The sequence below is a fragment of the Pogoniulus pusillus genome, chromosome 23, assembly GCF_015220805.1.
Source record: "Pogoniulus pusillus isolate bPogPus1 chromosome 23, bPogPus1.pri, whole genome shotgun sequence".
Lineage (NCBI taxonomy): Eukaryota > Metazoa > Chordata > Aves > Piciformes > Lybiidae > Pogoniulus > Pogoniulus pusillus.
Window position 1 is genome coordinate 14,759,738 of NC_087286.1, and position 144,179 is coordinate 14,903,916.

The window sequence follows — 144,179 nt, forward strand, 5'->3', positions numbered from 1 at the left end:
GTGGCCAAATCTGTGCTGTTAGCAGTGTCCTATTTTGCCTCTTGGAAATGGCTTTGCTTTCAAGCTGCTACTCAGGCTTATGGACACCACCATCCCAGGCACGCTCTGCCAGCACAAACATCAGTAAAGTGCTGCTTGTACAACACTCATTGTGGGTTTACCAGCAATAATTGCATTGGAATAATTTTACTCCAGTGCAAACACACCACTTATTGCCAGATTAAGCAATTTGTACTCAATCTGCCTGAAGATGAGTGCCTTTTAGGGGAAATACACACTCTGCTCCGGGTCAATATGCCAAGGTGCATTCTTCTACTGAAATTTAAGGTGGCTATTGAAACACACTGGCCCTCTGCAATAAGCTAAACTAACAAAATTCCCTGATTTCATCTTTCAGTATCCATTCATTTATCTCATTATTTGAAATTCAATACAAAACCTTCCAAGCTCATACATGCAGCTTTGCTGAGCACTGCCCCGTTACCAACTAGCCCCAGGGGGACACTGCTGCAGAAAACCAGCCAGTGACAGCAGCCTGACTGGGGAGAATTTGAGAGTATCACCAGAATCACCACTGGTATTGGTAGTACTGAAGGAGGAGAAAGCAGCTAGTACCTTTCTTCAATGTATCTTCAGGTTGCCCTGTAGCCCTGAGTCCCTGTTTCTGCTCCTGTTTGCTCACGATTTCAGAAGGGTATTCTCCATCCCACGGCATGGGCAGTTGATCTTTACCTCTACTGGAGCATCCTTCCTATGGTTGTTCTGTCCTATCTTTCCTTCTCAAGTTACTCAATAAAAGAGGACATACCACTGCCACAGCTTTGCAGCTGCAACTGATTTCAAAACAGTTTTGAAACAACAGTTAATTGTATTCTGGAGTCTTAAAATGTGCCAGTGGCAGAACCAAACTCAGAACATCAGGCTCAGGTGAGTGCTCTGTCTCATGCTGCATTGAAGGACACTTCTTTCTGTCAGTCTGGACTGCTGATTGGCCTCCAGTTGCTTAGCTAAGATGAGCCACCCATGGTAAGCAGAAGGAAGAAGCAGTCGCAGACAACAGCATGGACACACAGGACAACTGAATTAACTTTTCATCTTCTGACTACAGGAAGAGGTCACAGGACTGAAGTTTTATCCCAACCTCATGCCACTTTCACTGCTCATTCCCAGCTTTTATTTATCTTTAGAGGACAGAATGCAAAGGCTTCACATTTCTGCTTTCACTTTCTTTCACGTGTGAAACTTTCCTTGAAACTTCTTTGCTAGTAACTTAGAGAGAAGGTCCACATAGCTGCAGCTGGACTGCTTCTGGCAGCCTGGTGGAGGGATTCCTTCCCAGCTGCCTGGGCTCACCCTACATTTCCCAGCTATCTGCACTGCAGGCACCTCCCTGACGGGGCTGGGATTAAGGCTGGTGTCTCCTATGCAGCTCTGTTCCAGATGAGATTTCTCTGCTAAATGAAGATTCATCACAGTTCTTCTGCTTTTCAAATGGATAATAAATGATGTTACAAGGTCACAAACATCAGAGCTATCTCTGAGCTTAACAGATGCAAAATTCAATACACCAATCCATTTTGAAGATAGAAATGTTAATAATGGTTTCATCATCTAAATAATGAGAATAAATTTTCCCCCCCAAACCAGTGACATTTCCTGTATCAAAATTGCTTGGACTTTGCTCTCCATCCAACCAGTTTTCTCTTGCTTAAGGTTCTGGAAGCTGAGCTTACTGCCCTTTCACATACAGCTGTCACTTAAGTGAGTAACTTTGGAATTACTAAAGTTCTTTGTTCTATCACTAAGGAGAACAAAATCTTCCCATTTTAAACAAATGTCTCACTGGATTTATTCCTACAGACAAGTAAAATATTCCTGGAAGACCAAAAATATCAACAATCCTACAAGAGTTTCCAAAAGGTAAGTGTCATCACCTAGAAGAGAGCAGAACCAGTTTTACCTGAGAGATCCTGAACTATCTGATTGATTCTGTTGTGGTCATAACGAGGAGGCAACATTATCGATGCGTTATTATTATGTTCAAAGCTCTCTCATGTTCACCTTGATGACACTCCTGAGCTAGAAGCTCACTCCACTTGGCTTACTGTGCAGCAAAATACAAAGCAAAACAATACACAGGATAAATACTTTGCTTGTATTAATGTTGAGAGAATAAAATGGAGAATTACTCGAAAGTTAAGAGATGTGAATATAACATAAATCACTGAATCCTCGAGCATAGCTTTGAATGGACCTCAAGGTTCCAAACTGGTCCAACCTTTCTTGGGAAAAGCATGGTCATCCTTTCTTCCCAAACCTCTCTGCTCCCACCTGCAGGGATGTTGTTTCCTGCTGAAGGGGTTGGGAAAGACAATGGATGATGAAAGCAAAGGGCTACCCACCTCCAGTCCCCCAGCCCAGCTCTGCAAGAGGGCTTGGCTGTCTCTGCCTCCTGCCTAGTGCTGCTGCCAAAAAAGAGGTGAGATGGTGCTGGAGAAGATGATGGATGTGAGAAAAAAAACCCACCACAACTCAAAACCCTAAACCCCCCTAACTAATTACAAATCCCAAATCCCAAGCCTTTTATACACAGAGCAGTAGTGGTTAATTACCACTCCAAAGCAGCATGATGTTTGTGTAAAAAAAGCAAAAATTAACAACTGGAATGGCCTTGTAGGGAGCATTAAAGCACAGAACCTGGCATGAAGAACAGTCTGTAACTGCAGAACGTTCTAAACATAGCTGTGTAATACAGTTTCCAAGCTTTCATACTTACATTACTGAAATTGTGGATATCTGTAATGCTGGCACCGTATCTTTGGCAAGTCCAACGGCAATATATACATCAACCTTTCCACCAGCTTATAGCTAAATCAAGAAAACAGTTACAGACTTCCTTCCTTTAAAAGCAGCCTTAAGAGAGGATTAAAACTGGATAGGTACAAGAGAAAAAAACAAACACCTAAATCAGAAACCCACAGGGTTGGTTTTGAAATCTCAGTTTTTCTGCTAATCAACAAAGCACTGCAGCAAGCCCTCTGCAGCTGAATCTTTCTTTCACTGAGCTGCTCCTTACGTACAACTGAAACCAAGCACTGACAGTGAAGCAGGAACAACACCTGGCAGACACGACAGCTTGTGCTGGTTTGAGGCTAAGTGGAATATTTTAATGAGAGGAATAAGATCATTGGCTGTGAAAATACTAGTGATGTCTATACTGCCCATCCATTCTGCTGAGACATATTAAAACAAGAACACAAAGATAAAGTGCTTGCCTGCTTGCCGTATTAACTCCTCAGCCTGGATCTGTGCAACCCAATGTGCTGGTTTGAAGCTAACTGGAATACTTCAACTAGAGAAACTAGGTTATTGGCTGTGAAAAGAAAACAAAATGATGTCTATTCCACTCACAGGTTTGCTTAGACATATAAAAACAAGGACACAAAACACAGATAAGGCAGTCTAAGACTCTCCCTGGCTTCTGCCATATTAACTGCTTCTGCCTGACCCTGCACATAACCCAACTAATCATTTTCCATCTAACCCCCCCTTGCTGACTCTTCCCACTCACCTTGCACGTAAAGCAGATTCTGGGGTAAGGGAGGGGGATGGAAAAAAAGGTGGAAGGGTGGCTGGGAGCACCTCCTGGGCACTCTGATTGCTGGGAGGGGTACTGTGTTTCTGTATTACTTTTAACTTGTTTGTAACTGTACATATAGCTGCAGAGAATTGTAATACATTGTAACTATCCGCTTGTACACCGTGCTAAGTGGTGAATATAAAGCTTCATTCCTTAACTTCCAGCTGGCTGAGTCTAGTCTGAGTGAATTCACTGGGGGGGGGGGAGGGTAACTCCCCAAACCACTACACCCAACTAATCATTCTTCTTCTAACACCTCTTGCTGACTTTTCACAGCTTTCCCTGCACGTAAGGGAGATTCTGAGGGTGGAAAGAAGGTGGGAGGTTGGTTTGGGAGCCCCTCTTGGTCAGTCTGGCTGTTGGGGGGGGGTTTCTGTATTTCTCTATTACCTTTAACTTGTATATCACTGTATATAGTTGTAAATATCTGTATAAATTGCACATATATGTATATATATGCACTTGTAATATATATAAGCTATATATATAGAAAAGCTATACATATAAGCTATATAGATAAGCTCTCTATATAGAAGCTCTCTCCATATATGCTATAAATAAAGCTTCATTCCTTACCTTCCAGCTGAGTTAGTCTGGGTGAATTCCTAACAACTGCGTGTGTATGAGATAACTCCCAAACCTGTACACAGCTCCAGACCATCTTCCACCTTGCCAGAATAATGACAGAAAGTCAGACTTGTTGACGCATTTTATTGTGAGATGGGGAGTCTGGTAAAAAACTAGAAAATGACCATGATGTAACAAGGAACTTAAAAATGAAGTTTCAGGTTTGTAACATACATACATGAATACAGGAACAAATTGGCACAAAAATGTTAAAGGTTGTTCCCAACACTGTTTCATAAGATTATTCTAATTTGGCTTACTAAGGAAATGAGAGTTTTATGGTTAGACTAATCTCTTAATAAAACTGCAGAGCATCATGCTATTAGTCACACAGTGAAATTCAAAATTTAAGAGCTTTTATATTAAAAACTGGGTAAAGGTAAAATGAAATTGATTGCAATTGTAAAATTAATACATTCCCATTTTAATTCTTCTGTTCTACAGTCCAAGGCAAGTATAAATGTTAACATAACACTGTTAAATCAAATCTCAATGCAAGAGAACCGATTGCATCTCTACTTTAAATCTTATCAACTTTCCAAATTTTCATACTAAAATATATTATTGTATTAATACAAACTACAGTATTATACACTACACTGTGTAATAAATAAAGAAATATAAAAATAAGACACATAAATATAAAAGTTTTCTAAAACTAAAAAGGTACATATGTCAGTAAGAAGGGTATTAATACTGCCAGGTTTGAAGACATACAGTACAAAATGTTGCACAGATCTATAAACTAAAAGAAATAAAATAATACTGATAGGTAAAAATCAGCTAACATTGTTAATAAATGGGGTCCATAATAACTAACATTTGAAAATACTTATGAGCCAGATAACATGTCATGTATGTGTCTGAAATCAAAAGGAAACCCATAAAGCAATAAAGCAGATTAGAAAATTTCCCTTGTAATGATTGTAGAGAAATTCTGCAGGTCAGGTGTTAACCCCAAAATACCACCAAACAATTAAATAATGAGAGATACCCAGTGTTCTTACTTCTCTGATGGCTGAGTGTTTTTGTCCCCATGATTCCTTTAGAACTCGGATACAAATCAACAAATGCTAGTTATTGTAGGCCACATATTGGATAAAAGGCTGCTTCCAGCCTTGGTAATACTGATAAATGGCACTTACAGCACACAGGTCTTGCATAAGGCCAAAGGAGATACAAAGCTTCATATCATATCCTTCATATGGTTACTACATACTCCAAACACAATTACAAACACTGATTTTGACGACTTTGCTGTCCTTACCACTGTTAGTCCCTGCAATCAGAACTCAACGACAATCTCTTCAACTACATTTTTATCACATGAGTAAGAAACTCCAGTTCTTCTATCATCTGCTTTCTTAAGGCTAACAATACACTTTAAATGATAATATGCTCTACTACAACACCTAATGTCATAAACTGCTACCCGCCAGGCTGAATTTAACCAAGGCAGCCAAGCACTGTTTGCAACTGCATTACAGGTTTCTGCAAAAGGGAATTTTGTAGTGCAGAAGTTCTCACATTTTTGAAAACATAAGAAAATACTGAAGTGGATTTAGGAAACGTTTTACCATTTAAAGAAAAAAAAAAAAAAAAAAAAAAATCAATCACATAAATCTCTCCCAATTGTACAGCTTCAAAATGAACCAACTTAAGCATGAAAATTAATACTGATAAACCAAACGACGCCAGATGCTCGTCTCAATAAATCAGATTTCCTACAACCTGTGAAATCTTTGCTTCCAGAGTCACTGTATTTTGTTTTTTCTAATCTGCTTCATGTTACAAACTTGTTCCTAACTTTGAAAACTGTGTGAAAAATTACTAAGTTTGAGGTTCAGGCACACCTGGATTTCTTTTTTTCTTTTTTTTTTTTTTTTGTTTGTTTTTTTTTTTTCTTCTTTTTTCTTTTTTTTACATATATATTTTTTTTTTTTACACAGTAGTGAACAGAAATCACAGTATGCAGGCTACTGCGTTTCCATGAAAAGCATGTATAATATAGAACCAACTTCATTCCCAACTTCCTTATTTTTGTTTCTTTGTTGTTTTTTTTTTTTTTTTCCTTATAGAAAAAAAAAACAGAAAGGATCATTTAAGCTTTATTTGTTTTTCTCTTCTGGCACCTGCCCGTTATTCTGTACCACCTCTGGGTCTGCATCGCTTGCTTCATTTACAGCTTCCTCATTCTTGTTACCTTCGGTTTTCCCTTCTTCTTCTTCTTCCTCTTCCTCTTCGTCCTCTCCTTCTTGTAGTTTCCTACATTCTTTTTCTTCCTGAAGTCCTTCTATCTCTTTTTCCTCCTCCTCCTCTTCCTCTTTTTCACTGTCTTCCTCTTCTTCCCTGGTTAAACTCTCTCTCTCATCCGAGTCAATCTGCGAGGGAGATGTCCTGGCACCAGCATGCTCGTTGGTGAGGACCTCCTGGCCTGTCTCCTCCTGCTCCGTGCTGTCGCGCTCCTCTGCCTCTCTTTTGCAGTAGGAGTAGCGATGATTCATGTGCTGAGAGTAAGACCCCGAGTGTGAAAACCGCTTTCCACACTTGTCACATTGGTAGGGCTTCTCCCCAGAGTGCAGTCGCATGTGTTCGATCAAATGGTGTTTGTGTTTGAAGGCCTTTTTGCAGATCCCACACTCGTGAGGCCTTTTACCTGCAAAACAAAGCACCAGCAGTTGGGCAGCTGAAGCTGTACACAATCCACACTGCTGCTTTCATCGCAGAATGGCGCTGGTGAACCTACTACCAAGAATTAATCATTCTGTTTAACAAGACTCAGGCACTGCCAGCCTCAGTTTCTCACAGAATCACACAATTAACCAGGCTGGAAAAGACCTTCGAGATCAGAGTCCAACCTATCACCTAACACCTTCTAATTAACCAAACCACGGCACTAAGTGCCTCATGCAGTCTCCTTTTAAACACCTCCAGGGATGATGACTCCACCACCTCCCCGGGCAGCCCATCCCAATGCCAATCTCTCTTCTGGGAGGAAAGTTAAGCATGAGAGTGGTGAGAGCCTGGAATGGGCTGCTCAGGGAGGTGGTTGAGGCGCCATCCCTGGATGTGTTTGAGGCTAGGCTGGATGAGGCCATGGGCAGCCAGGCCTAGGCTAGGGTGTCCCTGACCATGGTAGAGGGGCTGCCCTGGTGCAGCTTGAGGCTGTGTCCTCTTGTTCTGTCAGTGGGTGCCTGGCAGAAGAGACCAACACCCACCTGGCTACAACCTCTCTTCAGGTAATTGTAGACAGCAATGAGGTCTGCCCTGAGCCTCCTCTTCTGCAGGCTGCACACCCCCAGCGCCCTCAGCCTCTCCTCACAGGGCTGTGCTCCAGGCCCCTCACCAGCCTTGGTGCCCTTCTCTGGACATGTTCAAGCATCTTAAATTGAGGGGCCCAGATCTGGAGCCTCATCTCAGCCCAAAGGCAAGGATGCATTGTCACAACGATGAGGCTTAACTCATTAAGGTTTTTAGAGCAATGGATCACAGAAGGACAAACAGATTCTCAGGTCTAAATTTTAGCACAAAATAAGTAAAAATATAAATTAGAAAAGACTTTTTTTCCCTTGTATTAAACATTATTCTGGCTCAAAACCATTTAAACCTTTCTATATTGATAGAGTAACTAATTCCACAAAGTTTTTATGTTGGTTTTTTTTGTGAACCAAGGAAGGTAAAAGGAAAATAATTGTAAAATCTAGGTTGGCACAGGCCTTATATGCAAAACTTGCTGAGTGCCTTTATTAACAAGAAAAATCTGCTTTATTACACTTAGTTCTCTTTCTGCCCTGTCTTCTAGCTTTCCACTTTGTTGCCTTGTTTTTAGAGCCTCTTATAAACGTAGCAGGAGCCTAATACTGTTATTTTGATTTCATCACTCCAAGCTGTTACACAGAATAACTTTGTAGAGTCTTAACCCAGACATGAAAAGACAGAGACAAGAAGACAGCAGTTTTGCGGTCCCAGTACACAGATGATCAATGCCTCCATGTCGGCTTATGCCAAACAAGCAGTGAGGTGACAGATGTTCCCTCTTGCCAAGTAACAAACGATGGAATGAGAGGAAATAGCCTCAAATTGTGCCAGGGGAGGTTTAGATTGGATATTAGGAAAGATTCCTTCACTGGAAGAGATGCCAAGCATTGGAACAGGTTACCCAGGGAAGTGGTTGAGTCACCTTAGAGACATGGGTTAGTTCACAGTATCACAGTATCATCAGGGTTGGAAGACTTAGCAGTGTTAACAGTTGGCCATGATGATCTTAAGGGTCTTTTCCAACCTAAAAGGTCCTGTGACTCTGGGCATTGCTCTTAAGTAGAATGAAAACAACTGTGGCTTGAGAAAGAGCCTCAGGACAGGAAAGGTATGAAAACAGACTGTTCTTTAACAATTAGACCTTGAGAAACTGGATCAAATGGTAAAGGCAAAAGGGAATAGTTTGTCTTTTTAATTCCATCTAGGAGAAGAAATAAACACATTAATGTGCAGAAACAAAGTCTAGGCACCTAAACAATGAAGAAAGGAAAAGGATTTTTTTGAAGACATCACAGAAGAAATGAGAGAGTTATTAAATAGACCACAGACACCAGAACTGGAGCCAAAAGGAACAAATATGAGAAATTAAAACAAAGAAGCCAAAAGGGTGTTCTTTTGGAGTTTGAGTCCATGCCTAAGGAATGGCTGCTAAAACATTTCAGATCATTGCAAATGTGGCTGAATCTGCAAATCCCTCACTCTAGAGAGATGCACTGCCTTTCATGTAAAGTGTCCCACACAGAACACAACCCTTTCCCTTCATTTATGGCTCCAATTTGTAACCAGGTGAGGTAAATCTGAATATATCCTTGACCACAGGTCGTGGCTGGCAAATGACTGTGCATGAGGCAGATGGAATAAACTCTTTTTTTTCTGTTCAGGGTTTAGGTCTTACAGATGAAAAGGAACACAGAATTGCAGTTGTGTTACACTGATAAACAACACCACAGCATTGCAAACAAAGCTGAGCACAGGCTACTGCACTTCCCTACACGTTCAGAAAACTCGATTCCAGTTGAGATTATCACTTACACACTACCAAAGAAGCAATGATCTGAATCTGCTTTTCCTAGTACCTACCTGTGTGTTCATACTTATGTCTCAACAATGAGCTGCTCTTCTGGAATATTTTGTCACACAAATCACATGCATACATCCCATTTTCTGTCTTTCTCATCTTTTTCTTTGGGGGCGTTGAATCAGAATCATTTTGATCTTCTACATTCGATACTCCTTCTGAGCTAGTGTCTTGCCTTTCATCCTTAAGAAAAATCATGAAAGAGGTTGAGTTCAATAAAAAAAGACACTGATGCAGCACACAATTTATGAAAGTAAGCTGAAGCTGCACTGTTAGTCGATTCCATAAACAAACAAAACTGTTTAGACTTACACAGCAAAAAAAACCTGCAAGTAATAAAGATCTTTTGCTGCATGGCTCTGCTTTGCAATCCCTGCCACCATACAGATGCAGAATTCTCACTGGGGCTGACTTCATTCAGATCCAAATCTGACTGTTGGCCAAGTCTAAGCTACACTGAGCCATCACATTTTAAGGTCCCTAAAATGAAGGTAGCATTAGGAAGGAAAAGAAGATTACAGAGAAATGAAGTGAGCAAATTTGGCATCTAACTGCATTCACACTAACATTTGTCACCCACATTTTGCTACCCTGTGGATCAGGTGGAAGTCAAGGCTGTGTTTTTTGATGAAGTTTTCACACAAAGCTACTTAAGTTCCTGTTTGAGTTTGCATATTTGACTGTCCTCTTCCTCATCAAATGAGCACAAGCATTGCTGAACACAAGCTTTGGGGAACTTCAAATGACTCACTAGCAAAAAGTTAAAGCCACCCTAACTGTTGTCTATTTCCAAGCATTCCAAGGGCTGAAGCTCAGCTGTAAAGAAGCCCAGCACTTACTGCTGCTTTCAGCAGTATCACTACAGACAGACTTCAGTTATTGTATATCAAATCTGAACATAAAATTGGGCAAGCTAGCTTCCTCAAATATTGTGTCGCTCAAAGTTCACTACATAAACAAACTTGTAACTCTTCAATACTCTTCAGACTCCAGCATTACAGCTGCCTGCTTAAAATGCTAAAGAGCCAGCTTCTAAGACTGAATTAGAAATGCTCAGTCTTTACAGGAGCCACTTTTCTGTGCTGCTCTGTCCCTAGCTCAGCACACACAGCTCCTTCTCAGGACTGACTTTGATTAGATCACATCTGGACAAGCCCAGGGAAAAACAAGGCAGGATACAGGACTGACAGATGAAGAAGATAAATACCTGCCCCACTTTCAACTGAGAACACATCTGAATTTTGTTTAAATACCATTATGGTGCAGGACAAATCCAGCTGCTCTGCAAGTCAGGAAAGCAGAGCACCGTGAAGGGAGCAGCTACAAGTTCCAAAGAGTTTATTTGCTGGACGTGGGGAAAGAGGAGACACAGAGCCAGCAAGAAACATAAGCTGTGGTCTTCAGTTGCTTTGTGAGCTGGAGAATTTGACTGCCTCTAAAACACTGAGCACTGACAACCTAGAAGACACTTCTGAATGACTCTGATGAAGAACTGATCTGTCCATGCACAGAATTAGATAGTTGCTGTCAGCCCAGACTTAAGCTGCCTGAGCTAACTGGTCTTGTAGGGGACTTTAGAGTAACATCACCTACCCATCACCAATGATGAATAAACCAAATAGCTCACATTTACACTTTTATTGGGTTTATCTGGACAGTTTGCTGTTAGCTCAGCATGGCTGCAGAGCAAAGGCATCCTACACTGGAAGGCATCATCCTATCATTGTGAAGCAGAATTCACCAAGTGTTGGATTGTTCACCCACTAATGATTCTATGATCTTCAAGGTCACTCCCAACCCAAACCAGGCAACCTGGACTAAAGCTGGTCTTCACAGCACTAAGAGTTGAAACCAGATGATCTTCAAGGTCCCTTCCAACCCAAACCAGGTTGTGATTCTATGATTTTAGGCTCACACGCTCTCTAAAACCTGGACTAAAGCTGTTCTTCAGCACTAAGGGGTGGAACTAGATGATCTTCAAGGTCCCTCCCGACCCAAAGCAGGATGTGACTCTACACAACACACAGGAACACAGGGACCACAGTACCTGATTTCCATTGGCTTGGGTCTGTTTTGGTGGCAGTTCTTGAACCGCAGGACTAACTGTAGTAGAGTATGTATAAGCGACCTGTGGAATCAAAATGGTTTGCTTATTGGCAGCAAGAGCTCTCAAGCATGGGACACTGTTCTGGTCAGCAATGGCAACTATTGTAGGTAGCTGGGCAGTGACTGTAGGTATAGCAATATTTATGGGATTGGCACTTGGTGGGATAACATTTACAATAGGATCAGAGTCTGTAACACTGTTGTCCTTTTGTGGTTCTTTTTTTACACAAGTTAAGTTCAAAGGTTCTTCTTGGACAGAATAAACACTGTTCTGGTAAACACTAGTTATGGTGGATCTCTCCAACAGCTCTCCCTGTTGCTTTGGTAGCGAAAGGTCAAGAGGTTCCATTTGTGGCTCTTCTTGTACACCCTCTGCCTTGCACGTGTAACCCTGTGGATTTCGGGCTGAGGAAAGGTTGAGTGGCGATGGGGATGGCGTGCTGCTGCGTGAGCTGTTTAGAGCTGACTCCCTTGGCAAAGTCTCAGATTTCACTGTACTGACAGGATTTTGGGGGTTGGCTGTGCTGTTCTGGGGCTCGCTGACCTTTGTAGTCGCTGCCTGACCGTCGTTATCTGCAGGGCTGCTTAGCTTGACTTGTTCGGGAGAAGATGGTCCAGAAGACTGCACAGAAATTTGTCCAGCTTGCATTTTTTCAAACCACTTTTTTACCACATCCAGGGGTAAGTTCACTGAATCTGCAATTTTTGACAGCTCTTCTGCACTGGGTTGTGCATTTAATGCATAATAGGCTTTTAGGAGCGATAAAAGGTTCTTCAAGGGTGGCTGCCCAGGAGACAAGTTGCTCTCCCCAGTTTCTGATGGGACAGGAGAGTTGGGCTTCTCAGCCTCTGTTCCACTGGGCTGAGGGAGCTGAGGAGGATTTTTTGTTTCATAGTGCTTTAGTTCTTGAAGTGCATTAAGATCTCCTGGACAATCATCACACAGAAGACAAGTGCTATCGTTGGTCTCTCCTTCACAGTTCTTATCCTTCTCAGACTTCACTGTAAGATCTTCTGGCAATTTCTCGTTTTTGCAACTGTTTGCAGGAACAGAGTTTTCTTTTTTTAGGTTTTGGGGAACAACCTGAAGTTGACTTGGCTGCTCCAAGCTGTAGTTGATGATAATTTTGGTTGTCCCATCCTGGTCAACCAAAGGAAGACTGATAGCTGAAATGAGGGAATGGCCAGCTTGCTGTAGGGATGCATTGCTGATCGTTTCTTGTTCTTTGGACGCAAGGTTAGCATGATTGTTTTCCAATACCTGCCTTATTACATTACCATCCACTGCCACTTTCAGTACATTTTGAATGTCACTTAAGTTGATGCTTATGGGAGACACCAGACCTACTGTTGGTAGAACAACAGCTTGCACCACACCCTGAGGAGAACTGGTTGCCTGCAATGGGCTACCACCACTAAAAACCCCATTCTGCAAAGGGGTCGAACAATTAATTCCTGAAGCGACCACTATGGGCTTGAATTCATAATCCACAGGTTCAGTTTTAATTTGGTTAACAGGAAGTTGCTCTTGCAAGGGCTTATTCTCTATCTTTTGCCGTATCTGTGGTCTTGCTGGGCTACCTGGAGATGCAGAAAGGGAAGGGGAGGAGCACTGAGACGTCTTCAGCCCTGACCGGGCTCGACCATTCACAGGCAGCAAACCAATACACTTCTTACTGCTTATGTGTGAACTGTATGAACCAGAATGGGAAAAACGTTTCTTGCAGTTTGGGCACTCGTATGGCTTCTCTCCTAAAGACAGGGGGAGCAAAAAAAAAAGAGAGAAAAGGCATATGCCGGACTTTACTGCAGCACAACTTCATTGAGCAATAGTGACTAGCAAAGAATGCATCAAAATGAGCCCTCAAAAAAACCCTAGGCAAAACCCAACCAAACCCCCCTAGCCTACACAGTGAATTGAGCAGTAATGAAGTCATCTATAAATCTGAACTTAGGGTCCTTTAATAAGCTTGTGATCCACTGACAGGCATAGGATGAAGCCCATATGTTCATGCCATGTTGCTGTCTACATTTCCCATAAAGGAGCCTCTATGTGATACTTGCAGATTTCATTAAGCTCCAGCGAGTTGTACCACTGCTAACTTTAGTATCACTGCTAACTTCAGAAGCTGCAAAAACTACTTCAAAACAAAAAAATAATTAGAATCTGATTAACTAAAAAACAAATGGCACAAAATAGACTCATATAAGGAGCTATGGAGGTGTTCAAGGCCAGGTTGGATGAGACCTTGAGCGACCTGTTCTAGTGGGAGGTGTCCCTGCCTTTGGTGGAGGAGGGGGTTGGAACTGGACGATCTTTGAGGTCCCTTCGAACCTAAACCATTCTATGATTAGTGTTTTAAACATAGACTTACAAGACTTCTATTACATCAAAGCTACAGAGAGCAGAAGTGGCAACGCGAGCACACGGTTCAGCGCTGGGTTTATTTACCACTGTGGATCCGTAGGTGCTCCTTTAGGTGATGTTTGTATTTAAAAGCTTTCCCGCATTCAGTGCACTTGAACTTTCGATTACTGCCGGACTGCGTCACATGCCTCTGCAAGAAAGAGTTGGTCATGATTGCAGAGGGCAGCACAGCACCCAGGGAAAGCATCTTGCATTTTTCACAGCGTACCACAGCAAGCCCAACACAAAACCCCGACAGAATCAATCACGATTTGAAGAGGCTGAAGGTGCTAAGTGTTACGCATGGAACAGAAACCAATTAGAAGTCAGGCTGAAACTGAACCCTGCCTATCTGCTGAAGAAATCTGACAGAGTGAAAACAAAATTAAAACAACCCCAAAACATACTCGTCCTTTCTCCAGCCTGGGCAGGAAGGGGCCTCTAGAGGTCATCTAGTCCAGCCCACGCCCAGTCATCAGGGACATCGCCTCTGGACCAGGTCACCCAGGGCCCCACCAAGCCTCACCTTTAGTGTTATCAGGGAAGGGGCCTCAGTCAGCTCCCTGGGCAACCTGTTCCAGTGCTCCATCACTCTCACAGTAAAGAACTTGTTCCTAATAAGAAACTTGATCTTGTGGTATTGAGGGCAGAAGCCCTACGAGGAGAGGCTGAGGGAGCTGGGATTGGTTAGCCTGGAGAAGAGGAGGCTCGGGGGTGACCTTATTGCTGTCTACAACTACCTGAGGGGTGGTTGTGGCCAGGAGGAGGTTGCTCTCTTCTCTCAGGTGGCCAGCACCAGAACAAGAGGACACAACCTCAGGCTGTGCCAGGGGAAATTTAGGCTCGAGGTGAGGAGAAAGTTCTTCACTGAGAGTCACTGGACACTGGAATGGGCTGCCCGGGGAGGTGGTGGAGTCGCCGTCCCTGGGGCAGTTCAAGGCAAGATTGGACGTGGCACTTGGTGCCATGGTCTAGCCTTGAGCTCTGTGGTAAATTGTTGGACTTGATGATCTGTGAGGTCTCTTCCAACCCTGATGATACTGTGATACTGTGACATGGGTTAGCAGTGACTTGCTAGAGTTAGCAAATGGCTGGACTGGATGATCTTGGAGGTCTTTTCCAGCCAAAGCAATTCTGTAATTCTAACTTCAGCTGCAGTGTGCACTGGAATGTTCTGTCAGTAGCAAGTTCTGGGATGCACGCTAATGCTACTTGTGAAAGCAAAAAAAACTCAAGAGAAACCCCAAGCCCACCACCCACAGAGTATGTCACACAGGAGAGAGAGAAACATGAAAGCTCCTAAAAGCCTGTTGAAAGTTTAATCAGTTGACTTGATTTTTCCATTTACATGCTTCCAAGTGCTTACTGTTGGCCTTGGATTTCTCTATGTAATGATGCCATGGGATTGCTCAAGAGAAGATGGCTCAGTGACAACAAAGGCACTCTCCAGATACAAAAAATTCTCAAAATGAATGCAAAAAACCTAAATGAAGCCGAATGACAATGTGGAGGGATCTCTCAATTTCACAACACTCTGGATCAATGGGCAGAGGCCAATGGGATGAGATTTAACAAGGCCAAGTGCAGGGTTCTACACTTTGGCCACAACAACCCCAAGCTGCACTACAGGCTGGGGACAGAGTAGCTGAGAGCAGTCAGGCAGAGAGGGACCTGGGGGTACTGGTAGAGAGTAGCTGAACATGAGCCAGCAGTGTGCTCAGGTGGCCAGGAGAGCCAATGGCATCCTGGACGGTATCAGGAACAGTGTGGCCAGCAGGATAAGGGAGGTTCTTCTGCCCCTGTACTCAACACTGGTCAGACCACACCTTGAGTGCTGTGTCCAGTTCTGGGCTCCTCAATTCAAGAGAGATGTTGAGATACTGGAATGTGTCCAGAGAAGTGCAACAAAGCTGATAAGGGGCCTGGAACACAGCCCTTTGAGGAGAGGCTGAGGGAGCCGGGGGTGTGCAGCCTGGAGAAGAGAAGGCTCAGGGCAGACCTCATTGCTGTCTACAACTACTTGAAGGGAGGCTGTAGCCAGGTGGGGTTGGTCTCTGCTTCCAGGAAACCAGAAACAGAATGAGGGGACACAGTCTCATGTTGTGCCAGTTGGGAGGAAGTTGTTGCCAGAGAGAGTGATTTGCATTGTAATGGGCTGCCCAGGGAGGTGGTGGAGTTGCTATCCCTGGCGGTGTTCAAGCAAAGACTGGATGAGGCACTCAGTGCCATGGGCTAGTTGACTGGATAGGGCTGGGTGCTAGGTTGGACTGGATGAGTTCAGAGGTCTCTTCCAACCTGGCTGATTCTATGAACATCAAACCCCTCCCCTACCTGCACTGAAGATTAAGAATGGTGATTCTGCCACATTGCTCTGGTAAGACCTCGCCTGGAGTACTACATCCAGCTCTGTAACCCTCAGCACAGGAGGGACATGTACCTGATGGAGTAGGTCTAAAGGAGGACCACCAAGATGATAGGGGGGCTGAAGCACCTCTGCTATGAAGACAGGCTGAAGGAGCTGAGCTTGTTCAGCTTGGAGAAGAGAAGGCTCCAGGGAGATCTAATAGCAGCTTGCCAGTAACTGAAGTGAGCTACAAGAAGGCTGCAGAGGGACTGCTTGCAAAGACCTGCAGTGATGGAGTGAGGGGCAATGGTTTGAAATGAGAGACAAGGAGATTGAGATTGGATGTTAGGAACAAGTTCTTTAGCATGTGGGTGGCAGAACAGTGGAACAGGTGCCCAGGGATGTTGTTGAGGCTCCATCCCTGGAGATATCCAGTGGGCCTCTGAGCAACCTGCTCTAGCAGAGGATGTACCTGCTGACTGCAGGGAGGCTGGACTGGATGATGGCTGGAGGTGCCTTCCAACCCCTAGCGTTCTGTGATTCGGTGTGATTCTGTAAAGTGTGCTGGAGAGCTGCTGCACCTCTCTCTGTTCTGCAGCAGTGCTGGGAGCAGACGCTCATCCAGTGCTGAGGTTATTCCCTGAGTGTAGACACAGCAGCTGGGAGCCAAGATCAGTGTGGGAGAAACAAGGATGAACAAAAAGGCAGGATGCTGTTAGTGCTCTGACTTACGCCTTTAGATCAGAAGAACTCACAGCCGTGCAGTGTGCTGGATAAGTCTGAGCATTCTGCTCTGAGATGTGCTGCCCAAATTATCAACCCTCCTTGTTCAACACCTTGTCCTCCTTTGTAGGATACAAATGTTAACAGAAGACAAACTGAAACGAGGTAATGCAAATTGCTTCCAAGTACTCGAATATGGTGGTTCCCCTGGGATAAGCATTTGGTTAAGCTGCAGTTTTCACTTTGCAGCAGGTACTGCTTCCATTTCTCCTCGGGATGGGCTCCTTCCCACCTCCTGCTAAGCTCTGCAGTGAGGTCTCCACTCTGACTTATCCTGATTAGCACTTGACTCTTATTGCCAGGTTTGTCAGCTGTCTTTTGCTAGCCCGCACAGCTTTTCAGCTTTAACTGCCTCTTGAAGATGATCTGGATGATTGTGCCTGACTCTCTGCATTTCACTTTAATGATCCAACTTCAATGAGTCTGGAGGACCATGTCAGGATTTACTTAAGCCTGCAGAGAATCAGTTACTACTGTTTGACTTGAGATTATACAAGTCAAAGGATCTCAGCATATATACAGCTACTGCAGATGCTGGACTACATAAATATTCATACCAATCATCAGTGCATGTATTCAATCTGTCAGAAAAGTTTCTGCTCCAGTCTTTAAAATTCAATCTTCTGTGTCCGAGGCATGGAAGCCCACAGTTCTCTTATCACATTTTTAATGAGTTTTCCTGTTTTCCTGGTCATAGCTATAAGCTGATTTGAACTTTCTGCCAAGCAGTGTCTCTACCCATTTCACCTTACCTACTTGTAATTCTGTATTCCACTTTCCTGCTGACTGTCCTAAACTTACCTTTTTTTAAATAAACCTGGAACATCCTCAGAGCTACTCTCCAGGACCTTCTTTAAAACTAAGCAATCACAACTTTTCTCTTATCTCCAATACTCTCTGCCCTTCCTTTTCTGAGATTGAAATACTTTTTCCCGTCTCAGTCCTGTTAAATCCATGCTTTTTTGTGCCTCTGGTGTGTGATTTATTTTTTAATGCACTGTGCAAAGCTGCTCTTTTCTGCTCATTAAAGAATTAATCACAGCACTCCAAGAACACTCCACTGCATTGCTGTGAGGAGTCAAGAAGACACACCAGCATTAACACCTGTAACAGAACCACAGGACCTTCCCCAGTGATGAGATGAAGGCAAATCACATCCTGAGCTACATCAAAAGAAGTGTGGCCAGCAAGTGAGAGAGTTGATTCTGACACTTTGCTCTGATGAGACCTCACCTGGAGTCCTGTGTCCAGCTCTGGAGACCTCAACACAAGAGAGACAGGGACCTGCTAGAGAAGGTCCAGAGAAGGACCACCAGGATGATACCGAGGGCTGGAGCACCTCTCCCAGGAACAGAGGGTGAAAGACTGGGGCTGTTCAGCCTGAAGAGAAAGCTCCAGGGAGACCTTATAGCAGCATTTCACAATACCTGAGGGCCACAGGAAGCTGGGGAATGACTGTTTAGAAGGGCTTGTAGCAATAGGATGAGGGGCAAAGGCTTTGAACTGGAGTAGGGTAGATTTAGGCTGGACATTAAGAGAAGTTCTTTATAATTGGAGCAGGAAAACACTGGGACAGATTGCTGAGGGACATGGTCGAGGCCCCATCCACGCAGACATTCATGATCAGACTTGCTGTGGTCCTGCGCAGCCTAATCTAGTTGGAGGTGCCCCTGCTGACTGCATGGGATTAGATAAGGTGGCCTTTAAGGGTCCCTTCCAACCCAATGCAACCTGTGAATCTGAGATGACTAAGAAGGTGTTTCAGGGAGCCATGCCCTCAGATCAGTCCATCAGCCAGAGAAAACTAGCTCAGAATATCTGTAGTCATTTTTTGGTGCTTCATTTAGTACTGAAACCTTTTGGTTTATGCAGAAATTATTTGTATCTTGTCTTACAGCATAGACTGTATTTAAAAAACTGTCACACAGTTTGAGCAGATGAATCAACACAATGGTTTGTTTCTTAAGGGCAGCAATGGATACACTAAATTTGGAATTAGCTAAACAGTATTTAAGAAAGAAAAATGTAAGCATTTCACTGAAGAGCTGAGATTAGATCTGAGTCAGTTTTTATGTCATGTTAGCCAACAAACAGAAAAGAAAACACAAATGCAATAAAGCATTTCTGAAAAGCAGAACTTATGCTGCCTAGATGAATGGAAGCACAGGAAATCTGATCTCACCCTTTGATTGCCATGGAAAAAGCCTGACTTCAACAGCCTACGCAAGTGCACGCTGCAGGAGCGAGCCCTCGGCACACCCTGACGCGAGCAGTTCACTCGCTCCGCGCGTTTCTGCACGCAGCAAACCCCAGCCTTGCTGCAGAGGACAGCACCTCCCGAACTCAAATGGCACTTACCTGATCCCTTCCTGATTTGTGTGATGTCATGTGGCGGTCGAGCTGCGTCCTGTAGGCGAAGGTGTAACTGCACAAGGAGCAACTGAAGTTGTCCTCGTTCTTCTCGTGGCGGTACTTGATGTGCTCCTTCAGCGAGGTGAAGCGCTTGTAGCCTCGGTCACAGTACGGGCAGGTGAGCAGCTGGGAAAACGCATCAGGTGTTCCTGCACGGGGGGCAACACACCAGGCTTACACATGGCTAAGTGCCAGCCTGACTACATCACAGGTCACAGAACGGCCTAGGTTGGAAGGGACCTCAGAGGTCATCTACTCCAACTTCTCTGCCATGAGCAAGGATGCCTTTCAACTAGACTTGGCTGCCCAGGGCCTCATCCAACCTGGCCTTAAACACCCCCAGGGAGAAGGCAGCCACAACCACTCTGGAAAGCCTATCCCAGCATCTCACCACCCTCACACTGAAGGACTTTTTGCTAAACTTCAGTCTAAGCCTACTCTCCTTCGGCTTCAAACCATTCCCCCTTGTCCTGTCTCTAGACCCCCTTACGGAAAGTCTTCCTCCTGCCCTCCTATCAGATCCTTTCAGGTATTGATCTTCCCAGAGTCTTTTCTTCTTCAGGCTGAACAGTCCCAGCTCCCTCACCCTATCCTCACAGCAGAGGTGCTCCAGTCCTTCAATCATCTTTGTGGCCCTCCTCTGGACTCGCTCCAAAAGCTCTGTGTCCTGAGAGGAGGTTTATAAGAAAGATGGGGACTGATTTTTAACTCCAGTTACATGAAGCTATCACTCAGGTATCCATACAACTGAATCCCAGTGCACATCTTGTTCCACAAAATCAAGTAGTAATGTTTTTTATGTCATGATCCCATCCTCTTGTAATGACTTAACCAAGATTATTTCCCCCCCCAAGTCACATGTGTCTGTATTGCTGTCTCCTACAACACAACAGAATGCAACTAGCAGTTAGTACAAGTTATTTCCTCAGAGCTAAGCTGCTGGTCTATTTACCATTTTCATCCTGACCACTAGCTTCTGGTGTGCCTTGTCTCTGGTCCTCCTCAGGTGCTTCAGGATAGATAACAGCTGTATCTTCTTGTTGAAGGAATTCCTCAACATTAGGGTCGTGGTTTTGTTCATTTTCTGCATCAGAATCACATTCATCTTCTTTTACTAGGAGTGAAAAATACATACAAGATAGGAAATGAGCAGCCTCCAAATCAGCCTCTAACTGAGGATTTCAAAACCCTTTATAAATACCAGCACAGACCAAACACTGTAAGATGTAGGAACATGGCAAGGTTTAAAAGACAGAACCAGTGGAATAACAACATTCAAAAATTTGGCTAAAACTGCAGTTTACCTCTTCAGCTCAGTGCATTTTTATCGTTTTAGATTTAGCTGTTCCCTTCAGCACCCCTAAAAATCATCCATGCAACTTTACTGATGACTTAGCCCTCATATAGAATCATAGAGTCAACCAGGTTGGAAGAGACCTCCAAGGTCATCCAGTCCAACCTAGCACCCAGCCCTATCCAATCAACTAGACCATGGCACTAAGTGCATCATCCAGGCTTTGCTTGAACACCTCCAGGGATGGCACCAATCACTTTCTGTCGGAAGAATTTCCTCCTAACATCCAGCCTAGATCTCCCAAATGGCACAATTTGAGACTGTGTCCTCTTGTTCTGTTGCTGGTTGTCTGGGAGAAGAGACTGATCCCCACCTGGCTACAACCTCCCTTCAGGTAGTTGTAGAGTGCAATGAGGTCTGCCCTGAACCTCCTCTTCTCCAGGATAAATACCCCCAGCTCCCTCAGCCTCCTCAAAGGGCTGTGCTCCAGGCCCCTCACCAGCTTCATTGCACTTCTCTGGACACGTTCCAGTACCTCAACATCTCTTTTGAATTGAGGAGCCCAGAACTGGACACAGCACTCAAGGTGTGGCCTGAGCAGTGCTGAGCACAGGGGCAGAATAACCTCCCTTGTCCTGCTGGCCACACTCTTCCTGAGCCAGCCAGGATGCCACTGGCTCTCTTGGCCACCTGGGCACACTGCTGGCTCAGTTCAGCTACTATCTACCAGTACCCCCAGGTCCCTTTCTTCCTGGCTGCTCTCCAACCACTCGGTCCCCAGTCTGTACTGCAGCTTGGGGTTGTTGTGGCCAAAGTGTAGAACTCTGCACTTGGCCTTGTTAAATCTCATCCCATTGGCCTCTGCCCACCCATCCAGCCTGTCAAGGTCTCTCTGCAGGGCTCTCCTACCTTCCAACAGATCCACACCTGCTCCTAGCTTGGTGTCTTCTGCAAACTTACCGATGCTGGACTCAATCCCCTCATCCAGCCCTATCCAATCAACTATCTCTTTCGAAGGCCAGCTTACCATCTTGGCTCCTCTTTGCAAAAGTAATTTTGTTGCTTTCAAAACATAGTTTTTCATGTCATTTAAGACTTGTTTATAAGAATAAGCCCAAAAGGTATTTAAACTCTGAATAACAAGCTGGCTGCCTGAAAAGCAGCAAATGAACCGTGAGTGGTTTGTTCTCCACTGCTGGGAACAGTTCAGATCTAGTTAACATCCTTTCAACATTTCCACTGAAAATGTGAGAAAATAATCAATGACAGAATAATCAATTAAAGATTTTACTGAGCATTTGTACAACAAATATTAGGGTACTAAATATTTGCCCAAAGAAATTGTTCAGAGTTTACTTTTACCATGGTGGAATTGTGGCAGTTTCAATCCAGCCTCACCCCCCACCCACGACGCCAGGCTGTGAGAGCTCTTTGCCTGCAGCACACTACATCATGACAGATCCTCTCCACTATTAATAATGTGAAGCATATTTTTAACAAGAAGGAGAAATTTTATGATTCACCTCTCCCTGTGAAGTCACACACTCAATGTGCAACGTGACACAATCTTTTTGTGACATGAGGCAGTCTGTCACATACATAAGGTAGTTCTTCATACTTGCTGGAGAGATCTGACTTTATAGCATCTAAAATGAATGTGTGGATCTGTAGTTTAAAATATATCAACATTCAGGGTTATATGGTTGCTGTTGGAATACTGTGTCCAGTTTTGGGCTCCCCAGTTCAAGAGAGACTGGGATCTGCTGGAGATTTCAACGGAGTGCTATGAGAAGGGGTCTTGAACATTTATCCTAGGAGGAAAAGACTGAGAGCCCTGAAGATGTTTAGTCTGGAGATGAGAAGGCTGAGAGGGGACCTGATCAATGTCTGTAAATACCTGAGGGGTGGGTGTCAAGATGGAGTTGCCAGGCTCTTTTCTGTGGTGCCAAGTGATATTTCAAGGAACAATGGGTACAAGCTAGAACACAGGAGGTTCCTCCTCAACACAAGAAGACACTTCTTATGGTGAGAGTGATAAAGACCTAGAGCAGGATGTTTAGACAGCATGTGGAGTCTCTTGCTCTGGAGACTTTCAAAATCCACCTGAATGTGTTCCTGTGTGACTTGCCCTGGCTAATCCTGCTTTGGCAAGGAGGTTGGACTCGATGATCTTGGAAGGTCCCTCCCAACCCCTACCATTCTGTGAAGTAAGGCTCACCTTGGTAATATCTACCAGATAGTATAAAGGGCATTAAACTATCAGCCTAAGAAATGACAACATGCTTTTTATTTGGCTCTGAAACCGTAGTAGACATTTTATATTGCCTTTTGTAGAACTAGTACAAACAGAAGAGTTAACAGTATTGTGGTCCTGCTCTGGCAGGGGCATTGGACTCGATGATCTCTTTCGATCCCTTCCAACGCCTGCCATCCTGTGTATCCTCCTGATCCTGTATTACCTTACTTTGATATATTCCTTATTAATTTAAATCATTATCTATTGTACTCTATACAACTACCCCTAAGAGCAGTGCTATCCCTTGTTTTCTCTCAGAGGAACAATGGTGTGGTGCTGCTGGGGCTAGCACTACTGTGAGAAGGCTGCTCTGAGTCACTGCCAGCTACATCTCCCCACTTGGGGCAGCCAGGAGTCCAGACTTACTCTTCCTTAGCTAAAGTACTGCTCATAGCTGTGCTAGTTCAAGGCAAATTGGAATATTTTAATGAGAGGAATTAGATTATGGGCTGTAAAAAGAAAACAATGGTGACATTACTTCACTCATAGGCTTGCTGAGATGTATAAAAACAAGGACACAAACATAGATAAGACAGTGTCAGTGTGTGTCTCTGTCAGAGTCAGTGTTTGTGCTTTTCTCCCTGGGCTTTTGCTGTGTAACCCAATTAATTCTGCTTCTAACCCCCCTTGCCAACCTTCCAAACTCATCTTGCACATAAGGCATATTCTGGGATAAGGTAGAGGGGTGGAAAGAAGGTGGAAGGGTGGTTGGGAGCCCCTCCTGGAGACTCTGATTTCTGGGAGGAGTACTGTGTTTCAGTATTATTTTTATCTTGTTTATAACTGTACATATAGCTATAAGTAACTGTAATATATTGTAAATATCTGCTTGTATATTGTGCCAAACTGTAAATATAAAGCTTCAATCCTTAAATTCCAGCTTGGCTGAGTCTAGTCTGGGTGATTTCATAAGAGGTGGGGGGCAGATAACTCCCAGAGCACCACAATAATGCAAGACCTCTAGTGTGGAAGAGAAGGCATTTTATAAAGACAGGTGGGAGAATTTCAAAACTCAAAAGCATTTTATGAATAAGGAACTCAGATTAACAAATACCTGTACATCCAACTTCATCTGTCTGAGCTTCAGGCCCCAGGATTTCCTTTGTTTCCTTCCCAGCTGAAATAGTACATTTCACAAAAAGGACATTTAATATTTAAAAGCACACTCTGCACAACAACATCAAAAACTTCATACACATAACAAAAACTTAATGTTGGAGTCATTTCTTCAGCATTCTTTCCCACCTATGCATTGTTTAGAAGAACTGCATTCAGACACCATGTTATTTCCACAGTATGGATTGCACAGTATTGCACAAGGAAGAATCCAGGGGGACTTCAGAGCTGCCTTTCAGTACATGAACGGGTCCTACAGGAAGGCTGCAGAGGGACTTTTCATAAGGGTGTCTAGAGACAGGACAAGGGGGAATGGTTTGAAGCTGAAGGAGAGTAGGCTTAGACTGGAGTTTAGCAAAAAGTTCTTCAGTGTGAGGGTGGTGAGACTCCGGGATAGGCTTTCCAAAGTGGTTGTGGCTGCCTCCTCCTGGGGGTGTTTCAGGCCAAGTTGGATGAGGCCCTGGGCAGCCAAGTCTAGTTGAGAGGCATCCTTGTCAGTGGCAGGGAGGTTGGAATAGATTATCTCTGAGGTTACTTCCAACCTGAGCCATTTTACTATTCAATGATATTCCATAAAGAAACAAAATCTTAAGATGAAGCAATACTAAACACTAACCATTATTTGATGAGATGTAAAGACAGGGACAGCATTTCAGGATAGCAGAGTCTAACAAAGCAAATACATTGACAGTACTGCCTCCAATTAGCAGTTTTAAGAAATGATTGCTAATTTGCTGCTCATGCCTGCAAACAGCCATCTAATATGTCCTCTTTCTTGTAAATTGTCTAGAAACCACTTAAGGGGCTGTGACAGCTTAAACAAACAAGGATTTTAAACACATGCTCCCCACCAGACCAGCTGTGCAGTACAACAACATTTCACCTACCAAGTCCAATATGCAATATGAGTTTGCTGCTATCAGAAATCTACACAACTAAGACTGTGGAGCCCACCTGCCTCTAAAACTCCACCAGCTCCTGCTCAGCTGCAGCGTCCAAGGATGGAGTATGGAAGTTTTGCCTCACTGCAGGTTGCTGGTTTAAATCCATAAACAGATCATGTTGTTCTCAGCTTACATTTATTGGGTAGCCTGGGCTGGGAAGGTCCTACTGGAGAAGCCACTGTGGAAATTCCTGAAGGTCCCTGGCTTAAGGCAGGCATGCATAGGAAAGTTGTGTTTTCTGTTTCTCTCCTTTACCAGTAGTTTGCTCAGCTAATGTGTGTGAAATTAAAGCATGACTTCATAGTTTTATCATGGAAAAGTTTCAGAGCTACGCTGCAGAAAAACACTCTTAGATATGGCAGGTGGTTAAACTACACACCTGCAGGGATGGCGACTCCACCACCTCCCTGGGCAGCCCATTCCAATGCCAATCACTCTCTCTGGCAAGAATTTCCTCCTAACATCCAGCCTTGGCCTCCCCTGGCACAACTTCAGACTGTGTCTCCTCGTTCTTTTGCTGTTTGTTTGGGAGAAGAGACCAACCCCACCTGGCTACAGCCTCCCTTCAGGTAGTTGTAGACAGCAATGAGATCACTCCCGAGTCTTCTCTCCTCCAGGCTGCACACCCCCAGCTCCTTCAGCCTCTCTTCATAGGGTTTGTGCTCCAGGCCTCTCACCAGCTTTGTCATCCTTCTCTGAACATGTTCCAATACCTCAACATCTCTCTTGAACTGAGGAGCCCAGAACTGGACACAGGACTCAAGGTGTGGCCTGACCAATGCTGAGTATAGGGGAAGAATAACCTCCCCTGTCCTACTGGCCACACTGTTCCTGATACTAGGTGATAGGTGGGACTTGATGATCTTGGAGGTCTCTTCTATGATACACTACTGCTATAAGCTGAAATGGCAACTACTATACTTCTGTTTACCTTACTGCACTCTATTTCAGCGCAAGGAAAAATCCTTTGGTTTAGCTTGTCAAACCCCCAGAAGGGACCATTTTTTTTTTTAATTACAGGAGAAGTCAATTTCTCCTTTATCTGGATGATGATAAACTCCAGGAGAACTCCAAGTCCTCAGACAATACCAGCTTCTACAAAGGAAACAAACCTAAACCTGTTGGTTCAGTCTACTTTGCTAAAATCCCTCAGACCCAAAATACCTGCAGATAGTCATGAACAAGAAATATGCTTACAGGGATGCTGTAACTCTTAAACCTTGCTTATATCTTCAATGGCACCTAACCCCCCCACAAAAATCTGCATTTTATTGGTCAATACTGGATTGTGAACTGGTTATATTTTTTGCCTCCTGTTCCTAAAGCCTTGGTTTGGAATGTGCAAGAATGGATGGCTGCATCCAGTGCAAAGTGAAATCCAACATTTAATTTCTTAAAGCCAATCAGGATGCAAACCCACTGTTTTTCCTTTGGAAAGGGTTACTGATTTTTCTCCAGTATGAAACAGGCTCTATGGAAGAAGGGGAAATATCAGTAAGTTATTACTCATGGTAATTCAAATTACAGTGTCTCTAGAAAATTCTATTGGCTTCAGTACAAATAAAAGCTATGCTTCCCAAGGGAATGCAAGGAATTTATGGCATTATAGATTAATCTCAGTGAAGTGATAAACTCTCTCAATTCTAATAATAATAACCTCTCTTTGGTACTGTCTCTTCCCAGTATCTACAAGAGGAGTATAAGTCAGGGAGGAGCCCTGTTCCACAGGGGGTGATCTCTAATACTGCAGGCATAATTAATCACTTGAAAAGTGTTAAGTGGAGCTCCATCTTTATAGCCAGGCATGGTCCACACACAAAGGCAACTGTAATCTGACCCTCAGAAGCCCAATTACAGCTGCTGGGAAGCAAGGGAAAGGGATGTGATGATGGAAGAACAGATCTTAAGACACCGTTCCACCAAGCAGAAGTCACAGCTCTGAAATCTGAGCTACCTGCTTACATACAGGTCTCCATGAATAGCATCTAGGGCATGAATATCCATCTTGGCATTACATCTGGACATACCAGATAACTGTAAAACATGTTCTTGGGCTTCTGTACCTCCTCACTGCTTATGAGCAGCTTCTTAGCGATATGGTGTGACTTCCTAGGGGTAAATGTTAATGGTTTTTAGATGACAGGCAATGACATGTACTAACAATTAACACATATGACACAGCCACTGTGTCACAGGCTGACCAAAAAACCACACTGCATGGGTAGCACTAGGCAAAATGGCAATTGTGACTGTACACAGAAAGACAAAACTTCACTGACATTTCCATTGCAGAGAAAGGTATCAACATCAAAACCCATCAAAAGAGTTTCCAATTTCAATTCTTTAAAGCTGTTTTTCTGATATGCATGAAGCAAGCACCACTTACAGCTTACAACACTGCCTGCCTGTTTGCTTCTGGGAGTAAAAGCTGCAGCTGAAAGATGTCACACTTCTGCTGCCTTCCTCCCAAACCAAACGAATGCAAAAGAGTGCAGCAACCTTTCTCAGCAGCCCAGCACACCGGGAGAACAAAACCCTTATGGCACACAGGCTTGGCCTTGGCTTTGGAGGTACAGGAATTATGTGCGTTAGAGGAATTGTCTGAGTTGAAGGAATTTGAGTAAAAAGAATTTTGTGAGTTGAAGGAATTTTGTGAGTTAAAGGAATTTTTTTACTTAGGATTTTGTGAGTTGAAGGAACTTTGTGAGTTGAAGGGATTTTGACTTAAAGGAATTTGATGAGTTGAGGGAGTTTTTTGGCTTAAAATAATTTTGAGTTGAAGGATTTTTTTGGCTCAAAGGAATTTTTTGAGTTAAGGGAACTGAGTTGAAAGAATTTTGTGAGATGAAGGAATTTTGTGAGTTAGAGGAACTGAGTTGAAGGAATTTTGTGAGTTAGAGGAACTGAGTTGAAGGAATTTTGTGAGTTAGAGGAATTTTGTGAGTTAAAGGAACTGAGTTGAAGGAATTTTGTGAGTTAGAGGAATTTTGTGTGTTAAAGGAACTGAGTTGAAGGAATTTTGTGAGTTAAAGGAACTCTGTGAGTTGTGGGAAGAGCTTAAAGAGAAAACATAACTTCATTCATTTTTAAAGGTTATTTCAAGGTCTAGATGATTTTTTCCCAACTTCTCAAAGGCATTTCTTAGTTCCGAGTCTGAGATCTCTACATCTGCTAAATCCTTCTAATAGATAATAATGCTTTTGAAGTGTGTTTATACAGTGAGTAAGTGCAACTTCTACTTTTGAATTGGAGGGTAGGTTTTACTATAAACTAGAGCAACCTCCCCCTGACCACTGTACTACAGAATCACTGCACACATGCACGCTGGCAGACTGCCAACACGGTGTGCAGGATACACGTGGTGTACTTTGTCAAGCCCTTTTGAGAGTGTTTCAGTTGAACTTCTTGAGATACACACCTTATACTTAACACACCTGTTCCAAAGGCCATCTAGAACTTCGGTTAGAATGACTGGAAACGGAAGGAAAGCAATCTGATGCAGAAATCTTGTGTGTGGTGTTTCTATTCTTGGCCACTGGTGGTCAGAATGCGTGAAACACTCATTCTCTTGGGTTCAGCTAAACCCAGTGTGCTAGTTTGAGCCTAGCTGGGATATTTTGGTGAGAAGAATTAGATTATAGGTTGTGAGAAGGAAACAATGCTGATGCCTACTGCACTCAGGCTTGCAGAGATGTATAAAAACAAGAACATAAACATAGATAATGCAGCTTGCTCTCTGGCTTTGGGCTGCATTTCTCTCTGTAACCTGCTGTCTGACTAATCTGTCTGCTGCTTAATTCCCCTGGCTGATCTTCCAAACTCACCTTGAACCATAAGGCAAAGTCTGGGGTAAGGTAGAGGTGGGGGAAGAAGGTGGAAAGGTGGTTGGGAGCTCCTCCTGGGGACTCTGGTTTCTGGGAGGGCTGCTGTGTTTCTGTATTACATTTTTAACTTGTGTACCAAGGCACTTACAGTGCTGCTTCAGCAATGAAACACAAACTTACTCAAGCTGTTGTACTTCTAAAAACCCTGTTATTTTCCTTCTGAAAATAATCACCAGTGCTGGGTATGATATTAGTGTTGCACAGACACTACCCCATCATCACTCCCTGCATGAGAAAGATCATGCATCCAACACCCTCTCTGTCTACATTTCTAATGTGCAACTAAGAGCAGTGCACAGATATGTAGAATGGTTTGGATGATGACTTTCAGCTCACATCTTTCATTCTAGGAAAGGTATCAATGTAAATGCAACTCCACCACAGCAAATCAAAGCTCCATAAAACTTCCACAGGACAGTTATTACTGAATACTGCAACCAGTTTTGGTATCCCCATTATAAGGAGGACTCGGAACTCTTGGAGCAAATCCAGAGGAGGGCCGTAAGGATGACTGAAAGGCTGGAGCACCTCTGCTGCAAGGATAGGCTGAGAGAGCTGGGGTTGTTCAGGCTCCAAGAGGACCCTACAGCTGCCTTCCAATATCTGAAGGGATCCTACAGGAAAGCTGAAGAGAGACTTTTTATAAAGGTGTCTAGCAATAGGATGAGGGGGAAGGGTTTTAAGCTGCAAGAGAGTAGGTTTAGTCTGGATCTTAGGAAGAAGTTCCTCAGTAGGAGGGTAGTGAAACTCTGGAATAGGTTGCCTAGAGTAGTTATGGATGCCTCCTCCCTGGAGGCATTCAAGGCCAGACAGGATGACACCTCAGGCATCCAAGTCTAGCTGAGAGGTGTCCCTGCTCATGACAGAGAGGATGGAGTAATGATCTCTAAGGTCCCTTCCACCCTAAGCCATTCTATGATCTAATGAACCTTTTGTCTGTCTAAATGCTGATGACAGCCTGTCTTTGCCAGCAGTGATCCAAGCAGAGAGAACACTGCTTATGTTGTGATTCTACAAGCACAGCAGAATCTAGTTTGAGCCCTTCCCATTTTAAAAGGTTACAAATGGTACCTTTGAAAGACAGAGTCAAAAAAGATGCCATCACATGTCTAGAGGCTGAAAAACCCCAGAGAAGTGTCTGAAGCAAAACACTGTGCCACGTAGGTAACATCTCCAGGAAACATGCAATCCAAAAAGTCTTGGCCCAGTGCTTCTGTGAGCCTTATGTCAGGTTTAAGGGTTCAAGAAATAATCTAGTCTATGCACAGCCCATTTTTATGTAGCTGCACTTCCTGATAGATCCAGCCTGCAGCCCAGCAAAGATATTATAGACCTAAGAAAATGACTTAAGAATTTAGCCCCCAAATCCTAATTTCCCTGCGCAGCATACCTTGCAGTAGCAGCTGTGCAAAAGCAGGCTGAGCTGATGCTATTCTCTGAACTCTCAGCCACTCACTCTCAGCTGGATTGCAGCTAGGGACTGTACCACTGCTTTCCATTTATTTAGATGTGAGGTCATGCAATTTGCCTTAAACCACCAGTTCTCACAAGGTGGATGCCGAAGAACGGTGGCTGGAGTTCAGACACAGACAGATGTGCCATAAAACGTTTTTGTTTCTTTCAGGAGATTAAGGCAAAATTCTGCAATAAATTCTGCTAATTTCTGCATTTATCCCAATCTGGCTCAAATGCAAACATCCTGTGTGACATTATGACAGTCCCTATCTGTTTCCACAGTACAAAGGCCCATTTCCTGATTGCTTCAAATGTTCAGATTCTAAAGCTGCTGCATAATACATGTAAGATTTGCCTCCTTCCAGTGCTTTCAAAATACAGATCTATTATGAGCAAGATAGCCAATTCTAAAACTAATAATCTAAAAATTGGAGTGGTTTTGCTAGCTATATCTTACATGCAAAAAACACAGAAGCAGCTCACAGGAACAAATTTCTATCTGAATCGTATTTAGTTTCATGGTTTTTGGCTTTACTGCTTACTCCTCAAGCTGAGAGCTACCCCTGAACCTTACTGGCAGGTATAGCAGGAGCCTGGCAGGCAGAAAGATTTGGAAGAACTTAAAGCAAGGAACTAAGTCTGTGATCACCTTTGAGAATGCTGCATCTACAGATTTGAAGCTCCTGTTTAGCACAGCCAAAGAAGTGAATGCACCTCTGAGTTAAATAGAGAACATAAAATCTACTACAATCAACACAGGGGAAAGAACTTGCTTACCTGTAAATATTACACATTATTTCAGCCACAAAACAACCAAAAAAATGTTTCTTGAGTCTGTATTTTAGAAACCTTTCTCCACACAGCAGCATCAATCAAAATGAACATACCTTCATCTTCCCAGCAACTGTTTGTACTCCCTTCTCGTTCACTGTTTTCTGGTAATACTGTATGGTCTGTTGGCAAGTCATCTTCTGGCACACTGGCATCACAGTCTGCTGCATCAGTTACACTTTCTTCTTCCACTATATGCAATTTATCTTCGTCATCGGAATCGGAGTTTGCTTCTACCACGTTATTGTAATTGGTGACTGAAGAGAGACAAAAAAACAGTGATCAGTTTGTACTCTTGATTTACAATGTGGGAGACCCAAAGCTTTTGGTACTGTGATAAGTGAATCAAGGGGCAATAAATGGAAACAAAAAAGTAGATTTCATAGAATCACAGAATCAACCAGGTTGGAAGAGACCTCCAAAATCATCCAGTCCAACCTATCCCCCCAGCCCTATCCAATCAATTAGACCATTGATTCAGAAGGGCTAAAGTACTCCAGATCCAAGCTAAAATGCTCTTGCAGGCATACTCAAAGACCACAGTAAAGACTCAGCAGGATGAATGCGAAAGGAAAACTCCCAGAGGTGACTTAGAAAGAAAAGCTCACATAATATTTTCCCCAGGTACCACCAGAAGGTAATAACTCTGCTTTTTCAGCATGGAGAACACATTGTGAGAGTTCTTGTGGACAAAGGATTACAAGAAAATACAGCTTTCTGGCATATGGGAGCAGATGATTGTTCAAACAGGTCTTTATTTGTAAGCACAAAAGGTCATTTACAGCCATTTCAACTTAAACTGTAATGATTACGCACTAAAAAAATCACTTTCACTGCCTGTTGAAATGTTTTCTTACTCACTGAAATATGAAACATTCATATCTCTTCTGGGTGTTACTTCTTCATTTAAACTCCAGTACAAACTTCTTACTGAAATGCTTCAAAATGCAGTATGAGAAAGAAGAAATTCATTGATTAATAAATTCATAAGACTTGTCTTGGCTGCAGTGCTCCTTTGGCTGTTAGCAGAATTACACTTGGGAGGCACAGCCACCCTGCTTTATGATACCTGCACCCTGTCACTGTTAGCACACAAGAAGCCAGATTGATTCTTTCATGTGGAATCCTGCCTAGTAAGGTAGATAGACAGCAAACCAGACTCCTGCTCTTCTGAAGTTAGCTTTTTTAAAGCAGCAGATATTATAGTAATTTCCAAATGCATTTAAGCAGGCAAAGTGAGTAACATTATCAACTGACAGCTACTAGCTCATTTCCTTCCAATTCAGGAGAAAAATGTCTCATTTAGAACATGCATAAGCATGACAAAAGAGCCTGCTGAATTTAAGACAATCATTCTGTGTTTCCAGATTTTATACACACAGTGTTATTTGAAAAATCTAACACCCCATTATTCATGGTATCAACCTCTTCTAAGACAACAAATTCAGGCAAATTGCCTAAATGCTCTTATCTGGGCCATTTCAATTCATACATTGATATTCACTCCATATTGTGTAGCTGGTTTTACAAAGTAAAATAGGTACTGTAAGGATGGTGTAATATTACTTAGAAGACAAGATACATTCCACCATAGACCAGCTGCCAACAAGGCAACTGTGAAAACAAGAACAACTCTGGCTTCAACCTTCCTTTTTGACTCTTACAAGGAGCTCTGGGGGAAATAAACTGCCAAACCTGCACCTAAAAGGGTGGGATGACCAGGTAATCTACACACCAAACCCAGCAGAATGTCAGAGATTCATGCAATAGTTCAGGTTGGAAGGGACCTTAAAGATCATCCAGTTCCAACCCTCCTGCCATGGGCAAGGACATCTTCCACTAGCCGAGCTTGCTCAAGGCCTCATCCACCCTGACTCTGAACACCTTCAGAGAGGGGGCAACCATGACCTCCCTGGGCAGCCTGTGCCAGTGTCTCACCACTCTCACTGTAAAGCATTGCTTCCTCACCTCTAGTCTCAATCTGCCCTCCTCAAGCTTAGAGCCATTCTAATTCGTCCTATCACTACAAGCCCTTGCTAAAAGTTCCTCCTTGGCTTTCTTGCAGGCTCCCTTCAGCTACTGGAAGGCTGCTCTAAGGTCTCCCCAAAGCCTTCTCTTCTTCAGGCTGACCATGTGGCATTCAGCCACATCAGAGTAATGCAGTTCAGGCCTTACTTTTCAGACGACTTTACATTTATACAACACTTTATATATTCAAAGCAAACTTGCATTCACTCCAAATGTGGTTGAGCTCAGGCACCTCGACCTGCATGCCACAGCAACTCAATACAGAGAGATCACCTCCAGATCCAGTGACCTTCCAGAACTACATACAAATCTTGAAAGGGAGAAAGAAACCTCAGTCTTTCAGTGGAGTTTCAAATGCTTTGGAGAATGTGCTTTTGATTCCTGCAGATCTCTACTTAAACTACTATGTTTCAAAGCAATTAAGGCAAGGGTTCTGGAGGCAACAGCTTCCTTTAATAGACACCCTTGATTCGTTCTCTGGGCACCATTCCTCCTGTGAAAAAATTATGTGATCACATAATTAAAGATCTTATCATCACACATACATGCAAGGGACAAATTAAAACAGCTTCCACGCTGACATTTTCCAGCTTGTTCTGGTTCTCAGCTTTCAAAGTCAAGTGTTTCATTTCAAAGAACATATTAATATTCTTTAATAGAAACAAAGGTTGAAAAACAATCAAACCTTGTAATTTAATGTATTTTTATCTAATTAAAATTGTAATTAAAATCCCATTATGTGGTACTATATTGATGCCTGCTTGGCTGCAAAGCTTGGATTGAGCAATGAGGATCTGCTCCTGCCCTATGAGACTAACGGGTGGTAGCAGAAGGCTGCTCTCTTCTCTTGCTTCAGACATGCTTTGCCTACACCTTTCACAGCTCTTCAAAGATGTTAAAGAAACCCTGGAACGATGGTATCTGGCATCCAGCTCCAAAGGTAACTGTCCTCCCCCTCTCCATTCTCCACTTCAGCCTGAGAGTCAAATTTAGACCTTTCCTGCCACTGAGATTTTCTTATTTGCATGTAGAATTTACATCGATCCAGAGACTGGAAGGAGAGGCTATTTGGACAATAGTTTGCCCTTCCATTTAAAAAATATCCATCATTTGCATATTCCAACAGAGAAATTACCATTGCAAGACCCTCAGTCTCACAGAAAGACTGAAAGCCTTCGTTCTGCAGAGCTCTGTCACTTCCATTATTAGCACAGAAGAGCTGCAGAGCATTGGAAAGTCTCAAAGCAGAGTTCTGCAAATTCCATTTGCTAAGTTACTTTTCTGAAGTAGCCCTAAGAAGAGAGTTATTCCAAAATCAGGTTACTTTTTTATGATGATACATACATAGGCATACAGTTCCAAATCTGATTTGGGGATATCAAATTCAAGCCCTGCACCATGAGAAAGGTGTTGAGGCATTGGAAGTGTGTCCAAAGGGCAAAAAAGCCGATGAGGAATCAAGTGAACAAGGATTATGAAAAGCAGCTGAGGGAACTTGGATTGTTTAGCATGGAGAAAAGAGACTCAGAAGAGTCTTTCTTGCTCTTTATAAGCCCCTGAAAGGACGTTGTTACCTAAACACATATGGTTGCTGTGGTCAGGTCACCTTACCAGATGATGTAACATTCAGAGTCGATGCCAATCCCCACTGCGGATGGGAACAACCACACCTATGAACTGAAGATACTCCAAACAAGTGGAAGGAAATACTTTCATTCAAGCAGCAACTGAAATGGAGGAGGTGGTGGTGCTCTCTCTTTTACTGAACTGTGTGTACCGCATGTGACACCTCATAACCAGTGCTAGGGCACCATTACCAGTCACTGACCTTTAACCCTGCACTGCAGTGCTGAGTGATTTGGGTGCTAGCCAGCATCCATATCTTCTGCACTATCCTTTTTCTGTCTCCCAGGGGTACTTCCCAAGCTTTCCTACCTCTCCTCTGTCAAGATATCTGTTAGCAGTATAGATCCAGACTACTTTTGAGGAGGATGGAATTCAATTCACTTTCATCTCTAACAGATGGCAGCTACCAGTTCTGGCTGGCATCTGTCACCACAAGCTCTTGGCTGTCTGGAAATACAACATATAGCTCTCCTTTCAACCACTTGGATGTCCTGCATTCAAGAGTCCATCAAGAATCCCACTGATGCCTTCAAAAAGGAAATTGTGAAAGATCTGGTTGCTTGTAGGAGGAAGGAACCAAGCAGACGGCCTAAGGGGTCCCTCCCTTCTTCCCTTCTAGAGGCTGAGATTTTGGTGCCAGTCACATTTAATCAGTTTTATAATAGAATGAGCAATGGAAATTTTTCTCCTTCAGAGTCTGCAGACAAGAAATGTGTCCCTCTTCCACAGGTGTTTGGCTGCAAGTGCATGACCTTCAGTGTTTGAATTCAGATCAGGTCTGTGGTTTTGAAGTCAATCTCCTGACTGCCAGCACTCACTGTGCTTTGATTCGGGAGCACGGCAGCTGAACACAGCAGTGTTGCAGCCTCTAAGGAAAAATTACTCCAGAAGACCAGACTAGAGCTGGTCTCATTAAGAGGCCACTCTGAAACAAAGACCCTGAACATCAGGTTCTCAGGGTCAGCAGTTTTACCACTCCACACCACTGAGACCCCACCAGGAGTACTGTGTCCACTTCAGGAACCACTAATACAAGAGGGACATGGATGTGCTAGAAGGTGTCCAGAGAAGGGCCATGAGGATGATCAGAGGGCTGGAGCACCTCCACTGTGAGGAGAGACTGAAGGAGCTGGGGCTGTTCAGTCTGGAGAGGAAAAGGCTCCCAGGTGACCTTACTGTGGCCTTTTAGTATCTGAAGGGGCCTACAAAAAAGGTGGTGAGGGATTTTTTAGGATGTCAGGTAGTGATAGGACTGGGGGGAATGGAACAAAGCTAGAAATGGGTCGATTCAGACTGGATGCTAAGAAGAAGTTCTTCACCATGGGTGGTGAGGCTCTGGAAAGAGCTGCCCAGGGAGGTGGTGGAAGCCTCATCCCTGGAGGTGTTTAAGGCCAGGCTGGATGAGGCTGTGGCCAGCCTGATCTAGTGTGAGGTGTCCCTGCCCATGGCAGAGGGGTTGGAACTAGACAATTCTGGTGGTCCCTTCCAACCCTGACTGATTCTATACATTCCTGTTGCTCTTCCACCACCGTGCCTGCAGGTACAAGACACTATCCTTGCCCTCAGAAACAGTAACTCTGACAAATCCTTCACAGTCACTGGGACTTGGGTTTGGATCCCTCTCCCGACCTGCTGTTGCACTCAGCATCACAGAAGTGATACAGAATTTAGTGTCTTGGCTGTGTTGTTGAATAGTTTGGGAGAGCTAAAGGAAATACATTACTCTTCTGCTCAGAGCTCACCCTAGTCATGGACAAAGGAGATGACTGGCTCAGTGCCAGGAGCAGCCAGGGCAACAGGTTCCCCAGCTGCCTTCTGTCTTTGTTCACCTTCCTGACAGAGACTTTGCTGTGCCCCAGTGGGAAACCCAGGAGCTACTTCTGAATTTCTAAACAGCGCACTACCAAACTGTCCTGTTCCAATGAAACTGTGCATATAGGACTAAATTAAGCCTAAATCAAGCTATGAACAAAGACAAGCAGCAAAACAATTTAATTGCTGAGGCTGGAATATTTGCCAGGTTTGCTCCAAGTATCACTTATGTCATCTCAGAGTCCAGTGCCAGAGCTGTGGCCATCGCCCTAATGGTGGGGAACCGGTTGTGACTTAGATCATCAGGCTTTGCTCCAGAATTTGCCATATAAATAGAAAAAAAACACCCCAAAACCCAACATTGAGCATTAATTTGCTTTGAATGCCAAAACCTGACCAATTCTAAACCCATGATTTAAAACTGACAAGCAGAAAATTGGTGTTTGCACTATCGATCTTAACGCGGGTTGTGCGAGCCAAGCCTTCAGTCTTTACTTTTAGTATGGGCTTTAGAGCAGGTTTTAGTATGTGGTCCACTTGTAAAAAGGAAAAGGCATTTACTTGAAACTCAAACTTTCTTTGAGAAAGAAGATCAAAGAGATGAAAACCAAAAAGTACATATAGCTTAGTGTATCCTGAAGGTTGCTGAATGTTAAGGGTTTGATCACGGCAGAGCGTTCAATCAAAATGTGTGACTGGACATGAAGTATTCAGCAGAGAGGTGTAAAAACATTTTGAAAGAGATTTTTAGGACTTACACAAAATTATCAGAAACGTGCTCAGCAAGTATAAATATTTAGACTTGCATTTTTACAACTGGCCAGATAGTTACATAAACACACGCGAGAGAAGGACGTTTGAGCCCTTCAGGCTCAACTGAATCCAGTTCTCCTTTTCCTGTGTGACCACACTCACGTGTGGATGTGCCTGAAACACCAGAGAGCAAATCCTTTCTATATAAAAATCACAAGCATAGAATCAGTCAGGGTTGGAAGGGACCACAAGGATCATCTAGTTTCAACTCCCCTGCCATGGGCAGGGACACCTCCCACTAGAACAGGTCACTCAAGGCCTCATCCAACCTGGTCCTGAACACCTCCAGGATGAATGTGATCTTTGATCACATTCTGTGATCCACAACCTCCCTGGGCAACCTGTGCCAGTGTCTCACCACCCTCACTGTAAAGAGCTCCTTCCTAACATCCAGTTTAAATCTCCCCTCTGCCAGTTTAAACCCATCACCCCTTGTCCTGTCATTACAAGACCTCATGAATAGTCCCTCCCCAGCCTTCCTGTAGACTCCCTTCAGATATTGGAAGGCTACTACAGGTTCCCCTCGAAGCCTTCTCTTCTTCAGGCTGAAGAGCCCCAACTCTCATAACCTGTTCTCATAGCAGAGCTGCTGCAGCCCTCTGAGCATCTTTGTGGCCTCTTCTGGACTTGTTTCAATAGTTCCATATCCTTCTTGTGTTGGGAAAGTGTCATTCATGTTGGAATGTTGTCCCCTCATGCCACCTAATGATTCTGAGGGCAGATGTGGATGGGGAGTGGTGAACAGGTTCTGCTGCCAGCTTTCTAAGGTTTGCTTCTCTTGCTACCCAGGTCATTTGCCTTTTGTAGGGCTCTCCCATTACAGTATATGCTAAGGAAGCATCAAGTCTTGCATCACCACAATCTGACTACTCAACTTGCCTTTCCTGAATTCATTAGTTTTAAATCAGAGAACTAAAGATTCTTTTCCCTGTAAATACCACCTTGAATGTCACTACATATCTGTATCACGCTGTAGTCAATCAGCAAAATAATACACTTCTCTGTTTTAGCTCTTTAATCACTAACTTCATTTAAACACAGTTCTTTTTTAACTAGAATTGTGCAACATCATACATCTTCTCTATGTAAAAATCCAGAAAGCAAAGCTCATTTTCTGCAATTCAGTTTGCATTCATTTACTGTTAGGGCAATGAAAGCTTTGAGCACAGACAGCAATTTATTCTTTAAGAATCAGGATGCTGTAGCAGGAAACTGATCAACAGGAAAAGGAGTAATTATAGTTCATAAGAGGTATTTTTCATGACTTTAAACAAATATTTTTTCCTTATTCCAGAAGATATATAGTTTTACTGACTAAATATTTAGACTTCAGTGTTATTTATAACACATATGTTGAAAAGGGGGCCCTCTTTTCTAATCACCTGTGCAAGTAAAGCTCTAATTAGTAATGGAACTGTTTCATGTGGTAACAGACACTTTTGTGCTCAGGTTTCATGCTTACAGTGTGGACAGAACAGGCCTCTACATCTGTTAGCCATCAGATGTGCTTGTCTGGGGACCTCTTTACAGAGGCTACGGTTCATCGTCTGAATCAGATTTAGCTTTTACAGTTGAAGATAAGATTCTCCTCAGTAGTCTGCTTCTTGTCCCCTGCTGCTGATAGCTGTCCCTGGAGCAACGGTGGCTGAGGATGATGTAACCTCTTGAGCCATCTTTGCTCTTCACAGAGCAGCAGCTCATTGTGGAGATGCTGACTGCTGCTTATGTTAGTTATCTCTGTTCCGCTCTGAATAGGGTTGTTTTGGCTGGAACAAACTGCTAAGATCATTGAGTCCAAGCATCAACCTAACACCAGCATGGTCATTAAGCCACGTCCCAGAGTGCCTCATCCACATCTTTAACACCTCTAGGGACGGTGACTCCACCACCTTCTCCCTGGGCAGCCTGTTCCAATGCCTGACCACTCTTGCAGGAGATAAATTGTTCCTAATATCCAACCTGAACACCCCTGGCAGAATTCTAGGCCATTTCCTCACCTTCTCTCAACTGACACTAAGGAGAAGTGACCAACCCCCATCTCACTCCAACACTCTTTCAGGGAGGTGAAGACAGCAATGAAGTTTCCTCTCAGCCATCTCCTCTCCAGACTAAATAACACCAGCTCCCTCAGCTGCTCCTCACACAGCCTGTTCTCCAGACCCTTTGCCAGCCTAGCAGGCTGAGAAGACAGGCAAAATTTCAGCCTTCATAATGTTATTCTGCTTAAGGAACTTGAGGTGTAAATCCTTTAAGTGAGTCTTACTGTCACAGTTTGAACACACCTAGGAAACAGCATCCTTCCTCTGTGAGAACAGTCTGTGAGAACAGCTTATGAACAGAAGAACTGCAGATTAACTTCACAATGCATTTATTTAAACAACATTTGCACCTTCTAGTAGTCCACTGACCCAGGGGACTCTGAATACTGACTCTGCACTCTGTCATTTTAGTGCCTTATAGGATAAAACCTGTGCAATCATGAGAACGCTTACGGAGAGCTATCCTGTGTGATCAGGTTTTGTTAGAAGTCTCTTCTCCTATAAAGGATCTTCAAAACTATAAACTCTTTCTACAATTCTATGTCAAGCATGACAGTGTAGCAATATCAGTACCACGTTCTTAGCCAGTATGAATTTCCACACCACTTATTAAACACTTGGAATAAAAGCAGTTCTGAAGTGCACAGTAAGATTTAAAGTGTGCTCAGCCTGCTGCTGAAGCACTCTAATGAAGGAAACTGACTACCAACTTCTGGTTGCAAGAAGCTCTAGAGGCACATGAAAAGCCTTGCAAAGTTCTGACACATTCCCTCCAATATAATTCAAAATGTCTTCTGTTTTACACTGTCAGCATGAAGTGTACAGACCTACAAGGAACTATTTATTCCCATAAGCCAAGGCACAAGAGTAAACAGGGGCTTTAATTGCTGCTCACTTTTAAAATGGGTTCACCAGGTCAGATGAGATTCTAGTAATGGCAGAGCACAAGCCATAGAGTTATTTGTGCTCTCTGGGTAAACACTGAGTATTAACTGATTATCAGTCAGATCATACTAGCTCATGGGTATAGAATCATAGAATGGTTTGGGCTGGAAGGGACCTCCAAAGGTCATCCAGACCAAGCCCCCTTCAGTCCGCAGGGACATTCTCCACCAGAGCAGGTTGCTCAGAGCCTCACTGAGTCTGACCTTGCATACCTCCAGGGATGGGGCCTCAACTACCTCCCCTGGGCAACCTGTTCCAGTGTTCCACAACTCTCACACTAAAGAACTTGTTCCTAACATCCAATCTAAATCTTCTCTAATTTCAAACCATTGCCCCCTTTCCTGTCACTGCAGGCCTTTGCCAACAGTCCCTAGGCTGCTATTAGGTCTCCCCAGAACCTTCTCTTCTCCAAGCTGAACAAGCCCAGCTCCCTCAGCCTGTCCTCATAGCAAAGGCACTCCAGCCCTCTGATCATTTTCGTGGCCATTCTCTGGACCTGCTCCATCAGGTCCATGGCCCTCCTGTGCTTAGGGCTCCAGAGCTGGACACAGTACTCCAGGTCAGGTATCTACATACACTAGAAAAAAACCTGAATTACTTCTATATGATTCACAGCTAAATAATTCACAGCTTTTTTTCCCCCTTGATTTTCAGTTTTGAATAGGAATGAAAAAAGTACCTGAGTGCCTTTCTGGAGTTGAAGAGACATTCAGAATCTTAATCTCAGATCAAAACCATCAGAGACCAGCCTCACTCTCACCAGAAAGACAGATGCCTGACTGCTTGATACGACTGGTTTGCAGCTACTACTTCCAATCAGGAAGAACAGCAACTGATTTTTCCAAGTAAAAATGGATTTATTCACTCTTATTTTAATACCATACTAAAGACACGTCATTAGAGGCAGGCTAAGCAATCAATTAACCTCCCAGAGTTAAAGAAATAAAAATGTTTGCCACATATACCTGTTCTATGCACTTGTCAAAGTGCAGCTTCCCCTTAGAAAAATGAGGTACAACTGAGCAGCATAAACGTTCTAACAGTGGTTTAGCAAACAAGGAGCTGTCAACTTCCAATAAGCCATTATTCACACCTCTTTAATCACTGCCACAGAGTCGATTATAAATAGCCTCATACATTTTTAAATAAGGTCATTCTGAAATGAAACAACAAAGAGGGTAGTAAATATTCCAGTACATAAGCAATTTAAATTCTACGGCGTAACAGAACTGTGCATTCTCAAACACTCAGTTTAAAGAAAGCCAACAAAACTGTTTATTAACTGGTGCAGTGTCAGATGTGCAATCTCTGAGAGATCAATAAACCAGCCCAATTATGTGATAGTTTGCAAACAGATCTGAAAGAAAGGAAACTATTAAGACTTGCTTATAAAAATCCAGCCACAACAGCATTATTTACAAATACACAGTGATACAAATTAATAGGAGTGCGTTGTAGGACCAAACCTACTACACAAAGAGTTCACGTGAATATGAAACAGCCTCTCTGTGCTTCCCCAGAAACACAACACCAACAACTTATGTAGAACCCTGATTCAGACAGGACCATGTGCTAGTTTGAAGCAGGCTAGAATGTTTTGGTGAGAAGAACTAGGTTACAGGCTGTGGAAGTAAAACAAGGGTGATGTCTACTTCACTCATAGGCTTGCTGTGATGTATAGGAACAAGAAATAAAAACAGAGATAACCACTCTCACTCGGGCTGCTGGCTGAGCTGCATCTTACTCTCTAACCTCACCCTCCATTTTGGGCTAATCCACTTTGCTTCCTAACCCCCTGGCCGAACCTCCATTCTTCCTTGGGACTGGGGTAAGGTTGAGAGGGGTAGGGGGAAGGTGAAGGGGCAGTTGGGAGCCCCTCCTGGGGATTATGGTTTCTGGAAGGGGAGTTGTGTTTCTGTATTACCTTTTTACCTTGTATATTTCTGTCTATGACTGTATATACTGTAAATATCTGCTTGTATATTGAGCTAAGCTGTAAATATAAGCTTCATGCAATTTCCAGAGCCAGCTGAGTCTAGTCTGGGTGATCTCTAAAGCGTGGGGGAGGTGGGGAACACCCAAACCACTACAGACCACATCCTTCTAAAATTTTAAATAATTAGAAACTAATACAAGAAAAAGAAGAACTTGTCCACGACACATGCAATTATTTCCCCCCCTCTTGCTCAATTTTTCCTCAGGTTCAGAAACACTTGATGAAAGGTTATGACAAAATAATACTAATATCAAATGGGCACAAATCAGCTTAGGGGGAAAAAAAGAGGCAGCTAGAAATACTCCTAATGATGTAAATTTTTTCTCAGGCACATAATAACAACCACATATGGTAACAGCAATTTAAAGGAGTTAATTTAGCACTACCAGAAAAATAAAGGATTAGAAGGAAAAACAAACCACAAGTAATTCTCATCACTGACTCCCTGCTGAGTTATTATTATGATAAGTACTGGAAAGCTTCTTCCTACTACAGGTTTTGTTTTTCTAATGTGATACTCATCTTTGCAGAGAGATATTTACCAAAATGATCAAAGAAATTCCTACCAGTACCTTGTGCTGCGTCTGCCCAAATAGTCCTTACGGCAGACAGTTTAGTTCAAGAACTGGATTTCATGTGTAGGGGATCCCAATACCACACATCCCCATACATGACCTTTCTGAGGCACCTGATCCCGTTACAATTTAAGCCTTAATCATTTTCAGATTGAGCTCCAAAGCATTTTGAGCCCGAGGTGAAATGTATTTAGCTCACAGCTTGCTGTGTACTTGATGCTTAAAAAACCCCCCCCACATTTAACACAAGCAAACACACACACCCCTAAATCTTCCAGGCTAGAAACATACCTTAGTATTACAGTGTGATGCTTAAGTACTCATGCATCTGGAGAGACAGAAGTGAGTTCATTCTGCCCATACTCCACAGTCGTGGCCATGGCCAGAAGCTGTATCCCCATTGCACCATGCTGTGCCCTTCTTGCCTTTTTGTGTTCTCACCACAAAGCAAGAGTGACCTTCCAGGTAAAGGTATTCAAATTGATTAAGAACTTCTGAATTATCAAACCCTTTACCTACATCCATAAACACTCTAGAAATCATCGTGCAGGTTCCAGTGGTGGTTTGTTCCTGGTCTTTTCCCACAGCAAGGCAGCACTGCTATTCTAGACAGCTACACCTTCTAACTGGCTTTCCATATCCCAAATAAGGCACATTGCAACAGCTTATGCAGTGAAGGGATAAAATTGCAGCTGACCACAGCAAGATCTACATAAAAGCAAGGCATAACTTCAAGGAGCAAACTTTACAATTTCACTAATACAGAAGTAGAAGGTTCAGAAGTCAACAGCATCTCAGCAAATGTACATTTCTGCACCAGGCATGTTACTTTTTCTTCTAGCTCAGTGTCATCTCAGTCACAACAGCCCTCACTGAACACTTCAACAAAGAGAAGATGGTAACAAGTAGTTAGCAAATAGCTTACCCAGAGAAATAATCCTCCTTAAGTTTCAGACTAACAAAGTCTGACTTACGCCTCAAAGCTTGTAAGCCCCATTTTCTTCGGTATATGCCTTCCATCTAGCTTAAGCCCCACAATTGGTTTTTAGTAGCTAGGAGAGTATTCCAGATAGCTGCAAGCTTTATTAATTGCCCTTTTTTGCCAGGGAAATGGCTGACTGACTGAATAGAAAGTCATTTTTTCCCCCTCAAAATAACAGGCACTACCTTTTATGCTTTAAGTGTGTCATCTTCTGTTGTTCTACATTCACAGGTAAAACACCCCTGATTTTTTCCATCTGTTCTGTAGAAGACTCATTTTCTACACTCCCATCCTACCAAATTATTTCAGGTAATGACAAAGCCTCTTACATGCTGTTCATGGTATGTTCACAACCAGAGTTTTCTGGAAGAGCCACAGATTCAACTATCAGTGATTTCTTACTTGTAGGAGCATTTTGGGAAGGGCAGTTTCAAGCTCTTCTTAATATTGAGAGGACATCTTCACTGAACTATCTGCAGCAAAACAGAAACTTCTTCTCATTTGCTATAGAAGTAGGTTTGCAATCTGATAGCTGTGAGCAGACTAGCGTGCAGCAGTTTCACTGCTTGCTGCAAGTCTCATGACAGTTGGTTTTCAGCTGTTTCACAACCTTGAAGGAGCCACAGAAGAATATTAGGTTCTGACAAAGAGAAGAAAGAATTTCCCACCACAGTAAGAAGAGGATAATTTGAATCTACAAAGGACTGTGAAGGTTTTTCAGGACAAAGCTACATAGCACTATCATCAGACATCAAGGAAGCTGTAGTCCCATAGTGACACTCCACAAGCAAGTATGAAAGGATCATGCAGATGAAACTGGTCCAATCCCATGGTCTTAGAGCACCACCAAAAATGCTACATTTCCCCAACAGCAAAACAAGCAAGCACACACCAAAGTACAAAAGAGGCCCCAAGCCCAGGAAAAAGCAATAAAGACATAAAACATCCAAAACCAATACCTGTATTTGTATTCGCTTGTATCAGAGGTGACCTCTACGAAGAGTAGAAAAGTAAGGATTGAGTATTGTAAAATAGATAAAAGAATACATACATACACATACAATCAGATATATACACATAAAAATAACCACAATTATTTATCAAGTGCCTGCCATCCTTAAGCAGCATTGCAACCTACTTGACAGTCAGCTAACCTCCAGGGAACATAATATTATTGTAAAGCCTGCAAGGGAGACCCTTCCCTCCGTGTTGCCATGTTTGTACTCTTATCTCTGCTGAGACCAGAAGCAGGAGTGGAAAGGGGAACAATGAAACAGGAAAAGTACAATTAGCTAAGACCCAAAAGAGTTAAAAAGAAACCCCACTCACACATGGTAGAAGACTATTACTCAATATGTTAGGAACACGACATGGCAAGCGAAGGAGAATGTGCAGAGATGAAAGCAGTGTGGTGGGTACACCTATGTGAACTCTAAGTAAGAATCACAGCATGTCAGGGGTTGGAAGGGACCTCAAAAGATCATCCAGTCCAAACCCCCTGCCGGAGATGAGAAGGCTGAGAGGGGACCTTATCACTGTCTATAAACATCTGAAGCGTGGCTGGTAGCAGGATGAAGCCAGGTCCAAACAAAAACACTGGATGCAATACAGCCAAGAGCTAACCAGTGCAGCACCTGGGGAAAAGGGTCCTTCTAAAGCTCAGAATATCACCTCCACCACAATCCCATGTTTTCTGAACTTAATTTGCATGCTTTCAATGTTCCCTACTGTAACTAAGAAGTGCTCAAATTCTTCCTGGATTTAGAGTGTTCCTCCTTTGCTTTACACCTACACTGCTGATGCCAGGTGACGTTCCAGCGACAACAGGTACTTTATCAAGTCCCTGGAGAAACAAAGCAGAGTAAGAAGATGGTACACTTATTTTGTGATGACAACAAATGGAAAAGGTGACACCCAGTCTTCAGTTCTGAACTCTGCTTATCACAGGCTAACGTGGGCTACTCAGAAGCCATCCTGCAGCACCGGCTGCAGTGTGGACACGTCAGCCCACGTTCAGCTGTCCTGTCACACTCAGTACGTCTGCTCTCGGCTTACCAGTGGGGAATTTCCAAGAGAATTTGTAGTTTATCCTGCTGAGCAAGGAATTAGAACGATGAAGAAAGGATCAGTGACAGAATGGCTTAATGTGGTTCTTGCCAATAATCTGAAAAGATGAGGCAGTTGTCAGAAAGTATCTATGGGGAGGTCTGTTCTGCTTTCTGAAGTCATTCCGAATTAGCTACACACTGGTGCAGCTGGTAGCTCTGCTGAGAAGGAACATGACAGGACAGGGTTTTTTCCTACTTTAGATTTTACAGGTTATATATATACACCCAGGTCCATTTAAGCATTCCCAATGCCCAAGATGAAAATGCATCAAAGGGTGATTGCTACATCCCATTTTGATTTTTTTTAAACTTATTATCAACACTGAAGACAGACTGCAAAAAGCTTACCAGGAGTAGGAAATGTCAATAAATTAACACAATGCTTTGGAATTTGATATACAGCTTCCTGAAGAAAACCTGAACAATGCCAGCACGTGTTTTAGAATCCATACTATCTGACTGCAAGAGGAACAACCTTAAAAGCAGTTCCCTTCAGATAGAGGCTTCCACCTCTATGTCTACACCAGAGCTTCAATCGACCTAGCCAAAAAACCTTACTGCTCATTACACGTAATAAAAATACTTCAGACAGTAAACCTGATCTTTCAAATAACCAATTACATTCACATGGACAGAATTTCACAAGTTCCCTTCCTGTTAGGCTTGGAAAGCATAATGACAAACATTTATTTTCAGGACATGGAAAAGTGTTCAGGGAAAGATGGGGTATTTAAAATCTTTTGGCATAATTAGTCTAAAACACAAAGGCAGTCTCCATCGAGAACGACAAAGAAAAGCCTACTTTTACAAGGTAAGTGATAAAAAAGTTTATTAACTTCTCTTTCTAGCTAGTAAGGGTGAGCTTCACACAGCACCAGGGAGGCGAGGGGTGCAGAGACAGAACACGTTGTTCCTCAGACCTCTGCCAGCTTTATGAAAGGTCAGAGCCTGGGGCTCCAGCTTCCCAGAGCTCCTGGCCTTCTGCTGACCACACAAGAAGAAGAAATCAGAGTGGGAAGGAGTCAGATCTCCCAGTCAAGTGAAGGGCTTGAGCAATCTCAGGACAGGTGGAGATGGCAGTATCGAGACAGGCTTAGATAACAACAGCAGAAGGTCTGGAGATGTGCATTTTTGTCTGTTTATTAGCAGCTCAGAGCCTATGCTGGACACATTTGGTAGTGTTGTCTGCTTAGATTAAAAACTGTTCTATGTTCTCATTTTCTCCGGTGGAGTTTTGCCACAAAGCATTTACATGGCAACCTCTTCTCCTTGAGGTTAGTGAACCCTAATCTGAGTACAGAAAAACCTTATTTAAAATGCTCTCTAACAGCAAATTTGAAATAGCCACATTTAAGCAAATGATAAATAGGCAGGTTCAAAGGTGAGAAGAAGTTTCTCATCACTCAGTTAAATCAAAACTTGAAACTAAGATTTGATCTTGGAGATTAGAAAAGAGGAAGCGAAAAGGTGAAGGGAAAGTTATTTTTTGCATCTTATCATGTGAAATTAAAGTTTTAAGAAATGCTGATACAGTAACTTCAGCCCCTCAAATATATATATATATATATAAAATCTTACTTAGCTTTAGAAAGATTCTAGACCCAGATTGAGATCTCATTGCTGTCTACAACTACCTGAAGAAACATAGTGGAGAGGCTGGAGGTGGTCTCTTCTCACAGGTAATTTGTGACAGAGCAAGGAAAAATGGCCTCAAGCTGAGACTGGGGAGGTTTAGACTGGACATTAGGAAAAAGTTGTTCATGGAGAGAGTGGTCAAGGACCGGAATGAGCTGCCCAGAGTAGGTGGGTGCATCACTGACCCTGGCTGTGTTTAAAGCTCATTTGGATGTGGTGCTTAGGGCTATGGTTTAAGGTGAATCTTGCAGAGTAAGGTTGTAGGTTGGACACTTGGTGATCCTGAGGGGCTTTTCCAACCCAGATGTTTCTGTGATAAGAAATGCCACCAAATAAATTACACCTCCAGAATCAGTGACAAGCAGATAACAGATGACCAGCCAGAAATGTGCCACCTGCAAGCTGTGTCAATTACACTGTTTCCAGTAATGTAATATCTTCTATACCCTAATCATTAGATCTTTCTTATTCAATCTATCTTCCAGCAGTATCTCAGTAACACCTTTTAGTCATAAACCAACACCAACTTCATGACTCAACATCCGCACAGGAGTGGCTGAATGCTGTACACCGCACAGCCTCTCTCTGCTGTGCAGCCCACCTGGTAAGTACGCAACAGGTGTGCACACATCTCCCTGTGGACTCAGGAAACCAATCATGGTAGCCCTTACAACTTCAAAGTCACAGGTAAAAGCCCAGAGAGATACTGAAATCTTCATTCTCTCCGCACAAATCTGCTCTTCAGCTGTGATAACAATCAGAATGCAAAAAGGAAGCAAATAAAGATGTGGTCTTTGCAGCACTGGCTAAAAGCAAATCTGCACTCAGTGACACAGAAGTTACAGGATCACAGGATGTTAGGGCTTGGAAGGGACCCAAAGAGATCGAGTCTAACCCCCTTGCCACAGCAGGATCATATGATCTAGCTCAGGTCACACAGGAACACATCCAGACAGGCCTTGAAAGGCTCCAGAGAAGGAGACTCCACAGCCCCTCTGGGGAGCCTGTGCCAGTGCTCTGGGACCCACAGTAAAGAAATTCCCTCTTGTGTAGAGGTGGAATCTCCTGTGCTGCAGCTTCCATCCATCGCTCCTTGTCCTATCCCAGGGAGCAGTGAGCAGAGCCTGTCCCCCTCTCCTGACTCCCAACTCTCAGATATTGATAAACATTTATTAGATCCCCTCTCAGTCTTCTCTTCTCCAGACTAAACAGCCCCAGTCCCCTCAGCCTCTCCTCATCAGGCAGTGCTCCAGTCCCCTAATCATCTTTGTAGCCCTCCCTTGGACTGTCTCAAGCAGATCCTTACCCTTTCAACACTGAGAAAAAGTCTTCTGCACCAAGCAAAGAAGAAAGAGAAATGACAAAGTAATAGCAAGCGTGTGACTAAAAGAAGAGATTTCAGAAGGACATGAAGTGGTCTGAAATTCTGAGAGCCAGCAATAGTTGGCAGCTTACATCATGGTATTAAACATTGGTTAGTATCAGAAGCAAAAAAAATAGTCACATCTGGAACTGTGTCTTCTAATTCTGGCACTGCTCTAAATGTCAAACCGAAAAGAGGTGTGGGCAGGCATGACTGCTAGCTTGGAGATGAAACCCAGAAAGCCAGGCACGTGAAAGAGAAAGAGAGCTAAAGCAGGCCTAAGTTCTGGGTTGGGGTTGGTTTGGTTTGGTTTGTGTGTTGTCAGGGTCGGAAGGGACCTCAAGGATCATCCACTTCCAACCCTCCTGCCGTGGGCAGGGACACCTCTCACTAGTTCAGGCTGCCCAGAGCCCCATCCAGCCTGGTTTTGCAAGTTTCCAGGAATGAGGGTTCCACCACCTCCCTGGGCAACCTGTTCTGGTGTCTCACCACCCTTACAGAGAAACACTTCTTAGCTTCCATTCTGAATTCTCCTCCTCTATCCTGGATCCCTCCCCAACCTTCCTGCAGGCCCCCTTCAGACACTGGAAGGCCACAATAAGGTCTCCTCAGAGCCTTCTCTTCTCTGAACAGCCCAAATTCTCTCAGTCTGCCCTCACAGGAAAGCAGCTGCAGCCCTCTGATCATCCTCATGGCCCTTCTCTGGACACCTTCCAGCACATCCAGATCATTCCTGTAACACGGGCTCCAGAGCAGGACATAGTTTTAATGGGTTTTGTTTTGGGCTGGGTTTGTTTTTTTTTGTTGTTGTTGTTTCAAGACTTCAAATTTACCTGAAGAATTTTTTTCTAGCTCAGTGTTTCATTTCCCTACTTTAGTTAAGATATTTTTAGAAGTTGTTACTGTCTGCAGGGCAGGTTAAAGGACTCTTTCATTAAAAGAAAACTCTACTGCCACAAGTGTAGATTTCTGGGGTGGGTTTGATGGAAACAAGGCAATTAGAAGGAGTAAAGCTGTTAGCATTTCACAGAGAACTAACATATTTCTTTCAGAGGGAAGATGTATTAACAAACTTGAATTAATGATCCAGCCATCTGCATCCTCATAGAAGGGAAGGGTGGAAGTCACTGGCAGACAGCATCTGCGTGGCACATGACACATCAACGTCCTGACTAACAGAGTGCAGGGATTAATCTGAAAGGCATCGAGGCTTATAGAAGAGATAAGAGCAGGCTCAGCCTATAAAAATAACTCAGCATAGATTACATTTAAAAAATACACAAAATCTGGAGTTAAAAGAGATTGCTTAGAGGAAAAGAATGGCTCCATCTGCAGCATCAGGCTGAGTCCCTGTGATGTTTCACTACTGAGTTTTCATTTGGTGATCACCTGCTGTTTCTCCACATGACTTTTGCCTCTCACTGTATAAGACAAGCAAGGATGTCTCACTAGGCAGGTAGTCGCATTTCACCTACACAGGCATCCCTGAGTGATCACTCCAAAATTTCTTGCATTCCTTCTTTGTATTCAGGCACTTAACTTCACAACATCACTTTGACAATAGGAAGATTTCAGTCCACCTGACAGAGACCACATTAAAATCCAAAGCCATGCACACAGAGTTGCTTAACAATTTGAAACTTCAAGTACTTCAGTCTAAGTTCCTAAAAAGTATTTCTCATTCTGACAGCCATGTATACACACAGCTGAGAACTTCAACACTCGAGCACTTCAGGGCCTCTACTGAAGCAACCTGAGCTGCAGCTACAGAGCAAGAGCAAACTCTGTTCACTGACCACTGAATGAGAAACAGATGTGATGGAAAGTATAGAGCTATAATTAAAGACCATTGTAACCACTACTGTTCCAAGTATGGAGAGGCCATGCTTCACCTTTTACATTTGCTCTTCTCCTTCAGCTGGTGGCTAGGCTGATCTATGTAATGCCTGCAATAGCTCAAAGCTTAGACTTGCACCTTTACTTTCCTCTCAACACTGTAAATAATGCTGGGAAATTTATTTGGCTTTCAAGAATTTCCAGAGATCTGAAATAACTTTGCACTGCTATCTTCTAAATATGCTATTAGTTAAAATCTCAAGAGAGATGTGAATGAAAGCAGAATTCTGAAAGACAAAGCTTTCTCTGCACAGGATTCTCTGCAACCTTCAAAGCCTCTGCAAACATTTATGTCCATCAGGTCCACTCAAGCTTGGCTGATAGCAGCCCTGGCAAGGGATTGCAGCCTGCACCTGGATTGTTTCCTTAGAGCCTTCTCTTCCCCATCAGTTAGTTTGCAAGTCTCCTCTTTACAGTTCTCTTTCATTTGACCCAAAAAATTCAAACAGGTCAATGTGGTATCAAACTAATGCAAGAAGCACAGAGAATTTAATATTCCATTTAAAAAGCAGTTTCTCAGTGCAAGCATCATTGGCCAGGATCAAAGTTTCGTGGGCAGTTTTTCTGCAAATTAAAAAGCCTTTATTGCTTTATTATTTTTCTTTTAGATGATATCCCAAGATTATAAGCAGTTAAGGAAATCATGTTAAATGGAACTAGACTCATCTCTGAAGGTCAGCAGCAAAATCTTGCTGAGCAGAGTGGTTTTTCAGCCATGGATTCAATTTGGGTGATACCAGACCCACCTACAAATGATCATTTTGGGGACTCATGTAATTACAACAGCTATTATGATTAGTAGCAAAACATTTGTATAACTATTTAAGGAGGAATACACTTCATTAAACAACTCTCTGATAACTAAACCTTAACAATATCTCTACTTATGAGCTGTACTTGAGGGCCCTGAATTTCAAATACAGCATCCTTAAGGCTACCTTACTAGCCATAATAGAACCTTCTTTCTTGACCTTGAGCCTGTGTGCTAATTTGAGCCCAGCTGGGATATTTTGGTGAGAATTAGATTATAGGCTGTGGAAAAAAAACAATGGTGATGTCTGCTTCAGTCATAGGCTTGCTGAGATGCAGAAGAACAAGAACATAAACATAGATAAGAGAGTCTCTCTCTGGGCTGCACCTCTCTCTCTAACCTGCTGTCTGTGTGACTGATCCTTCTGCTTCCTAACCCCCCTGGCTGATCCTCCAAACTCTCCTTGAACATAAGGCAAAGTCTGGGGTAAGGTAGAGGGGTGGGGAGAAGGTGGAAGGGTGGTTGGGAGTCCCTCCTGGGGACTCAGGTTTCTGGGAGAGCTGTTGTGTTCCTGTATTACCTTTTTAACTTGCATATTTCTGTATATAGCTGTACACATTGTAAATATCTGCTTGTCTATTGTGCTAAGCTGTAAATACAGCTTCATTCATTCAATTCTCAGGGGCTGACTCTAGTCTGGGTGGTTTCCTTGAGTGTGTGTGGGTAATACCCAAACCATCACAGTCTGCCATCCTTTTGACAGCAGCATGGTTTTGAATATCATCACCAGACTCAACTCAACCCATGACATTCTAGAGGCTTTTTTCCAGTTAAAAATCAAATGAAAATCCTTAATGAAATCTTAAGCTGTGAACACAACATTCCTTTTAAGACAAAGCATTTGCTTCAATTTCATTTCAAACTTTGCAAAGCTGCTCCAGAGCAAACAGGAGTTTTGTCATGCATGCTAAGGTGGAAACACAGCACAAACTCCAGTGAGAACACAAAAGTTTTTCCAAAGCAATAAGCAACCAAATAAAAGAAAAATAAATTGCTTCTACAAGTGTTATCCAAGTGCTGCATGTATTTAATACACATTTTAAACCGTTAGTCAGATGTCAGTTCTAAGGTGAAGTCTGAGAGTGTGAAAATGCTTTTGGAGGAAAAGCTAACAAAGCAGATGGTTAAGAATGGAAAAGGAAAGAACAGAGGAGGGCAGTATAGATTTTTGTCAATTAATACTCTAGAAGATAAGGAAATATTTACAGCTATTTTTAGCCACTGCTTCCTGCTGTTTTCCAGACTTAGAACGTCTAAATCAAAGTGCCACGTGCAGGTAAAGCTGCAACTATGACAACTGAAGCTGTTCCAAGGAAAGAGATTTAAAAATCCCCAAAACAAATCAAACAAGATCCTGGTAACTCCTCTTGCCTAAGTGATCTGTGTGGTATCAGCTCATGATAGTCAGGAAGGATCTCAAAGGCACTTTTTTTGATGCTGCAATGTAAAACTAAACACTGAAAAGCAAGGGAAAGAGTATCAATAACTTGATTAAAGAAGGTTAAAGAAGAAATAAGCATTGCTAAGAAAAAAATAAATCAGCATACTTTCCAAGCAGAACAAGTTCAGTACTTGCCACGCTACCTATTTAAAAATGCTTTATATTTTGTCTAAGGAAGCACACTGAAAGCTATTCCATTCCAGTTTTACAGGTGTCCCTAACTTAAAACAGCAAGAAAAGGACCAACTGGCAAAATCAAATAACTTATTTCCTCAAGATTGTTTGTTATTTCAATTGCCACATCCAATTCCAGCTCATGTGTCATGCTAGGAAATGTTACATTACTACCATTAAGGGTTTTTTTTCCTCCCAGATTTACTGAAACCAGAGAGATAGATTTTGTTTGGTTGCTTTTGGTACAGTCCTAAGAAAGGAGGCAGAGAAAGCTAAAAAGGACATTCAGAAGAATTCTTACATAAAGACCAAAGATACAAAAGGTCACCAAACTATTTTTTATGTAATGGCACAGGTTGCTGTTTGGCTTTGGTTTTTTTTCCCCCTCCTCTGTGTCACAGGAAGGAGGTTGTACTTACTGAAGTCAGGTAGTTAAAGAGCCGTAATCAAACTGAAATTATATTCACACAGATTCACAGAGTGCACTGGGTTGGAAGGGACCCTCTAAGGTCATCTTGTCCAGCCCCTCTGCAGTCAGCAGGAACATCTCCAACCATATCAGGCTGCCCAGAACCACATCTAGTTTGACCCTGAATGTCTCCAGGGATGGGGTCCCAATCATATCCCTGGGCAGCCTGTCCCAGTGTTTCAACACTCTCATTGCAAAGAATTTTTTCCTTATGTCCAATCTAAATCTACTGTGCCCCAGTTTCAACTCATTGCCTCTTATCCTATTGCTACAACCCTTTCTAAACAGCCCTTCTCCAGCCTTCCTGTAGGTCCCCTTCAGATAGTGAGGTGTAGCATATACCTGTGCATCCATGTGCTTAAGGAGAGAAACTAAATGAGCTGCCCTGGATGTGTTTAAGGGTTGTATGGACATGGTGCTTAGAGATATGGTTTAAGGTGAATCTTGTAGAGTAGGGTTATAGGTTGGACATGGGGATCCTGAGAGTCTCTTCCAACCTGGATGTTTCTGGGATTCTGTAAAACCCAGCACAGAGAAATGCTACAGTAGGTGTACATACAGTGAAAGCTGGGTAAAAGCAAGTGAAATTCCAAAGACACATAGAAACACCACATCAAATGCCTTTCGAGTACTGCTACAGGCTGTTTGGTGAAGAGCAAAACTATGTTCACAGAGTTTCTAAAACAGAAGGGGAAATGTGGAAATCAGCTTTCAAACACCCACGGCAAAATAGAAAGTGAAAGTCTTTGCAAGCATTCACATCTTCAGTGCCTGATTTGCTGAGAATGCTTTCAGTGCATTTCATAACAGCTGTTAAACGTTGACAGAGCTCTAACTCGGAGCAGATGCGAAACTCACTGCTGAACTAAACAACTATGAAACGTGTGAGAGCTCAGGTACAAACACTGGTTGTCATCCATTGAAAACACAGCAAGTGCCTTTTCAGGTAAGACACTGCTCCACCAAACAGCTGTTAACTATAGCAAACACTGTTTGCACTGTTAGTTTGCCACTACAAAAATCAAAGAATCCCAGAATAGCAGAGGGTGGAAGTGACCTATGAGCACACCCCAACCATTTAGAAAAAGTAGAGTGAAATGCAGCAAGTCAGAAGAAGGTCTAACTAGACAGGTAACACTCCACAGAGGGGTGATGAGAAACCTTGACACAATACAGCATACTCGATCATACAGAAGGCATTCCATAGAGCAAAGAGATATAAATCCTTCTGGCTTGACTTTTAGTGTGGGCAGAGATTTTAATTCAGGAGGTTACTGGAGCCACACACTGCTCAGTTTGGATGGTTTGCTCTTGTTCTTTCATGCTGCTCCCTTAGCATCTGCCCCTATCTTTCAGGTTTTTCCTCCATCTGTGGCTGAGCATGAGCCTCATCCTAGCAAAATCAAACTGCCAGCTGTTGCAAAAGAATAAAAAGTTAAATAATCAGCAGGGTGTGGAGGCTGAAAATGAAGTGGAAGGACATACCAAGCAGAGCATCTCCACATACACCCACTGATCCTTTAAAGTGTCCAAGGAGATGGTGGATACTGCCCAGTGGTACTCCATCCAGAACTAAGACTCCAAGAGGACTGAGATAAGAGATGGCAAGATGCAAGGCATCCCTCAACCTTTGCAGCAGAGGGAGGTGCAGCAGGTGGGCTAGACTAACAGCATGAGATCCAGCAAGGTAAGCTAAATATAGTCCATGAGCTCTCTAGCCTTGGCTACCTGTCAGAACCAGCACATGGTAAGAGGGCCTTCAGGTCTGTATGCTGAGATGGAGATTGAGCAGCAGGTTCTCAGCAAGCTTTCCACCCACTCTCTGGATGACCAAGCAGGGTTCAGTTGTTCTGAGAAGCAATCAGGTTCTAAAATGGGCTTGGTGGAAGCCTAGGAGCTCAGTATACTCTTGGAAAAAAATGCCTTTTGACACAAAGATAAAGAACCAGTGGTCATATTGGAGCCCTCAGACAGAACAGAGGAAAGCCCAAGCCATAACATTCCATGCAGGAAAGTCTTCACCACAGAGGAATCTCTGTGGAGCCTGGAAATGGAATGTGTGAACCTGAATGCAGATGCAGACTAGGTCCCATTCCCACCTCAAGAACCATACAGAGAATGGGTGCAGTATACTCACAACCCAGATCTGTAGCCAGAGTCACTGCAGACAGCCCTTATAATCAGATCCGATGACTGAGTAGCAGAAAATGAGACAACAGCTTTGCTGAGTAATTTTATCTTAGATGACAACAGAAATCCCAGCCATAGACCAAACGTTACCAGTTTGCCTCTGCTTGATTTACACACTCTCACCACTAAGAGTGGAAGAACAAAGGGACAGCTGAGGTCAAGAGGCAGAAGAGAAGCTCTAATTATCTTGTCATCACGGCTGAGGGATAGCTCCCTGTTCTAACAGACCAGAGAGGAACCCAGGCAGTTGTTGTTATTCCAAAAGTGCTGTTTAAAATTATGCAGGCTAGAATGGCAATTAAAGATTGCTCAATCCTCAAGCTGCCATTAGGAGACCATATTTTCACTTGCCAATTTCCTTAGACATTTGGCACATAACCTGAGGCAAACATGGAGCTTCTCTGTTATACAACAGCTTCAAGCATTTCCAAAAGCTTAAATAAAGGAAAAAAAGTCCAAAATCTTAGCAAAATGCATGTGCACACACAGAGAAACCTCATTTTTGTGCATACTGGTGTAAGTTTAACAACAGGGAACTCATAGGGTTGGAATGTGCCTTTTGCTGGTTGTGTCCCCCAGAGATGGCTTAAAATACACTGGGGGCACAGACAACTTTTACATACTAGTAACACAAAAAAACTATGAGATCAACAACAGCACATAGCAAGCCTCAGTAGATTTCTGCAGCTTTATCACCTCAGATTTCTAAGAACTGTGGACAACCCCCCAATGTTTTCTGGGTTTCCATGCTCCTCTTCCGCAAGAATAAAAGTTTCCGAGTGGGAGCATCCAAGTGGTTTTCTACAGTGGACAGCATCTTTAGTCCACTGACAGTATCGGGAAAGAGTACTGCCATAGGGGCACTAGGGAAAGTTTTACAATCTGCCTTTAACAAACATGACCACAGGCATAGAGTTGGTCTATTCAGAAATGGATTTTCCCCACAGTTTTAGCCCTTTAGTTAAGTAAGCACTGAAAGCACAACCCAGAAGCCAGAAAGTTTCTCCTGTGCTTTCGACTACTCTGTGCTGACACCTAGGCAACGTGGAAAGGAAAATGTGACTGGAATACAAAGAGCATGAATGAAGCAAGGGAAAGGGAAAAAGTAGATTGTAACAGATCTGGTGAGTGGGAAGCTGCAGGAAGCTGGCAAGTGAAGATTTGAGCCTACTTGGCAGGACCAGTGGGAACTAGTGGGAGGGTCAGTGGAAAGCCAAATCATTTGGACAAAGAGGATGGGAAACAGAGAAGGTGACTGACTAAACATCAGTAAGAAAAATGGTAAAAGAACTAACAGATGAAGAGTGAGAACAGGGATGCTGCAAAGGTGGGGAAATTCTGGGAACAGAAGGAAAGGCACAAGCATGCACAATTACCAGAGCTGGGAAAAAGGGACACAGAGACAGGCTAAAGGCAGCAGCAAGGTGGCATTCAAGTAGCTCATTTCCAGTTCCCCTGATACACAGGAGACTTGGGGCACAACGAGACGGAACAGAGATCAAAAAAGGGGGAAATATTTTTAAAAAGAAGATTAAAAAAATATCTCCAAGGCACGAAACCAAGAATGGTAGTCAGGAAAAGGGAACCAGGTAAGCTTCCATAAAGACAGTGGTACAGGCAGTGTGATTGATATAGGAACTCTGAAGTTGAGTATCACGAACAAGATTAGGACGAGCACCCAAACATGGAGCAGAGGTAGGAGGGATGAAAGCAATGGAGGAGAAATTTTCATGGTCATAGCTGCAGGAGAAGTAAAAGCATCTGTGCCTTTAGAAAGACTTCAATTCTTCTACTGGAATGTGTAACTTCTCAGTATTCTCTTTTGTCTCTTAGCAAACACTACACAGCTTACCAGCAAAACCTGCCTTCTGCTCCAGGGTGGTCCATGCAACCAGCAGCAACAGTCCAAGCAATGCAATTTCTTGTGGAATTTAAGAGTTTGCAACCTGCTGATACACTGCATCCAGGCTGACAGAATGAAACTGAAAGTGAAAAGGCATCATCAGACTGTTCAATTCCACTTCTCCCACTCTGCATCAGGATGAAGTAATATGAAGCCATCATTTACATGATCCTTGCAACCAAAACTGTATTACCCTTCAGTGTAGAGGCTGCACTTCCACTGGGCAAGACTGAGAATCTGTTGGCTCAGTTACTGCAGCATTTGCAAAGCTGTGAATGACACAAGGACTGCAGTCTGACAGCCTCTTAGCTGATAGGACCACATGCTATTCCTATCTGTGTTACAGAGCCTCTGCTAACACCAACCAGGCCATTCCAATCACATTTCTTACAGCTCCCTTCTCACTTTTTCAGCTATCCAGCTTAATTTGTTTCTAAAGCAAACAGCTACTAAATAATCAGCTGAGACTACAGCCAGTGGGAGCTGTTCTTGGTATTACACAGTATTTCAGTGCTTCAGTCAGAAGTTAAGCAGGTCTAAGCACTGAGGTATTTAAGAATGTAAAAAGTCACCCCAAATTGGTGAAAAAACTTCCCTTTACAATCCTGCCTGAAAGCAGCTCTGTGAAACACTTCCCTAGTGAGGAAAGGCTGAAGGAGCCTGAAAGGCTCTTAAGCTTGGAGAAGAGGAGCCTGAGGAGTGACCTCATTCATGTTGATAAAAATGTGGAGGGCAGTGTTGGGAGGATGGAGCCATGTTCTGTTCAGTGATGTCTGGTGGAAGCACAAAGGGCAATGGGTGCAAGATGGAGCAGAGGAGGTTCCACATGGACAGAAGAAAAACTTTTTCACTGTGAGGGTGGCAGAGCCCTGCAACAGGCTGCCCAGAGAGGCTGTGGACTCTCCTCCTCTGGAGATATTCAAAACCTGCCTGGATGTGCTCCTGTGTGACCTACTCTAGGTGATCCTGCTCAGGCAGGAGGGTTGGAATGGGTGATCTTTTGAGTTCACTTCCAACCCTTAACATTCTGTGACTCTGTGAAATGAGACAACTGCAAAGCCTTACAAACATCCATTTAGAGGTAACCTTTATTTCAGAGGGGTGCTAGAGTAGGACACAAAGCAACACATGGAATAATAAGGTATAAAGACCATTGTAAGTAGCCTGCTATTAAATACATAGCACACATCTGCACTGAAACTGCAGTTCTGAGGGAAAAAAAGCCACCAGTGATGAGGAAGTGAACTGCAATTATCCATACGAGTACATGCACACACATTCACTGAATATTATTCACATCTGTGTTTGGAGAAGACAAACAGAACAGAGGAGGAAACACTGAGATCCAAATTAACTGTGTGCTTTGCCATTTTTTACCCTCTGAATACTCACTTTATGCATGTAGATCAAGACAAATGGGAAGTCGGAGGGGTTTCACTTGAGGGCTTTTTTCCTGTTTCTAATAGAACATGGCTCCTAAGCCCTAGGATACAGTCTCCAGGTACTGCATTTCTTCTTGTGTTTCTTTCAAAGCCAGTTACATTTGACAAGATTTGGATATCAACAATTAATTAAACCCAAAGTGGTAAACTACATTTGCAGCCCACTTAAAACACTAAAAGCTTCTCTTGCTTCTAAAGTTTAATAGTAAAATTGCCAAGGAAAAGACACCAATGTTTAAAAGCAAACCTTTTCTGGTCAGCTGCAAGTGTTTGTTTCTGGGTTAGACTACCCAAAGATCTGACAAAAGCTGAGAAGAAAATAATGGTTTCCAATGGTAAGATGAACAAATCTCCTATGAAGATAGGCTGAAAGAATTGGGGCTGTTCAGCCTAGAGAAGACAAGACTCTGGGGAGACCACAGAGCTACATTTCAACACCTGAAGGGGACCTACAAGAAGGGAGGGATGTTTAGAAGGGCCTGTAGTGACAGGATGGGCTTGAAACTGGAGCAAGGGAGATTTGGATTAGACATCAAGAGGAAAACTTCACAACAAGAGTGGTGAGACACTGAGAAAGGCTGCCCAGGAATACAGTTGAAGCATCATCCCTGGAGACATTCAGGATCAGACTCCATGAGGCAGCCTAATCTAGTTGGAGGTGTCCCTGCTGACTGCAGGTGAGTTGGACAAGATGCCCTTTAAGAGTCCCTCCCAACCCATTGCAATCTGTGAACCTATAATACCATTCAATTAGGTAGGTCATCTCCTCTACCTCTACACGATGAATAAAGAGCGGGTGATGGTGACTCACTTCAGAGGTATATCAAAGGCATGACTAAGGATGAATCTCCCTGCAAAATATAGTAACCCTTTGTCCAAAATAAACTTCTGAACCTGTCAATCATTTCCAGAGAATAAATATAAATTAACAGCATTGCTGACACATTCTCTCCTTTGCCACACACATTCTCTCAAGCTGTACTGGAAGAGCTTGGTCTTTAAGGCTTGAACCAAAAAGAAACCCAGAGAAAGATTGCAATCCAACATGCACTGCATATTTAAAGTGGGTGTGCTTCAATGGAAACAAAATTTTCCATTCCTGCAGCTGAAAACTGGATAGAGAATATATTTTAAAAGAAGTCTTCTCTCCTAAGAGGCAACAGAAGAAAAGGGAATGTTGAGGAGTGGTAAGCCTCTTAAAAAAAGAATTTGCAGTCACTGCATGGACTCTCTACTCTGCACCACTCTGCTTCAGATGGAGAATTGCTAAAATCCAACTGTTCCCATTTTTAATGTTATTTGTAGTCTCAAGGGGGGGGGGATGATTTTGACAGTGAATTAATCTGTTCTTTTGGTTCTTCTTACAAAAAAAATCCTAATTCTGTGGCTGCAACAATTATGTAAAAGAAGTCCACTGCAAGATTTTTCTTCCTCCTTGCATTACACTTGCCACTTAGGTTGTGGTTGGGTTTTTTTTCCTCCTTTTATTGTTCTTTCCTGTTCTGCACTGGGTTTGTATCATACTCATTTTCAATTAGATTATGCTGGTTAGAGACTTGATGAAATGTTATTTTCCCTTTATGTAATTTGGTAAATATGATAATCTGATACATAATGAACTATAAAACCCTTTTCAGTGTGCCAGTATAACAGTTTTGGTTAAATTTCATGGTGTGTTACGGTTTCCCTACCCTTAGGGATGGAGACTAAGCGTAGCTGTAGTAAGCAAAACCATTTGCCCCAAATGAATGCTTAAAATATAAATCAAGACTCTAAGAGAAATCAGGTTTCCTAACAGCTGTTTTACCACGTTTCATGGAATCACAGAATGGTTTAGGTTGGAAGGGACCTCAAAGATCAAAGTAGGACAAGGAAGGTTATTCTTTCCCTGTACCCAACACTGGTCAAGCCACACCTTGAGTACTGTATCCAGTTCTGGGCCCATCAGTTCAAGAGAGATGAGATACTGGAACGTGTTCAGAGAAGCGCAATGAGGCTGGTGAGGGGCCTGGAGAACAGCCCTGTGAGGAGAGGCTGAGGGAGTGCAGCCTGGAGAAGAGGAGGCTCAGGAGTGATCTCGTTGCTGTCTACAACTACCTGAAGGGAGGCTGTCGCCAGGTGGGGTTGGGCTCTTCGCCCAGACAACCAGTAACAAAATGAGGAGACACAGTCTGAAATTGCGTCAGGGGAGGTCTAGGCTGGATGTTAGGAAGAAGTTCTGCCATAGAGAGTGATTGGCATTGGAATGGGTTGCCCAGGGAGGTGGTGGAGTTGCCATCCCTGGAGGTGTTCAAGAAAAGACTGGATGAGGCACTTAGTGCCATGGTCTAGTGGATTGGGCTGGGTGACAGGCTGGACTGGATGATCTTGGAGGTCTCTTCCAACCTGGCTGATTGTACCTTCTTCTTCTAAGGGAACCAAAATCCATTTTGATGCTGCAGCAGCATCTGTATCTTCCTAAGTGAGTAACAGGATTTCTGAGGAGCTAGCATTCTTTACCTGTAAAATATGGTAAGCCCCTTTTTCCACCTGACCTTGCTGATTTCCTTTCAATTGTCTTGTTTTAACTTTCCGCAGCCTCTGCACAAACAAGCACATGGAAGAGCTATGTAGGCCACAGAAACAGACTGATGTGCAACTTCAGTATTTAAAGAGTGAAGTACTTCCAAGAGTCAAGTACTTTTGCTTGCCTTTAATAATAAAAACATGTAGAACAATGCTCAGAACAAAATCTATTCATGCTCATACTTTACACAGGTATCAACAATCCCAACATGAGTACTATGCATCAATAAGTTATGTTCATAAGGGTCAATTTACTTGGGTGTCTCTAACTTGAACCAAGACAGACTTCAACAGAAAAACAGACTACACAAAGTACTTTAAAGCAGATCATGCCTAAGGAATTCTACATGCAGAATCCAAAGCTGCAATATTTAGGTTTTAGAGAAATTCAGAGAAAGCATTGCCTGTCACTTGCTAGTTGCAACATGCCAATCACTGCTCCTGACAGCAGATAGTGGCCTCAGTAGCTTAGCTCTTCACATTCTATCACACAAACAATGTCACATGCATTTCCAGGAGGCTTAAGTCTTTAAAAGAAAGACTTTATTACTTTAAAATATTTTAACTTCAAAGCTCAGTCAGGGCCTGATCAGCTTTAGTGCTTTTCCAATTTGACTACTGCAGGTTGCTTAATTATCTAGGATAAACAACATCTGCCTAAAGATTTGTCTTATGCTTAGTAAATACCATTGCTGCTTCAGTTTAGAATTCTCAGTTCTTAAGTACTTCACACTGCTCTCACATTTAGAAGTGAAAAACAGCCCCATCACTGAAGTTCTCATAGTAGTATCCAGCATAAGAGATCCAGACTACTTGTTTAACGTAACAGATGAGACAATCATTCATTTTTAAGCCACATACTAGTTTTAGGAAGAAACCCAACACATACAAGAATAACTAATTAGAATTTGATGAGCCTAACATGAGAAGCAGACCTGAAGGATCCCTAAAAGAAGGATGGAAAGAGACCTGTAGTGACAGGACAAAGGGCAATGGTTTGAAATTAGAGGAGATTTAGATTGGATGTTAGGAACAAGTTCTTTACCATGAGGGTAGTAGAACACTGGAACAGACTGCCTAGGAAGGTAGTTGAGGATCCATCCCTGGAGATATTCAAGGTGAGGCTCAATGAGGCAACCTGATCTAGTGGAGGATGTCTCTGCTGACTACAGAGGGGGTTGGACTGGATGACCTTTGAAGGTTCCTTCCAAACCAGACCATTCTGTGATTCCGAGGTGACATTGTAGCCCCAGAAAGCAGCATCCTGATACAGGACGATAGAGATCCACCAGCAAAATCCACTCTATCTCTGCAGAGGCTGAGGAAAGACCTGCATAAATATTTCCACACAATTTTCTAAGTAGGTCAGGACAGTAGTTCTGTACAAGTTACTTTTTGAAACAGCTTGAAACTTCCTGAAGCCTCAGAATTGCATTTTTAAGAGCTTTAAGATAATGAACACAACTTGCACCCAAACCAAATTAAAAGGTAAACATCTGAAAGCAAGCTACAAAACGTTCAATGTAGTCACACATCAATAAACTATGGACTAACAATTTTCCAAAAGCCACAGAAGCATCAAAACCTCTCCTGCAGTGCAAGACCAGCACATGAGTAACTCTACAGCTCTGAATTTGACCAAAAGACCTCAGCTCTTTGCCCACCACCCTCTAGTCTCAATTTTATTAATATCCTGGAATATCCTTGGAGATCAGACTCAATGTGGCCCTGGGCAGCCTGCTTTAAGCTGGAGGCATCCCTGCTGACTGCAGGGATGCTGGAGATGACCTTTGAGAGTCCTTTCCAATCCAATTCAATCTGTGAATCTGTGACACAGGAGAACGAGTTCATTCTGTCCATACCTCTGGCTCTGGCCAGAAGCTGTATCCCCATCACGCCATGATGTATATTCTTGCCTTTTCATGTTCTCACCATAAAGCCAGAGTGACCTCCCAGGTACTTAGACCATTTAAGAACTTCTTAATCATCAAAGCCTTTACCTCCATAAACACTCTAGAAATGAAACCATTCTATGTGCCAAGAGAGAAGGTGCAAGCCCATTGCTTAGCAGTCTGAGCAGTCACACATCTTCACCAAGAGAATACCTATGGTGAAACAGGTATATCACCCCCCACCCTCCCCAGCAACTATTTCTGGCTGCACTGAATGTTTTATGTTCTTCAGGAACGCTGCACGGCTTAATGACAGTTACATAACAGAAGGTCCATACTCCTTCACCAGGGCACTGCTGCCACTGCTGTGCTGTTCCTAGACCAGACATGTATTTGGAAGATGTATCTAGGCCACCACAAACAGGAGGAGGAAAGTTGAGGGCCTGTGTAATCTAACAGTAATCCTGATACTGTTTTCTCATTATTCTCCATAGCCAATTCATCCAGAATTGTATTCTGAAATGATTCTGGTTATAAGCCTTGTATATAGCCCTAAAATAAGGGAAAGCCCCCAACAGCAATGCTAATAGGAAAAAAATCTTGTAGAATTATGGTTTCACATGGAGCCTGTTTGGTTCCCTCTTTGGCTTTACGTGTTCAATACCCAGTAAGAAGAGCCACTAGGATCACAGAACAGAAGTTATCCTCCTGACTTCTGTGTAACTTTGCATTACGTAATGGCACAAAGGCAACAAAGGGAGTCAAGCCCTCTCTTGGACAAGGACTCTGGCTTGGGTTGTATGTTAGCAGGCTCAATAAATATCTGAAACAGGCCTGGCAAGCTGTGCTAACAGTCTGACGTTCTTCCCCTCCCTTTTGTCCCTCCCAGACAGAGAAGACTGGCAGGGTTTATTGTTGCTTTCCATAGTAGCACAGCAACATGAATTAATGTCATTGCAGCGCTGGACTGGGAACAACTTTATTTCAACACACTTTCTAGCATCAGTATGACAACAGCTCTGCACTCTCTTTGCTTAGTGTACAAAACTCAGCCAAACAGTCTCACTTACTACCAGTTATTTTCAACTATGAACTATTAAAACCACAGACATACCAACTTTTATCTTTCTACTGACAGTGGTTTTAGAGCACACTTCACTTTTGACAAGAGCATGCACGTTAAGTATTTCAGTATTGAACACTCTTCAGTGGAAAAGTGCTGGATACTGAAGAGTGAATGGTTTGCTACCAGTGTTCACAAGTTGAGAAGCTGAGTCAAAATCTGGTGTTGGAGTTATATTGGTGGCAGTCTAAATGTCACAGAATCACAGAACATTAGAGGTTAGAAAAGACCTCCAGAGATCCCAGTCCAACTCCCCTGCCAAAGCAGGATTGCCTAGAGTAGTCCACACAGGAATGCACCCAGGTGGGTTTTGAGAGTCTCCAGAGAAGATGACTCCACAACCTCATCTCATCTGGAATAACATGAGTTCAATTCACAGGCAATGACAACCAACTACAAACAAACACAATTCCACCAACAAGAACACATCAACCTTCTCCTGTGAAGAATCCTTGGGCTGATTACAAAGCAAACTCTGTGAGCTGCTGTGCCAAGCTCCGCAAGGCAGAAAGCATGATGCAGCAGTTTCCATTAGCACCAACTCTTACACACATCTTCCAGGAGCAAAGCCTCATTAAATAGCTTGCAAGGACAGTAAGTTGTTCATCAACTGAGATACATGCAGCTTCCTCTCCTCCTGCTGCTGCTCTACACCCTGGCCAGGCAGATGCAAGGGTAAGGAAGAAGAGAAGCAAGTAGAAGAGATGGTAGTTTACACTGAGAAACAGTCCACAGCCTCAAAGGACTTTTGGATACCCTTACAGCATCAAACTGACAGTGAATATAGATAGTGGAAACTGACACTGCTAATTCAGAGCACTATTCAGCTGTAGTTTTTCAATGAGTTCCATAAGAAGGGAGGATGTTTATGGAAGTCAAAGAGAGCAGTGCTTTAATTTGGCCCAGTTGCCTTACACTTTACACACTATGTGTACTAGCAATGGACTGAAAAACCCTCAGTATTTAAACCTGCTACATCAAACTGTTTCTGCCTCTTACCATGAAGCATGGGAAGATACAGCCACGCAAAACAAGTGTCATGTCTCCAGTTCTCTTTCAATTTCTTCTTCATTTTTAACCATTCTCTTCCCTTCTCTCCTCTTTCCCTTCCCTCTTCCATTATTTTTTTAAAGCACTATTTAACTGTAAGCATTTTTTCTTCTTTAAACTTACATTTTGTGTGTTTTAAAAATCTGCATTGCTTAGTGCAATTAACTAGACAGCATCTGGAAGCGTTGAAGGTGAGCAGTAACTTAGTTGAAATAAGCACAGACACATGGATGAGCAAAGACTCTACTGGCTGACTGCTGAAGAGTAAAGAGGGAGAACCTTACCACAGCACTACTTTAAGAAGGTATGGGACTGCAAACTGCCATGCTAATATGAAATGCTTGGAGAGCTGAAATGTCTGCTTCAGGCTGAGCATTATCACCCATCAATCTGCTCCAACAAGAGCAAGCCAAATGCTAAAAAGAATTAGATTACAGGCTGTGGAAAGAAAACAAGGCTGATGTCTACTTCGCTCATAGGCTTGCTGAGATGTATAAAAATAAGAATCAAAACACAGATAACACACTCAGCACTTCTGCTGGGGAACTGGATGAGCTGCATCTCTAACCTCACCCCTCTCTGCCGTTTCTTTAATGAATCCACTTTGCTGCCTAACCCCCTGGCCAAACCTCCACTCTTCCTTGGGACTGGGGTAAGGTTGAGAGGGGTAGGGGGAAGGTGAAAGGCCAGTTGAAAGCCCCTCCTGGGGACTTGGGTTTCTGGGAGGGCTGTTGTGTTTCTGTGTTATCTTTTACCTTGTATATTTATGCATACAACTGTATGTACTGTAAATATCTGCTTGTATATTCTGCTGAGCTGTAAATATAAGCTTCATTCAATTTTCCAGAGCTGAGTCTAGTCTGGGTGATTTCCGAAGTGCGAGGGGGCAGATAACACCCAAACCATCACATATCCAATCTATATCTCCTCTTCTCTCATTGCAGGCCTCTGCAGCCTTCTTGCAGCCTTCCTCAGGTAGTGGCAGGCCACTCTTGTCTCCTTGGAGGCTTTTTTTCCTCCAGGCTGAACAATGTCAGCTCCCTTAGCCTGTCCTTATAGGAGAGGTGTTCCTCCCCAGTCATCTTCATGCCCTCCTCTGGACCAACCTCCCCATGAACACCGCAATGTTATTTAACTAATACTTGGGTGGGCATAGCAGGTTAAACACTAACACCCAGGCACACTAACAGAAATATGACAGAAGGTGTTTGACAAGTATTAACTGATGAGAGGAGACTTTTACAGAGAAGCCAGCATCAGTTTCATGGAAATGCTCTCCCTTTCCAAAGCAAAACCCACCAAACCCGCAACAAAACAAAACTACAACTCCCCCAGAACTCTCCAAACATCACCTCAAAACTAAAACTGAGATGAATATTTCAATTTGGATGACAGCCACAGAGAAGGTTGGAGCTTAAAAAAAAAAAGGGGGGGGGGGGGGGGGAAGTTCAAATATCAGTTTCAATTTCAGCATCTAAATTTAAGTATTAACCTTCATTCTACCTTCCTATTCCTGCCTCTCATCTAAATTAGGAGACACAGATCATCACTACTTAAAATGAAGTCCAAAACAAGTTAATTATTTCAGTCTGCAAAACACATGCTCTTCTGAGCCAGCTAACATCACCAGGACACTTCCACTGCCATTTACACACAATCCTACCAACTACCAAACCTCTCAGCTGAGCACTCAGGACATCACAGATACAGATCAAGGCCATCTCTACACCTAACCACAACAGCAGTCCAAGACCATTACACTTCTACACCTCGAATTCACATCTTCTCTCACTGCAATACACAGCCTTCTGCCATTTGCAGCGAGAGGGGCTGCTGGTGGTGCCTGCGGATCACTGGAAGGATGATCTGAGCTAATGGCAGGCAGCATTAGTCTTGCTGGGAGGCAGAATCCCTGCAACAGAATGACAGCCTTGCCAATATTGCTTAAAGTCAGGTCCTTCTTCTCTTCAACCTTTCCATAAGGAACATCATAAGATTTAGAGGAATGCTATTTTAGGTTTAATAGGGGGCCTGTCTTCCCAGAACACAAAGATCCTCTACTGTACTAGGACACACACTAGTGTAATTAGCTCAGCAATCTCCTTGCCCTCTCAGAATAGGGGACATACCTAATTTGTCCTGCTTCCCAGCTTCACTCCCACCCTAGACAGGTGATCACTTACCTACCCTTTCTGCCTCACCAGTTCAGAAGACCCTCTACACTGCAGAAACTACAGCTTTGGCTGCTTTTCACCTAGCATTCAAAACCAGGCTCCCAAGCACAACTGCAGCTGCAGTGAAAACTACCTGGCAGTAAAACCATGAATTACAGTTTCAAACCCTCCTTGAGGAGTGCTAGCATTAACTTCATTAACGAGCTAGAGGCTTCAGGAGACGCAGAGGCTGGTGAACACAAAGGTCTAGGGAGCCTCCACAGGCATGGGTACTAGCAGCATGCCACAGATGTAGAGTTCTGCTGGGAGATTGCACAGCCTCCTGCAGAAGCATTTTTCTTTCATGTACTGAAGTGCCTCAGGATGGTACTTGAAAGCTTGACAAACACAAACTATTACAGCTTGAAGAACTTGGATAAACTGAGTATTTCTTTTAACTTTGTGAACAACTGCACTGCTTAGCTCTCAACAACCTTTACAGGTACTAAAAGCCTTAGAGCTGACAGGCTTGATAGCACAAGTATCTAAAGTTATTCATCATTATTATGCAATAATTTGTCTGTTTGGGGATGCTGTCATTTGTCATCTTGCACAGTGTTAGGTTATTAATACAGACAGACACAAAGAAACTTCCTACGTTTCTGCATGTGCCCATTTTCATCTTGCCACAGCACTGCTGGATGTGGTCTCGCTATGAAGGTCTAGATTTAAACTCCTGACAGACATGATTTAGATACATTAATACCATAAAAGCCTTAATTATCCTGACAAAAGCTGCCTTTCAAATTTACTCTGTCAGGAAATACTGTAACAGCCACTACTATAAATTAATGTTTTGCTAATATAAACTGAATTTAATTAGAAGCAGTTATTAATAACACCACTTCTTGTTATGCCCCCAGTGTACAGTTGCTCTCCATTGAGAGCATTGCTCTGAGTTACACAGCACTTTATAACACATCTGCAAAACATTCAGGAGGAAGTCAAGTCCAGCTCAGCATTTACTCAAACCATAAATGTAAGCTGTTTTGACTTCTGAAACCACCCTCATGGAGTTGTTTGATGTGTGTTCTGATAACTTCTGTCCTTGTTATGTGAAGCATCTCTAGAGTGTCACGGTTGGATTTAATACTAGCAAAACTATCACTTGAATTCTTGGTTTGTGCTTCATTTGGTAAGTAATCTGGTTCAGGAGCTTTAACTTTTTAGGTAAGCAAAATAAACTATGAGCAGTCTTGGCAAAAAGCTTAAAATAATTTTAATCAGTTTTCAAAACACTCTGCTTGAGGGACTACTCTCAATGGATGGCTCCAGTCCATCACCACCCTTCAAACCACCCAACAGCAAAGTTTAACTTCCCCATCACCTCACGGCAGCTTGAACTGAATTTAGTGCATGCAGTTAGCATTTTCTCTACAGTGTGGGAAGATTTAGCCATCTCTTGCATATGCTTCCTTGAGGAGATTAAAGTTGTAGGACAAATTATGACTTTTCTTTGGATGTTCAACAAGGACCCATATACCAAGAAGGAATCAGGGTATCGTAGAAATCATAGGTCTTTAATTTCTGATCCTGTATCTACCTGAAAGAAGCCTGAAGTCAGGAATGAAAAAAGGCATCAAGAGCTAAACAATGTTAAAAAGTTTCTAACCATTTTAGAGACTCTTGATAGAAAGTTACCTGGCTCCTTGCTACTTTGAAAATGGTCACATCATATTTGTCATTACAACCCACAGAACAAGTAGTATTGCCAAAGCAGTGAGCTACTTATGAGGAGTAACTGAAACACAAGTCTGCGTGAGGAGACTCTAAGTGAAACACCTTTGGACCAAGCCTTAGAACAGCTTTCCACATAATTCAGGAGAAAGTCTTTACATTTGGCTTTAGTTAGAGACTTGAAACTTCTTGATCATCTACTCCACCTCAAGAGGCTGGTGGCCATCTTCCATAGATTCAGAGAATGGTTTATGTTGGAAGGGACCTTAAAGATTCTCTCATTCCGACCTCCCTGCCATGTGCAGGGACATCTTCCACCAGACCAGGTTGCTCAAGGCTTCATCCAACCTGGCCTTTTGTCTACCAAAGACAAACAAGTCATCCCACATTGCAAGTACTACACAGGTCAATGATTATAGAAGAGTGGCAGCCGAAAGCAGCAAGTAATATTCTGCACATTCAGCAGGTTCTTAGGAAGCAGAGAAAGCAGATTACCATTATTGTACAGAGTTCTCTGTAGTAACCTAGTGACTAACAGTCACCTGCAGCAAGGGCTCAGACATTGCTGACAACACTGGCAGGGGCTACACATTATCTAGTGGCTCTGAGTTAGAGGTTATATCCAAAGGCACAGTCAGTGGGAGATGCTCTACATACAGCATTGATCAAAATAAAACCAATCACATGAAAAAAACCCCAAACCAAAGACACACTCTCCACTTGCCACCAAGCACCTCAGAGGCAGTGTCTACCACTGTCCCAGAAAGTCATTCATTCTGATTGCCAGAGTCTGATTACCAGAGCTAGACAGCACCAAAAACTGAACACAACCACTCTGTAGGAATCTGGGAATGAAACAGGAGTCAAACACTAGGAAAAAATTAAGATGAAGTTTGTTTTTTCTCCATAGGGTGGACAGATTCTTCACCACTCCTGCTCTTTCAGGATGGCTATGTTCAGCTCTTATCTGAGGCTAAACGACAGTAGTTACTCTATCACCTGACGACTGCTCCCCAGCAGAGGGGATGGGGGAAGGGAACTCAGGAAAAAGAGATAAGAGCTACAGGCTGAAATGAAAACGGATTTAGTGAAATAGCCAAAGTAATACCAATGTCAACACAAAATCATATAAAGTTATACTCAGCCCAGCAAAGGTGCAGCAGCCACAGTTTCCAGGAAGGCAGTCCTCAAGAAGAGGAGAGGGAAGAGGAGCAGAACAAAAAGCCCCAGCAGGAAGCTCCTCTCTCCTCAGAGAACTTCCCTCTTTGTCCTGCGTGTGATGATCTGCGATGCACCTGCAGCCAACTCAGCTCAGCTGTCCTGGCTGACTCAGAGCTGCTCATGCCCTGCAGCCCATGGCTGGCCTGGGATTGCACGCCAGCAAAGCCTGCACCTAAGGTAGCTGCTGTCCACGACACAAAGGTTCCTAAGCTAAATTTCTTCCTCCAATGAGTTCACTTTGATAACTTCTGCTAGATTAAGATGTAGTCAACATGCAAAATTACTGAAGTTTAATTGTTTCCGGATTCCCTATTCATGACCTCCTGTGAAACTTTAAACAAGGCCATTTCTTCAGGAAACGGTACAACCACTCAACATGTGCAAAAGCAGTTCTGGACACATCCCATCCCCTTCAGAAGCATCCCTGCTTTAAAATAAAATGCTTTCTGGAGCGTGAGAGTAGTCGCTGATGTCACTAAAGGTTTCTAACACAGCAGTGACAGCCAAAAATGCCTAACCAACAGCCTTACATATCTCATTTTCACCTATGCCAGAAACACTCTGGGACTTTACTGTCACCCCCCTTAACTTCTTTATTTGTTTGCTGTAGTCAGAGAACACTCTCCACTTCTCATCTGTGCCACAATTTCTAGATCTGAAGTGATAAAAGCATATACTAAAGACTGCAAATTAAACAAACAAGCCTCAGCTTCCTCAAGGTATGCTGCTATCTTAAATTTATCTTTTTACTCTGAGGATATCAATCTTCAGAACCTAAAACACAGTGAGGGCAAGGAAAAAAAACACACTTCAAAAAACTTTCCTGCTGTTCTCTTGTGGTAATCCAAATACCAAAGCTGATGTCTAACAGAAATTAGCTTCCTGTAATAATATTCAATTTCAGAAATTGTTTTCTTCAGCACGTTCCTGCTCCTAAATTCTGCTACATTTTGCATGGTTTTGTTCACAGAGAAATAAAAAGGGCATTAGTCCCCAGCAGGCACGAAGCTGCATGCTCTTTTGGTGTCTGGACCTTTAGGCTTCTAGATAATTCAGTGCCTTATCCAAGATGAAGAGGCCTTGCACCATTCCCTGGGAGAGAACAAACGCTTCAACACGAAGTCTACCATGAGCTGAACAGAAGGATTACAATAGTGAAGAGTCACAAGGGGTGCAAATATCCCATACACTTAATTTTCCCATCATGGTTTGTTTTGCTATACAAGGATCCTCAGTGCAATGGAGGAAAAAAAAAACAACCCACAAAAGTCCTTTGTGCAGAGGGCAAGTGTAGCTGAAATAGTGCCAAAAAGACTGACATGCTTTTTGCTCCATCTGCCTGCTCAAGTCCACAGGAGCAATCAGCCAGCTGTCTCTGCTGTTCAGCTCTAACATGCAAAAGTCCCTGAAAGACCCCCAAAAAAAGCCCCCAGATCCCTACCCATGCACAAAACCACAGCAAAGAGAACGTAATGCTGCTCTCCAGACAAGGCTGGAAGATAGAGGAGTCGATAGGATGATCACAAAGAACACCAAGCAACTGTTTTTGTGCTCTTTAGTGAGGAGGAGAGGGAGGCTTACAGCGTGCTGCAGCAGCAGCAAGTGACAGGCTGTGTTTGACTAGTTAGTGGCAGCAGTCTTACCATCATGGAGATTCGGCACAACTCTTGCATGACATGAAGCAAACAACACAAGCAAGCCATTGCTTTAAAGAGCAATCATCTGCTGGGCTTCTGGTAAATGCTGCCACTTGATCAGCAAATTAAAGAAAAAAAAAACAAACAGGGAGGGGAAGAGGGGGAGATGCCCACAATGAAAACGCTGCTGCCAACTCTTCCTTCTGCAATACAAGAGGGCATTAAACAGGATAAAGTCTAAACAGACAGAAACGTAAAGGAAATATTACAGAAGTGCTCAGTCTCATCTCTAGAAAACCATATTTAAGTCCACATTGTCTTCATCTGCATAAGTGAAAGTACACTTATGCCACTGGAGGGCTCTTAAACCTGAAGATGCACATATTGGAGCTGTACTCTCAAGGATCTTTCACTTACGTTTTCAAAACAGAGAAGCACAAAAAATGTGACCCTTCTGCATTTATTCAATGCTACTGTTACACCTCGAGCTCAAACTTATATACCTGTTTTGCTTTAATGGTATCTCCTACTCCTCCCCCAAATGTCACAGTTATATGTCACAGCATCACGAGTTGTGGCTTTTTGGAAGACAAGAGCAGAAGAGTGATCTGGAGAGCTAATGTTAACGGAACTGGAAGACCTGGGGAGCAGGGGAGAGGGAAAAACACCCAAATCTTTATTTTCCCCAAACTTTAATTCAGTTCTTGGCAAAAGAACACTTTAAAAGGAACACCAAGATATAACACAACCTGCTTTCTCTACCCCCTCAGGTTACTTCTTTTTCAACTTTGCTGTTATCTGAAATCAGCTCTCTCCTTGACAGTACTTGCCACAAGTGCATGTTCCAGTGGTGCAGGCTTGCCTGTTACACCAGCGATTAGAACTGACTCTCAAATATTTAGTACAGACAGCTTTGGAAAGCCTCACGAGAAGCTCTGGTTTAAATTATACATTGCAAACCTAGGTTGAGGCAGACGAAAGAAGATTTAAGACATCCTTCATGTTGATTGACTAAAGTCTAACTGAAGGAGTTTAGTTCTTGCCGAAGTTCTTCTTTCTGTTCAAAGTCAAAACTCACAAGTTGCTTCCAGTAAGTGTGGCATGTTAATTAGTTTTAAACAGGTCATAAAAAAGTCATAGTTCACAGAGAAAGCAATTTAACCATTCACCAAAATCTATTCAACAGGCAATGAAGCTTAACAAACTACTTCTTCCAGAGGTCTAGGCAAAGACAAGTTCCAAAGACTCCTAGAGTGGAAATGTACACATTGACCTTTGTTAGCAAAACAAATCCAACACGAATCTCGCACCCAAACTGATTCTCCCCCTTTGGCCACCCCTCCCCTCACCCTTGGCAAATGGAGCATTAAAAATCACTGTCAGAAAACTTAAGTGAATTTTTCCACAAGTTGCCCAACCATAAAATGTACTTCCAGGAGGAGGAGGAGGAAGCCATCATTAACAGTTAACATTTACAAACAGTTACTGCAAACCTGTGCGTATTAAGCCTGTCTCAAATCCATAAAGGCCATGTAACTTCTCCCTCCCCCAAAAGAGGGGAAGCAAGTGGGTGGAAGATGAAAGGATGGGAGTACTGAAGACACACAGGGAGAGAGACTCTTAAGATTTCTGAATCCTACAAATCCAGTTGCTTTTATAGAGCTGACTATGATAAGTGCTAGTTGTGTTAAATCTTAGACTCGTCTGCTTGCTGGAAATCTCATGTTAATATTTTATTCTGTTACATAATGCTTCCTTCACACAGAGAATCTCACATCTTTATGTAACAGGGAGCTTACAATGCCCCTCCACAACCTTCCCCCACGTTTCACATTAAATTAAGATTAAACCAATGCATCTCATCCCACAGGACAGAGTCTGACATGTTTCCTTTCATGCTTGCTTCCCTGTGCTCTCCTCCTGCTGCAGTCCACGTCCATACAACTGGGGCAGCAGCTCTGAAACACGACCCAGTGCCACTTCTGCCTCAATCTACCCCAAATACTGGCCATATTCCTGCTTCTCTTGTCCACCCACAGTGTGATTCAGAGGGACATGAGAAGCTGAGGAGAAAGCCTCCTGTGCATGGTAGGAGATGAACTTAGAACAAATCAAATGTCGCCAGCCCAGGTAAGCACAAGAGAACGTCTGTAAAAGACACACAATATATGTTTTGGAAAACATTTCCCCTTCTTCCAGTGCTTTTCTGGCCACCCTCTAATAAAGTCATTATTTTCCCTGATCTTTGGCTCATGTGATGGCAAAGCTACCAGAGGATGACTGAGATTTCTGTAAAGCATCCATCACCTCCAGAAGCTGTTCACTGACAGTTACAAATACACTTCCCTTTAGGGTTTTTATGTGGCCATAATGCCAGGATCATTCTTTCAGTGCATCATGGAGGAAGATCTCTACAAGAGACTTAAGGGCATGACACTGCTTGGCTTGAATTCCTCTTACTCTTAGCTAAAAACACATGACAGAATTCAAATATCACATTGTGGGGTCTATTAGAGACAAATGCAAAACCAAGACAAACCAAGAAGCAGAAAACATCTTACTCCAAAATTTTAAATCCTCACTCAAGGTTGCACTTCCACATTCGGGCTTTACAGTGCATGTTCAAGCACCTCATGAATCCCTCCCATCCGTATGGGAGTCCTTTTGTTCTGCTTTTTTCATCTACCACTGCCTCAGAAAGAGCACTGCACCAGCCACCTGTTCTTAAAGTTTGATTCCTGATCCTTCCTCCTGCTTTTCTTAAGCAACAACAACAAAAAAATCCAAACAGCATCTCAGAACTACTTTCCTCTCCTAGAATTAAAGCACAGCCTTAAGCCACACCAGCTCCCCTACCATTACCCTGGCTCCCAGAAGCCTGGAACTTCAAGCTTGGGACACATCTTGACTCCACAAACTCCCTTTTATTAGCTCTGTCTGCCAGCTGCTCTTCTCTTCTCATATACAAAATAATCTGTAGCAGCATATGGCCTTGACTGGTAGTGTACGTTGAGGCAGGTTCAGGCTAAAAGGGTTCCAGGCCATTTGTCAAGCTGTATCACATTTCCTCCACACCCTTCCTCTCGTGAGTAACCCAACGCCGCTCACAGCTACGGCTGGACGCTGGGGAGCAGCCAGGGCCAGGGGAAGGCTATTATTTGAACCTAGGAAAATGTGCTGATGCACATACAGCCCGTTACAGCTACTCAACTCAAGGGCATGACACAGCAGAAGTTAAACTGATCAGAAATTAACGGCTGGTTGTTTTCTTGGGGCACAGACCTCGTCCTTACGTTTGGCCAGCGGAGTGGACAGTGCCAGCTCAGAAGGGAGGTTGTCCTGTGCCACCTTCCAGACCCATGGGTGAGGAAGCCCACAGTCCACGTGCTCAAGGATCCCGTTCTGCTCTGTGCAGCACAAGAGTGCCAACTGAAAGGCTCTGGCCAAGGGGATGACCCCCACAGATTCCTTCAGAAAAGGACAACTCTAATCACTTTTACTGGCTTATCTTGGCCTTTCCAAGCACGTCACAGGAAAAGCAGAGTTTTCTCACTTTAGCTAAGTCTTACTGCCACAGCTGCACTGGTCACAAGACACTGCCACACCTCTTGCCAACATTACTGAAATGACTGTAACCAGCTCCTGTCCTGTCTTTGGTGACCTACTTTCTCTGAAGTACTTCAGTGCTTTGAGACAAGGCATTAATGGATGGTTGGAATGTCCACAGCTTTACAAACAAGTTGTTGGTACTTCATGATGCAATATATCTACTGAGCCAAACTTCTTCCATTCTAAAGAGTACATTTAAAGAGAGTGAATTGTTTGTAACAGCAGAAATAGCTTTTCTTATCCAAAACAAATATAATAAGCCTATATTAACAGAACAGGGATGACAACTGTGAAAGATGATGCCAAGAGCTTTACAGAGAGAACCATTCTCATAGATCAGCAAAGAGATACTTTATAATAAATACTTCAGTATCAGCATAAGGACTTTTTTTCCACCTCTAGGCCAGGCACCTTCAGAAAAAAAAAAAAACAATAAATTACTGATTAACATATTTATAATGGTTGAGGAAAAGTCTGTGGATACTCCAACGCTGGAGAAAAGGTCAACAAGTTTCAGAACTTGAATAGCAATGTAACATGAAAGAGAAAAATCTATCTCGTTTACTCAGTGCCTCTGAATTTGCTCATTTCTAGATGACCTAAATGAACATCAGCTGAACCCGTGTTCACTTCAGTTCAGTACTTACTACAGGGTGCAGGAATATGCCATGCAAGTCTGCTTAGTGTCTACACCAGTCAATATGAAATAACCACTTGTGAAGAGGTAGCTTTGTTTCACAGAATCACCAAGGCTGGAAAAGACCTTTCTGTCCAAACCCAGTGATGGCCTAATGCTTGAGAAACAGCAGAAGCCCTTCTGTTTGGAAAGCTGTCAGAACACACACCTATTTGAGACCACAGAGCACACGGCAACGCGCACACTGAACAATGAGACACACCAGCAAGCAGCAATCTACTCTGCCACCTCTGTACTAGTTTCTTACACCAAGCTACTACAGAACACTGCTTGAGGCACTAAGAATATAGCACAGTGTCTACCTTCGTGATCTTGCTAAGTTATTTCTAAGATGCTCTAAAAGAAGGGGTTCCTCTCTTGACACAAGACCAAGTAGCTATCCATAGAATCTTACTCTGGGGACATGCTACTCTTGGAATTGCTTACCCTATCCCTAATGGAAAGGTTTGAGCTTAAATAACCAAAGCAAATTACAAAACACAGCTTCTGAAGATAATTCTGTGCAGAAAATTTGCCCTGAATTGTTAAACATGCCACTAAAAACATTTAGAGCACCATGTAAGAACCACAGGAATGCCCACTCAAGATAAGGCAAAGTACCATTCCCACACCTCAAGAAGTTTAGAGTTCAACAGCTTAAGCATACATAACTTCTATGACTCCAGCTTCACTTCCCCCCAGCTTCTTCCCCTCCACTAATACTCACAAAAGCAGAGTAAGTCGGAAGAACACCACAAAACACCCAAGAGGCCACCCATGACCAGACTAGCATTGTCTGGAAAATACATTTCTTTGTTGTCCATACAAGTGGCATCCATACAAATATGACAGGAGTGTCAAAACATAGCTGCAACTAGCACTGCAGCAGTCCTCTCTACCGAGCCTGCTGATGGCACAGCATCACAGAAGGGAATTACCAATTTTGCCTGTCTCAATCCAAAGGTAGAGTGGAAAGAAAGGATGGATGCAGCATATATTTATACAGAAGCATCACAACATTTCAGGAAGTTTGGTCATTTAAAACAATTCCTTAGGAGTACCCAAAAAGGTACTGAATATGAGGTAACAGCTTTCAGGTTTGCATCACTGAAAGCACCACCACGAAGTTGCATTCTCCAGTTCAAAGCACAAGTTGAGCTTGTACAGCTCACTTCCACGGATAATAGTGGAAGCTTTTTAATAGTGCTTCTTGCCATGCCACATATATTGTGTTGACTGTGCTATTTATTAAAGTAACAAAAGCATGTGGCAACCTGGAATCAGAAACAGCAAAACAAATACCTCTGACATTTCTTTCTAAATGTGAATATCAAGATTATGAAACCCTGAATTACTGAACTGGAGCCCAAACAGCTTCTTACCACTAGCTAAATGCCACACATCTTGCCTGGAAATGAGCTGCAAACAGACTGTCAGACACCTCTGCATTAGTCTGCTTTGCGGTTTGTTTCATCTGTCCCAACCACATTTTCAGTTGGTTTGGGTTTTTACTGAGCTCAAAGCTATAGAAATACTCTTCATGGGACTGTTCCCAAAATCTTATAACATTATAAGGTTGGGGAAAAACCTGCACTTATTCCATGCTGCTCATACTGGTTACACAGGGAGCTGGATCTATAGCAGTGCTAATAGCTTCAGGGTAAGAAATTCTCATCTGAATGGAACTTTTTCCTCCTTTTTCCTCTCCCTTAACATTCACTGACTTTCCAAACCACGCCTGACAGCTGCCTGCTTTCTACACTGAAAAGCTGCTAGAGTTCAGGGTATCAAAAACATTGCTAAGCATTTAAAAGAAACTCCTTATGGGTCCTTTTCAAATGTTACTCCTCAGGAAATGCTTTGAACCTACCCCAAAAATGTTCTGCCTCATTTGAAGCTGCTTCCCTTGACTAAACAGCTCTACTAAAGTAAGTACAGAACATACAGGTTTTGAATGGTTCCTTATCATTTAACTGCTGCTTTGGTGGTTCAAAATAGCCACTGGAAAATAAGACACCAGCTGTCCAGACTCCAGTAGGCACCACAGCAGGAGTCTTTACCAAAAATTGCTTGATATACCTCAAGGGAGATCACTGACAGATATGATATGTTGTTAGCAATTAGTGCAGCAACAACACAAGTGATGTCTATCAGTCAGCAAGACTGTCTTAGTTATTTATTTTGCTTCCACAGCAGCAGAAACTTGCTGCTATTACCTGGCAGCAAAGAAACTACTAAAATACTGAAGTTGGAAGCAATGGGTATGCTTTTTACTTTAAAAACAACACACATTTTCCTGACCTATTCAAACCAGTAAGTACCTAACTACTTCAAATAAAATCTCATTGTAAAACCCAGTTATTTAATGGAGATGTCCCTGTCCTTTCACACACAGATACAACACAATTGTGCATTATTATGTAGAATTGGACCGGAACAGTTGGACTGTTCTGGGTCATTACTGACCTCAGCTACAAGCTCAACTCTTGAGCACTGCTACTAAAATACACCCAAACAAGCACATCCTTCAAAAGAAGGGATGGATCTGATTTACAAACACCCAAACCTTCTCCTGCTGTGTGTGTACCTACACGTTGACAGAATAAATACATTAAAATCCCTATGCTATCCCAAACCTGAAGATACTTTTGGTTTAGACTGCTGAAAACAACCATTTCTAGTTGAGAAAGTAAAAGAACACTCTCCCAAAACAAAGAGAATAATTCAGGTAGGGCACACTTTCTACAGATATTCCAACTTAGACGAGGTGCAGTTGTAGAAAGCCTGTGGCACATATGGTGTGTGCTAGATTAGCCCTTAAGTAAATCTGTTCAATAGGTGCAACCAGTAACTGAGATCAAAACTTCACTCACTACTGCAAAGAGCACTGAACAGAATTGCACTGCACGTGGATATTCTTCATCAGAAGCCTTCCTCCCAAGAAACTCTGCTTCATTTCAAGAAGGATGCTATTAAAGTTATGAAATATTACTTGCTCATATCCAGTAAAGCAGACATTGGGTGATCCACAGGGAGTAATCCCATACAGTATTACTGTCACCAAGTAGAGCCCCCGCAGACAACTCCTACACAGTACAGGAAGCAGACAGGCCCCTGGGGCTGGCAGCATTTCAAAGCCAATCCTGGCCAACAGCAAGTGCCATTTGCCAGCTGTGCAGTGTCAAGGTGGGCTGTGCCTCCAGGAGGCCAGGCACCTTAGGTATGCTGAGACACAGGGTATATAACTAAAGACCACACATTCAGCAGCAAGCCAGCTCAAATTAAAGCAAACTCATTTGCTCTGCTGTACCGCAGGTCACAGCCACTACATACCAGCTAACAACTGCACTAGTAAGAGCCTACACATGCATTCAAGAGACAAATGGCAAGAAGATGATGATTTTACCTCATCATCACCACTTTGCAAAATAGTTGGCACGGCAGAGTTGCAGGGATGCTGGTGATCAGCACTGCTCCTTTCTTCTCCAGGATCCATTTGAAGCACAGCAACTGCTCCTGTGCAATGCTAAAAGCAACTACTGAGAAGCAATGTATGTCTACCTTTGCCTGTTAGAACTTCAGCTTTCACACCTTCCTTTCTCTGAGCTTTGAGTCTTACCACAATACCTCCTAGCTTTTTTTTCAGGTGAACTCAAACTACACTTCTTTATTCTCAGCACTAATGGTTTCACTGCAATTTTTATGTAATTTTGATGTTATTGCTGGCAGTGTTTCGGGGTTTTTTTTGTTGTTTGCTTGTTTTTATTATGAGCACAGACAGGATCCTTCCTGTATATTGTGCTATGCTGGCAACCATGCTGAAGAGCTGGCACGAGAAGCAGGTATGATTTTCTAGCTCTGGGCTTCACTAGTGACATACGCAACTGCACCACCACTTTCTTGGTATTTTCCTGCAAACAAAAAGCCCTTTCCAGAGGCCCTGGAAGCTCACAGTCACCATGAACCTCAGCATCCCTCAGGACCACACTGTCTAAGGTATGCACACATTAACAGCACCGAGCAGCTACAGTCTGAAGTACTTGGCTAGTGTTTTAGAGAATTATAGAACGGTTTGGGTGGAAAGATACCTCTAAAGCTCATCTAGTCCAACCCCCTGCAGTCAGAAGGGACATCCTCCACCAGAGCAGGCTGCTCAGAGCCTTGTCCAGCCTGATCTTGAGTATCTCCAGGGATGGGGCCTCATCTAGCTGCCTGAGCAACCTGTTCCAGTGTTCCACTACCCTCGTGATAAAGAACTTGTTCCTAGCATCCAATCTAAATCTCCTCTTCTCTAATTTCAAATCATTGTCCCTCGTCCTATTACTGCAGACCTCTGTAAACAGTCCCTCTGCAGCCTTCTTGTAGCTCCCTTCTGGTACTTGTGAAGGCTCTGGGGAGACCCAAGAGCAGCCTTCTCCATACTGAACAACCCCAGTTCCCACAGCCTGTTCTTGCAGGAGAGCCGCTCCAGCCCCCCGATCACCCTGGTGGTCCTCCTCTGGACCAATTCTAGCAGTTCCATGTCCTTCCTGAGTTGAGGGCTCCAAAGCTAGATGCAGTTCTCCAGGAGCAGTCCAGGTGAAGCCAGCTATTGGAGACTGAAATCCCCAAAAAGGTCAATATGAAAAGTTATCAGGTGAAGATTCCTTCTGAGTAGATACTCTCAATTACTTACTTCTACCTACTGGATAAGTAACTTTCAGACCCCCACTTTCTTTTATATTACAGTCCATAAGTTCAGCTATGAAATAATGTGGATATGAATTCCTCAAAAGAGTATTTGGCAAGCTAAAAATAATGTTTGAGGGGGTATAAAAAAATCCAAAACTAAACAGGCTTTCCCTAAAGACTTCTCAAAACTTGCGTTACCAGAAGGATGAGAGAACAACAGTGCATAACTATTTTCACTCAAGTATCATCTTTTCAGACTACTGAAGGAATGTGATGACTTTGAATAGATTTTATTGCATAACTTTAAGATGCTTTGATTTCTGAAGGAACAGATTAAGATAATGTTTAGTCCACAAAATTAAATTAATTCTTTTCAGTGATAAGTTGGAGAAATTTGTATCAAACTTCTCAGTTAGATTTAGGTCCTCTGTAATTTTAAGTCACAGAATCACAGTCACCTCACAACTCTCAAGTCAAAGCCAGGACACATGGAACAAATACGAGCCATTGTTTTAAAGAAGACAGATACTGCTCTGGAAGAGAAGGACACACAAGGACCCTTGCAAAGCTGCATGATTTTTTATCTACTGAACAACATACTGAAGAAAAACTACCACAAATGTTGAGAAAGGAGTTACAGTCCCCTCTTAAGTCTGCTTCTGAGAAACCTACACCTGAATGGATGGCTCAAAAAAAAAATCCCATCATTTGACCTCAGAACCTGAGTTTTTACAAGAGGTGGCTACAAGCTGAATCCCTATAGGACACCTACTGTGTGTTTCACCACTCCACTAATTCATTGCAATGGTGCAAAGCTGCTCCCACTCTAACTTAAGTCTCTTCCCCTCCATAAACAAAGTTGAAAAGCTTATTAAGAAATAAACCTGTATAAATAGAAAATTAAAAGATGGAGGAATTTTAGCTAGAGAGTTGCAGAGAGACTTAACTTGTTTAAGAACCATTCTTCAGGTTGTTCTCCTGTGTCCCCCACTCATTTAACTAATGAAGTACAGAACACATCCTGTGGTAAGTGAGCACTCTCCATACTGAGAACAGGGTGAAATCCAAGCTGTTTGTATACCCAGAGAGACACTCTCTGGCTATGAAGAAACCTTTTAAAAGTATTAATATAATAGGAAAAAAGAACAAGGGAGTAAACCAAGACACTTTTGCATCTGAGTTGCCCAGTTATAGAATTGGCTCCTCCTTAATCTGAACAAAAAATAGCAATTACTCTAACCACACTGAAGTCAAGGCCATTGCACTGAAAGAAAAATAAATCACTGCTCTTGAAAAGATAAATAATATCTTAGCTCTTCCTAGCGGCTTGTCACTGTTCAAAGTGTACTGTCCCATTGCCAAACCTCCCTGACCCAATGCCCCACGCATCAGTTTCACTTCTGACCACCAATTCAGCACAAAACCACTATTTAACTAATCAACAGAGATTAACATTTTAAGTTAAAAGCTAGTTCTGACCAACTCTGATAGCTAGTTGTGACCAACCCTGACAGCACAACAGGAGAAAACTGAACAACTCAACTGCTGTTTCCTAACAACTTCAAGATAGCAAACTGGTTGCAAGGAGCTCATTCATTTCCTGTTATGAGAAACCTTGCTTGAATCAGATGGGTCCAGCTACAGCTCAACGAGGTAGGTGTTCTGAAAGGACAGGAGTAAGGCAGGGTGTCTGCTTCCCAGCTGAATAGAGATACCAGTTTGAGTCCCAGAGAACTGTAAGATACTTCAGGTCAGTCTGTTAGAGAAAGCATTGAGACAACTATTGTCTTCAAGATGTAGCTGTTAGCACTCAGGAATTTCAACCACGGTTCTAATTTTCAAGGAAAGTGCACAGGACAGAACTCACAAGAGCAGTATTAGCAGCAAAACCAACATGAAACAGTTTCTCAGCTGTTAGAAATAAAACCAGTATTAGGGTGAGATACAGCTCACAGGTAACAAAATATAGACTTAGGAATTTATGCATCACTAGCTGCCTAAGTTCCTACTCTAAAGCAGATACCTATGTGCAGTGAGCTCAACAGCTCTTCAGGTTCACTGACTTGGTCTCTGCAGACTATAATGGGAGCACAAGCAATGAGCTCACACCCTGGCATCTAAATTTAGGTGCTCTAGTCTGTGAGCCAACTCTGCAATTCATACAGCCAAAGTACATGGGCATGCTGGTAGGTCGAGCACACACATGCTGTAAGCAACTCCTACGATGATGGTCCTTTATGAAGCAAGGACTCTCATGAGAAAATACACTGAGTTACAAGAAGAAAGCCTGGCTGGTAAAGCACAAGTGGAAATCCTGAACTGCATTCCATACATGTTTCAGTCAGCATGCAAAGCAAATGGTTTCTAGATATGCATAAGGAGGGAGATAACCTGTCCTACAGAAGTGGTCTTCAAAAATAGCAACACACTTGAATAACATCCAGCACACAACTGGTCAGGCAAAATACCCTTCATTCATCAACTGTGTGAGCAGAGAAGGCCTGACAAAGATCTGTCTTCTTAATAATTAAGCATTATAGCCACATTTTTCATCAGCTGCTACATACATGCACCTAGTGTTGGACTTACAAAACTAGAAAGCTGAATAAACAAAGGCTGAAAGACAATAACCTGTTCTTTAAAAAAAACAACCAAACTCTACACTATAGAAGCCAGGAGAAATTGAGTTAGTGTATGCTCAGACACTACACAACAACAACAACCACCAAGTATCACTTCTGTAAATTGCTCTAAATGGACCACTTGTTCTTGATCTGTCCCAGCTGTGAGATAAAATAAATACAGAGAATAATCTCTGCACAGATCCACTTGTGGGCAGAGCCAAGGACTGCACCAATTGCTTGCCCACAGAATAAATCTGGGACCATTGCTCAACAACTACGCAGGCTAATGTCCTTCTCTCAGTGCCTCAATATCACACAGTTGCAGAAAAGGACAAAAGCAGAAGGCTACATTCTTGACCCTTGAGAGGCCAACAGTCAGTCTGCTGAGGTGCTGATCTGCCCCAGCTTTCCTGCTGACCAGGATTCTCCAAGATAGAGGATGACTGACAACTCAACTCATTCTCCTTTGGGTTGTCTGCCACCTCGACCAGGATTGATTTCCAGTCACGGACTAGGATGTAAATGCAGCAATTACAGGGAAATCTGAATGAAATATTGCTGCAAATAATGTGACATTGATTCTGCATTATTCTGTCTTCTTGAAGTCTCACAAAAGCTGTCAATTCCACACTTTCAGACTTCCTCATGACTACCAGAGCCAATGCTTTCCCTAAGCCTTTTAGTTCCTTCCGATCATACTTTGTCAAGTCATTCCCAGCAGCAACCTCTCTGTTATTTCACCTGAGCACATAAATTCCTAATTATTTTGATTGCCCTGTATTCCTTTTTAGCTACTGGGACAGGAACAGCTCTAAGAAAAAAGCCAAACCAACTGACAAATAAAAACTCCCAGAAACAATTCCACGGTATGAAGAGCGCAGAGCTGTCAGCTCCTTTAACTCTTCAAGTAGCTGCTATTTAAGTAGGATCAATGTCAGTTTTAAATGAGCAGGTGAGGCAACTTCTAGTTTTCCTTTTGGAATGAGGTATTCTATAAAGTAACCAAGTGAGAGTATTTAGCTAAAGCTGCAAGTAACAAAAATCCAAGAAGCACAAAAGCCTTGGAGCTGTCAGACATACCAAAGGGCTCAACTCCACTGTCCCCAGGGGGAAACCTGGGACCAAACCTACCTCGTTCACATTTTAAGAGGAGGCTGCTCACATGGCTTGCTGCACAGGTAGATTTCAGCACAGTTTGAAGGAAGGCTTGACACCAGTGGACTCCAGGCATCGGAAGGCAGGCTTTCCAAATTAGCAGGGAGACTCTGCCGTGTGGCAAGTCGCAGGGGCAGATGAGCTGAAGGACCCCCGCATGGCAGGCTTCTGGTCAGTCATTCTGCCCAGGAGCTGTGGCTTTGAAAGTACTTCTGCCTACACCTTTATAGTCTAAATTAATCCAAATGAGGGAGCCTTTAAGGCTTATTAGAGTTTACTTATTTCCCCAGGCACCTTTTTTAAGGCAGTAAAAGGAAATACAGGATCAGAAACATTAAGTTTCCATTGCAGAATTGTCAACTGAAGTATATAGCTGCCTCTTTAAACTAAACTGCATTTGTGACCAACAGCAAAATTAGATCAGCAGCTTGACTGTTTTACTCTTTCCATGATGGATTATTAGCATTGTATAACTTCTAAAAGCAAAAGCATTGTTACTTTGTTAATATTCCTACCACTTAGAAGAAGGAATCTTCTTTTATTCTCCTTGAAAGAAATGCTGCTTAACAGCATCTTTGAGTGGCTGTTCCCTTGCTCCACCACTAACTCACTCCACTGTTAATCATTTTATCTGCATGTCTTCCCATCTGCAGCTGGCAGAAAGGAAATAGGAATTTCAACCTTCTTGGAAGACCCTGAAAGCAGCTAGGGATGTACTACTACTCAGCTAAGTACAAAACAGCAAGTTTATTTTTTTTTTCTTTTGGCACTGCTTCTTCTCCAGTTCAGCCTTTTCATTTCTCAGCTGGTAAAGTGCTTCTCCAAACCCCACCTTCATGGCACTAGAAGATTAAAAAACCCCACACAAGAGAGCACAGCAGATTTGGCAGCCAACAGACTAGCCACAGAAGCATTAGTTATTAGGAAATGTTTCTGAACATCTCAAGATTAAAATGGTTTTGGGAAAAGGAGAACATAAAATAGAAACTTTTAAGCAGTGTGCATTTCCTTAGCCTGACATAAAAACAGAGGTACAGAAGAAATGCTGTTGTATAACGGCAGCTTCAGTGTCAGGTTTGATTTACCAACTAAAAAACTTTGATACAGCAAAAGGGAACATTGAGCTGTTGCCTTTTATTTATGATTAATTTACAAGAAAAATATTTTCTGGTATCCTTTACAAGTACCCAAGATTGGTAGATGAGAGCTCAGACCAACTCTGAGAAGCATATATCATTAGCACTGAACTGTGGTGGAATTGTTCAGAGCACTGCTTACTGTGGAACAGTAAACACTGGCATATGTAGGTTAATATTCTGGATATAATTTACTAGTTTTCAGCCTGCATGAATAAGGGAGCTCTAAGATGCAAGTTCTTGCTGTCACTAGTCTTACAGGACTAAACGTGCAATGAAGACACTACAGGGTTTATACACAGGCTGCTGGAGGCAGGTTGGTGACACTCAGGTACTTAAATGCAACATCCATGGGAAGGGGATGATCAATTTCAGGAACACCATGCTGCTCAGCCTGCCCGAGATGCTGAGCAAACTTATTGTGGCAATGTTGAACAAAGGCACTGAACTTATTCCTTAGAGCAGCAAGAGGTGACGATGACAGTAAGATCTCCAAGTTACTCTCCTAAAACAGTTACTGGCAGCATTAAGCAGACTGCAGGCTGAAAATGTCTCTCTCCAACACATGCAAAGGACACAGCTAACAAGGAATGAAAGCCATGACTGTAACCCTATCAGACTGCTTCCTAACATTAAACACCTCTTCTGCCCTCTTGCCAGTGCCCACTGCTTCCACAGCATAGACAGCTAAGACGGGCATAGGTCCATGCCTTCACTAGTTTATGTTAAAATTGTTCTGCTGGGCTGGAGTCTTCATTTCAGCTCATTTGTTCAGCTGTGACTTGGGAGCCTGTGGGCTCCTCCAGTTGCTTCTGCAATGGAAGCAGGAGCCTGCTCTAGGTGTTCATGTCCAACCACCCAGGGTCTAGGAGGAAAAGCGGAGCCCTGCTCTCTTCACAGTACTCCTTCCACTCTCTTCCAAGGTGGACTGAAACAATTAAAATTCTCCTTTAAAAAAAAAAAAAAACAAAAAAACCAAACCAAACCAAACAAAAAAAAACCTACCCAGTTCATCGGCAAAGTCCTTCTGTGAAAGTGTTTTAAACCTGAAAATTGGGCGCTGGCTGAACCATCTTTGTTTTCAAGCAAAATGAAGAAGGGTTTAAGCACTTCACCAGTAAAGAAGGAAGAAGTAAACAGCGAAAAGCGTGGAAGAAGCCAAAGAGAACTGCAGATTTAACACAGAGACCATCCAGTTTCAAAGCTGAGTTTAAAATAATAAAATAAAGCACACTCATGCTTTCAGAGTGACTCTCACTGGGCTTAAAAGAGAGATCCCTTTGCTGCTCAATGTTGTTTTCAATCTCCAAAGTTAGTGAGGAAAAGTTATTTCCCGGTTCAGAAGGCCTTAAACATTCGAATAGAAGTCCCTCCTTAAACTTTGCCAAGTCTGATAAAAAAAGCAAAACAGAAAAACAGCCAAAGAAGGGCAGATGTAAGGTGGCAAAGTCTGGCTGAGGAGGCGCTCACCCCACGAGGTGCGGGGGCTCCGAGGAACAGGTTAAGCAGTTTCAGGCAAAGGCTCAGAAGGTGCAGGGTAAATCAACACAAGCTGAAAACCCACAAGTCAGGGAGAAATTTCCCACAAGCCTGGTGTGAAAGACTGCCTCCTTACACTGGAGTCTTTGAATAGCGCTTTTCTTCTGAAACAAAGTGTACGAGGTAGAGCGAACAAACTGTAAAGGTAACGGGGCCCTTTGTCAGAAGGCTCCTCCACCCACTTGTACTTTCCCCGCACAATAGCTCGTTTACAGATCCAGACCACTCCAGCTCCACACAGAAACAATTCTGCATTGTGAAGTGAATCTACCACAGGAGTAAAACCTAAAAATACTGCAGAAAGTCTATAACAATAATTCGGTAGAACTCTACGCTTCTTCCCTCAGAGACAAAGCCTTTCCCAGTTTCAATGGGTAATAACAGACTTAGTCACTCTTTACTTGACTATGACTAATAGCCTGCAAAAGCAAAAGACACCTATGTGCGGCCAATATATGAAGCAGTTCATCTCTTAAAATGAAAAGATGATTTGCACTGAAGCACAAGCAGCTGTGGTACAAAAATGCCTGTGATTTCCCCTCCCATGCCCACCGGGGAGAACAAAGCTCCGTGTAGCACAGTCCCACTGCTGCACGCTACCCGGGGCAGGCTCTGCGTGGCTGTTCACACAGGCAGATAGGTGCAGCAGCCTCCAAAGAGTTCTGAGCAGAACAAACAGCACATCACACGGATCGACCAGCAATCTGCTCAGCCCAACTGCACACCAGCACAAGGAAATGACGGCAGGCTGCTGGGAAAGTCTGGAAGCAAAAGACGGATAGCCTACCTACGCTCTACTTGCACTTTCACCTCAGAGAAGAGTTACTCCATCCCCCACAAGCCACTATAATAGAATAAAGATAAACGCAGGGATTATTCCAAGTTGACCCCAGGCTTTGTTCTTTCCCTCCAAGCACATTCAGTGAAAAGGTCTAAACACACATCTGATTTGACAAGCATTCAGATTGACAAAGAACATGGTGAAAGTGAAATCATACTTGGGGCATTCATGGGTCCCTATGTCAAAGGTCATGCAGCAGCATTTCAGCTGCTGCTAGCTAGGATTTAAAATAAACTAGTTTAAACTCCTACTGCCACAAGACAACAACATACAGTTTGTGCCAGCCAGGAAGATTTCTTTGCACTTTAAGCAGAATTCAACTCCAGGGATAATATAAATTCTGGATGAACATTTAATCCTCGCAGCTGGAACCACAAAATCTAGAAAAGACGAACAGTTTTCTTTTTTCAGTCAGATTCTCAACATCAACTCATGTAAGTCACCTGCAAAATACTGAATTATTATTACAAAGTCTGAACAAGCATTTATATGCCTTCACCCTTTAAAAAGTAAAACCACAGTTTTTTCTACCTAACTAAAGGTTGATCAGCTGATTCCAGTAGAAAAAGTCACATTTAACTCACTTAGCTAAACCAGAGAGCTCAAAAAGCATTATTTAATAACTTTCCATTGATTTCCTCAGTTTATCAAACATGATTTGAGTGTTCCAACCTTCATTAAATAGGTTTAAAGAAGGTACTTTAGAAACTAACTTGAATCAGTAGTATCAGGCTGGACAGCTTCAGGGCCATGAAAAGTAGGGGAGCAGCAACTGAAAACCTGCTGAGAAATAACAGCGCAGGCAAACAAATGTATTCTCCCAAAGCCTTTGTGAAGCTCGCTCTAAGCTACAGGCAGCACAGTGGTAAGCCCAGCTGTCGATTCAGCAAGCTGCAAGACTGACACTCCAAAACAGGTCACAGTTCAGCAAACAAGTTGTTATTTGTTTTTACTGCAGATGAAGAGATCTGCTTGCTGCAAAGTGGCATTTCCCAGGCAATGCTTTCCTATGAACAACCATATGCCTTTGTATATTACAAATAATATAACAGGCTGCCACCAGTAGATCTCAGTAGACTTCCTTACTGGTGAAAACTGTAAATCTCACCTCATTGCAGGAGAAGGTTTCACATAAGGATGCCATAGCTGGCAAGCAGGTACGTTTGTTACTTTGTTAGCAACTCAGACTTCCCCAAATTCATAGATTTGTAGAATGGTTTAGATTGGAAGGGACCTTAAAGTTCCAACCTCCCTGCCATGGGCAGGGACATCTCCTAATAGCCCAGGTTGCTCAAGGCCTCAACCAACCTGGCCTTCAACACCTTCAAGGACGAAGCATCCATGACCTCCCTGGGCAACCTGTTCCAGTGTCTCACCACCCTCACTGTAAAGAATTTCTTCCTAATATCCAGCCTCAATCTGCCCTCCTCAAGCTTCAACCCATTCTCTCTCATTTTATTACCACAAGCCCTTGTGAAAAGTCCCCTCTTGTCTTTCTTGTAGCCCCCTTCTGGTACTGGAAGGCTGCTCTAAGGTCTTCTAAGAGCCTTTTCTTCTCCAGTCTGAACAGTCCCAGCTCTTGCAGCCTGTCCCCATAGGGGAGGTACTCCAGCCCTCTGATCAGCTGAATCAGTACCTCTCATTACTACCCCTAGCTTTTATGCCAAAGCATTTTGAATGCATCTGCCAAAAAGCAGCCTTTATTCCTTGAGGTTTCCAGCAAAACCATACAGTTTGGTAACAACAGGCAGAGGACCCATTACTGCTACTCAAGGCAGCAGCAAGAGGGCCATGTTTAGCAGGATGTGCGCCATTAGCCAACAGGAATTAGTTGCATTACATGCTCCCATACACTCAGGCATCAGTTTAAATAACCTTTGGGCAGAAGACAGCCTTTATCCTTTTGACAAATAGGAAAAAGCCTCTCAAGGAAGCACAAAATGTGCCTGCTCTTTCTAGCTAAGGAAATCAGCCCTCAGACCTCCAGGTGCCCGGTATGACTTCTTCATCCACACCCCTTCCCCATAAACAACTAAAAAACCAACCTAAATATAGAGTATTTTGTACGAGACCCCTCCTACCTATGTGGAAATTCACAAGTAACAGGCTTTTTGTGAGCATCCCACTTGCAGAAACAGAGGAAAAACATCCAAAAGAGGCACACGTTTGTCAAGGGTTTGGGACAAGACAGCAATGTTTGTTCTTCCTCACCTGATGCTACAAGGATGACAACGCAGCTATCACAAAGCAAGGCAGAACTCACTTCTCTCCTGATCCCTTCTGTCCCCCAGTGGGAGCAAAGCACACTGCTTTGCTAATGACTGGCAGGTCACACTCAGGACAGCATGGAAAGCCTTCCTATTCTATCGTGCTGTGTAAGTAAATAGGTTTATCATGTTGGAGCAGTTGCTTACTGGTTGTAGGATATTCTGAGTTCTGTAGATAGCTGTGATGGCTACCAGATAATTTAGGATCTGTGAGGTGCAGAAGAAGATAAAAAACAAACAACAACACACCAACAAAAGCTATCAAATGTATTGAATAGATATCATCAGTAGCATCCAAGGCAGTAATCCCAAGGTGCTTTTTGGCTGTGTGATTCTCCAAAACACTCTTGCAAAAAAGGAAATCTAAGGGCAAGCACATGTGAATTATTTGGAACACATGCTTCCTCCAAATCAGAGCTTGATACTCCTTTTTCACATACTACAGGCTGATCTGCTGAGGATTACAGGTTAGCCTCTGCAAGGTACCCAAATTAAAGAGCTCCCAACCATAACAGTGTCCACTGAAGCACTCTGCAATAGTCACAGAGGTTCCACAGGACCACTCCAAGAAACCTGAACCACCTATTATTACAGCAGAGATAATCATAACCTTTATTTAAGCTCAAAAACCTAGTTCTGACTTTTTTGGTAGGGTTTTTTTTTCCCTTCTCTAAAATAGTCTTGCATGGAAAAGGAGGGGGAAGAAAGGAGATGAAAATACACTGTAGCTCTGCATATCTTAAGATCATTAAGTTCCTGCACAGCTAGATGAGACAGCATGGCAGAGTTCACTACCTACTACATTGTACTGAGGCCTTTAACTTCTTGTAAGAACTACCAGGTAAAGAAAAAGCATGAAGCTTTATTAATATGTCTCTGAAATACATCTAAGAGACTCTTCTTCAGAGAGGATCCACAGAAATTCCTCAAAACTGGAGTCACCAGGGTTCACACAAGCCTGTACCCTCCAGACATCTCATTCTGTGCCAAGCACTGCACCTTCGTCTGTACAAAGCCTTCTGCAATTACATAGTTTGTAGATTAGATACTTTACAAAGGAAACGTTAAGGTCTCACCTCCTCCTCACTACAATTAGCAATCAAAAGACAATTTGTCCACAGGAAGTTTTAAAATACTTTGTTCTTTGAGTTAAATATAGCAGTAAATATTCTGAATTGGTTATCTTCTAAACCTGAAAATATGGATGTGAGAGGTTTAAAAGACAACCAAACTCAGGTTTAGTTGCCTCAGGCACCCCATAGCTCTGTGGCTGTTGATCATGATTGTGTCCTAAATTTGTGATTCCAAGCCTGCTGCACAATTACTTCCAACAAGAGAGTGATCTTTCTTAAGTGCTGACTCAGATGTTAGAATTGAAAGATCATCCTGTTTATTAGTACCAGGATTGTATTTTACAACATGAAACCTCAATCATGACAGTTCACTAAATGTTTCTTTTCAAGCTACCAAGTACAAAGACCCAGTTAAAGTTTTCAAAAGCTCCTGACTGCAGGGAACTAGTCCAAAAGGGATAACTGGAAATAGTTTTGGCCAGTGTGAGGTCAAGTCACATCACTTGCCAATAATTAAGAGCAATCGTGTGCCTCTAGGGAGCAAGAACAGTACACTGGAATGGACTGTCCAGGAGTTGCTGTCCCCAGAGGTGTTCAAGAAAAGACTGGCTGAGACACTTAGTGCCATGGTCTAGTTATTTTGATAGGGCTGGGTGACAAGTTGGACTGGATGATCTCGGAGGTCTCTTCCAACCTGGTTGATTCTTGGATTCTATGATGTCCCCTCCTGTTGTCACACACCACAGCACAAGACTTTTAATGAATGACAGATGCTGTCATACCTGCAAACTTCACATATACCATTTCAACCAGCTACTCCTCTGATGTAGTTTCAATAGCACAGAAAGCAGCAAATGAAACTGTGATGAAAGAGTATTTTTTCCCTATTACCTAAACACCTTTAAGGTAACAAAAGCTATTTCCTATGTTTTTTTCTGGTTAAGTGAAGCTGAGCTTTCAAGCTTTCTTCTAACTTTGTCTTTGGTATTCTACAACGTCCCAAATCTGTCTGAGAAGCAACCATGGCACAACACTGCAGCCAAGTCAGACTAAGGCAGCAGCACCTTTCTCATATAAAAGACTTGAATAATTCTACCTTTTAAAAAATTCATATTCATAAATTCCACTTCTTTAAACTGCATTAAAGTACAACATCCTACTTTCAGTAGTGCCAATTAGGTCACAAATGCTGAAAGATTTGTTAAATAGGGTAGCTCCTTCCTTCTCCCATAAGACAGTCTGCTTATTTTCACTCAAATTGTCTTTGCATTACCCACCAGTGAGTGCAGAAACTCATGCCTTCCTACTGTGAACCACAGCTATCACTTGGGACAAGGAAAGAGAAGATCCTCTCTTAATAAACTATCCTGCAATGTATTTTAGTTGTCACCATCCACAGACTACCCACTGCTGGAGGTGGTTAGGTAAGTCCAGTTTCCTTCAAAAGCAGATACAGTCTTCAGTGTCATAAAAAGCTCATAAGAGCACAGGAACAATTCTGAACTGCAAAATAAAACGTGTAAAGTGAGTTAATCCTGCCATCAAGGGAGCAGCATCTGTGGAGCTCTATGCTATAACCAGTCTTAAAACTGCTCTCAGCTGTTTCCTTTTTCTTTATTTTGGGGGGAGTGTGTACATGTCACACTTCAGTAAAGGAGAGGAAGAGAAAGAAAAAGAAAGAAAGTAGTGCACATTTTGAGGAGAAGAGTTTTCCCTTAAAGACAATCAAGTCAAGAGGCTGGGGAAGAGCCTGGTGTGTGAAGTGCAGCTAGAAGGACAATGCCCACATAATGCATGGAATATACATCCAGAACAGCCAAGTGAGATCGGGCAGCAGCTGACAGTGTGAGAAAAAAGACCACAAGAGTTACTCAAACAGTATTCTAATTTTATTGATGACAAGTTGCAATTTTGCTGCTGAAGCATAAATTTCCAGAGTCCACTTTGTATCCACAGCGACACCCTGAACCAACTCATAAGAAGACAGATTAAAACAAGTCCAAGACCTTTCCTGAAGAATTTTAGGACAAGTTTTGCATGGTTTAACAATTCCTCCATACTCCATGTACTGAATTGTTTTTATGCTGACTTGTCAGCCAGTTTGGAAGCCCATGTTTATGAGAAGCTGTCTTCATTTTCCAAGCAGATGTAATCCAGGAAGATCCTCCATTTAGCATAAATGAAAGAAGCATTTCTATTTCCCCCCCCTGGAGAGCACCTTTTAGAGTTTGTATTCCATAAAACAAACAAACAAATCTTGAAAGCTGTAAATAGAAGTTAAGAAGTTAGAGTAGGTTTAGCCTGGATCTTAGGAAGCAGTTCCTCACTATGAACGTGGTGAAACACTGGAATAGGTTGCCCAGAGTGGAGATGGATGCCCCTTCCCTGGAGGTGTTTAAGGCCAAACTGGATGATACCTTGAGCAATCAAGACAAGTTGAGAGGCACCCTTGCCCATGACAGGGAGATTGGAGCAGATGATTTCTGAAGTCACTTCCAATTTAAACCATTCTATGAAAACAAGGGCAGCTACTGCTGCTTATGGACACAGTAAACCATAGAGACTTGAAAGGGTTTTTTTAAACACCAGCTTCTTAGAGTGGCTTAAGTACAGTCATCAAAAATCTGGATAGGATTCCTAGTTATTTATCCAGCTACTGTGCATCTGCACACAGACTTGTAGCTCTACTTGATCCAATTCACTAGAGCTTCATCATTTATATCATCTTCCAACATCTAGATTATCTCTCAGTCAGTCATGTTTCTGGCTCAGTTTCCTTCAAATCTCCATTAGGGCATCTTCCAAAAGAGTTAATAAACCATATACACTTCTGCAGGGCAGATTATGTAATTCTGTAACTAATCAAAACACTAGAAATATAAAATGTATATACACACACATATATATGTAAAAGAAAGGAAAAAACCACCCAAACACCTGCATGGTGAAATGAAACTGAGCCCTCATGCTATTGCTCCCTTCCTTCCCCCACACATATATAGCAACCAGGAACAGCAAGTAGTACATCATCCATTTAGCTCATTGTTGTTCTCCTGCTGGAAGGATCTTCAGCACTACTTGGTAAAGCACCTAGGAATACTTTTGACAGTTGGAAAAAAAAAACCCAACCCTTAAGTTTATTTTACACTCATTAACACCACCATAAACCAAAGGCTACTCTCTCCATCTCCCCAATCCAGATATCCTCCATGGCAGGCTTGTCATTTTTCGCTTTATAATGGAGTCATTTTATTGCATGTAAGAAGCCTCAGGCATTTTGTACAGCCCATTACTCTTTGCTGCCCACATTCAGATGGCTAATCTGCCATCAGCCAGAAGCTTGACAGACAAAAGGAAAAGGCAGGGAAACAGCACACGCGGTTGCGCGTGCGTGCACACATGCTTTGGCTACAGAGTATTCTGAGAGTAGACACAAGAACCAACAAGGCATACATCTGATTGCAGGCCTGTTTAATGCTTCTGTGGTTCAAAGAGGACAATGTGGCTAGGGAGACATTTAAAAAAAAAAAAGGTTTAATTAGGATGTCTGTTAAGATACATTAAGACACTAACCTGAAGGGCTCTACTTGGTGAGCATCTTGGAACTTCAAATGCCTCAAGCATCTGTCTAGGCAGAAGATTTGCTACAAAAGACCTTAAAAATGCTTTAAAAATATTGTCAAAAAGTTAGATGAATTAAGGGTTATGTTTATAAGCAATTATAAACTATGAGAACAGGACATTTGGCAAGTTTTCAATTTCAGCACTTCTGTTTTCTTACTTGCTCTGGAAAGAGCTCAGACTTATTAAAAAGGTTGTATACACTTTCCTATATCCCAAACAACTGGGACACTGCAAAGACACAAAGGCCAATGCAGTGAAATGATTTACATATCACACTGCATAACAAGGAGCTTTCTAATTATTTTTAAAGACATTGGAGTAATTAAGTGGAGGAGGCTTCCAGCTTCATATTAAAATAAAGAAAGTGCTCCTATTTGCTAGAGTTCTTAGAATGGTTTAGGTTGGAAGGGTCCTCAAAGGGACCTCTAGTTCCAACCCCCTGCCATAGGCAGGGACACCTCCCACTAGAACAGGTCACTCAAGGCCTCACCTAACCTTCTTAACTAACTTACTTTGTTTCTGAAGGAAAACAGCCCAGCAGTCACAAACAGTACTGGCCAAAACATTTTTAAAGCATCACAACCACACTTCACATCAGATATCTGGTGAGAACTTTGTCAGGATTATAAACCTCTGTGCTGTGTGTCATCCATTTGTCCTTTGCCACTGGGAAGATGAAACTGTCCCCCCTGAGCAAACAGACTAAAAGGAACAAAGTCACCACTAGTTCTAGTCACTCACGTGCTGAGTACAAACCTGGCTCATCTTTATAAGAGGTCTCTCTTCGTGTCACTACCACATCAGCTATGCAGGCTGATCCCTGTAGGCATGATTAATCACGTGGCAAAAGAACTGAGGCATGTTAGACTGCATTCTGTGTCACTGGAACTATTTCCCTTTCCCTGTGCTGCAACTACCAATACAATTCTGCTTCTCATTTCTGTTTATTATTCCACTTCTGCGCAAAGTGTCTCACAGCACTCTGACTGAAACAGAACTGATGCTATCTTACCTCCACTGCTTCTTGTAAAACATATTTAGGGGGTTAGGTATACAGTATGACAGTCAATTTAAAATCTGGAGAAAAACCACAAAGTAAGCCTTACCATGAATAGCCTTTTCCCATTTAGCCTCTGTAGTTTTAGCATCATTACAACACTGTTAAGAACAACAAAAGTTTAGCTTGCCTGACTACAGGGAGCATCCAAGATAGCCTAAGAAGATGAAATGATTTGATATAATAACTATACAGGGGTAAGCCTACTAAACTAATTCCCATTGTCAATGCAAATAAATTCTCAGCACTCAGAGCTAAAATATATCAAAAGAGGTTATTATAGCAAGTTGTCCAACAATCTGCTCCTATCTGAAGTTTAAAGTTAGCAAGAACACAGTTTTCTTGTTGTCTTGGAGTCATGAAGTTCTGAAATCCCCTGCAAGTCTTGTCCTGCAGGACAAGTACTTCTCCCCTTCTGTGGCCATCTGCAGCAGCTCCTCAACAGCAGCACCGTCCCTGGCCATACTCCGTAACCTTATCTTTCTCTTTCACATGTCCAAGGTAAGAGGGAAAAAGAAATGCCACATTTGCATATGTAATTATGGGGTAGCTCAGGAGTAAGCAAAAAATTACTGGAAGTTGAGAACAGATATGCCTGATGACCACACCTTAGTTTTTCAAATGAAAATGCTTTGCAAGGAAGGGGAAGGGACAGCAGCAGGGAAGGAAGCCAGCCATTACAGCTCCAAATCTGCTTCAAAGTCCTTATTCACCACTTCATGCTCTTCATGGGGCCTACTGTACCTAGGTCCTTCCTGTGAACCATCACCTAAGAATGAAACCAGCAGTATGCAACTAGTTCTATTTCGCTTGAACTTACTGTGTAGTTGTCCCAGAAACACTAAGAAAGAAAGAAAAGGCTACAGAAAGACACAAACAAAATGGGACAGCAGACTGAACAGGTTACAGAGCCTGCAGCTCCTTTTACAGTCTAAACTTCACGTGACTTACAGTAGGTGCCACGCAGGAAACTAAGAGAAAGGATAAAATGGACTAGAAGGTGGGAAGAAGGGAAAAAAAATTAATGCATAGTGGAAATGACACATGGCAGAAATTCCTCAAGGCATTGAGGGAAAAAAATGTTTTAAAAGAAATGTATTGAGGAAAAAAAAAAAAGGGACAACTCATCTCCCTATGGTTTTGAAAAATTCTTAGGCTGGCAGAGAAGGAAGACATTAAGAAAACAAAAAAAGACCTAACCTGCTTCTTTAGGTCAAATCTACCAGTTCAGCAAAAAGCAACCTAATCTCTGTAATTAAGGTCTGATTTTCCTGTTCTTCATATTGCACTTTTTCAGATGGAATAGAGTTCCCCAGGCCTTTTTCAATCATGCTACATTTGTGATGTCTTGTAATTTAATTCTGCTTTCACCCATATACAGTCTGTGGACAGATGTCTCTACAAAATGGAACAGAAAACAGCCCTCAGTGTCTGTCAGTCAGAATTTGAGGAGGAATGTTTGCTGAAATAATGCAAACTTCTCCTATCACAATAATTGAAGGTGTTCAAAAATATTACTGGCCCAATCAGCATTTGATCTTAATGAGGACAGGCACACTAGTTCATAAGTAAACAGACTCTCTCTGCCACATCACACCCTTAACACCTTTATTTCAACCTCTGCCCATAAAAGTCACTCAGTATCACAATGAAAGGCCAAGTTTATAATCTTGCCAGCTCCTCCAGTGTTCCTGATCTAACATTCAACTTGTGTGGAGCCCAAAACACTTCTTGAGTTTGCAGAGAGAGTGGATACCTGCATGAAGTCCAAAAACATACTCAGAGGAAGCACATAATACTTAGTTGGTCAGTTAAGAAAGAGTTGTTTGTTTTCCTTCTGAGACACTCTAACATGATACAAGGTTGTTTAAAGTAGTCACTCTGCACATCCTTTCATTCAAGAAGGGCTGCTATTTGTACTTACAGATTCTAACTGGACAGGATGGAATGTCATCTCAGCACAAGATAAACTCTCTTCTTTAGCCCTCTCCTCAGACATAACTGAGCCCCCTAACACATTTGGAAGGACACATTTATCAGTAGACATTCACTTGCTTTACACAGTGCAAAAATAGATGGATCACTATGAAGGCAGAGCAACGAGGGAGATGCCACCAAACAGCAAGCAAACATTTGTAAGGGAAGCAACAAAAGATTCCAGTTTTCAGGTTTTAACAGTTGTTAACCAAACTGCTTTGCAATAACAGGGGTAAAGTCCTCACGTCAAGGAGCCTGTGACAGCTGGGAATGACAGCTGAAAAGGGGAGAACTGAAACAGGCTGCTTTCAAACAGTACTGACTCCTCAAAGATGAGAAAGTGTATTTTTAGTTAACTTCTGTTGCTCTGAAAAAGCATGTTAAAATAAAAGACACAGTTACACTAGAGTAATGGCATCAGAAACAAGCACGCAGTGAGACAAAGGTAAAAGAAAAGCTTCCTCCCTGCTTGGGCTTCCTTCAGAGACAAATGCACAAGTTGAAAGAATCCTGTTTAATATGTTCAGCACTAGCCAAACATGTGAGCCACTGCCTGGCTGCTCCACACAAAGCTACAAACTTCTTCCTGCTCTACCACCACCTATCCTCCTAACACATGAATGTAAACTGCCAGGCACTCGCACAAGGAAATCAGATGTATAGGCTCAGATACAGGAAGAGAAAACTCAGTACACACATTTTTACTGCCTGAAAGTTGCTTACATACTGTGGTGAAGGGGGTAGTATTTTTCTCAGGAGCACTGAAATAGATTTATAAAGCTATGCTGCATTTAACTGTAGTCAGTATCCATCAAGCCTCAACTCTTCTCAATTCAGCTTCCCATTTTCCTTGGCTTGTCAAAGAAGACCACTATTTATTTATGCAAGAATGGGACAAATAGGTTATTAAATAAACCACAGCTCAACACAAAAAGGAAAACTAAAATTAATCCTAGCATTTCTTTACAAGAGGGGGACAAGCAAAGATTATAAAGCTGCGAGAACAGATTTTAAAAATATCAAAACTTGTGTCATTCTTTCCAGTAACCTAAAAATAAGACAGCAGGAATTAGCCAGAAAAGTAAATCAAGACTCAGAAATACCTGTGCAGTTGATAATCAGCTCAAATTGACTCCGTTGGAATATCAGAGGCAATGACTTAGTGAGAGGGTTAAAAAATCTTGCAATATAGAAGCAGAAAGCATCACAAAACCACAAAACCCTCCCCCAACAATTCCAGTGTCTCAGGGCATCATCTGGCCAACTGAGGTCAGCACTGTATCCCAGTCTGATCTCATGCAGCCAAACAGGAACTATTCATTGCTCTCTGGGAGGCCACCGAGGTGCATCAGAAATAAAACATCAAAACTTCAGTGAGAAGCAGAATGCTCCCTTCCCTATTCCATCCTCCCTCCTTCCCACACATGCTCTTTGCCCTTGCCCATACACTCCTGCCCACTCATACACACATCCCTTCTCTCCATGGTGTACCTGGACAGTTTGATTATTGGTTGCTGTTGGCTTTTTGAGTTTTTTTTTGGAGGGGAGGATGGAGTGTTAATTACTGAAGATTTCACATGGTATTTACTGCCAGATGATCTCTACCACAGATGATCTATTGCACTGTCTCGTGAGTAGATTTAACCACCCATCTTCACTAATGAAGACACCAGATTACCCTCCACATCCACCTTGACCCACACTGCCCAGGGTCCCCAAGCAAGAGCAGCACCACCCTACACCTGTAGCTACATGGCTGTGTTGTAACAGCAGCAGCCCCCTCCAACAAATGGCTGCAGTGGCAAAAAAAACAAACCTAGACTTGGCCCATGTTTGTTCCAGTCAAGAAGAGTTCCTAGGCCCAACATTTATGTATTTCTGGGGGAATTTGTTTTAAGGAGGACTTAATGCTTTTCTATTTACCTAGGCATCATTTTCAAACATCAGAAATAACAGCTACATGCTGAGACTCTTTAGTCACTACTGTCCCAAGAAAACCACTGATTACATAATCTGTGCTCAGATGTTAACCTCTAAGAAAACAGTCCTCATAACTCCCCACACAGAGTACAGATGCTGATGATAATAGTGTAGGTCTTAAACTAATTCCCCCTCATTTTATTTTACTTTTGTTTACCTATACATGGCTGAAATTGAAGAGCTGGGAATGTGAAAAACACAAGACAACACTCTATACCTCTCACGACATTGTTACATCAAGATGGATCATGTGGGCAGAAAATATCACCAGTGAAGATACTGTCTTAATACCAGCTAAAAATGGCTAAATAGAGAAGTGAGGTTTGTACAGCAAACAGCTGCAGGCACAAGTTTTTCAAGGCACTACATAAGAAAAAGCTTCAGTACTTAAACTGAAAGAAACAGTAACTGCTAAAGGATGAATCTGTTCTTTCTCTTTAAGGCTCAAGATCAGGATAAATGTAAGGGTAGTCCCAAGGATTAAAAATGGACTGAACTCAGTCTTGCTATGGACTTCCTGTGTGACCTTGGGTAAGTCACTTGAGAATTTAGTTCTCAAAAATAACAGGCCTATTATAGCTGCCAGAAGGAAGCACCAAAGTTTGAGACCACAGATGCAAGCCAGGTCCTGTGCTTACTTGCCTGTAACAGAGAAGATCCCACCTGGTGAGAGCCCTTTTGAAAAAAACAGGTAAGTATGGCTACAACTTCAGGAATACTGGTACTGAGCACTTGAAAGTTCAATTGCAACTGCACTTTGAAAAATCAGGATGAAAGCCTACATAAAACCAGAATTACTTCCACTTTTCAAGCTCTGGTTTTGTGTATTTGCATGAAATCTATCACCAGCAGAATCTTTCTGATCTCCAGAGATGCAGTATGCAGTGTTAAATGTGGGATTTACAGTCAAGGAAGCACACCATATTCTAATCAACTTGCAATATCAATTAGCTAGAGCTTTGGAAATGACTACAAACAGCTAATGAGTTGAAAGCAACAAGCTTGTATTTTTGGTAAATAATAATGACTGAAAGTACAAGAAGAGATTCTTAAGAGCCATTTGGCTACATGCTGTCATTCCAGCAGTTCCCTTGTAACAGAGACCACTTGCTCAAAATAACAATTAAACACCAAATGAGCAAAATAGGCCAGAAGCCACACTTCAGAGGTTGGCTTTATTTCTTTAACGTGGTAACAGTGTCCCACACATGTTACAAACGTCTGCCATCCCTCACTGGTATTTTAAACCCTATTAAAACAGATGTTTCCACATGAAGAAAGGAATGGCACTGATATTTTTATGTTTGATTACTCCAGCCTTTCCCACCACCACCCTAAAACTTCCTAAGAAGTACTAACAGGTTACTATCAGCACCCAAGTCCCAACGGGGAAGGAGGCAAAGGAAGGCTGTGGGACCACTTCTACTTTCACTGATGACAGAGGAGCTCACTTACACAAAGCAGGGGCCAAAAGTCAGCAATGCCAACAGCAACTGCACCAGTCACGAAGCCCAAAGCTCACAGGAAGACTCAGTGGGCACAAATATAGCAGAAACACGTTCCCCAGAAAATCTGGGCTGAGTTCACAGAAATCCAATCCTAACTTTTAACTGAAAAATTCAATCCAAGTAACTTCTGACAGGGAAGCCCAAGTCAGAGGGAAAGTTTCATCAACTGTTTCAGCATCATGTTTGCCAGACTCACGTGAGCAAGAAGAACAGCTTCAGACAACTAATCACTTTTAAAAAGCCTCTGCCTCAGGTAGCTGATTACCTTAAAACACGTTACAGCTGTTAGAACAACTGATTACCCAGCCAAAAATGAAGAGATAATGACATTTTAAAGTGTGTTCCTATTATATTTCACCAGTTAACATTAAAACAGAAGTATAATTTGTTCATGTGAGAGATTTCCCTGGACTCAAACAGTTAATGCAGTTGTCCATGTAGACCTTCTCACTGTGCCTGGAATTTTAACTCGGGCTACATTCCTCAATTCCCAAATTGCAAGTTTAAATTAACACTGGACTGAAAACACAATACCCAGTGAAAACTAAAAAGGAGGGTGTGTGCAAGAGAAGACAGGCACAGCAAGGAATGCTGTATCCCAAGCATCACTAACACCTGACATCCTGCCAGGAATTAACACCTTGGAGCTAACAGAAATAACGCCATGCTCTTGCCTCATTCAAAGGCACTCAGCAACCTTCTCGCAGTCCTTTGCTTTCTAACAGAAGTTAATATGAAATTATCTAATAAACACAAAAAGAGAGGAAATCCAACTGCAAAGCAACTGGAATAGCACAAGTCAATGTACACGACCTTTTGGTAATGAGTTCAGTTAGCAAAGGGTAATAAAAAAGCCTGTTTCATACCCTCTTCTCCTCACACAGACCTGACAGCATGCAGCATTTACTCAATTTCATGTACTCCTTTTCCCAGTTAATACATACCTGAAGAACAGAAGGTACACTTAGATTATTTTCAGAACATCACTATAAAAACTTAGTATCTTTTTTCCCCCTTCAGTAAGGGAAGTTTTAAATATTTTGCTTGTTTCACTTGTCCCATAGCACTGCTGAAGAATGCTACATTGACTTTTGCTGTTTAGTAAGAATTAAGAGAATGCTATAATATGTATGAGAGATGCTAAGCAAGCAGTTAATGCTAACAGAAAGTGAAAAAATCCTTTGCTGACACCAAATCTATTTAAAAGTCCACACAGGATTTGCATAGCGTGGCAATGCAGATAACTGGCCAATATCACATCCCTCTTTTCTCCTCCCCATTGCTTTACCAAAAGAGAAGGAGGAAAGGTAGAAACAAACAGAGACTCACAACCAGTGCTACGTTTCTGCTTTATCAGTATGGTGCTATCATCCCAACACTTTTTTTAACTCCTTTGCTGCAGCAGATGTTTCAGTGGACTAGCCAAAAGAAGGCGAATGACACAGGATGGTTTCTTCAGGTAGGAAGTGCCAGATTTTCTTTTAAGTGAAGGTCTTAGTGGCAGTGTCAATCAGCTCTGTAGGGGCCAATAAACATGGCAGAAGAAGAACCAGGTCTAGAGTTAAGATGACCTTCTTTCCAGCTACAGCTAAAGCAGTAGGATGGCGACCAAGTTCCAGCCCTCCAACAGAGGGAGTGAAAACATTTTAAAAACCTACCAAAAACAAACCCAGAAGTTTACAGGAACAGCTATGTTAAATTTACCAACAGATAAGCAGCAGGAAAGTTTACAGTACAGTAACTCCATGCCATAGCCCAGTATTATTAGCTGGTATAGTAGATGTCAAGTGCAATCTCTCTCTAATAATCTCACGTTCTGTGGGAAAGTAGGGGGAAAAGCAACTGGGCCAGCATGAAATTGATTTAGTGTACACTACAAAGAAGGCTGTTGCTGAAGCATCTCTTGTACAGAGATCTCTCATTAACAGAAGATAACTCACCTGGAAGAGCAAAGTACATTTAGAGATTTAGAAAAAAAAAGTCTCATACTTATTTTAAATGTTAAAGGGTTAACATTGTTCAAGTTATTTTCTTTAGTAAACATCTGCAAGTCAAACATAAACCCACTGCTGAGAAATCTCTATTACCCAGAATCTATTATCTAACTGATCCTGATGCTTCAATGCACCATGACTTAAACAGGTTTTAATTCCTCAAAAATAGGAACCAAAACCTACCTAAACCAACACATAATACATGCCACATTGCAGAAACAGTTGACTCAGAGGCTATTCATAATAAAACGGGTGCAGCGACAAGGTCTAAAAGTGATGAAGATTAAAAATACCTGACACGATACCACGTCCTATACACCTTTTGTTTTCTGCAAGTGAGACATGCTGCAGACAAAATGTTTTGTGCTAAACAGCCTCAAATCTGGTTTTCTAATATTAAGCACAAAGGAAAAACACTGACAGCAAGCGTGGTAAATAAATCCCTCCCTTGAGAGGGAAAGCAGCAGACAGGAGGGGGCTGACATGCATGCAGGAGAAAACTAAACACCATCTTTTTTTTCTACCTGCACAAGTTGCCATTTGCTGCAGCGATTAAAAATCTCTTTCCCCTGTTGAGCTCAACAGCTAGGTTTTCACAAAAATCTCTCTCTCAAGTCATCTGTTGATATGCCCGAAGAGTACGACAGTCATACCACCGGATCTTTAAGAGGAAAATCCATTTTCTTTCCTGCTCAGGTAAACATGTTTACAGCTCCTGCACAGACGCTGGGTGGTTCAGACTCACATGTCACACATATGTCGTCAGCAGTAAGAAAAGCCCCTTTCTCTGATCACCAGCATTTTTAATAAGGTAAAGAGAACAGCACTTTCCAAACTTACCTTCGGCACGGCCCAATCATGAGCTAAACATAAATATTTACACTAGGACGAGGAATTAATAACGCGAGCGTGCAAACAGAAATACTCGCTAGCAAACGCACACGGCAATAAGAAGAAAGCCCTCCTAAGTTCAGGGCAACCGAACCAAGTGGTTAGCCCCCGGAAAGGCCCTTGTTTATCACCGCGTTACGCCCGAAACACTCAGGATTAGAGCGGACAGGCACCGATCGTGACTCCGATCTGTTTCGGAGACCGCTCATTGCGTATGAAAACATCTCGGATCGCAGGCGAAAGCCTTCCTATCTGTGACCCTGCACAGGAAATGCCACACACAACCTAAAATTGCCAAGGAAGGTTACAAAATCTCCTGCTCTGCACCCTATTGCGAGGAGTCGCTACGAGAACTACTTCTGCATTTTCCAGAAAATAAGTACAGAGTGGGTGTTACGAGCGTTTATTCCCCCTGCCGTGTACCTTCCAAACGCATCTTAAAGTAACACACGTACCAAAGAGGAAAAAAAGCACACCACCAGCCCCACGGCAGCCCTCAAGTCTGAAATGTAAATGTAATTCCTTATATAGACTGCAGCAGTCGGTCACACACGCACGGAGAGCGGAGCGGGGGCCCCTGGCCAAACCGTTACCACCCATCATTATACAAACAGGTACCTCCGAAGCCAGAGGGAAGGGAAGAAACTTCACCGCCCGCCCCCGCCGCCCGGGACCAGCCCTCCCTTCCCCACAGCCCCGGTGGGACCCAGGGCGGGGAAGCAGCGCGGCCGCTGCCGAGGACCAACTCTCGGTGGGGAGGAGGCGGCGCCGGCGGCAAGCGGACGGCGGGGGCGCCGGCCCCCTCCCGCTGGCCCGGGGCGGCCGCGCCGCGCTGCCCCCGCGCGAATCGCTGCCTGCTGCGGCCACGGTGCCTCCCCCACGGCCGGCAGCAGCGCTCCCCGGGTGTGCCCCCCTTCCCCGGGTGGCAGCGGGAGTCCCCCGACCGCCGCCCCCCGAAAAGCGAGCGCCAGCCCGCCCCGCGGCGCCGGCCGGCAGCAAGGGGAACTCCGGCGGGCGGCAGAGAGGCGCTCCCGGGCGGGCGGCGGGGCAATCCCGCTCGTGGGGCTGGGGGGAAACGGGCGGGGAGGCCGCGCTCCGCCGGGGCGCGCAGGTAACAAGTTTCGGAGTTAGGGCTGCCGAGGCCGGCCGAGCGGCGAAGGCTCCCCCGCCGCTCCCCGCGGGGCTCGGCGTCCCCGCCCGGGCCGGAGGGCGGCGGCGCGGCCGGGGGGGCCCCCCGAGCCCGCTCCCCGCAGCGGCGGTGGGGCGGTCGCGGGGCGTGTGGGGGAAGGCAGCGTGTAACGGTCCCGGACAAGCGGCGGAGTGCGGAGGCACCGCTAGGCGGAGGAGGGAGGCAAGCGGCGAGGCGAGGGAGGCACCAGGTAGCGGATATAACGGTGCGGAGGGAGCCGGGCTCCCGGCGAGGAGCGGCGGGGGAATTACTTTCGCGCCCGCCCAACCAACCCCCTCCGCGCTCGGGACGGTTTTGCCCGGCCCCCGCCCCGGCCCCGCCGCCGCCCGAGCGCGGCCGGGCTGCTGCCCCGCGGGCTGACTGACCGTTATTGCGCCTCGGGTTCGCCTGCTTCCTGCGCTTACACCTGGGGCCATCCGCCATGATCCTCTCGCTTGTGTCTAAATGCTCCAGTCACCTCCTCCCCCGCCCTCCCCCCTCCCTCCCCTCCCCTCCCCCCCGGACCTGGTTTACGACACTGGGTGGTTTTACTTTTACATCACCTTCCTACACCTAGTGCTCGGCCGGAACCTTGTTGCCAGGGGAGACCGGCGCTTTACGGCAGGGCGTTTGAACGGCGGCGGGGGAAAAGTTGCGGCCGCAGGTACCGGGATCGGCGGCCGCGGCCGGCGGGAGGCTGGCGAGGTGGCTGCGGCGCCGCCCGGGCATCCCCCGACCCGTCGCGGGCTGCGTTCCCCCCGGCTTTTCGTCGGCGGATAACGGGGCATCGCCGCCGGCCGGGGCGGGACGATGGGGCTGGAGTCTCGGGCGTCGGGGGGTGTGCCGGTGGGCGCCGGTCCCCGAGGCGGTGGAGGGGAAACCTCGCTGTCGGCGTGTGCTGCGGCGGAGTGCCGCTCGTCCCGTATCGCCGCGTTGGGGGACTGGCCCGTATCCTGCCTCCCGGCCCGGGTGGGCCGCCCCGGTTCCAGGTGCCTCCTGCCCCGCTGCCGTGCGGCCTGCTCAGCTCGAACCCAGCGGCAGCCGCCTCCAGGTGCGGCGGAAGTGGCCGCGCTCGGCGAGGCTGCGCCTGTGCCAACCCAGCTTCTTGCTCCCGTGCCGGGCACCTGCCTCCGGCGTTGGAGCGGCGATACGGCCGTCGCCGCCGCAGGGTCCGCTCGTCGCCGCCTCTGCAGCCCGTGTCCCCTGCGCGCTCCCTCAGCGTGACCCGGGCGGGGAGGGCAGCGCAGCGGTGCCGGCTCGGGCTGGTTCGCGTCGTGACGGTAATCTTTGCGTTACAGGTCTAATCAAGAAACAAACAGCTGGATGAGAGTGATGCTGTTCCAACGATGGGAAATCTGTCACTCTTGAGGTTTCCTGAGTCATACTTCCTGCTTTTATGAAGAGGAGGTCTAAAATTTTATGCCCTAAAAAACAAGAAAGGATCAATTTCACACAGATAATTCATAAACAACCTCGTTTGAGCATAATAAAAATATTTAATGTGTTGAAAGCTAAAGCCTTGCCATCAAACACTTGTACTGTTTATTTACTCTTGCTTTCCACTTCAGGCAATAAAATAATTTAGTAAATTTCCATTTCTTTCTAAGCTTTCTTATTTCTTCCCCCTGCCCCCATCCTAGAATAACTGCTTCTGAGGAATTCTTTTATCCAAACAAATCTCAATGAAAGCATTTCTGCTAATGGGGTACTTGTAATAAGTAATTGATCCATTAGTGAATTTGAGGCCTTTAGCCTCTAATTGTCTCTGTGCTATATGTTCACATACTCTGACCACCTCATCAGATGGAAGCAGCATAAGATGTCTCTGGAAAAGTAACTATTGAAGACTGCGAGTTTGTGGCAATGTCTTGCATTTGAAGCTTCCCCAGAAGTCAAAACAATTAGAAATACTTAGGTAAGGGGCTGAAATGGATGCAGTTACTCAAAGATCTAGATATTTTTTTTTCTTCAGAATTAATTGTGATCTCAGAAATGTACTTGAGTACTTGCATGAAATTAGCTGTTGCAGGTACAAATAATTTGTCAAATACATTTCTAAAAAGTGAGTCCATCTCTTATCTTTACCCGGTGCAAGTTGGTTGCTGACCTCAACCATTTAACGAGGACCTACCTGAGAGCTGTTAAAGAAAGCTAACAAACAGTACGAAGTGTTTGAAGGACCACTAGAAGTCGTTTAAACAGCATTAGGTGTGATGTTAGCTGGAAGTACTGCACAAACAGAAGGGTAGCCAGGAACTGCAACATCAACAGCAAGGTAAAAATGAAACTCGTCAGCAAAATTTTAAGTGAACTGCAAAGTTGAAGGCAGAAATCTCACTTTGGTTCAGCTGTAATGATCCAACGTCTTTGCATAGAAGGTACCCGTGGCTGTGAAACTGGTTGCAAATGAGGACGTAAGGTGTGGAATTCTTGGATGTTTTTATCATTCCGTGGATGAATTTAACTGAATTATCATGCACAGATTTTAGTTCCTTAAAATTTGTCATGCCTTAGAAGGTATTTGCAACAATCAAAAGAATAGAAACATATCTGTAGATAAACTTGTAGATTTGTCACATTATTCCCTTACACGTCCACACAAAATTCCAGGCCCTTTAAGTGGCTCCTTTTCATCGAGTTTTGCCACTTTTCACCTCTGGATGGGAATTGTTGTCTCTTCATTTTGAGCAGTTTACTCTTCCTAAACAGAACGAGGAGAGAAACAGTCTGCTGCTGCTTGCTTGTTATTACTCTTTTTCAAATAGGCATAGTGTCTGTTTGAGCATTAGTTTCTTGAGATCTCCAAGCAGCTAGAGGTAGCTGATGACAACCTTTGCTGCCCATTAGTTTCTGAAGAGCAGAACTGAAACTGGCAGGAGCACTGCTAGCTCTCCACTGATATGGTTTTGATAAGTGAGAAGAGAAAACCAAAGCTTGGTTTGTCTATGCTCTGTTAGATACCTAAGGAGGTCTAGAAACTAAAAGAGCAGAGGAGAATGTTTTGCATCAAGTCATTGGTTACCTCAATCACTATTCATTGTGGAAGCATCTTATTCACAACTTTTAAATAGATATGCCAGTGGTTTGGGTTTGTTTTTAAACTTTTGGTGTATTTAATCCAAGCAACTGGGCACTTCACATCTTTGTATACAAAGTTCCCATTACTTACTGTACTAAAAAAGCATTTCAATTAAAGATGCAGCCACTGTCAATGTGGTTTGACCCAATAAATTCTTCTAATCCTGGATGCAAACCCACTAGTTAAAATTCCTGCTCTCTATAGTGTTCTCTACATAGCATATGTAGTTTAAACTGTGCTGCAAGAGTGGAAAATTCCATTTTTCTTCATGGTGCACAGATTTCAGTCTGACTTCTCAGTCAGAGATGCAGGAATTAATTGACATACAAATCTGCAAGATCTCAGCAAAGGCCTGTATTATTTTCTGCATCCTCCTAAATGTGGCTACCTTGAGAATATGGTTCTTTAAAGGAGGAATTCAAAGACAGTGGTGAGCCGTAACAATTTGTCTCTAGTGCCATAACAATTTGTCTCTAGTGACATAATTTGGAGGGGGGGGAGGCGTGGAATTTAGGCAACCAACATAGGCATGTTGGGTCAAAATGTCTGATTGCCTATCAACTGTACTTCACCTGTTTTGAAATTCCATTGTCCACAGGCAGGCATTAAAATACTCCAGTAGTCACACTTGGAGTATGGATGCTCAAACCCCACCTCTGGTTGTTGCAGACAGTTCTTTGCTACTTTGAAAATAGTCATGTATGCTGCCTTGTGATTTATGGGTGCTTCAATTTGGATTATTAAATAAAAGCTACCAGTCCTGTGTGTGCCCACTCCTTACTCATGTTTATGGAAGGAAGTTTCACATCCTGTCTTCAGTGTTCTAGATTTAATGGTTTTCATTTAGTTGAATGAATTCAGAATTACAGTGGAAGATGACTCAGTGAATAGTTTCTCATTTCATTTCTGGTTTGTGGAGATAGTTTTTGGTTTGGTTTTTTTTTCTGATTTCCATTGGTCAAACTTCATTTTCACTTCCCTGCATTTTCTTGCAGCGTCAGTTTTAGAATTTACTTTTCAACTGATGATTTTCCCCCTTTTTTTCTGAAATAGGTTTTTTCTCCTCTATAGAAACTGACCCAGAAATAAACAGATTGACTGCAGCTAGTTGAAAAACTAATCTGGAATAAAATACAGGTTTTGGAGATCTCAGCATACAGTTTTGGTGCCCTTCCAGATGGTCTTTCAATTTCTATTTTTGCTTTCAAGTGAATCTAGTAAGTTTTGAAGATGTACCTGAAGGGACATTGTAGCCAGGTGGGGGTTGGTCTCTTCTCCCAGGCAACCACCAATAGAACAAGGGTACACAGTCTCAAGTTGTGTATAGGCTGCATGTTAGGAGGAAGTTCTTCACAGAGAGAGTGATTGGCATTGGAATGGGCTGCCCAGGGAGGTGGTGGAGGCACGGTCCCTGGAGGTCTTCAAGAAAAGACTGGATGGGGCACTTAGTGCCATGGTCTAGTTGACTGGATAGGGCTGGAGATAGCTTGGACTGGATAATCTTGGAGGTCTCTTCCAACCTGGTTGATTTTATGATTCTATGTATCCTGGGATGTTTTCCAGTCTGCTGGTAAAGCCACTTGAAATCTCCATATTCACTTGAATATTTATCCAGAGATATTTATCCATATTCACTTGAATATTTATCCAGAGAAACTCCCTTGTCCCCCCCCTACTTTCTTCAGCTTTTGTTTCTTTCTTCCTCTGTTTCAGTACTTTACCATGAGTGTTTATTTAAAGCTGTAAGTTATGATTCCTAATAAATTGGCATGGCTTGAGGAGGCTGTACCTGCTCGGAAGATTTGTGTACAAGGCTGTAAGCTGCCATGAAGCATTGATGTGTACATGGCTATTTATAGCTGTCACAACTTGCACATATGTGATTGACTTCAGAAATCTTCTTTGTTAAGAGAAAGCGTCTGTGAAGATCACAAAGGCCTTCAAAACCATCTTGCTTCCCTTGCCGTCCTTTTGCCCTGCTTCTTGCATACTGTTACCCTGTTGAAAGTAATTAACCTGTGCTGATGCCTATGTCAGGTTGGTATGGGGTACAAAACATAACCAGGACCTACAATTCCATTCCTATGCTAATTTCAACTTTAGATGTGATCTCTGACTCAGAGCCTTCACACAAGTGGAAAATGGGTTTAGAAAAGGAAAGACACTGACAAGATATTCCACATTCTTCATCCAAAAGGCAAATTTTGCCTGTTCAAAGTAGAATTGGGGTGCAAATTTTGGTACAAGAGTTGGATCCTGAACAGTTGTGATTTTAAGAATTTGTTTTCAAAGCACTTGGAACTTCAGCTGTGAGTGCCTGCTTCAGTACTTCACTTTCTACTACTAGATGCAGTAGCAAAATACTGTATCAAAATATTATTTCTTGTTTTAAATGACATCTGAGCTTGTGACTGATCAAATTACAGTTGTAGTGTACTTAGATTACCCTGGTTTATTAGTAGCACGTTTTCCACTCATCTTTGTTTGTGATGATTCTGCACGAATGTCCTTAGCCATTATATTATCTCATTAAACACTAAAGTATTGTGAAGATTTTCCCATATGGTTCATGTTTGTTTCCTCCTGTAACTTACACTCTGTTTCTGATTTAGTTCTGCTCTCCAGCCCTCTTGCTGTTTGCTGCCTCACAGTTTTGTCTGATTGCTCATTTGGCTCATTCTCTTTGTTATCTGTACAGCTGGCTCACCCAAGCTCTATAAATCTCAACTTAAAACTGATTTCTTAATTGTATTTGGGAATATCAAAAAGGCTTTGGATCCATCCACCCAATAAACTTTTTTTTTCCCCTTGTGGAAATGAAGCCTAAAATAATTTTATGTGAGATCAAATAGAAAATGTCCTTTTTACCCCAGTATTGCAAGTTCAGGTTAGAGCAATTGTTTCAAGCAGAGCAAGTGGGCCAGGAATTTCCACGAACCAAATTATCTGAGAATTCCTTTTATTAGGTTCCTTCTTACTGGGGAGGTTTGAACAGAGATGCCTATGGCAGGCAGTACTCTAAATCACTGGGCTTTAGGTATTCTGAAGAACACTCATTTTCTCTTCGCAATGCTGACTGTGTAAGTGCTGGGAGAAGGACAAGAGCTCCTCTGTCACCTTAAAAGTACTTTGAAATGCTCTCTGCTCTCTCTAGGTAAATGTTCTGCCTGTTAGGTTATAATCTGTCCCCAGTTCAATGAATAGTTAAATTATTTTATGGAAACAAAAAGCATTCATCAGTACAGATGAAGACCACCTAACTGTTGACTTTAGGAAGGTAAATTGGCATCATTGGTGAATAATGATGATTGTGATTTCTCCAAGCACAGAATACAACCTAACCTTGGCTTTCAATATCCTGGAGGGACTTGGCATCTACTAGTATTTCATATTAAAGATGGATTACACCCAACATTTCATATGTGCAAGGCATGTCCTGATGACCCAAATCGGTTTCTTCAGAGCAGCTGGGTAGAGAAAAGCTGAGCTTGAAGACCAGCAGGTGGTTGGGTAGAGTGACCAGAAGCAAAGATCTTCATATGCACAGAGAATTTCACTGAAAAATCCTGAGCAAGTAGGATTAACTAGAAGCTGGAAGCAGTAATGGAGGTCTTTGTCTGGATTTAGATGCCTGCATGATCTTGTCTGACCACCATTTTGCAAATACAAAAGCTGTCTGGAGTAATAAAATGTGGTGTGCTTTAGGTGATTTTATTTCTATTTAAGATATTAACAACCCATTTCAGGAGATGTTGCCAGACATTCACTGGGACATTTGATTTCTTGCAGGTGATGACAGTCTTGTCTACTAACTGCAGTATGTGGTCATTCATAGAACAGTCTCTCATGGAACTTAACTGGCATAGAGGGGTTTATTTCTGGGCTAGACCCTCCGGCTGCCTCTGTAGTTGGTGGAGATCTAGTTAGTAGAGCCTGGTGTACTTTACAGGCATCTGAAGTGAAGTGAGATGAATTCCACCTCATCTCTCACTCTTGACATCAGTCAGTGAGATATGTTTTCCTGTCATATAATTGTTTGGCTTCATGGACATGACTTCATCTCTCCACTCTAATTTTTGCTTCCAATTTTGCAGGGTGAAGTCCCAAAATTTGTTGCCTCACCTGCAGCTGGTGTATTTTTTTGCCAAGTATCTTCAGACAGCGTTCCCTGACAAGGCCATACCAGTTCTGGGTAATTTTGCATACGGTACCACATATCACATGACACCAAAGGCAGCAAAAGTGTTTGTTATGGTGTGGAAAAAAAAGAAAGCCTTAAAAAAATGTTTATAATCCAGCCCAGAACACTTGGGAAGCCTTAGTGTAGAGAGGATAGCTGTGAAAACCTTATCCTGCAAAGATATCCTTCATAAGGTCAGTGTATCCATGCACACAGATGTGTTTGAATTTGGATCCATCATTTCAGCATCTAGAAGAAAAGCACAGAAGAAATTTAATTGTTGTTTAACAATTGTTCAACGATTGGTTAATTGTTATGAATAATAGTTCTTGGTGCTGTGCCATTTGTTCTAAATAATGTCCAGAACTTCATGCGAAGTTTGAATTGCAAAATGGAAAAGCTCCTCCCTACGATAGCATTCTTCACCATGAACCTAGGACTAGGCTTATCTGCATGCTTCATTCTAGGCTGCTTTGACTTGAGTTGGTGGTTGCTTCATAAAGATTGCTCTTCCCTAAATAATGTTTATAGGTTCTGTGATGCTTTTATCTTAACATTGTTGCTTGCTTAAACGTTTATTCCAGAAAGTCTGAAAATTATGTTTGCAACTACTGTTAATTTCCCCTCTGAAAGGTAGCTTATGTACAGCTATTTTTCAGAGTCCATTTCAAGACGTTTTAACTACAGTCTAGTCTTAATTTGAGTCAGACTAAATCGCACTCATATTTTCTCTCGAGTAGTAATGCACTACATTAGCTTTATAGCCTCTGAAACTACATTTTAAGGACATACGCAACTGATGCATGTTGATACAAATCCTAAGCGAGTGGGCTTGGTGCTGTTCCTCACAGCCTGGCTTTCCCTGGGACTGAGGGATATACTGAGGGATAACCATTTTGGTTGACCCAGGCAAGGCCAAAGCAAAAAATTACAAAACAAATGGACTGACCAGCCCACTGCTGTGACAGGTCTGAAATGCCAAATCAGTAAACATGCCATCCTTCACGTGTAGAAGCAAATACTAGACAGACTGTCCAGCCAGCCAGGGGCCACCAAACGCCCCAGAGCAAACCCCATGGCTAAACTAACATGGCAATATTTGATGTAAATTCATCTGTTTGTCCTTTTTCTTGTTTGCTACATGATGCTCTCTCATGTTCTGCTGCCCAAGAGTTCAGAGTGACTTTCTTCACTAACTTTTCTTTCAGGATATTAAAAACCATGCAAATCAAATTTCCTAAAATGATGGTGTGTATCTGTTACTGCACTGCATCTGTTTGTATACACACACACACACATGCATAAAGCTGTTATTAAAGATTTGAAGGTCACAAAGTCATGGCCCTGGCCTAGATTTGTGATCCCATGGCTACAGCTGCATCTGCCTGCCCCATCCCTCTCCAGGAGATTACCACCACTGCAGCCCAGGCTACTGTTCAAATCCCCTTGTATTAGCAAACTGGAAACAGCAGCAGCTGAAATTAAAAGTGCCACACTGGAGCAGCTGCTGCAGACTCAGTCTCTCTCCCATTTATCTGAAGAGGTTACCATTCCTAGTTGTGTAATCAGTATGGTTTGTTGGTTTTTTTTTTCAGCTGCTGCAGCCATATGCACTGTGAATGGCAAGATTACAGAATGGATATATTAATGTTTCCCTTTTCAAGTTTAATTTTTATCCCATATTACCTTAGCGACATTCCCCTGTCTCTTCCTGTGCCTTGCAAAGATGTGTCAATCTACAATGCATTAATGTATCTTTCCTCCTTGTTCAAAGCAGTTCCCAAATCCCAATCATGCAGGTTATGCAAACCCCACTCTGAAGACAATCTTGGAATATCCATAGAAGACAGCTATAGGCAGATGCTTGTGTTTGATTCTGACTTGTATGACATGCAGTATAGGAAAAGCCATACATGATGTCAGATGTGTTCCCTTAATCGGAGTTGGCTTCCCAAATGCTTTAAGAAAGCACAACATGGGAAATTCCATAACCAAGAAGAGTATCTGAGGATTTCTTTGGACTTCCTCATTCCAGCAACATCTACTATAATGATAAATACCAGCTAGGGATATACATCTCTGTATCTTTACAGGACAGTGGCATGGGGGAACAGGCAATATAAAAACTCCAAATATTCTTTATTCCACTTTCCTGCTGGGAAAAGATTCAGATTTCTCCAAATCTTTTGCTCTTCCCCATTAGAATGTCAACAAACACATTAGGAAGCTCTTTGTCAATTAAGAGAATGTCAAAACCACTTAATTTCCCTTTTGCAGTTCAACTTGGATTTAAATCTACATTTGATGTTTTATGCTACACCCAGTTCCGGCAGATGTAGGCTCTGTGGCCTTGCAATTAGGTACTATGTTAAGTGATATCTAATTTTAGGAGCTGCCATATGGCTTTCCCTGGATTTTCCTAGACAATTTCTGAAAGGTAAGCATGCTTACAGAGATCAATCACTTCCTGAAGTCATGGGAAAGCTCATGCTTTCTCAAGAAGTTCCAGTGCTCATTGGACCACAATTCATCACCAGACTACGCAGAGCCCTTCCCATGTCCTGGTTGCAGGCATGATCTCAAAGAGCAAACACAGGCATTCATTAATATCAAGACACAGATCTTTAGCCTGAGAACACAAGTTTCAGGATGATGATGCAGAAGTCATTTTTCTATCTCTCTTGTTAGAAGCTGCCATATGATTTTAGGGACTAATAATCTTCAGTTTTTAAGTTGCTTTTTATTTCAGTGTAAGAGGCCTCTCTTCTGTTATCTGACCATCTGGGATCCTTTTATAAGGAAAGCATTATTCCAATACTAGACTATTTCATCTTGCCATATTTAATCAGAACATATTGAAGCAAGATGCAAAGCAGTATCAGATGAAAGCTAAACTCCTCCGTTAGATGCTGGCTGAGTACAACCTTCCTGTCTAAAGGGAGAGAGATAAAGAAATTACTGGCTTAGTGTTAAGGCAGAAAAGAATAATGAGCAGTCATTTAATAATAATAGTTGCATAGTTAAACATAATTATAATAATAAAGCACACTAATATTAAGATATGTTGATTATTAGATATGTTAAGACATGACACAGGTGAAGATGCATGTTGAAGAGCATGTCAGGTTTGTCTCCATGCCTCTCCCACTAGGGATTAGGTCACATTCCATAAGGGTAAAGGGAATCTCCTTGTTGCCATTTTCCATTATAGAATGTTTATGCTACTCTGTGAAGTTCTAACCAGGTGTTTTCCAAACAGAGTCTGTCTGACCAGTTGCCCACTGCTGTGCTTGCTGGCGGCACTTGGAGCATGTCCCCTCCTCACCTGACAGCACTGCGTATCCAGGTGCTCCCAGGGTGGGAATCTACAAAAGGCACTTAGTGAAAAGACAGGGGAGGATGTTCCCCAGAAAGCAGCACTCCTTGAGATGAGCACAAGGAGGTTTTTGGCCAGTGTCTCATCACATTGTGCTGACTCAAGTCAGCACTAAGTGATTACAAATTCTCCCTTGGGAGTCCTAATTACAGTTGAGGATCTGAGGAAGTTATGGAAGGAAACAGGAGGGCTGAAGTGCTTTCATAGCCTCTTTTTTTGAATAACCAGGAAAAGTACAAGGAGAGACTCACAGCACCCAAGAACTACAGCTGCAGGTTACATCCAGCTTCATTCCTTACTGATTTCATCCACAAGTCTCCTACTGTAGAAGGCTTTATGGCAAGACCCTGCAGAGCTGTCTGTAGTGGGCATTACTATATGATCTACCTGCATCAGTGCTGTACCTTATGGGTACAAGTTACTCCTGGAGAAATTCCAATCGGAATCTAGAAGAAAATTTTTCCCAATGAAAATGCTTAGACATTGAAATCATCTCCCAGGGGAAGTAGTGGATTGCCCTACATTGGACAGTTTTAAGGCACAGCTTGACAGGCTGCTGGGTCATCTCATTTCAACTACACCATCACCTAGAAACATTTGACCAGATGATGCTTGGGAGTCCTCTCATCCTGGCATTCTATGATTCTCTGAGCTTTTGTACACAATGGTGCTGGGGCCTAGTGTTCATTTTTCCTTGCTTAAATTGGTGTATATGGTATCTGATTTTATTTTCCTGTGTAGTTAGTATTTTGTAACAATTTCTGTTATTATGAGAGTGCTTCAATCCACTGGGAGTAATCAGCCTGTAATTGTGCTTCATTCATCTAAGGGCAGTAAAAAGCAGTTACAGTTCTTGTTGAACCTAGGGGTAGGTAATATTGCCTCGAGCTGGCTGTGCAGATGGAAGGAGGGACGGGTGGAAGTGGGTGTCATTGGCATATGGCCTGCAAAACCGCTCATGAAAAGGCAGAGAGAATCAACAAGAGTAGAAATAAACATGTGCTTCGGGGAGAAAGTCCAACAAGAGAGCTTTTTCTGGCCAAGTGGTGGCTGACAATCGGTTTGAAAGGACAAAAGGAGCTGCTTTCTTGTGTTTAAATCCTGCTTGGTTAGAGGATCTATCAACCAGAGCGTCCTGAAAACTCCTGATTTGCATTTGGCAGGCAACAGCTTCAAGGTCGGATGAGGGCAGGGAGGGGCTTAGGTCAGCCCCTGTCGGCTCTGTTGCTGCGCTAGTAGGAGCACCTCTTGTCACCCCTCCTGCAGCCTGAGGAAAGTGCCCATTAGCTCCCTGTTCAGCAGAACAAAGAGGCAAGGTCAGACTAAACCTAAAGCATCACCGGGTAATTAAGGATCCTCAATTAGGAAGAGCCCTGAGGCAGGAAGGTGACCTAAGTCTGTGAAGGAAAAGTTGGGCTTGAAGTCAGTGTCAGTAGCTTGATTTGGTAGGATGTTGTTGGGATTGGGCGGATTTATTTGTTTGTTTGTTTTGGAAGGGGTTGTGTGTTTTGTTTTCTCTCTCATTTTAAATACCTTGGCTTTACATTCCTAAGTGTTTCAGAACGAAACGCTCCAAAATAGTGAAGCATAGATAAAGAACAAGAGAATGTACAAATACTTCAACTAGTAAACTTCCCCAAAACTTTAAGTACGAATGTAACAAACAACCAAACACACAAAAATAAATAAGAAAGCTACCTGTAGTGGAACATCAGAGACACCTCCCAGAAAAATCTCTGAAAATGGGCAGTCTCCTGAGTCCATCAAAGTGAAAGTCCAATGGAGTATGGCAGACTGCCTTGCTTTCATCCGTTTGTTACACTTCATTTTTGTCCATCCTCTTTCAGACATAACAGATTTCTCTTGGGTGGTGACTCCAGTGCTGCTGCAGAAACTGTCCCACTGCACATTCTGTAATGAAAAATACCCTGAAACAGGTTTATATTTAACAAGGAAAAGAGGAATAGAAAGTGGTACATCTGCACAATGAATATAGCATAGCACTGACTTGGAATTTCCTGACTTCAGCACTCCCTCCAAAATAATAATGCATTAATAGAATTACACTTAGCTTTCTCCTTTCAAACGGAAAATATTTGAAAGCAAAAATCTTTTCATCTTCCAAGTTCTTCTGGCTCTGTGTGTGAGATAGTGGAAATAACACAGGACTTTGTAACCACAGCAAACAAGTGGGGTGGGAATTTTGGAGCTGTTTGGCTGGCCCAAAACAGAGTGGTAGTGAAGGAACAGCCTGGATTTTGGATTTAATAGGTGGATTTTTTTTTCCCCCTAAACTCCATTCATTGCTATGGATGAAAGTCAAATTACGCTGTTGTAGACAGAGCTGGTGGTGACCTATAATTAAGGATGTCTGACATTTCCATCATTAGAGGCAGGTTTGAGTTGGCTAAAATTTCAGCTATTTGGTTAGTTTAAGTTTTAACTGATTAGGTAGATGTTTTCTGGATATCTTCTGTGATTTGACTTTTAAAGAAAGGATTTATCAGAGAAAGAGTGAGAAGTTCAGCAAATTATTCACCAGCAGTTAAGCTAAATGCATTATTTTGACCACATGGAGAAGCTCTAAACTCCTTGCTAAAATTTGGCAAGGTCATCCTCTGTTGTTGCAATGTCTACTCTGCTTTCTGTGGTAAAATTCAGACGACACATAGGCAGTAGAAATTTGTTCAAATTCAGCACATGCATGTGCAAAAAAAATAACATTAAAAAAATCCATCTAATGCAACCATGCTCAAGAGCAGGGACAGAATGAACTGAGGAGCACTTGATTGATCCACCTATAAACATGCCGAAAGACAGCAGATGTACACATTTAATCTTCTAACAATTGTTATTTTAGTGGGGCTCAGCTGATGGAATGTATAAAGTTATTTTTCTTCCCTGATTTAACAGTACAATTCCCTTTGATGTGCCTAATTTATTCTCTCTCTTATAAATGAATTTTGTCTTTAGCATCGGTGTAAAACTGAAAACAGGACTCTCTGACTCGCTGATTTTTTTTCCCCCTAGGTGTTTTTCTAGAAGGCATTACCAAATCCTCTTTGGGTACTGACATTTTTAAGTGCATTAATAAAAATGTCAGCGATACAGAAAGATGACAGAGTGTTGGGATCTTGGTCAGCGGAGATCAATTGACATTATCTGCACATGGCACTATATCTGAGCTCCATTCTCTGTTAAGTGTGTTTTTAATAGCCATCCCATTGCTACCAAACAGGGGTAATACTGATGTGCCATAGTCAGAGGCCCTCGTTCTGAAGCTTTCTCTGTGCACTAAAAAAGTAAAAACTCCTCCTGCTCTTCATTGTCCATGTATCCTTCACTGTAGGGTTTTTTCATCAATAAAATCTTCTAAGTAAAAAGATGTAGGACCTGCATTTCTACTGATATTAAAAAAAAGAAAGAAAAAAAAAAGCTGTTTGCAGTAGCAGTGCAAATCTTTTGTTTTCATTATAAGAGAACAAATGTGTTTGCTTTCCTTCGCAGGTTACTGAGTATGTCAATAAATTAAGATATTGGGCTTTGACACTTCATTGTTTTCCCGTGGGAGTATTTGGAGATAAGTTCCCAGAGCAATAGTTTTCAACTGAGAGAGAGTGCTCCTGGTTTGGAAACAGCTCCTGGAGCTGGGTGTGCTGTACACTGAACATCAAAAGGACTGGCCGATGGGGTAATGCCAGCATTGCCAAGACACCTCGAGACACTGGTGGATACTGGGTCAGGCCCTGGAGGTTATCTGTGTTCTTCTGTTTAACAGGAGGCTTAGAGCAAGGCTGAGCAGCTTTTCCTGTGGTGAGCTAAGCGTGGGATCAGTGCAAACACATATGCTCTTGCGGCTTCCTCGGACCTAGAGAATCCAGTGGGAGTATGTAGGCAACTGAGTCGTGATTGCTCCAAGCTGTGAGCACGACCAAGGACATTGCAAAGCTTCAAACTCTTGTTGAAGACCATGTTAAAGTCAATGACATTGGCTATGCAGCTGATTTACAGCACGCTGAAAGCATCCTTCCTATACAAGATTCAGAAGAACAAACTATGCTAAATGAGGCTTTCTTTGATGTCCAAGTTTGACACATTGCTGCATCCTAAGGCATTTAACATGTTACTGGTTGGTTGGTTGGGGTTTTTTTTTTCAGACTAAAGCTATAATAGTGATTTTCCTTAATTAAAAATAGCAATGTGTATGGTGCTTGCAAGTTCTAGAAGCTAAATTAAGGGTTTGTCTATTGCTTATTTGTTATCTACTTACTGCATGCCCTATTAGTTAGCTTCAGGTGAAAATATGGGCTGGCATTTTTTCCCCCTATTTGTTCCACAACTTCAGGAAAGCTCAGAGCAGACTAAACGGGTCACAGTCAAAGCACTAAGGTTGCCTTTCATGCATTCTTTAAGCCAGACATTTTAATTATAGTTTTTAGTTTGTTTGCTAATTAAAAACCATATCTACAATGTGGTATCTATCTTCTTTCAGTTAAATCAATAAACACAGTCATGAGTCAAGTCATGAGAAAGGGACCTCTTCCCTTCAGGGAGTCTTTTCTTTTAATGTTGACTCAGGTTGTTAGTGCTTATTCTTGTCTCCTTTCCTCCTCTGCCTACTTCCCAGTCTTTTCTCTTTCAGTTCCCCCTCTTGTTTCCCAGTCTGAGACCTGTTGCCTTACACATATCATGTATGCCTTTGTGCTTCATATTTAAACTGCTGTGTCCTGAGCATGCTGTATTTTGCATTCTGTACTGTGGAAGTCAGCTCTTCGAACAGCCTGAATGGTGCTTTTTAAGCCTCTAAAACTTTCTAATGTGAGCTTCACTGAGAGTGAAACAAGAGGACTACTTTGGCTCTAAATAATGGATATGCACTTTTAAATAACTTGTGAGACCTGTTTAGAATTATCCTGAAGGTTTGCCTCCCACCTGAAAATCACAGTGTTGGCTGAGACATGAGTACTTCGTGTGCTTGCAGCTTGATTAAACAGCGACAAGTTCCCAAATGGGCTCACTTTTCTATTTTGCTCTGTGCTTTGGAGAGCATAGTCAGATTTTATAACTTCTCTTTTATGGTTAGATGAGTTTGATTCCTGCAAAGAATTAACCTGTATATTTATTTTTGTTAACTGTCTGCAGAAAGACTTTTTAGATTTAGGACCCTGGTTAGTTTCTTCCTTGCTGAAAAGATGACTGCAAATTTCAGCAGGGAAACAGAGAAGTCCCTTAACAATTTTTAAGGAAGCTCTTAAAACAATTATTTGAGGATGTACTATTTAAAGTGAATTGCATCAGATACTGGGTTATTTCGAAATAAAAAATGTCTGCATAACACTGGCCTGCTTTTTGTGTGTTCAAGCTTGCTACTGCACACTAGGAAAATCAGAAACTATTTGTAAGGGAGTGAATAATCAGAAACCGAAGTGTAACCAAAGGCTGTGGTCCTCCAGGGCTGCAAAGAGTAGGAGCTCATTTAACCACAAATGCAGAATATTTTGGGTCCCTTCAGACTTTAGACCCACCTTGCTTCTACTCCATAATGCTCCTGTGTATCAGCGCCTAAGGGCTTCTCCTATCATCTGGAAATATGGAAAGGTCTGCTAAAACAAACACCATAAAAGGAGAAAGTAGAATTTTTCACATTTTAGACTCATTATCTATCTTCAAATCCCCTCACTAGACCTACATTAAAATAATGATCGCAACCCAAATATAGAACCTTTGAACTGTCCTTTTCCAGGCCAGATGTGCTATGTTATGTAATGCCAATTTGGAGGGATTGCTGGAGCTCTTAGTAAAAGGAAAAGTAACATGTTGTAGCTATTGTTCCAAAGAGCAAATGTCATTAAAAATGTTATGAAACTCAAGGCCTTGAGCAAAACGTTTTAGCAAACATGAGTTCTTCACAGAGCCTTGCCTACACACAGCGTGAACTCTCCAGCAAGGTACAAACCATCCACAGGCCCTGGAGGTTATGACAAGAGGGGAGACCAAATACCCATCCCTGCACCAGCACACTTTACCCAGGCACAAAAGCACTGTAACTCCTAAGAGCTTTTTCCTCCAGGCACGGCACATTTCTCAGTTAAATGCACTACAGCAGAAATTTTCTCCATATGCTTTTCAAAAGCCTATTAAATAAAAACCATCCAAGCAAGTAGTTGTTGATACGTATGTGCAACAGGCTCCTTCCCAGAAATTCTTTGTAAATAGAGCATCAATGTTTTCCACTGTTCACGGAGAGGAAATCTGCTGAGTTCAGGCTGCTGTAATCAAATCCACATTGCAAAGTCACAAACAGAGAAACAAAGGACAATCACTGTCCATTTTTTTTGCGCTGCGGATGCATTAATCAGACTCCATTTTCTTCACTGCTTCGGATTGCCGTCTCAGGGTGATGTGCCAGCCTCCTGCCTCTCGCACTTAGGTAGCTGTCCCCTCTGTCCCTGCAGCCAGGGCTGGGACAGCATATTTGCCACTTGAAGATTTTCACAGCTGTGATCCCAAACAGAAGATCAACACCTATACAGAGCATTGCAGAGGCAGATACAGCAGGGGAAAGACTTGGAGCATCTACATTAAGTGCCTGAACACTAATAAGGAGCACACCACCAGAGCCAGCAAGCTCAGCCGGCTTGGGGAGCAGTTCTTCTCTTTCAAATCTCTTCTAAAGATTTTTTTTTTCTTTTCAGGCACTCTAGTAAAAGCAAAAATAGGAACCCAGTTATGCCTGGCCTCTCTGCAGGGAGGTGAGAGCGAGTGAGGACAGAGGGTGCTGTGCTGCAGTTACGCCTAGGGCACAACCTGCCCAGGAACTCACTGTCCCTGATGAAAAACGCGACCTTTACTGACTCACTTCTCAGAGGAGATGGCAGAGCAGCTCTGCTCTGCAAGAGCAGCAGGAGAGGCTGTGTCAGAGCTCTCTTCCCTGAACAGCTTAGCCTGGGGGTGTTTATATTTTAGGCACCCTCTACTTGCACCTCATAGACTCATGATGCAGGAAAGGCTACATAGTTTTTCCTAGGTCTGTTTACAAGAAACATGCTTCCCTCTAGGAGAGGGACCCGCAGTAAATGGGCAGCATTTATAGTCTACTGAAGTACCCCCATGGCTTTAAACTCTTTGTAAGGGTGACTAAGGGGTAGGAATAGGTAGAGTAAGTAGGTAGATTTGGCACAGCAGCTACCAGCAACCTGCCAGCTCTTTTTTGCCATACACTGTCTCTAGACCTGGCTAAATGGGCCTTGTCTGCTCCCATTCCAAGATCTCTGACTTGGCCCTGGGAAAGCTGGTGTGGCTGCACAGCTCTCAGATGCTGGTCAGAAAAGCCACCGTGGGTTTTCAAACCCATTTAGTTCTGCAAATGTGTTTCATTGCTACGATATTTCTAGATTTGTTTCTTTCTTTGTTTCCCCTCACCCCCCTTTGGCATCAATAACATCAATAAGAGTGATTTAAAGAGAGCAATCATGTATCTTCTCTGGCTTTTTTTAGTCTCATAATAAGGTAATTTAGTCATAAAATAAACAGCTTAACCTTGTGGCTTTTGTCTGCACCTATCCTAATTTGGCTTTGTCTTTCGTGAATGCAAGTGACCCAGTTATTACAAAGACGTCAAGAGAGGTGTCACCAATGCCTTGGACAAAGGACTGCATCTGCATCCTATGTCCTGCCAAAACTTTTTTCTAGCCTATGATCATGTTTTGCACACTATAATCACACTCAATCATTTCTCAAGACTGCACTGACTAGTAAGCTGCAGCAATCCTGCGATCAACCAGCACATTCAACCTTATCTCCCTCCTCTAGTGTTGTGTTGCCATCCTGCTCTTCTTGTTAGCTGAAGCTCTTGACCTCTCACATTCTACTCTAAAGTTCCAGCTGATTTCTATTACTTCACTGCTTCTTTCTGGGAAAAACAAAAAACAACAACTATGTGCTATATTGATGTCAATTATTATCTATTAATTTTCTTCCAGGCACTGGTACTTTGTGTAAAATAATAACATAGAACTCGAAGTGGGAGAATCAGAAAGCCTTGGTCCTTTTGAGTTGCATCGATTCAGATCATCTCACGCAGCACCTGCCTGCCTGCTGTACCAGTGCTGGCAGCCTGTGGAGTGAGTGTTGCAGTAGCTGGCAACACACACAGAGCCTGCAGCTCACAGCAAGTCACTGAAGGCTTTTTATGCAATTGATGAAATGATGTTGTGCACAGTCATCAAAACTAGGGTTTCACAATATATGTAATGGTATGCTTCATTCTAAGCTTTGCCTGCACGGCATCAGAGGAGCATCTATTTCTAGATAAAATAAATGAACATAACCAAACCTGACAAAGTTATTAGACTTTCTGGTTGCTGGAGGTAAGCTGACAGAAAGTCCTTTCCCCATTCTGCTGCAAATAAAATATTTTAAGAACTCACGGGTGCAGGATTTGCTGCCTTAGGGGGCCAGTACAGCAGGTCTCTGAGTGGTCATGCAGCAGAAACAGCAAAGCTCCACGTGTCTCACAAAGGTGGGCAGAGATTTTGTAGTAGCTGAAATATAAATAAAAGAGAAAGGCAAATGTCTGAGGATGAGTCAGCCGAGAGGTGAATGCATTTATTCATCTGTGGGCTGTTTTGTAGATCACATCAAGGCTTAGAAACCAAGATAAGGCTACAGAGCCTGTGTCTGAACTTTGGTTCAAATCTTTGGTTAATTGCTAGGGGATGACATCTAAAATGTCCCTGCTCCTTCCCGTCTTTTATTTGTCTCCTGCTTCTTTACCTTTCAATTCCCTTGCTTTTTCCTTTTGCTCTTTAATTTTTTTCTCTAATTAAATATAAATAACAAGGACTGCATGTTCTGTGCTGTCACAATATATAACTTCTTGCCAGCAATCCCAGATTCAGTGGTGACTTTAACTGGCAGTTTGTAATTAAATAAAGATAGTAGGTTTCTAGGTTTCAGCTGCATCTCTGCATTTCTTGTCTTCTGAGTGGTTTTTGCAGTTTTAACAGCATGCACAGAAGGACGTTTTTACATGGGTATCTGTATAAATATTTCTGCTTTTACACCCGATAAGATTAGCATTATTTAGGTCACCTCTAAGTCAAGAGAGCTGTGCTGGTAGAGCAGTATCAGCCAGGGAAGTGACTGTTAGGGAGTTTTTTCCCCTTTCTGACTGGGGACGATCTGGGTGTAAGACGCAGTGAACCCAGAAGAATACCCACAAGAGCCTAACCAAAGTTGATGCTTTTTCTGGGAGCGCTTATTTCCCTTTGGGTAGAGCTCTGCAGTAAGATTGCTTTGGATTTCCCCCTGCCCTTCTTTCCACGGGCCTGTGCCGCTTTCTCAGCGAGGCAGGGCAGATAGCAGGGCTCCGACAGAACGGTTCCCGGGTCGGGCGTCCGGCGGGAGCTGCGGGGAAGCCGCGGGGAAGGGAGCGGCGGCTGGAGCCTGCTCTCCCTGCTCGGGCGGAGCCGCGGCCGCTGTGCCATGCTTCCCCTGCAGCCGCAGCGCTGGGAGGGAACCCGCACACAGATGGGAAGTGATGCTGGGCAGCAGTGGTGGAGACGGAGGGTGCCCGACCCAGCTGTGCTCTCTGTCTCGTTTCACAGTTCCTGTGAGACAGTGATGCCTCAGGAGGCAGTTGTAGCCCTCTCACGGTTCCTATGGGACGGTGATGCCCCAGGAGGCAGCTGGAGTCCTCTCACAGGTTCCCGGTGGGACCGTGTATGTCCAGGATGCAGCTCTAGCCCTCCTGCAGGATGCCGCTGTGCTGAGCCGCAGGAGACTGGAGGCTGAAAAACTCCAGGACACCTCTCGTCAGTCAAAAAAACATTTCTCTGGAGGTGCTCTGCTGTGCCTTTTCCGAGTGACCTGGCACAGACCTCTTAGTTTGGCTGGGAAAGCCATGCCGCAAGGCCACCTAAGCCCCAAGCACACTTTCCATGGAAAAGGATGCTGTGAAATAGGAAAATTGCTTCCATCCTGGGTCCCACTCACATCTAACTCAGCAATCCCACTTCGTCTCAGCAGAAGTACTAAAGACTGGGAAAACTTAGCTTATGCTGTTCTGCTACAGATCTCTCCACAGACTCCCTCTTTTGTTTGTATTTACTCCCTTCTAGTATCAGTACTGCTTGCTGGGAACCAAAAGCCTTAAATGCAAACTACTTCCCAGGCCAGTAAGAAATATTTAAACACTTCAGGCATTCAGCCTGTGATTCAGAGATTTATTTATAAAACTGTTGATTTTGGGACACTAAACCATTGCATTTAAACTGCAGAAGTGAGTCATATTTGTGGGAGGTAATTACTACCAGAAAGCACAACTAACTTTTGTAGGTTTCTCTGTAAAATGTCCACTTATGATCCACAACTACTAAAAATAACACTCTTTGTTGAATTTCAGCACAAGTTATCTTTACACAATTATGTGGCTTTAGACATATATTTTGTTTTCCTGATCAGTGAGAAACTTAATTACTCACATGCCTGAGAATTTAGTTGGGTGTTTTATGTGGGCTGCCCTGACCAGGTAGCTCGTTCAGCTAACATACTTTTCATGAAAACCAAACCCTTTGTGGTAACTTCAAGAGGAAAGCCTTTTACCGTGGGAACAACAATTGTAGCTAGCACTTACAAACAAGATTTGTTCCTCAGGAAGGTCTCTGATTTCTTGTATCATACAAACCCACAATAATCTACTCAATCTGTTCTCTTCTCTGTGGTTAACAGATCTTGGGAGCTGAGGGAGTTCCAGATGTCCAACACCTGCAGAAGCTACTTACAGAGCAGGGGAGAACTTTCCTCATTATCCTTCTCAGTCATGACTGAGGAATTCAGGTTTATTTAACTTGTGGTCACTTAGCAGCACTCCCTAGTAGCAGATGAGTCAGATGCTAGGCCACCTACCCCAAGAGAATACCCTGCAACTGGGTTCAGTAAAATAATGTCACCCATCCTGGCATACTAAGCTTGGAATGGTTTTTCCCATGTCAGTCAGAAAGAACTTAAGGTGCGCCATAAACCAAAGTGACTTTTCACTGTCAGCAGACTAGGAGCTAGCAGGCCAAAAATGGAGTTGCTGTCCAGAACCTAAACCACAGAATATCTCCTTCCCCTCCAAATGGCAGTTACAGAAGAGGCCTTCCCTTAAAAACTGCAATTACCTGTGCGAACAGTTTGCCAGGAATCAGGTACTCTGCTACATTTCCCAGGAATCTTGTGACCAGGTCACAGTCAGGAAGCTTTTCCCCTATTCTCACTTCTCTCCAATGTGCATCCAGCTCCTAGCAGCTGCATAGCTTCTATGAAGTGCTGAGAGCCAGAGATGAGGAGGGTGGGACTTGCACCTGCCTTTCCATGGCTTTCTGAGCAACCGAGCTAAATATTGTCATCTTCAAGTACTTCTTTGACATGTTCCACTCTATTCTACTCATGGGTCTTGGATTAATAAGCACTTTCTTTATTTTTCCTGGCTTTTCCCCACCACTTGCCTACAATCAGGTTTTAATTACCAGATGGCTCTGGGCAAACGTGCTGCACTTGGCCATGGCAGTGGGGCTGGCTGGCAGAGAGTCTGTGCACATCAAGAGACCTCTTTGTGCTGCTGGGATACCACTTTGATGTACTCACTCAGGAGAAGGTTGGGTGAGTGTCAACCCACACATAGCAGGATGTCAGCTGGTGGGCAAGACTGTTTCACATCACTGTTGAGCTGCACTTGGGTATACTTTACATTAAGTAATTGATTGCATCTTTGAAATGTTGTCTCAGTACTACTTGATACAGTAGAGGGCAAATTGCCTTTTCCCTTTAATTTGTTCTAAAGGAACGCAGAAATGACGATTTCAATCTGACAAATAGTTGTGCTGGTCTGAGTTTGAACACAACTAATTCTGTTCAGTGGTTTTAGTCTTCAGCTCTTTTCTAAGTCTCTCCTCACTGACTGCACTTTCTGAGTTAACAACATATTTTCAGAGTGTATCTCCTTCCAGCAGTGATAATGCTCCATGTTTATAGTTAGTACCAAGGACTGCTATGCAAATAGCCTCTTGTACTTGCTCCTACAGAGACCAAGGTCACTGCTAGATCTTATGTGCCACATTAGGGGTGCAGTAAGTAAAACGTTGCACCTGCAGGAAAGAGCAGACAGGACAGGTGACCCTGAACTGAACAACAGGGGTTGAATATGACATGGATGTCATATTCAGCGTAAAGCTGAGGGATCACAAGGGTCAAGCCTCTTCTTCAATGGCCAGTGTCCAAAGGGACAGAACTCTGTCTTCACTCTCAGTCTGTGCATTCCAGAATCCAGCTCCTAAATTTGGTTTCTGTCTGCTACTGAGTCTTCCCCAGTGCCTGCCCACAGTATCAGTGGTGATGGTGACAATACTAATTTTGTGTATATTTGTATATATTTAATTTTATTGTTATTCTTTTTATCAAAGTATTTAAAAGATTTTTTCCCTAATCTGTAAATCTGTCTCTCTTCCTCCTTATCCCCTTTCTCTTCCCCTTCCGAGAATGGAGAATATCTTTCATTTTTCTAGTAGCTGGCCTAGGTCTAACCTTTGACAATGGCCCACTCACCCTTGCATCATGAGAGTTTATCATGTACCTTCTTCTCTGCCCTTGTGACTTTGGTACGGACTCTTTTGCTGAGAGACTTGTGCCTGATATGAAGAAGTGTAAAAAATGCTGCCTGCAGACAGACATCAGGGCTGTGGTTTTGGTACAAAGCCTGGGCTCTGCAGTGAAATGTTTGTGAGGGGAGTCAGTTGCATTTTCAAACCAGTTGCTTCCAATGGTTCACCTTCAGGGGACATAGAAGTGTAGTGGAGATTGCAAGAATAAAGACCGGCCATAGATTACTCATAAAAAAGAATGTAGTAAAATAATTTAGTATAACAATTTAAATGCTAGCTGGCAATTTGTTTGCCAAGTTTTAGTCTGGTAGAGTTGAAATGGCCAAGCTTCTAATGCCAACAATTGAGGTTTGTAAAGGAAATACCACACCAGCCTTGGCAGAGAAGGAGGAGGACATCAAATTACAAAGCAAAGACTGCCTTTGCTTTGTAGCTGGAGCAATAAATAAATTAAAGAAAACCAGTTTTGAGTTTTTGAGTTTGATTCCTCTGCCTAAGCAGAACAGTGCAAGATTTACCAGTAATGACTGAGCTCAAGCTCAGCAAGCTGTAGAGAATTGTTGGCGAAGGGAGCAGTGAAGGAGACTTTACTGATCCAGGGAAGTGCTGCAAAAATGCTCAGAAACTGGCTCACTCTCATCATATAAAGACTTAAAAAGAGCTCAGACCACAAAATCTTGACTGTTCTTATTTCAGCAAATGCCAAATAGATGCATTCCTTAATGTATAGAGTGGTTTGCCTTGGATATGTGTCGACATTGCACACTTGTTGTTGGGCATGTGTGTAATTGTTCCTGTGGAGTGTGTAAAAGTGTGCCTCTGAATTCCTGCAGCAGCAGCAGGCCAGCTAAATTCACCATGAGCCCTATCTTCCATCCAAGAGGCATTCCAATGAACTTGGAGAAACTATGCACTGTGTGGAGACTGCCAAGGCACACTGGAGCAAGGATAGCAAAATCTTCTCCTGGAATATTATTTCAGTCATTTCAGTTTTATAAAGGACAAAAGAAAACATTACATATTGCATGGGTAGACTTATTTGTCTACTCCAGAAAGCAGAACATGTTTCATCCAGAAGTGCCAGTGGTGCCTGAAAAACCACTTCTCAGAATTACAAAATTTGCTTTTTAATGCAGCCTGCCAAGCCCAGGTTTCCAGACCCAGCAATGGACATCGGAGACATCACAGTACAGGAATGCCAAAGCATAGGCACTGGTTCTTGCACAGCATATTCTACACCATGAACATCCCCAACAGATGTGCTGTCTGTGTAGCTAGTGGCAGAGACAGGCAGTCACTGCTCGTAGTGTCCAGACTCTTTTCTTCAGATTTCCTATGAATGATCACCCTCCTGTTTTTAACTTGCTAGCTCAATGCAATGCTTTCCTGTTCAGTTAAGCAGATGCCATGCTACATCAGAGTGTTTCTGGGGTTTCTGCTGTAAATTACTCATATCTGGGGGTGGGGGGGTGGGGGGAAGAAGCAGCACCAGCTAATATTTGGCTATTCAATCACATCCAGCAGTCACCTGTATGTTCCTTTTGGAACAGCTGTGATCATTTGCAGTAAGCTGCTGCAGTTTTGCTTTCTCTGTGCTATGGTTTTCTGGTCTTTCTCAATAGCAATTTCCTGCAAATTAGTGTTTAAGAGATTTTGAGTAAATATGGCATCATGTGCAAATATGTAAGCCTTGAGATGCATAGGAATATCCAGGTCAGTGCTGCTCTTCCTTGATCAAGGCGCCAACTTTGTTGCTCTAACCTACCAAATAAAATCAAAGTTCTACTGATTAAATGATGTGCAGCAGCAGGAACACATCATTGAGTTTTCCTTACCTGCTCCTTGCTAGAGGTAAATAAGACATCATTGCAATACCATTCACTGCTACAGCTCTGGCTGTGTCAGCACTTAGGTTACAAACCTCTTCTTCCAGAGGTTTATCACTCAGCCATTAAATGCACTCCAGCCTGAAACCTGGCACACAAAGTCTCAGCCTGGCAATGAATTTGCTTTACAGAAAGTGAGAAGAATGCAGTACCTGTTTGGCTGTATCCAAGTCGTAACTGTTTGGGTTCTTAGCAACAGGCTGGGCCTACGCGAGGGAGCTCATGAAGTATCCACTGCCCAGCACATTGCTCCAGACTCTCCCTTTCCAGATCACCATAAAATCCAAGTGTATCAAAGCCTAAAAAGTTCCATGAAGGTTTGCACACTGCAGTGAGTTTAATCTGGATGGTGAAGCCTGAGAATGCTGTGTGTTGGGCTTCTCCAGGTAGCACTGCCGCAGCTGCTCCTGTGAGCAGGGCCCAGCTGAGCTCCTGGACAGCCTGCCACGGTTTATAGCCAAGCCCCAGACCTGCTCTGGTAGTGGGGAACTCTGCCTATTTCACTTGACTTGTACTTGCCTTTCACAGAGTGTGAGCGTTGTCTCCTACAGCCCAGCCAGGGCCGGGCTCTTCCTTCCCCTTTGCTCTTCACTGCACAGCAGGAGCTGAGGCCTCCCTTTGGACTCCATCCCCTGCAGCCTGCAGAGCTGGGCTGCCTCTGCCCGGGGGGGCCTTATGGCCAGGGCCAGCCTTTGATTTCCTATCAGTCACCTAGGAAAGGTCCCGTACAGAGTGGAGCTGCTGCAATCATCAGGTTTCATGTCTGGAGACTGACTTTGCGCTGGGGCCTGTGGGGAGCGCGCAGTGTGGCAGCCCCTGAGGCCAGCTGTCCTTCCCCAGCTGCAGCCCTCCCCTGGCCTCCCCCGCAGCCACAAACCTCCTCCCCGGCAGCAGTTGCCCACACCAAGTCCCCGCCCAAAGTCTCCAAGCGCTCTCCTGGCACGGGCAGAAGGCTTTCTGCTCTCATTAGTCCTGGAGCACAACCTGGCTCAGTTTACACCCTTGGATCTGCCACGAAATTGCCGTACCCAAAGACGCGTTAGGAGGTGAACGCTACCAGAGGAGCAGGCGAAGCACTGTTTTGCCAAGCACAGCCACAATCTCTGCTCTTGCTCTGTGCCACACCTCAAAGCTTTCTCCTCCAGGCTCAAGAATGTGCTTTGGCTCTCTTTTCATCCCCAGCTGAACTGGAGAGCTAAGGGAGCACTACCTGAGCGTGCCAGGTTTGCTACCGACTCATCAGCCAGTAATGATACAAAAGCATTTACTGTATATAGCACACAATAACATGCAGGTTCTGAGGGATATTGTTATTAGCCATTAAATACATGCTCATTTAAATAAAGATAGAAAAGCTGATGAGATCGTATCTAGAATCCACCCCTAAGACAAATACATGAGATGATGCAGTTTCCAGTGCAGTTCCAAACTTTCATCTTACCACATTTCCTTTTGGAAAGCCTCAGCCCTCAAGGTTGTCTCTGTTTCTGCGCTGCAGATGGTGGAGAACGGTGATATTGATTGCATGTGTTCAAAAATGAGCCATTTGCTCCTGTATCTTTCATCCAAGTAACAGAAGACAACACTGAAGGGGGAAAAAACCCATGAACGCGGTCGTGAGTGCACACGTGCAAAAGCATTATGCTAATAATGCCATAATCTTCAAGTATAACTCAAGTAGACACTTAGTATCCTATAAAAATCAATCTAAAGAAAAACAGACTCAGTGTTCTGAGTTGTTTAAGCCAAAGTTTGCATTGGATGTACATTCAGCTCACATTTTGCCTGCATTGTTCAGCCATTTCTGTCATTTGGAAGGAGATTATTTCCAGTCCCCAGCAACGTAACCGACCTTCCAAACTGACTGACAATTTGTATCACAGAAATAGAATCCCAGCAATTAGGTGATTAAGCCAGATTAAGTCACTAACCCGACCAATTCAATTAAATATTTGGACTCCATTTTAACATTTGTGTTAACTGTAGTCAAGCTGCTTCGCTGTCTCTGGGGGACATTAGGAAATAGGAAGGAAATAAATCTTAGTATTAAAGTATGAAAGCTGTCGAGACAAGGATTCAAGGAGAAAAATGGGCAAATCAAATAAAATGTAATTAAAATGTTTAAAAACTGAGCCAGAAGTGTACACTGCACACTTACAAGACTCCACAGAATTACAACCTCGCAGGTTAAGGCTTCAGTACTTTTTTTTTCTGGCCAGAGAAGGCATTGGCATTGTGTGAGCATTCTAAAGGCAACTACCTGAGGGGTGGTTGTGGCCAGGAGGAGGTTGCTCTCTTCTCTCAGGTGGCCAGCACCAGAACAAGAGGACACAGCCTCAGGCTGCGCCAGGGGAGATTTAGGCTGGAGGTGAGGAGAAAGTTCTTCACTGAGAGAGTCACTGGACACTGGAGTGGGCTGCCCGGGGAGGTGGTGGAGTCGCCATCCTTGGGGCAGTTCAAGGCAAGGTTGGATGTGGCACTTGGTGCCATGGTCTAGCCTTGAGCTCTGTGGTAAAGGGTTGGACTTGATGATCTGTGAGGTCTCTTCCAACCCTGATGATACTGTGATACTGTGATTAAACAGGTATTTTCTCCCTTATACTGGAAAAGCAGGACAGACTCTTATGGAGCAGTACCTTTTAAGGAAAAAAGATAGATAAAGTGCTTGCTGCCATCAGCTTCCATTCCTGAAGGAACAAGATAGCAGAAGCATCCACCTAGCAGAGTGCCTGAAAAGTAGAAAATGCTGAACCTATGAATCTAAATAAGAAACCGCTTCTGAGGCAGCAAAAACAAATAATTCAGAATTCTCTGAATATATTTGCTCTGATAAAGCATGAGACTGAACCTGAAATTGGGAGAGGGATCCTTTGTTGTGATGTTGTTTGTTTGTGGTTATGGAGACCAAGGTATATTTCTTGGTGCTGAAACCCTCGACTTGACTGGCGAAAGTCAAAGAATGAAAATATAGGTCTCAAGTGACAAACTGTAAAAAAAAAAAATCTCATCATCCTCCTTGGAAATTTTTCTTCTGAGTGTAGGAGTACAGGCAGCAGCCTGACATTTTGGAGAAAACAAAAAGGACAATATTTCTTTATCTATGTAAGCTTTTCCCTTGCTGGACTTAATGGCCATGTAAAGTTGAGCTGGAAGGAGCATGCTGAGGGGAAGATCCTTCTGCCTGCCTGCTGGGAAGCTGCAGTGGGGGCCCAGCCTTCTCTTCCCCACCCCAGAAGCAGTGCATCAGCTCCATCCCAAAGAATCAGTATCATCAGCCTTGTGGCTTTTGTGGCCTAATAAATCGTCAGGCTTACCCAGACACCCAAAGGAAAGCCATCTGGGCTATGCTGGTTGCAATTTCCGTGTACCTTCAAACGAGCTTGGCCATCAGCTGAGAAACAGCTTTTGAGTGCTACCAGTCCTCAATGCATGAAAGCTTTTCTCTTTCCTTAATAGTTCCCAGAGTCATTCAACTCTTCTACTTTCTCTTTGGCCTTACTTAGGGGTGGGTGTATGTAAACTAGATTAATCTATCTTGCAGAGGCTGGCTTTCCCCTTGTCATCTGCAGAGCCAGATTTACACCTTGAAAATAGCTTTGGCTAACTGTTGAGTGCCTCTACTGGGATCGAAAGCTTTCACAATTTGGTTACACACTTTCATTCATCACTTATGAATGATCTCTCCTTTGCTTTCTGGTCCATGATTTCTGAGAGGTTTGTCTGTCACCGAGCTGCAGTCTGAACTGTGGTTTGACCTGACAGAAAGACAGTGCTGGTTTACAGATTTTATGCAGCAAAACCAAACACGATTCAGAGAAGGGAAAAGAGCTTCCAATTATTATTTTCAAAGTTGACAAATGGCTTTCAAGTCTAAGTGGGCATTCTTTCATTTCGAAGGCACTCTCAGATAAACATTGCCCTGACTTGTATCTTATCCCAGAATTCCTTTCCAACCCCATTTTAAACAAGGAATGTCAGACTGGACTTGAGGAGGAAGTTCTTCACCATGAGAGTGGTGAGACCCTAGAATGAGTTGTCCAGGGAGGTGGTTGAGGCCCCATCCCTGGAGGTGTTTAAGGCCAGGCTGGATGAGGCTCTGGACAGCCTGATCTAGTGTGAGGTGTCCCTGCCCATGGCAGGGGGATTGGAACTAGATGATCCTTGTGGTCCTTCCCAACTCTGACTGAGTCTATGATTCTAAATGCTGCTATCCTTGTCCATATTAAAACAATCACACTGTGGTAATTGCTCTTTGCTTGGAATGAATTAGAAATCTCGTATTTCCCAATCTGTCATTACACCAGACCGTGTAAATCTTTCTCTTCTCTGTTCTTAAATCATTAAAGAGATAAATTTTTTTTTTTGCCTCTTTCTTATAATTTTTATTTAAATAAATTTTTCCCCTTCCTAAGGCAAGAGTTCACTTCTGGGCTGTTTGGTTCCCTGTTTGTGAAATAGAGATAGATTACCTTGAAGGAATGTTTTACTAAGATGAGTGATTGCAAGCTGGAAGGTCATGCTAGTAGGAGGTCTCAAGCTAGGCTCTGGATATATAAACCTCCTTGGAAGCTAAGGCAGGAAAACAGCCTGCAAAGCAGAATATTTTGGAGAAAGCAGGAAAAGGTCAATCTGTGTGCAAATGGCTCAGTGTTCGCTGCAGGTGCAACACCTTTGTGTGTCATCCCCCTTGTTCTCCCAGCTTTGTCCCCCCATGCTTCAGATGTGCAGTTTGCAGGTTCTGGGATTAACAAACAAACTCTAAAGCAGGTAGAGAGTTGGGATGCATCAGTGCTGGATTCCCAGGCAAAAGATACTTTGAGTAGGGGGCAAGTGGGAGGAAAACCTGAATGCCATGGCCATAGGCATGAAAAGAAAAAAATGACCACAACTTTTTTATTTACTTTCTTTCTATTACTCTCAACACTGAGTGAGAATGTCTGGGAATCTACCACCAAAGCATTGAGGAATTCTGGGTTCTACTGCAAGGCAGCTCGTGGCCACTTTTAAAGAGATAATGCCAAAGAAACTACTCCTGCTGCTTGGTAAGAAGACCATCTGTGGTCACAGCAATAGTGAGAGCAGAGTCCCAGCAGACTGTCATCAGGAGATGGTCGTGCAGGCAGTTCAGTGAGTACCTCTGCCAACCAGATTGTGATGCTCAGCTGATGTACATCAAACAGAGAGATCATCGAGTGATCAGGCCAGGAAAATACCAGCACTAAAATAGAGCCAGTGCTGACTTTTCAATGCTAAAGACAGGAACTACATAGCCATATTAAACTGTAACTTCTTTTTCTAAAAAGTGGGCTGTGTTGATGGGCACTCAGGCAAGAACTAAGATCACAAAGCACAAGGTACATTTCCTCAGACAGTAGGTTGTAACACACTGCAGCAAAATTCAAATTGTTCAGTGCCATGGGAATCTGAGCACAAGACCTCTTCCCCTGGGTACCTACAAAACAAGTGAAAGGCAGCAGTGACAGTAAAGAGCCAGGAGCAAAACCTGCACAGACAAGAAGAGAAGTCTACCTGGAAATGCTGTGCTCTTGCAGCAACCCTCCCAGGGACTGAACAGCAGCAAAGCAAGAGACCAAAGAGTAGGAAAATCAAGACCCCAGGGTGAGCTGACAGACAGGCTGTCAGCAGCCACAGGCACAGTGGCACTGGGATCAGCCAGAGCTCACAGCAACAAAGGGAGCCCGGGATAAAGCCACCACAGGACCAAGTGGAAGAACAACTATTAGGCAACAGCCACCAGTGTGACCTGCAGTGACACATGGGGCTTAGCTGGTACTCAGGGCAGCAGCAGAGGTAGAACCAAAGACAAATCAGAAGGAATCTGGAAAGCACAGAGGAGAATGAGGAAGACATAGCAAGATCTAAGGGGTGAACTGATTTGACACAGAAGTGCTGGGGACACGAGCGTCCCAGGAAGCCAGAGGAGCAGCACTGCACCATCCAGAAGGACTCAGACAACCAAAGAATCTTGTAAAGCCCCATCAGTAGCAATAACACAAACAAGATGTGGAAGGCTGGTCTGAAGTGGAGCACACTTGAAAGTCAAGAAGGTTCAAGGTAATGCTGGCCAGTAGCAGTAAATATTAGGGCCCAGCTCAGGCTCTGCAGAGGTAACTAAGCACTCAGCAATAGCTGCCAACACAGTGACAATAAACAGCTAAGAGGGCAGATTAATGACCTTCACAGGTCTTGGAAAGAACATGCGTGGCCATGGTGAGGGGCTTGGAGGGGGCACCAGGAACTGCATCTGTGTTTGCTTGGCTGGAATGGCTGTGGCAGCTCAAGTTTTACTAGTGTGGAGTCCTTTCATGTTGTTGTCCAGCACCCAGAACATGAAACACTTGAGGTGAAAACCTGCCCCCACTGAAGTTAATGGGAATTTTGCCTCGAGTCTGGTTTCTCTCTGCTAACACTATCTGCTATTAGGGAAGACAGATCCCACCTCAAGGGAGAGGGAGGGGAGAGAAAAGGAGGCAAAGAAAAGCATGAGTGCAGCTTTGCTGGTGAGTGTGTGCCAGGGGCAGTGGAATAAGGATGGTGACCCTTACTGCCAGGAACTGAGGCAGACCCAGGGCTTGCTGAGCTGAGCAAAGGCAGGGAGAAGGGCTGAGAGAGGAGGAAAACCCCTCAGCACAGAGGGAAAGTGATGAAAAGGGGAGCTGGCAGGAGAACAAAAGAGCAAACAATAAAAAGCTGTAGAGAGAAGTTCCTAAATTGCATGAATGGACCATTCCCACAGGGCAGGAGGGTGGTCAGGACCAGGCCACCAAAAAGGGACCCTGACAGCACTAGCAACGACACAGGAGAGTTGGGAATATCGTGGGGACAGGTTTCCCTCAGGGCCTCTGTGGTTTCTTAGCTTGCTGTGTCAGCAAGGCAGAACACACTCCTGCTGTACAGCTGGGCTGGGTAACATGGAGGCTTTGAAAAAGGAGAAATGGGTAAGTTCATTTCTTCATGGTCATCACAGGAGCAAGGCAACAACATCACTGTCAGTCCTCTGTGCATCTCAGCACGAGACCTGAATCCTGTGGATTAGTAAAAAGGAAGAGAAGCAGCAAGGAGACAAGAAGATCACATGCAAAAGTCCGCTTAGTATCTGGAAGTTGTGTAAGGTGCTGCTAGAGGAAAAGTAGCAGCTGTGTGCATCTGAGCTGTGCCAATTCACTTGACTGAAGCAAGTAGCCTTCCTTGTATCTCTGAAAAGCATACTATGGAAGACACAATGAAAGACTTTGCAGAAGAGGTCCTTTCCTTTAGCTGAAAGCTACAATTGTGATACATACAATTCCTGATTGTCACAGTGCTGAAAGTGTGACAGAAAAATCAGAAGGAAAGGAAATTCCCACAGCAGAGCTGGCAGTGACAGATGATAGCAGTGCTGAGGAAGGTATAAAAGAGCCAGAGCAGGAGGATCTGCAGGCAAACCTGCTTAGAGCTTGTTTTCCCCATTGGCTACAATGTTTTGTGATGGGAAATGCTCACTTGGCTGTATTGACAGTTCCTGTTCTCATTTCTTTCAAGAATGTACATCTGAGGCTGGCTGCTTACCTGGAAGTCTCTCGTTCCTCTCTGGTCAAAACGGACATGAATTTCTCAGGAAGCTGTGATGACTGAGCCTTGTGTCTGCCCCACGGGACCTGGCAGTAGTGCCAGGGTCTCCATCCCACCACCTGCAGCACCAGTGCTGGGGCAAGGGTCACCACGAGCTGTTGGCAGAGTGGGAAGACACTGAGGAAGCAGGAACTTTCCAGTTTTCACTCTTCTCATTCATGTGGCAAGAAACTTCTGGGGAAGAGTCTGTGGTTTCTATGGTCTTTCCTGCTGTACTTCAGGGGTTCCTTGGTGCAGACCAAGCTCCTAGCACCTTGTGACCGCTGGGCTGCTGCACATCTAAGCTGATAGCCTGAACCTTGCCTGGCTCCGTGCAGCCCCAGCTCATCCCTCTGCACCACTGCAAAGAGTTGTTCCCAGGCCTAATTACTGAGTGTTTATGAAGAACCTCATTCATTAGAGGAGCTTGAGCTATATAAGTGCATATTATCATTTAGGATACTTCAAGATGAAAGGCACTTAAGTGCTTGACAAACTGAGAAGGCAAATGTATACAGGAATCACGCCGTCGTCCCCTCTGAAACGAAGCATCTGGGCTGAGATGTAACAACTGCTTCAGGCAGCGGCACAAGGCAAGGACGGCAACCGCCCCCCACGGCTCAGCAGCAGCAATGACTCTGCCTGCGGGGCTAGGGGGCTGCAGGAGGGACCCGAGCACTGTGAGTGATGTCTGAGCACAGGGAGTCTGAATCAAGTCTCAGGTAGAGGTTGGCACATCATGAAGTACACAGGCAGCAAGCTGGCAGCTGAGAGCTTCTCTTCGTGGTCCTTTACCCCGGAGAACAGGAGAAGGGAGGGCAGGGATGGGACAGGTTGTGTGCCACGTGTCTGCACCACAGCAGGTCATCTAGGAAGGGCAGTGCAAGTTCAGGGCAGGAAAGATTCATTGAGCCATCCTTTTTATGGCTATTTTGCATGCATAACTTCAAGCTGAAATAAATACCAGTGGATGATTTAAGCCCCCTCCAAGAAGCCCTATAGCCTTTCAGAGGTATTAGCAGTGTGGCTCCAGTAAGGAGTGCTCTGTTTTTCCGTGATAAATCCGTGCTGCACCATGCCTCCCACGTACACAAGTACTTGATTTCTGCAGCAAGCAGAGACAGCAATGAAGAGGCCTGGAAGGAAACCAGAAAGTAGATTACTGAGTACTATAGACCATTTAAAACACATGCTGTAGTGAGAATGAAGCTTTACAGAGTGTCTTCATGAGCTACAGCCTTGGGTTTACTTCACCTAAGCTAGGAGTTTTGAAAAGCATACGTATTCAACAGTACTTTTGCCAAGCTTAAACAGCACAGCATTAGTGTGCATTGCTACAGTTCTCTTGGTCTATTTCCTAAACTGTGCATAATACCATGACATCAAAGTACTCTATGAAAAATAAACATGGACTACCTTTTGAAGATTCATTAAGGACCAAAAAACCCACCCCAAACCCTTTAGGAAGACTTAGGTACTTTGTACGTTGCTTAGCCCTAATGTATGTGTGGCAGTACACAAAGGGTAACCCAAAGAACACCACTCATTGAATTGTGTATTATTTCTTGGGACATGGAACAAACTGTTTCATGTTTACCACCTAATAACCATGGAGGGGCTCTATTTCCCAAATGTCAGTGCTCCAATTAATGTTTTAATTCTGAGGTCACCTGTTTTTCTCTCACTAATTGTGGTCTTAGAGGAGATCTGATCATTTGCTCCTGTCTACTTGGGCACTGTTGCTCTTTTTTTTGCATCCTTTGCTCTGCTCTCCTCTCCCTTCTTATCAACCTGTTGGCCTAGTTGCTTGTACCATCACTCCTAAGAACATGCATGGTCAAATCCCAAACCCTTCACTGACCATTGTAGCCAAGCTGCAATGTGTTTTGTGTCTCTATTTTGCATTTTTCACTAAATCTCTCACACCAGGAGCAGACATGAGGTGTTTTAAAGGAAATTGGCAGGGCTTTGACCAATTCTTTATGGTTTGGAAATTACAAATAATCAAACCCTGATGACAACCCTTTGTAAGTTGGTAGAACATCATTATCATGAAAAGCATCAGAAGGGCTTTCCTCTTTTAACAAATCCCAAGCTGTGTGAGCTGAGTGCCACATGGCAACAACCCATGCTGACCTGAGTGTAGGGCTAAGAAGGAGGAGAGTACAGGGATCATACCCCACCGTGGAGAGCAGTTGGGGGTCTCCTCCCAGCTCCTGCCATGCACTGAAGGGCTTTAGCTTTTGGCTGTTGTGTGCCGAATGTTATCACTCCTGTGGCATCCTTTGCTGCCTCTGACAAGCTCTCCCAGCCATGCCTGTTATCTTCCTCTATAGATGCAGCACAGAGGGGCTCTGTTTCTGCTTTGTGCACGCAGGGGCTGGGGCCGTTAGTTATCTGCAGGACCATACGTGAGCAAGGCAGCAGCTATCGGCCTCACAGCTCACCAGCCAAACAGAAATAAAGCCGAGAGCAATGGTCAACATTCGCTGGTATCTATGGTCTACTTACATCCATCTGTCTTGAAACTGACCCTCAGCTGGGAGTCTGGAGTCTCCCAAAACCTCTTGAGTCCTTCTACTGTCGGACAATTCACTCCGGGTGCCTCCCAGGAGAGGCGTTTTGCTCTCTGCACCTCTAAAAGTGAAACTGTTTCTACACATATTGCTGCATTTGGAACCAAACGTGTTCACTCATGCTGATGAAGACACACTGAGCTGTTCTGATGCTGACACAACAGTATATATAACAGTAAGGAGTCATTATTACTGAATGCCACTTTTACCTGAATTTAAGGCTGCAGGAAAAGGAAATCAATTTCATGCTGTGCTGTGTAAACCCAGACAGTTATTTAGCAATGAAAGAGTATATAGCACAACATAAGGAGGCAGAGTATTGCTTAACTTGTGTGAGCACATGGATGTATCTTTCATATTTTCTTATAAAAAAACCCCCAGTGATTTAGAGGATATTTAATAGAAAGGGTCCTGTGATGCAATCAGTGCCTTCATCTTCCTGAGGCAGAACTGCAACACCTCTTCCAGCCCTACACAGGCAGGGACTTGTTCTGAAGAAGACTGAGTTCTCTCTGGCATTGTTGACATAGAGCTTAAGACAGTAGGGCTCTCAAACAAAGTGAAATCTCATAGGTTCATAGATTTATAGAATGGGTTATGATGGAAGGGACCTTAAAGATCATCTAGTTCCAAGCCCCCTGTCATGGACAGGGACACCTTCCACTAGATCAGACTGCTGTCTACAACTACCTGAGGGGTGGTTGTGGCCAGGAGGAGGTTGCTCTCTTCTCTCAGGTGGCCAGCGCCAGAACGAGAGGACACAGCTTCAGGCTGTGCCAGGGGAGATTTAGGCTGGAGGTGAGGAGAAAGTTCTTCACTGAGAGAGTCATTGGACACTGGAATGGGCTGCCCGGGGAGGTGGTGGAGTCGCCATCCCTGGAGCTGTTCAAGGCAAGATTGGACATGGCACTTGGTGCCATGGTCTAGCCTTGAGCTCTGTGGTAAAGGGTTGGACTTGATGATCTGTGAGGTCTCTTCCAACCCTGATAATACTGTGATACTGTGATACTGTGCTCAAGGCCTCAGCCAACCTGACCTTGAACACCTCTAGAGAGGGGGCATTCTGGACCTTCCTGGACAAGCTGTTCCAGTGTCTCACCACCCTCACTGTAAAGACATAGAGGAAATATGATATCCTCCTCAGATATGTAGATGTTAGCAAGTAGGCATCTCTGAACAAAGTGTAGGAAGAAATAATGGGAAGAAAAAACAAAGGGCAAAAGCCCAGGCAAGATAATATGGCCAAGGCAAATGCACAATTAGTTCATGATGCAGTGCTGAACCTCTACAGCTCTATAAAGCCCTGAAAGGCTGAAAACATACAGCTGAAGGCACAGACAGAGTGGACTCTTGCTAGCACTGCTGAAGCTGGAAGATATCTAACTCAGCCTTTAAATGTTGACTAATCTGAATGGAGCTATGAGAAACACACTTTATCTAACACAGAGCTTGATCTGGTGTGCCAGCTTCAAAAGAACAGCTGCTGCAAATGCGTTTCCCAAGGGTTGATTAAACATTGCAAGGAAATTTCCAGAGTCAGAATTTACATTGTAGAGCAGTAACTTTAAAAATAAACCACAGCCTAAGTTTAACAGAATGTTTCTGTACCAGCTGCTTCTGGAAACTGTTGCTCCAATGCAGAAAATACTTCCTAATAATATACTGTGCTGTTGTATAAGAACTGGAGAGGGATGTTTAGTAGGGACAAAGTCAAAATGAAGCATTCTTTTTTGCTTTACCCAGCTTCACAGGTAAACAGGAGGGAAACAAGAACCAAAAAGTGCTAATGAATAAACTAAACTTTGTAAGTTGTTCTGAAGTTGTAATAAATGAAATGTTATTTTGTGCTTGCCATAGGGATAGGAGTAAGGCAGGACGAAGGAGAAAGCCCAGAGGTGCCAATAGGACTAGATCTGCTAGAGAGATGGAGGGTCATGTCATGGAGAGGGAAGGGGTAGAGAAAGGCTTTCACCCTGCTGTGCCCTCCAAGGCTTACCTTCTTTGCCCAGACTGAGACTAGTAGGGCAAATTCCTACTGAAAGCTGCATCCTTTCTGTGTTTCCTTCAATCCACCTTCATTTACTTGCTTTTACATGGATTTAAATTGTGTATATGTCCTATATGTCATGAGGCTGAGAGATGGTACGAGCCAAGGC

At 43.3% G+C, this 144,179-nt stretch overlaps 2 protein-coding genes across 4 annotated transcripts; one reads left to right on the top strand and one right to left on the bottom strand.

Moving 5' to 3' along the window:
* Positions 1–4,334: 4,334 nt before the first annotated feature.
* ZEB1 (zinc finger E-box binding homeobox 1) lies at positions 4,335–107,164 on the bottom strand. 3 transcript variants are annotated; one of them, XM_064162636.1, is made up of 9 exons: positions 107,058–107,164; positions 31,312–31,512; positions 24,080–24,142; positions 20,388–20,549; positions 19,382–19,584; positions 13,942–14,047; positions 11,431–13,241; positions 9,386–9,566; positions 4,335–6,923 (listed from the first exon to the last, which is right to left on the bottom strand). In XM_064162636.1, the coding sequence occupies exons 1-9, from the start codon at positions 107,113–107,115 to the stop codon at positions 6,376–6,378; spliced, it is 3,333 nt and encodes a 1,110-aa protein (XP_064018706.1). In that variant the 5' UTR covers positions 107,116–107,164; the 3' UTR covers positions 4,335–6,375. The 3 variants fall into 3 exon arrangements, with proteins under 3 accessions (XP_064018706.1, XP_064018705.1, XP_064018707.1); XM_064162635.1 differs by lacking the exon at positions 107,058–107,164 and adding an exon at positions 105,959–105,982; XM_064162637.1 differs by lacking the exon at positions 107,058–107,164 and adding an exon at positions 32,117–32,133.
* Positions 107,114–108,264, top strand: LOC135185525 (Wilms tumor protein 1-interacting protein-like). Its single transcript, XM_064162281.1, has 3 exons — positions 107,114–107,128; positions 107,274–107,722; positions 107,970–108,264. The coding sequence occupies exons 1-3, from the start codon at positions 107,114–107,116 to the stop codon at positions 108,037–108,039; spliced, it is 534 nt and encodes a 177-aa protein (XP_064018351.1). The 3' UTR covers positions 108,040–108,264.
* The last annotated feature ends 35,915 nt before the right edge of the window (positions 108,265–144,179 follow it).

Bases quoted from the DNA above. Each gene is read 5' to 3' on its own strand.
- ZEB1 (XM_064162636.1), bottom strand. From the start codon at position 107,115: ATGGCGGATGGCCCCAGGTGTAAGCGCAGGAAGCAGGCGAACCCGAGG. The intron at 24,143-31,311 runs GTATGTTCATTT...GTACTATTTCAG, and splicing joins CAGTTGCTGGGAAGATGAAG to CTGGGAAGGAAACAAAGGAA. The intron at 19,585-20,387 runs GTAAATAGACCA...CCCCCCGTGCAG, and splicing joins TAGTGGTCAGGATGAAAATG to GAACACCTGATGCGTTTTCC.
- LOC135185525 (XM_064162281.1), top strand. The intron at 107,723-107,969 runs GTGCGGCGGAAG...TTTGCGTTACAG, and splicing joins CCAGCGGCAGCCGCCTCCAG to GTCTAATCAAGAAACAAACA.